The 144,179-nt window shown below is 40.6% G+C and overlaps 1 protein-coding gene across 1 annotated transcript; it reads right to left on the reverse strand.

The window, feature by feature from the left end:
- Positions 1-920: 920 nt before the first annotated feature.
- LOC126195110 (WD40 repeat-containing protein SMU1) lies at positions 921-117,240 on the reverse strand. Its single transcript, XM_049933580.1, has 11 exons — positions 117,164-117,240; positions 117,018-117,084; positions 94,860-95,003; positions 87,257-87,371; positions 66,572-66,760; positions 58,183-58,412; positions 48,978-49,201; positions 34,837-34,938; positions 17,529-17,712; positions 14,344-14,496; positions 921-2,069 (listed from the first exon to the last, which is right to left on the reverse strand). Exons 1-11 carry the CDS (start codon positions 117,187-117,189, stop codon positions 1,971-1,973), a joined length of 1,533 nt encoding a protein of 510 aa, XP_049789537.1. The 5' UTR covers positions 117,190-117,240; the 3' UTR covers positions 921-1,970.
- Positions 117,241-144,179: the final 26,939 nt, after the last annotated feature.

The following is a 144,179-nucleotide window of genomic DNA, read 5'->3' on the forward strand; positions in this document are numbered from 1 at the left end:
AGATTGAGGCCAGGAGGGCTGCAGGGAAAGTTCACACCTGCGCAGTTCAGAAACTGGTGCTGCTGCCCGTAGTGTGGTTTCAGCTGCCTGAGACTGCAGTCGTGTGTGTGTGTGTGTGTGTGTGTGTGTGTGTGTGTGTGTGTGTATTGTCGACTAAGGCCTTAATGGCCGAAAGCTTTATTTTTGACAGTCTTTTTATTGTGTCTATCTGCGACTCAGCACCTCCGCTATATGGTAAGTAGCAACTTTACTTTTCATAATATTGTTACATTCCATCCTGGATTTTCCATTCCTAGATACTTTGAAATCGCATCTGTTAATGTACAACCAAAAAACACATCAGTCATATCATTCTCTACATTCTCAACAAAATCAATTACAGCCTCACAAATTTCCTTGAAGAAACTGAGTGCCTCAAAAACAACAACACAGATGTTCTCAAGCAAAATGAATCACAAAGATCATTGAATCCCTCTTATGTTAACACAAAAAGTTTCTAAAACCTTCACCTTCATTTGGAGAAAAAAGAGAGAAGAAAATTACCACAATTAAATAATGAATGCCACATTAAATCAAACTCTTTCAAAATAATTAGAGCAATTTGGCACCAAACGGATTACATAGTCCTGAAATGTGCACTACTTAAGTCATTTCTAAAAAAACAGATACGACACCACAGCTGCTATAATCATTCTGTGAATAAACATATTCTGAAAATAGGCATCAGATAGCAGTGTACAAGTGAAGTGTAATCTCTAGCCGTTTCTTATACAGATAATGAAACATTTGAAGTGTTAAACAATGTCTCTATATGAAAAACTATCTAAGCAATTATATAGTTCAACTACACGGGAACTTAAATTTTGTTTTCAAATTAAGATAAAAAATTTGAAGTGAATATAAAAGTAATTTACACCAAATATCTTAAAACTTTTTTATTATATACATATCACACATCATCTTTAAATTACTGGCATGTTCTTAAAAACACTCACATCGACAAATGATAATGTTTGTTTTTACTCCACCACTGGTAACCATCGTCAAAATACAAAACGTCAAACAAAGAATCCAGTAACTGTAGCAGATCTCCAGAAACAATCATATCTGGCAATTATGTAAGCCAACAGTACATCAATCTGATGTTCAGATAGACACTGGTGTCACAATCATAATCACAAACACATTCACAAGATGCACTCCTTGTATTGTTCATCATAAAAACATAAATCTACAGGAAAACAGAATGTAAGTGTGGAATTTATTGTTGCTAAACATCATTTCAAATTTTCTAAACAAAGATGCCTCATGTTCCACAGTAACCTCTTGTGATTACGAAAAATAAAGAACATCTTTTCAAGGAGCCAAAAATGTTACAAAACTGAGGCAATTGCAATGCAAACTGCAGAAAACTTTTGTGTATCAATAATTTTTATGGATAATTACTACTAAGCAATTTGAGAAGAAAGGAAAACCACGTGTACAAAAATCCTGATACATACACAATTTGCCCACATATCGAATAAATCATAGAAACAAAAGATTAATATCTATTGACATAGACAACCACTTCAGGATTGATGAGTGTCTCACCAACACCAGTTTGTTTCAAACAAACACAAATTCATATCCATTAATAAAATATTTCTGGAATATTTAAATTATAACTTGAAACATTTGGCAATTTTGAAAACCTTCAAGGAAATCACATTATGTATGATAACTGAGTCTTAGTTGCTGTAATCAGGCACTGCTGGAATGATCCGAAGAAGCAAACTTTCCTCAACAGAAATGTAGAAAAAAAAGTTATTAAGACACCAAAACACCTCGTTTTAGATGCCACAAACAATGTGCTGTATAACTAACTTCTCACTTTTATCAAAGTGTCCACGGCACTTCCAGGTCTATTTATTACACTGCATGCTTCCGTATCATTTTTAGAGGCACCTTCTAAACTGATACAGGAGGCTTTAAGGCTTCCACAGCCTCAGAAGTCCATCTTCACTGTATGTGCACAGTAGGTTTTGATGGGGATGATGGGCAATTCCAATGACATCCTTCTCATGTACCTGGAAAAAATAATTACAGAAAAATTATTTTCATTTCTCCAACAAAATATGACAGAAAAACAGCATGAACACTTAGTACAATAAAATACATGGCTGCAGTTGAAATACCAAGATGTAATTTCACAGACAAACTACAAATGTATTTACCAGAAAATCCACAGCAAAAATCTTTTTTGAACCAATAAGAGAGCATGTATATATCTAACTAGAAAGTCAGAGGTTTCTTGTATGACTTACGGGTTCCTCCTATTCATCACATTAATAAACACACACAAGTGTTGTGCTGCCAGAGAAGGTCTGATAAGGCAGCAGGAACATTAAGGAAATTCTATTTACTTATCAATTCCTATACCTCACATTTATTCCAGTGAATACACAAAGGCAGGATCGTTAATTCACATACTCTTTGAGTATAATTTTGTGGAATTTTTTTATCTTTGGCTCCAGCTTTACTACCTAGGTCAGTTGGTCCCAATATTTATGAGTCAACTAAGACCATGCACACATCTATCTGTGTCATATTAAAAGTTTGAAACCAATATCTGAGTCATGTGACAGAAGGTAAAAAGTTGAGTTTCCATCATTACACATTATGCAAAGTGGAGCCAATATTTACAGTTTTTTCTCATTTATTGCTGAAATCAAGCACTGATTTTAACAACTGATCAACTTCTTGTATTAGTGTTACATATTTAGTGGAACACTTAATCTACTTCAATTAATTTTTAATTTAATTTTTTTGAAATTCTCGATCTTAATGCACTGGTTATAATTTCTTTATTTTGCTGGGTGAAAGGGTAACAAACAGTATGAAGCATTGTATTGACCCTCTCTCCCTCCCTCCCTCCCTCTCTCTCTCTCTCATATTTTTACAGTCCCCCCATCCATGAACCATGGACCTCGCCGTTGGTGGGGAGGCTTGCGTGCCTCAACGATACAGATAGCCGTACCGTAGGTGCAACCACAACGGAGATGTATCTGTTGAGAGGCCAGACAAACGTGTGGTTCCTGAAGAGGGAGGAGGAGGAGATTAGTGTTTTTAACGTCCCGTTGACAACGAGGTCATTAGAGACGGAGCGCAAGCTCGGGTGAGGGAAGGATGGGGAAGGAAATCGGCCGTGCCCTTTCAAAGGAACCATCCCGGCATTTGCCTGAAGCGATTTAGGGAAATCACGGAAAACCTAAATCAGGATGGCCGGAGACGGGATTGAACCGTCGTCCTCCCGAATGCGAGTCCAGTGTGCTAACCACTGCGCCACCTCGCTCGATCCCTGAAGAGGGGCGGCAGTCTTTTCAGTAGTTGCAGGGGCAACAGTCTGGATGATTGACTGATCTGGCCCTGTAACACTAACCAAAACGGCCTTGCTGTTGTGGTACTGCGAACGGCTGAAAGCAAGGGGAAACTACAGCCGTAATTTTTCCCGAGGGCATGCAGCTTTACTGTATGATTAAATGATGATGGCGTCCTCTTGGGTAAAATATTCCAGAGGTAAAATAGTCCCCCATTCGGATCTCCGGGCAGGGACTACTCAAGAGGACGTTGTTATCAGGAGAAAGAAAACTGGCGTTCTACGGATCGGAGAGTGGAATGTCAGATCCCTTAATCGGGCAGGTAGGTTAGAAAATCTGAACAGGGAAATGGATAGGTTAAAGTTAGATATAGTGGGAATTAGTGAAGTTCGGTGGCAGGAGGAACAAGACTTTTGGTCAGGTGAATACAGGGTTATAAATACAAAATCAAACAGGGATAATGCAGGAGTAGGTTTAATAATGAATACGAAAATAGGAGTGCGGGTAAGCTACTACAAACAGCATAGTGAACGCATTATTGTGGCCAAGATAGACACGAAGCCCATGCCTACTACAGTAGTACAAATTTATATGCCAACTAGCTCTGCAGATGATGAAGAAATTGATGAAATGTATGATGAGATAAAAGAAATTATTCAGGTAGTGAAGGGAGACGAAAATTTAATAGTCATAGGTGACTGGAATTCGACAGTAGGAAAAGGAAGAGAAGGAAATGTAGTAGGTGAATATGGATTGGGGCTACGAAATGAAAGAGGAAGCCGCCTGGTAGAATTTTGCACAGAACACAACTTAATCATAGCTAACACTTGGTTCAAGAATCATGAAAGAAGCTTGTATAAATGGAAAAAGCCTGGAGATATTGGAAGGTTTCAGACAGATTATATAATGGTAAGACAGAGATTTAGGAACCAGTTTTTAAATTGTAAAACATTTGCAGGGGCAGATGTGGACTCTGACCACAATCTATTGGTTATGAACTGTAGATTAAAACTGAAGAAACTGGAAAAAGGTGGGAATTTAAGAGAATGGGACCTGGATAAACTGAAAGAACCAGAGATTGTACAGAGTTTCAGGGAGAGCATAAGGGAACAATTGACAGGAATGGGGGGGAAAATACAGTAGAAGAAGAATGGGTAGCTTTGAGAAATGAAATAGTGAAGGCTGCAGAGGATCAAGTAGGTAAAAAGACGAGGGCTAGTAGAAATCCTTGGGTAACAGAAGAGATATTGAATGTAATTGATGAAAGGAGAAAATACAAAAATGCTGTAAGTGAAGCAGGCAAAAAGGAATACAAGACGTCTCAAAAATGAGATCGACAGGAAGTGCAAAATGGCTAAGCAGGGATGGCTGGAGGACAAATGTAAGGATGTAGAGGCTTATCTCATGAGGGGTAAGATAGATACTGCCTACAGGAAAATTAGAGAGACCTTTGGAGAGAAGAGAACCACTTGTATAAATATCAAGAGCTCAGATGGAAACCCAGTTCTAACCAAAGAAGGGAAAGCAGAAAGGTGGAAGGAGTATATAGTGGATCTACACAGGGGCGATGTTCTTGAGGACAATATTATTGAAATGGAAGAGGATGTAGGTGAAGATGAAATGGGAGATATGATACTGCGTGAAGAGTTTGACAGAGCACTGGAAGACCTAAGTCGAAACAAGGCCCCGGGAGTAGACAACATTCCATTAGAACTGCTGACAGCCTTGGGAGAGCCAGTCCTGACAAAACTCTACCATCTGGTGAGCAAGACGTATGAGACAGGTGAAATACCCACAGACTTCAAGAAGAATATAATAATTCCAATCCCAAAGAAAGCAGGTGTTGACAGATGTGAAAATTACCGAACTATCAGTTTAATAAGTCACAGCTGCAAATACTAACACGAATTCTTTACAGACGAATGGAAAAACTGGTAGACGCCGACCTCGGGGATGATCAGTTTGGATTCCATAGAAATGTTGGAACACGTGAGGCAATACTGACCCTACGACTTATCTTAGAAGAAAGATTAAGGAAAGGCAAACCTACGTTTCTAGCATTTGTAGACTTAGAGAAAGCTTTTGACAATGCTGACTGGAATACTCTCTTTCAAATTCTGAAGGTGGCAGGGGTAAAATATAGGGAGCGAAAGGTTATTTACAATTTGTACAGAAAGCAGATGGCAGTTATATGAGTCGAGGGACATAAAAGAGAAGCAGTGGTTGGGAAGGGAGTGAGACAGGGTTGTAGCCTCTCCCCAATGCTATTCAATCTGTATATTGAACAAGCAGTAAAGGAAACAAAAGAAAAGTTCAGATTAGGTATTAAAATTCATGGAGAAGAAATAAAAACTTTGAGGTTCGCCGATGACATTGTAATTCTGTCAGATACAGCAAAGGACTTCGAAGAGTTGAACGGAATGGACAGTGTCTTGAAAGGAGAGTATAAGATGAACATCAACAAAAGCAAAACGAGGATAATGGAATGTAGTTGAATTAAGTCAGGTGATGCTGAGGGAATTAGATTAGGAAATGAGACACTTAAAGTAGTAAAGGAGATTTGCTATTTGGGGAGCAAAATAACTGATGATGGTCGAAGTAGAGAGGATATAAAATGTAGACTGGCAACGGCAAGGAAAGTGTTTCTGAAGAAGAAAAATTTGTTAACATCGAGTATAGATTTAAGTGTCAGGAAGTCGTTTTTGAAAGTACTTGTATGGAGTGTACCATATACGGAAGTGAAACGTGGACGATAAATAGCTTAGACAAGAAGAGAATAGAAGCTTTTAAAATGTGGTGCTACAGAAGAATGCTGAAGATTAGATGGGTAGATCACATAACTAATGAGGAGGTATTGAACAGAATTGGGGAGAAGAGGAGCTTGTGGCACAACTTGACTAGAAGAATGGATCGGTTGGTAGGACATGTTCTGAAACATCAAGGGATCACCAATTTAGTATTGGAGGGCAGTGTGGAGAGTAAAAATCATAGAGGGAGACCAAGAGATGAATATACTGAGCAGATTCAGAAGGATGTAGGCTGTAGTAGGTACTGGGAGGTGAAGAAGCTTGCACAGGATAGAGTAGCATGGAGAGCAGCATCAAACCAGTCTCACGATTGAAGACCACAACAACAACAGGAATTGTGTTACCTTACGCAATCAGATGCAATTTTAGGTGGCCAAGAAGATAATCAGTTGTGCGTAATCAGAAATTTTTATGTTATGCTCTTTTTCAATGGGCAGCTCACCCAAGCCAAAACTGTAAGATTTATATTGCTACAGAACTTTAGTCCTCAGGGATGAGACGCTGGGAAAGTTATTAGTTAAATAAGAGAACTGTGACGTTGTCACATGCAGTCTGCATCAGCTTCCAATTACATCAAGAGGTTTAAAATACACAAGCTTTTGACCTAGTACCCCTTGGTCATTGTCAAGTGGGGACTGACCTTCAGTTGCTGCTGCCATCCTTGTAAACTAGTGCTATCACCTGTGACGTCACTGATACCCATTCCAGGACCAAATAAGGTAACATTTTAGTCGTGCGCATCAACCTTCCAATGGCCAAGTCTCATCTTGTGCTTAACTGCAGCCTGCTGTCTTTATTACGGGTGGTTTCAGAAATTTTTATCTTGCTCGCTTCTTTTATGACACTATCCCAGAAACCATCTGGCTTTTTAATAACAAATGTTACATCAAGTGCAATTTGACGTCTGTTTTTGGTGTCCTTTTCCACACCAAGTTGTGCTCCTGCTCGTTTCTTAGGATATCACAACACAGGCACAAACATCTCTCATGCTGTATATGGTGCTGTTCAATAATGCACATAGTCTGCCCAACATACAAATGTCCACAACCACATGGTATTCTGTATATTCCACGCATTCTGAGTCCTACATCATCTTTCAAAGATCTAAAGAGTTGTCGAATTCATCTGGAGGCATGAAGACTGAATCAATTCTGTGCCTCTTCAGGACCCGGCTAATCATTCCTGTTACTGAGTCACAGAATGCCAAAAACATAAGCACATTCGTGTCATCCTGAGAAGGTTTCTGATTTTTTTTTTTAAGTTCTGCATGTTTCTTGATTCTTTCGGTAGGTTTTCAGCATCTCAAACGCCTTCTCCTCAATGTACCAAATGTACCAAAGCTCTCAGAATAAGTAAATCTCAGGTATTTGGAAGCATTTTATAATACCTAGAAACAGTAAGTCAATTAGATTGGTGGTACTGCTCTTTTCTAATATGCCCCCCCTCCCTCTCTCTCTCTCTCTCTATCTATCTATCTATCTATCTATCTACTTATCCGCCTATCTTTGTTCAACGTACATTGTAAGTAATGCTTTAAGTTCATTTCATGTCTCATTTTTGTTTTCATGACTACTACATTCTACAGTCCAATTTAACCTCTGCTTCATGCTTTTTCTCATAATAATGGATGCTCACCATCAACCTGTCACTAAAACGTTACTGTTTCTGTGCTATAAAAGGCTATTTTCAGTGTGTTGTCCTCACAGGACATAAGGAATCTTGCTTTGTATCTGATTTCACTTTCTGAAAATATTCATTCACTCATTTATTCATAGACAGTGGGCCTAGTATACATGCATTTATTCTAGAGTTTCCAAATCAGGAAAACAGATGCTAATACAAAGCAGTACAAATGACAAGTACAGACTACTAGGACTGGATGCACAGCAAATGAAATAAATGTACGAGTAAACCTGGTGATGTGTGGTTCTGGCATACTACATAAAAAAAGATTCCATTTTGTCTGAAACAGTAAATATATAAACAGTATGCATTACCAGTTCTGAATTATTTTAGTGGGACTTTGACTATTAATGTGAAAACCATTCAAATTCTGAGGGTTGTGCAGCAAGCATTTGAGAGGTATAAGTTGGCAGGGGGGAAAAAAAAAGATTGAGTGAAAGATGTAATTATGAGCAATGAAAATGAAGTGCCAGTATGTGGTACGCGTGAGAATGGATGGCAGATGAATGAAATAAGTTCTTTGCTGAATTGCAGAAAGATATGAAAAGACAGAGAATTACCTTATCTGTGGCAAAGGGGCCGACAGATAACAGAAATATATGTAGAAGTAGCTAGGCCATGTATAGATTAAGACTGCAGCCTATGGAAAGGTGTGGTGGAAGCCTTTACCCAGCAGTGGATGGCCAATGAGCTAATAAATATTAGAGCTGTATGAATTACTTTTAAGGAAGAAGCAACTGAAATCACTTAATAAAAGCAAATCTTCCAGTCTAGATTACACAACAGTCAGGTTCCTTGCAGAGTATACATTTTTAGCAATCATAAACAACTGCTTGCTTGAAAAAAGATCCATACCTAAAGACTGCAAAATTACACAGCTGTCACCAGCACACAATAATGTAATCTGTTGACTTGTAAATGTATATCACTGACATCCATCTGCCGTAGGATTTTGTAACAATACATTTTTGTAACATAGACTGTAATCGAACACTGTGAAATAATTTGGAGCAAATGATCTACTGACAGAGACAGCATGGTTTTAAAAAATCTCATTCTTGAAAAACATGCACGTCTCTTCATTCACACAAAGTAATGAGTTCTATTGACAGAAGATATCAATTAATTCCACGTATCTGAAGTTCCATGTTCTGGACACAGTTTTCACTTTAAAAAATGCCTATGGAGTACTACTGCAGTTGCGCAACTGGATTCAAGATTTTCTGTCAAAAAAGTCACAGATCATACCAAATGACATAAACTGAAATGTAACTGATATCTGGAATTCCCCAAGGAAGTGCTATAGGCCCTCTGCTGCTCCACAATCCAAGCAGCTCTCTCAGACTGTTTATAGATGATGCTGTTGTTTATCATTAAATAAACATATGATAAGATCAAAACAAATTGCAAAATTATCTAAATAAGACATCTATATGGTGCAAAAGTGGCAATTAAATATAAACAATAACACATGAGGTTCTCCATATGACTGCTAAAAAATTGTGTTAAATTTTGGTTGCATAATAAATAACACAAATTCAACCATTGTAAACCCAACTAAACACCTAGTAATTAAAATAACAAATTTTTAGAAGATGCAGGAAAAATCTACTGAAGTGGAAGCATATACTACACTTGTCCACCCCTTTCTGGCACATTACTGTGTGGTATGGAATTCTTACCAGAGATAGCATTGATGGAAGACTTCAAAAAAGTTCAAAAAGCAGACAGCTCACTTGTGTTATTGCAAAGTAGGGGAGAGAGTACCAAAGATATGATAAGTGAGTAGGGATAGCAGTCACTAAAGCAAAGGGGTTTTACATTGTGGTGAAATCTTTACACGAAATTTGAATCACAAACTTTCTTCTTTGAATGCCAAAATATTTTGTCAGCTCCCACCTACCTAGGAAGAAACGACCGTCATAAAAAATAAGATAAATGAGAGCTCACAAAGAAAGATTTGGGAATTCATTTTCCTCGTGTGCTATTCGAGACTGGAATGGTAGAGATATAGCCTAAAAGTGGTTCTACAAACCCTCTGCCAAACACTTAAGTGTTAATGACAGAGTAATCATGTTACGCAAATGTACAATAAATCACAATTACATCCCTTCTGTTTTTACCTCTCAGAAAATAATACCACTGCCACCTTGCCACTGTCTGCTCCTCTGGGGGGGCTTCCGCTGGAGATGAATTTTGTGAAGGTCGACCCAAATCAGATGCGCCAAGAAAACATTGATGCTATGTGCAACACAACTGAAGGGAGTCAGCATACGACTTACCATTATAGAGAGCGGCATCCTTACGCATATTAAAGACTGCAGTACATTCGTTTCTGTATCAACATTTAGCTGTGCTAAAAATGTGTTCCCGATGGATTCTGCACAATTTAACCAAAATTCAAAAACATGCTTGTGCAAAAAGATATAACAAAATGCTAAAAAAAATTAACACTGTAATAGGAAATGAAACTTTAACAGATTTGTATTATCTTGCATTACAAAACAAACCAAAACCAACACAAATGGTTCACAGGCAGAGCACTTCCAAGAGTGATCTCTCATTCCTGTGGTTACACTGGCCATGTCATAACCATTACTTTAGTGGGTCAAAAAAAAGTTAATACATATATTTGATTGCTATAGGTCATGGAGGAAATCAAGAAAAACAAACAAAAATAATAAATTAAAATTTGGTAATTTATTTTTATTCTGTCCATCTCAGTTGCATTAATATAAAATTCAGCCCAGAAATGAACAGCAGTGAGCCTACCATCCCATGGCAGCACGCCTCGAATAAGCAAATAAATTAAAAGCTCAATACTGTGTATGTTCTATAGAATCCTGTAGGACACACACACTATTGTGTTTTTCATTTATTGTTATGTTACTCTACTAAGTGGTGATGGAAGAATCAGTTAGCACAATCAAAAATGTCGCATCATTCCAGCTCTCACATGTCACATTTATGTGGCACTGCCGGCGTTAACCTGATTTACTTCCTAATGACTTCTTTTCATTCCCTTACAGGAAATTTTTTTTAAAAAAATGTAGACAGTGATTTTCACCACATCAAGAAGCTGCCAAATCTTTTCAAAAGGTTGTCTTTAAGGTACAAACATCAGACTGGAAAAAATGGTATCTGAATTGTGTAAATTTTAAAGATGAGTATTTCAAGGAACAATGAGATAATTTCTACCAAAATAAATTCTTTTTTAATTGATTCTGTAAAAATGTAAAAGGCAGCCCTTATATCTTATTTCCACCAACTTTGTTCCTACTCTGCTTACGTCTCCCTATAATTTTTTTATCACAGTCTTCTATTTTGCTCCTTCCTCAGTCAACATTCATTCAGATCTTATACTGGTATAAGATGTCCCTGAATATAAGACGATCCCACATTTTTTAAGAGGGTCCTTGAGAAAAATAGATTTTTAATGTGTTCTGACTAATCAAAACTGATTCACCGTCTTAAAGTATCTACCAAAAAGTTAACATTATGCCTATTCTAAACTATTGCCACTGTCTACATTTTGATAATACTAGGAGAAATAAAATAAACAAAAAGAAATGCTTTACATTAATCTTTGGACCATTTTCTTTTCTATCCTTCTTGCTTATTAACCCTGTAGTCGGTGGTGTCACTATTTTTAATCATAATCATCATCATCATCATCATCATCATCATCATCATCCTAACAGCACAGCTGTGAAATTTATATCTTCATCATCACGAATAATTGGCAGTTTCTTCTGAATATGTTGCTATTTCTGAGGTTGCTGCTATGGTGGGACCTGAGAACACAGCATATTTGTCTTTTTTTTTCCCTAATACATATCAGATTTCGCGTCTGTACTGACATGAGAATGTTACAACAATTCCAAACAAATCGCCGCCCACTGCTCTCTCATGCCACTGGCCCCATCTAGACTTTTACCATCTCCTACAGAAATGAATACTATTGTTGAGTATTTGTCCAATTTTTAAGTCAGTTTGATTCTGACTAAAAGTGGATTCAGGCAAACTGCAGTTTAAACATGGTCAATGTTCATAAAAAGCCAAAGTATGTAGTATGTATGCCCATGGTTGGCAACACGACGACATTTGCTGCTCGCTCACTGCTCAGCTCCCCGCAATCATGCTTGCTCTTAGCCAAGCTCATGTGTCTGTTCCACTTCCAACCCTTTCTTATTGCTGAGCCTGAACAACTGTGAAAAACAGACTGCAACTGTGAAAAACAGACTGCAATATCTTCAAGTGTGCAGGTGATATGTAACAACACCAAATAATGCATACGTAAAAGATCACAAGTATGATTCCGTCCCATTCTTGAGCTTTCCCTTGTTCCACAATCTAGTGACATTTGTTGGTACTATCTCCACAACTGGTCTAGCCACTGCAATTTATTCTTGCAAAAACAATTACAGTCAGTTTACTATGATCTACTTACTTTGTGAGACATTTCATTCTGGATTAATTTTCCTTCTTATTCGAAACTACATGTCACCATCATGTTTAATGCTGATTAAAAGCTGGTAACATTTTTACCTTGTGTTCTAATACAAGAACAGCGACTGAATTTCTCATCTGCCATCCACTTTGTAAATCATTACAGCCTCTCATAACCAAATAAAATATTGGTCTGGGTTATGAATCAACTAATGGAGAACAACATTTACTTTTTGAATGTTACCTTTACTTAAAAGCTGCATTAATGTTTGTATTCAGTATCCACACATGTACGAGAATGTTTATCGCAAACTTGTTCAAATACAAAAAAAGTTTGCAAGATGATAGAATTTAATGCTATTTCCTCCTGTGTTTCACAAAATTGTCAAATTTTAACCACTGCTATAAGACTGTTGTAGTGGTTAGTTCAATGTGAGTATCATTTGCCAAGCCCTTCCCTTCCGAATTCTTCACAATACATCTGCATGATCTCAATAGCCAAAGCTTCATCTCTAAATGTAAGATGACCCCTATAAATGTAAGACTACTACATTACTAAACAATGTAAAAATGTTGACATCAGTAGCATTAGTTTAATCCGCGTAAGACAATCCTAGATTTATCAAATTACGACTTTGGAAAAAACCTTGTCTTATAATCGGTACTTTCACCCATCTGATTTTGATTCCCATTTCATTTTTCCTTCTTTGATCTCCGTGTCCCCAATAACTTTCTCTTCCAAAATCCTCTGTCGGATGATCCTGGTTTTTGTTTGTAATTTTTGGGGCACTCTATTTAGCAGTGTTGTTCTTACTGCAGGATCCTACCCAAGTATCCACCTGGCCTTAAAACATTTGTCACACACGCCCTTCCCTTCATCACATTTAAAGACCAAGAGAGCTCATATAAATGTTCTAGAGTTGTTCTTGATTTACATATCACGACTAGATCTTAATTCAGTTTAAGATATAAAACTGCTAATATTTTTGATAATTTTTTTGCTGTCCAATTAATATAAAAAAATCTAAATGTCTGCTACATTTATGCTACAGTTTCCCAGTTGTGAATATTTCTCATTTTCCATGTTATTTTATTGTATGCCTTTTTTCTATTTTTTTTTTATTTGTTTCTTATCGTAAAGTTGGTTGTGTTTGAGGTCACAATTCATTTCTACTGCCTTTCTAAACACCAAGTTTTCATGCAGTAAGTGCAGATCTTTATCATCACTATCTAATCAAAGTTTAAATCAAACATAGGAAACTCCAGGTTGGAATACCAACGACATTAGGAAATGGATAGATTTCTACTCACCGTGAAGATGACGTATTGAGCTGCAGACAGGTGCAACAAAACACAGTTACATATTTAACTTTCAGTCAAAGCCTCCATCAGAAAAGAAAACACACACACATCCACACAAGCAAGTAAATCACACACATGACCACTGTCTCCAGCAGCTCTGACCGGAATGCAACTGTCATGTTGAATGAGGCAAGCAATCTGGAGAGGGGCTGAGAAGAGTAGCAGTATCTTCCCCGTCCCACTCCAAATTGCTGCTTTCATTCACCATGACAGTTGCACTTCGATCTGAGCTGCCAGAGATGGCGATCATGTGTGTGTAAGGTGTGATTGTTTGTGTTAGAGAGAGAGAGAGAGAGAGAGAGAGAGAGAGAGAGAGAAAGCCTTTGTCGAAAACTAAATGTGTAACAGTGTTTTCATTTTGCCTGTCTGTAACTCAACGAGTGACAATCTATCCTTTTCCAAATACTGTTAATCAAAATTTAATTCATGTGTGTCGCATTTCAGTGGATAAAATAAGGACAAGGTAACAACTCAACTATAGCAAAATATGGGTGTGGACCATAGAAAGACATAACGGAAAATATTATTCACACTAGCTTTCAAGTCTCTGCTCTTTTTTTCTGGTAAATGTACACACATTCACATATGCAACCACACCGAAATCACATTTCAGTGCATAGTTTAAGACAGAACACCATATTATTAAACAAATAAGTGATCCAAACAGGAGACGTAACACTCACATTTAGAGTTCTTTCCAGTTTACCAGAGGCTGTTGAGAAACAATAAAGCACAAGATCTTCACCAACACAATATATCCATTCACCACGTGGTGAGAGAGTAGCACAGACAAAATCACCACCTTCACGCTTACCGCTGGAGAATGAACGTACAATCTGAAATAAAATTAACAACATGAACAGAGTATACACATTAGGAAGGCTATACATACAAAGTGACCAATAAGAATCACTTAATACAGGGTAAGAAAAAATAAAAAGAAGTAAAATACGCATTGAAATCACAATACCGCAACTGCATGCATGGGTAAGGTGAGTAGATCTCAGCCTGGTAGTGAAAAACTGATTAAAATGATTCGTTCTTTTGCACAATTATATGAAATTTCAAATGGAATCTGGTTTCTGCCATCATCCACGGTCTTCAGCTCATTTAACTGACGGTCTAGTTTTTGGAAAGTCCTTGTGAATGAGCTCCTACTTCCTCTTATGATCTGAAGACGGTGAGAAATTGTCAAACTGGTAATTTCCATGTGGAATTTTGTACCTAACAAACTATTTTACAAAGAATTTTATCAAACACAGCTGTCTACAACATGACTGAAACGTGATTTTTTTTTCCCACAAACACAAAGACTGAGTCATTTAGGTAACAAAAGCATCTATTTTTTTATGTTGTCACCTGTTAGGTCAATCCACTTTTGAGCAGATTCCATTCTGAGTGTAAGTCAGGAAGTTCTGCAACATATGCACTTCCAGCTATCATAACCCATCATTGGACTCAAAAATATGTGTAAACCACAAATTCTTTTGGCACATTTAGGGAGTAAAGGTAACAACTCATCGAATAGTTGAGGTGTTGAGTCATCAATACTACATCATGCCAGCAGTGCACTTTACTGGTGAGAGGGGTTGTGTCACTCCACTTCTCATTACCAAATTTCTTTGGTTGTGAGAGGTGGAAGTCACTGTGTGCATTTTCCCAACAGCTCATACTTCAAATTTCTTAGTTTTGTTATAATTCTATCTTTCTACACAATAAGACAGATCCCTTTTGCATGTCAGAAAAAATTGGCTACAATCTTTACAGCACTTAAAACACATTCCATTTTAGTGTACGACCATCAGCTTCCAATCCACATGTTTGTTGTTTTGTTTCTGGCATGAAGCAACAGAAACACGTCATTCACAATGACAAATCAATGCATCACACCATTTAATACTTTTTAGTGGTCCAAACATTGCTTATAAATTGTTTTCACATTTGTTTTTGTTCAGCACTAAATAAATATGGCATTCTTATTTCACCTCTCTTTCTGATTGGTAATCATTCAATTTAAAATATACTGTGCTTTTCTTCTGACGTGTCTCTGATGTCAGCTATTCCATACACTTTAATAGCCAATTTTCCAGTGGCATATTATGGACTTCCTTTTTTTTCATTTTTTTGCCTGTTGTTGCAATTTTGGGATATCATTCATACAGATAACCTTCAAAAGAATTACCACATTTATGTTTAAAAACAACTACCCATGTTCTAAGTGTTAAAAATCAATGTGAAGAACATTTACAATATTCTTTAGCTGTGGACAATTTTCCACTATACTAAATAAGAAAATTTATGAATGCACAGTACTGCAGTATATTTACACAAAACATAAAAAACTAATTTTATCAAGCACATAAAAACTATATATTTGGAGATCAAGTTGAAACTTCACTTAAATTATTTTGCAACATTTACCAACAAAAATACTATGAATTTTCATTGATATCAATGCCATCTCTGTACCACGTCAAGTACCTTACACCTCACCCTTTTATTCATAGCTCCTCATAATCTTAAATGTATTTGTTCTACATATTTTTCTTTCGCCTGCTTTCTTCAGTTTTAACGGGTGAGGTAACAATGACAATTTACAACATGATTTAATGGCCTTCTCAATTTGTTCTGGAAATGGTCCCCATAAGTACATGACTTATGTCAACAACATACAAGGAGCTGTGGGTCCAAGACCTACATGTAATATATTAATCCGGTCAATTTAAAGATGGAAGGGAACTAAAGGTTCAATGTCACACTGATGACAGCCATTACAGACAGTATGTGCTGAACTGAGAAAGGAAATTGGCCACATCCTTTTCAAACATACATTCTTGAGATTCTACTAAAGAGATTTAGGGAAACCGCATACAATCTAATCTCCACAGCTGAACAAGGATTTGAACCATTATGTTAGGTAATGGTGAGAGTGGAATAAATACTGAACAGTGGAGTACTGAGCCACTCTATATGTTGATCTTTCAGAAAGAAAAACAACCGTTCACATGCCACAGTTACACCAAAAATTATTTATTATCTTGAAACTGGTTCTTTATCACAAAATGAAGAGAAGCACATACACTTTTTCCTACTGCACTAAGCCTAACAATCCTCATTTCAGCTTCTGACAACAATAGCATTTGGTATGACCATTAGTCATGACAATAATGTGCCAACTACATGTACTCCACACCTCAAAAAACCGAAGAGCACTTAAGGCACAGATACCTTACATGTGAGGGTCCAGCATTTTGTCAGCATAACACACTACTAAAATGTCACTGATAATTATGTTAAAGGAGCTAAGATATACTGAAAACAAGTTGGTTATTCACCATAAAGTTCTGCACATTTAATGAATCTTAAAACATAACATTTGATACATTTACATAAAGTAAAGAAGTCATAATAATTTATGTAGAAATGAAAAGTTATGGGCTCACTGGCTACCTTTTCAAAGAAATAGCACCTTCAAGACATTACAATAACTGTAAAAAGAGCTTATGTTTGCCTTAAAACATAGCAATCATAACACATACATCCTTAAAAGTGGTTGTTCACCAGTGAACTGCCTAGACTTCACAAAAATCAGTCCCTATTTAAAATATATACATTCTGAATAGTTAGCAACAATGAAGTGTCATGCCTTTTCATAAACAGACCATCAGGTGGGAATAAAAAGATTATAAGCTATTATGTCTAATCAATCTGGGTAAGTGTTTCAACAGCAATTTGTACATTCATCTGCAGTAGCCTAGGTCATTATATCAATGCAGTCATTTCTGTGATTGTTACTATTAAGAGTCAGACTGTAGTTTCAGGAAAAAAAAGAGCAACCTATGATAGAGGAAATCTGATAACTTCATACCTGTCCTTGCATGTTCATGATGACAACAGTATTTGATCGATTGCATACAACAAAATGTTCAGGGTTTTTGGGTAAGAGGTGTATGCTGTTAACTGTTATGTCAGCTGCTCCCAGTGATTTAAAGGTTGCTGTGCACTCAGTTGATTTTGTACTCCACACCTTCACTGTACCATCAGATGATGCACTACAATATATAAACAAAACAACTGTTTAAGAAACACTACAGCATTTTTTCTAATTTAAAGTCTGGAACAAACAATCCATATTAATGCAGAGATATACACTTCATGAGTAATTCATACATTGTGAAAACAACACTGAGAATAATACACAGAATTTTCTCTAAAACTGCTAATTATTTTTCTGCAAAAGCAATATCACTTAATATAGAGAAAATGAGTAACTAAAACACTATGTGATACAGGACATAACATTAAAGAATGGTTACGGTGAATCAGTTAGTTCAAATTCTCTATTATATATGCTAACAGCAGCTAGAAACATTTTAGATTGCTTTCAATTCTCAATTTCAAAAACTCTTGCTCTGCACATTATTGAAAATGAAACTGCCTGAAAACTTACTCAGTGTATTTCCATTCATCAGTATCATAGAAGATAAAATTTTGTGGAAGTTCTTCACTTACACACTAAGTAACTGGAAACAAATGTTCTACAATAATGTTCAACTCAACAGCAACATGCATAAATATACAGTCAGACAAATCAAAATGAAAATCAAGTGCCAATAACAGGCCACATTCTACCAGGGGAGCAAGCTGATCATTGACATCACTAAAGGAATGACAATGGTGTAGGCTACTTGACCCACATGTGTACGAAGGGACCTACTTCCCAAAACAGGGAGAAAAGCTACTACAGTGGGACAAAGAAACCATAAGAGTAGATAAATATATTAAAAATAACATTACAGAAGTTTAAAAGTTGTAAAACACAGTTAGTAACATATTAAGCCAAATTTTACACAAATAACCCAGTCCATTTTCTGTGTCTAAGTAATTGGCAATGAAGTACAAATTAAATAAAATTTGCATGCATAGGGGGTCACACACAAGAGAAAAACAAAGATTACATTCACAGCGAAAGGTGTAATCAAGAATTCTGAATATAACAAATTGCAATTTATAACTGATGAAGGCGTTCCACAGAGCGACAATCAGAATAGGACAACTACAAGTCATATACATAACAGTATGGATGAACAAAGCAATACTAACATGAGCAACAATAACTGGATGATGAACAGCCTCTATTGCCAGTGAAGAAAATGTTTCAGCACATAATCTCATCCATGTCTTAATACACATACAGCTGATGACATACCTCAGAACTCCAATATAAGTCACGGATCAGTATATATGTTACAATCCTCAACCAGTTGCAGTACTGTAAAGTGCGGAAAGTCCGAGACAAAATACTTCAAACAAGAGCAGAAATAGAGATTCTGTTCATATTGCAAATATTTTCTTATATAGTAGAATGTCAATGGGTGAAACGTGATACAAGCCCTATGAACAATATGATCAAAAAACGGAAAATCCAGAATGAAATAACTGTATGAATATTAAATTAATAGAGGGAAACATTCCATGTGGGAAAAATATATCTAAAAACAAAGATGATGTGACTTACCAAACGAAAGCGCTGGCACGTCGATAGACACACAAACAAACACAAACATACACACAAAATTCAAGCTTTCGCAACAAACTGTTGCCTCATCAGGAAAGAGTGAAGGAGAGGGAAAGACGAAAGGATGTGGGTTTTAAGGGAGAGGGTAAGGAGTCATTCCAATCCCGGGAGCGGAAAGACTTACCTTAGGGGGAAAAAAGGACGGGTATACACTCGCGCACACACACACACATATCCATCCACACATATACAGATACAAGCAGACATATTTAAAGACCAAATGTCTGCTTGTGTCTGTATATGTGTGGATGGATATGTGTGTGTGTGTGCGAGTGTATACCCGTCCTTTTTTCCCCCTAAGGTAAATCTTTCCGCTCCCGGGATTGGAATGACTCCTTACCCTCTCCCTTAAAACCCACATCCTTTCGTCTTTCCCTCTCCTTCCCTCTTTCCTGATGAGGCAACAGTTTGTTGCGAAAGCTTGAATTTTGTGTGTATGTTTGTGTTTGTTTGTGTGTCTACTGACGTGCCAGCGCTTTCATTTGGTAAGTCACATCATCTTTGTTTTTAGATATGTATGAATATTAAGATAGACTACTACTATTAAACATGCCTTTCTGCTATCCAATGCCTCCTCTAATGGTGACTAACAATCTATCCTAGTTTCATACAGAACCATATAATCAGTAAAAAAAATGTATTACTTTTATAAACTAAATGATATATTCCACATTATTGCAATATATTGTGAACATGATCTATAGAACACCCTAAAAACAGTTACTCAAGTCACAGCAGACTTCTTGTTATGTCTCAAACACAATGGTCTTCATTCATTCCCCCTGAGTCATCAATGTCATAATTCAGTGCAGTCATAGCAAAATACCTATCACTTCTTGTTATACAAGGCCATACTAAAAAGATGCACTTAGCAAAACAATGCTACACTTATTGATGTAGCATCTAACATCTGAAAATAAACTTCAGTATTATATACAGACAAGAAAACAAAATTTATGACAGCCAACAGTATACCTACATTTGTTTACATCCTATACTAGAAATCGGGTATGGGATGTATAGCAAATACAAACCGTAGATGTTCACAGACAAGCAACGAAACAAGATCAAAAAGAAACAAGATGGGAAAATCCAATTTATTAAAAAAGTAAATGACATATGATTGCAAGGTGGTGGTGGTGGGTGGTGGTGGTGGTGGTGGTGGTGGGAGGGGGGAGCAGGCAATGCTTGCCACATCTGTGGCTAACCACATGTGCCACTTTGGTCATGTCAAATATCAAGCTCCACAGAAATCTCAGTCTCCACTGCCCGAGTACAGATTTGGCGATTCTATGTTTTCCAATCTGGGGCTGTTGAGTACTGCCAATACTCTGTAACTGCAGGTAATGTGCAAGCTTCAGCAATTATAGTGTGGCATGGTAGTGGAATGTTGTGTGTCATACTGCCTGAGTACCATGAAGGTACAAACTTCTGTTAGACTAAACACTACACATCACGGTATGCAATGTGGTGATGGGGTGGCTGGCTGCTGAGACAGAATGGAAGTTAGCAGGCAACCTCTGGAGAACCTGCCCCATGCCATTTGTATAATGCTTACCCAGCCAATGAAGGCTCTGTCTGGGTGGACACTGGAGGCTCTGTCTGGATGTATTCCTTGTTCTCATACCTGCTCACGGGATGTTCATGGATCCCATTACACACAATAAAAACACTTCCTGCAGTTTGAGTGGACCGTTAGGTACTTCTTAATACCCAATTCATTAAGAGAAGTCACGAGTTTAGCCCACCTGAAAACACATTGTGTAAGATGTAAGAAGATGATAATGGGACAACTCAACTGCCACGATGTGTTTTGCTAATTATAAAGTGAAGAAGGTACATTGGAAAGCTTGTCATCTTTCTATGTTTAGAAGCCTTTATATTCTTTATCAGGAAACCTCAAGGAAGTGAAATGCCTCTAAAGTGGAATACTGATAGTAGAGACTACTACTAAACATCAAGCAACACTGCTGCAAACTGCAAAACAACATGATGAGTACCAAGTCACGAAGGGGCTAAGTAACACCTTACCTTTTAGCACAGATTCCCTGACTTGTAGCAGTATTATAGACTTAATTAAAAGAAAAATGGGAGATCGAGGCAGTATAATAAACTTAATTAAAAGAAAAATGGGAGATCGAGGCAGTGAAATGTGTACATGTCATCATGGGGAAAAAATCAACAATGGAACTGCAGAGAACAGCTAAATTTGTTATTTTGACTTTAAATATGTCTTTTCTTTTTGAATGGTTTATCTGCTTCAGAGTCCAGCCCTAGACAGTAAACACATTAAGAAGTTAAAAAGACATTTTGAAGTTTTCCTCCTAAGCTGTTGTTGACAGGTATTCACTTTATTACACCTTGCACGACTGGCTAATTCTGGCCTTACAGGTCATTACCAAGAGCAGTGGATGTCAATGTATTGTTCAATTACCTGTTATTGTTCAACATATTGAAATTTACTGCACTTGAAAATGCATTTTAAGGCTAAATTTGGCCAATCATGTAAACTGTAATAAAGTAAACACTTGTCAACAACAGCCTATGAGGAAAATTTCAAAATCTTCTAACAAAGATACGGCTGTGGTACACCCCATGAGGAAATGATCATTTCAGGTGTTCAGTATACCAACACTTTGGATTCACTACGCCATTATGTAAAGATCGGGCAACTTGCAAAACATGGACCAAAGCTGCCCATGACCTTGGCATCACATGCACATCTCTGCTGTCATGTGTTATAATTTTGGCGGAAGCCTTGCTCTTTGAAGGTGAGATTGTCCCATTTACTTTGGAAAGAAATCTCAGCAAATCAATGTAAACAAACTAATGATGTACAGCAAAGTAAAAAAGATGTTTAAGGCAACAGCCACCTATTTTTAATTCCCAGTACATAAATTTAATGTGTTTGTCTGACTATGGCATTGTAGCTCCCAAATGAAAGGTCCAATTGTAATCAAGTTTTTTTTATTTTTTATTTTTATTTTTTTTTTTAAAGTGGTTCAATCAGGATGGTTCTTAGCTATATTCCATGGAAGTTTGTTCAGTCAATCAAACTTCATAAGCTGAATTGAGTACAAATGTTTTATATGCTACGTAACACATAAGAGCAACATCATCAAGTTATGTAGTACCAGACTGTAGAGCTCAGAAAGATCTAAAGAAAAGTCCATGGGGACATATGTTCATCTTCATGATTGACCATCAATGATGATTTTTGCCTTTTGAAATTGCCCACTTCAGCAGCAACAAAGCAGAAAATGGGAGGTTGTGACTCAAAATAAAATATAAACATATGCTCTTGCAGATGTTTCTGTAATTCTTTTTAAGGTCTACAATTCAGTACTATATCAAATGATTTTGCCCTAATAGTTAAGGCAGCCTATTGCACGAGATCGCATGGCAGCTGACTTTCTTCCAACTTGATTTAGAATAATCACCATTGCTTATTGCTTATGTTATTTAAATTACCTAAATATATACTAAATTAATATCTGTGTGAATTAATAAAACAAACATCACACAAGTTTCAATGGTAAAACACAATTATAATGTTTAATGTGTTTTGATTATTAATAGTAGCTGCAAGTGAGAATTGCAAAAGTATTCTAAATATAAAAATATTTTTAAATAATGAAGTATGACACTCAATACAAAATTAGAGTACTGAAGAACTGTTTCTCAGTCTTTGCAATTCTGCTAAAACCAATCTGTCAGATGGATTATTAAACAGTTTCCTTTGATTGAATTTACAAATAGCAACACCCTACAAGCTTTGTAAGCAACTTAAGGTCACATAATTTTGCACTTCGACAAAAGTACTTTTGCCTAAATAAATGACAGCTTTTTCCACAGTGGTCCCTTGCAACTTAAGGACAGTAACAGACCCAACTTACAATTATCAGAAACATTATTTGTTTTATGTTGCCATACTCTTTAAGACCTTGAAATGTCAAGACTTTGGGGCCTTTCTGGAATCTATCCATTTTTGTCTTTAAAGCTCCCCCCAATCAATTTGTCATTGAATTCCACAAATATCTTTTTCACAAATTCCTCTTCTTCTAATTGATCTCTGTGAAGTCCATTCCAATCCAGTTAAATAAAAAGTTCAAAAAGCATGAAATAAAACTTAAATTAAAAATTTAAAAAAGGACAAAAAACCCTAGAATTAAAAAATAATATGTGTTGCAACTATATGTTTAATGTAAGTAGTAATATTTTGATCCAGGTGGGACCACTTTAGTAGACTGATAAGTAAATAAAATAATAACAGAATACATCTAAAAATAATAAAATATGAAATTTAAATACCAGTAAGCTACTTAGACAACACAGGTAAATATCAAAACAACATCAAAATGTTACTCTGAGAAATTTGCAATATAGACACAATCATTAACAAAGCCTGCGCTCATAAGACAGCCCATTTGGGTCACTGCACATGGTCACACCCCAGGTGCCACACACCACGCACTACAAAACTTGTGCTCGCGATTTAATTAAGTGTGATTTATACACAATCATCAAACCACTAAAAGGCATAGGCCTCATAAGCTAGATTAATGCATGAAACTAATCTCACTTGTGTAACTAGGTAAAAATATGGTATAAAATAAACAGGTTACTCTATTCTTTAACAATGTTAGGCTACTAAAAGATGGATTGGTTTTAATATTTTATATAATAAGTAATTATAACTTCACTCCTTATTTTGAGGTGTGGATGTGTGACATAGGACTAGTAGAGATGACGTCAAACAGAAGAGGCTTATACCAAGCAATAATGAAAGAATGCGTTCTAGAAAGGATAGCTGTTGTTAACTTCTTTTTTACTTACTTACTTATCGCGAATGGACCCAGAAGGATCACGCAAAGCTTTCTGACGTCGTTTCTTCCATACTTCTTTCATTCGTTCTCCATGTTTTCTTTTTCTTTCTTCTGTCCATTTTGTTCCTGGTCTCTTTAGTGCTTCCTTCTCCGACAATACATTCCACTTTTCCACCTTATTTCTAAAAGTTTCTCTATCTTTGACATCTTTAAGTTCAATATTTGCTTTTTGTAAATCTAATTTTACTTGGCTAATCCATGGTGTTGTTGATTTGACTTTTTCTATGTAAGTGAGAATTCTGTTGGTGAGTCGTGTGGGGGGAAGTCTAGTGACATGTCCATAAAATTTTAATCTTTGCCTTCTTATGTCTGCTGCCAGGTTTGATATAGTTTCTGTGGTTCTTCTTGATTGTATCCGGTATCCTTCTTCTGTTAATTTTGGACCTAAAATCTTTCTCATAATTTTTCGTTCTTCTTTTAGTATTTTTTCTAAATCACATTTTGTGTGGAGTGTGAGCGTTTCACTAGCATATAGTGCTGCTGGCTTAATTACTGCGCAGTAGTGTCTGATTTTTGTGTTCGAGGAGATGCATTTTTTATTGTATATTTCATGTGTCATACCATATGCTCTCTTCATTTTCTGTTGTCTGATCTTCTGTGCAACTTTCTCTCCTCCGGTTGGCTCCAAAATTTCACCTAGGTATTTAAAATGTTTTACTCTATTTATTTTTCCATATTTTGTGTTCAAACTGTGTATATGGAATTTTGTACAGAAAAATTCTGTCTTTTGAAACGAAATTTGTAAACCTACTTTATCCGCGCATTCCTTAAGGATCTCTATTTGTTTGGTCGCGATTTCTTCATCATCTGCAAGTATGGCCAAGTCGTCCGCGAATGCTGAACAAGATATCTCCACGTTGTCTTTGGTTCTACCAAGATGGATTGGTTTCCAGTAGGATTGATTTTTTAATTCTTTTTCCCATTCGTTAATGACTTTATCCAGGACTATATTAAACAAAAGTGGAGATAGCCCGTCACCTTGACGTACTCCAGTTTTTATGAGAAAAGGTTCAGAGATTTCTCCCCTGAATTTAACTTTAGATACAGTGTCTGTCAGTGATTCTTTGATAAGCCTTAATGTTTTGGAGTCAAGTCCAAGTTCCTCTAAAATGTTAAACAAAGATTGCCGGTCAATTGAGTCATAGGCTTTCTTAAAATCTACAAATGTACAAATTATGGGGGCATTTCTAATTGCTTTGTGTTTTAATATTGTCTTTAAATTAAATATTTGTTCTATGCATGAGCGACCGGGGCGGAAGCCTGCTTGATAATCACCAATTTGGCATTCCAGCTGCTCTTGTGTTCTTTTCAGCAGGCATGTTGAGAGAATTTTGTAGGTGACTTGTAAAAGTGAGATTCCCCTGTAGTTATTGACATTTGTTCTGTCTCCTTTTTTATGTAACGGGTGAATAAGGGCACATTTCCACTCCTCTGGTAATTTTTCTGTTTCCCATATTTTTGTTATTATTTTTGTGAGCTCTTGCAACGTCTTTGGTCCTAGGTTTTTTAATAGCTCTGCAACAATGCCATCTTCGCCAGATGTTCTATTATTTTTTAAGTTTTTAATGTGACATTTGATTTCTTCCTGTGTTGGTGGTAATGAATCCAGTTGAGCGTTGGCACAGATTTCTTTGGGAAACCTTAAACTAGGTTCTGGGCAATTTAGTAGGTTAGAAAAATATTGAGCCAATACTTGACAGTTTTCCTGGTTTGTTAGGGCTAATTTACCATCTGGTTTTCTGAAACATAAATTTTGAGGGATATATCCTCGTATTTTATCTGCGAAAGTTCTGTAGAAGTCTCTTGTATTATAGTTTTGGAAATTTTCTTCTATGGCATCCAGTTGTGCCTTTGTGTACTTCCTTTTTGCTTGCCTAATAGATTTTGAAACCTGTTTTCTAACCTCGTTAAATAAATGTAGACTTTCTTGTGATTTTTTACTGTTATATTCTTGAAATGCCTTTTTTCTCCTTTCCAATGCATTTTCACAGTCCGAATCCCACCAAGGGTGTTTGAATATCTTTTTCAAGGGAATAGTTTCCTTAGCTATTCGCGTGATTTTAGAATGAAATTCTTCCCATGTGTTTGCCTTTTCCTTCTCCCATTCTTCTTTTACTTTAGATTCTTTAATCTTCTTGGTGTCATATTTCTGTATTTCTGTTTTCTTCTGATGACTTCTTCGTGCTGTAAACTTGATTTTAATTCTAGTTAGGTAATGGTCTGAATCAATGTTTGCTCCTCTGCGTACTTGGACGTCGTAAATTTCTTTTTGTACTGGGTATGAAATCGCCACATGATCTATTTGAAACTCGCCAATTTGTTGTATAGGAGATCTCCATGTCTTTTGTTTTCTTGGACATTTTCTTAGAGATGTTGACATTATCTTCAGGTTATTCTGCTTACATAGTTCGACGAGCCTTGTACCATTTTTATTGGTAAATTTATGTGCAGCATATTTGCCTACGGTTTTTTGGTGGATTTTCTCTCTACCCATTTGGGCATTAAAATCGCCGAGTAGAACTTTTGTATCATCTTTTGGAATCCTGGCCATTATATTCTCCAAATTTTCCCAGAACTTTTCTGTTTCTATGGGGTTTTTCTTGTTGTCTCCGTTTGTGGGAGCATGAACATTAACCATTGTGTATGTTTTGTTGGCACATTGTAAGCGCATCGTCATTATCCTATTATTTACGGGAGTAACTTCCTTGATGGAGCTGAGCACGCTCTTGTGTATGATAAACGCCATCCCGAGATGGGGGGCTCCTCTTCCGATTCGTTTATCCATCTTGCTCTTAAAGATGCGATAGTTGCCATAATCTGATGTTTCTTCATCTGTAAAACGTGTCTCCTGTAAGGCTAGTATTACTATCTTTTGCTTTTCAAGTTCTGTTGTAAGGTTTAGAAGTTTTCCTGGTTGGATTAATGTATTTATGTTAAAGGTTCCAATGTATGTAGGTGTTTTAAGTGGAAGTTTGCCAGAGAGCTCCGACTTTCTCTGATGTAATCATGTAAGTCCAGGTTCCCCAGAATCCGAATTCCTGGTTGCCATCTGTTGATGGGTGGATTGGTTACCACCTGGGGTAATGTTGTTATTACTTGCACGAGTCATACTTGCTTGTAATCAAGTTGGTCCAGTGTTTCCACTGGGTGTTTAGAACCAGGGATTGTTAGTTCCTGGAGCATTATGACCAGCCGCACATTGTGTGAACAGACGCTGACCAGGATGCCGATGGTTCCCACTTCAGACGCGTCCTGGATTTGGGTGTTGACGGTGCTTATTGTAATGGCGGCACTTACTCGCCATGACACAGCAACGTCTTCGGGTTCTGTGGTTTTTGAATGAGTGTGACCCTTGCCAAAAGTCACACTCCCACACCCTCGTGATGCTGCCGCCTCGGTCCGGGACTGCTTATTTGGGTTTCCCCTTATTCGCAGCTGTCCACCATATCTGATGGATCGTTCGCTATCCGCCACCTGCGACCCGCCCTGTACCTGTGTTTTTGTGTTTTTTTTTTTTTTTTTCAACATTATCATTTGTATCTGCTGCAAAAAAGCTGATGCCAAATTACAGATATCAGTGATGAGAAAGAAAACATGGGCCTGCCAACACATTTGCAGTGGCACAATAGCTACAAAGCAGCCTAACTCCTCTAAGCGGCTAAAAAAAGACCACAGCAACAAAATAACACACAGCAAACCACAACAACCTGACCACCCTGTTGCTGAGCATGCCACCCATCATGACATTTCCCATTTCAACGACTGCTTCAAAGCCTGTGCCATCTGGATCCTCCACCAACACCAGCTTTTCCAAATTGCACAGGTGGGAACTCTCCCTGCAATGTATCCTACGTACCCATAACCCTCCTGGCCTCAACCTACGTTAGTCATTGTCCTTACCCACCTAGTCCCTTTCCTGTTCCCATTCCAGCACAACACAGCCGTCTATTCCACCAACGCACCCAGTCTTTTTACTTCTCTCCTTTTCCGCTACCCCTCCTCCTCTCTTCCATCTAACCTCCTGACCAGCTAGCTGCCCTAATCTCCACCTCATCCCTGCATGCTCCCAGCAGCACTTTACTGTCCCCCACCCCTAACCTGCTATCACTATATCACTATCCTTCCCCCTCCTTGCCCCAGCCTCCTCCTTACCCCCACCCGGTTACCTCTCCCATAATGCGCTGCTGCTCACAGTCTAGCTCCAGCTGTCAGGGACTGTGGTCGTGTGTGTGTGTGTGTGTGTGTGTGTGTGTGTGTGTGTGTGTGTGTGGGCGCGAGCGCGCGCGCGCGCGCGCGCAAGCGCGTGCTCGTGGTGTCAATTTTTGACAAAGGCCCTGTTGGCTGAAAGCTAACTTTCCAACAGTCTTTTTTGTGTCTTTCTGCGACTCAGCATCTCTGCTATATGGTGAGTAGCAACTATCCTTTTCATAATATTGTTACATTCCATCCTGGATTTTCCTTTGTTTGTAACTGTCAATGACTTACACACTATGTTGTGCGAGGGACAATTGCAGCCATAAGTAGACATCTTGAATAATAACTGCTTGGCTGCTCTTGTAAATAATTCTGTTAACAACCAGTTTTGTAACCTAAAAGCCACATCATCAGGTTCGATCTGTTAAATTAGAAAAAGTGTTACCTACAATTGTTGTGGAATTATAGTTACAGTCAATAGTGAGAAACAGGGCAAGTTATTAACAAGTTGAATCTTAACACAAAAGTTGCAATATGGATGTTCTAGCCCATTATTAGTCTTTTTTCACATTAGAATGGGAGGTGATTTCTTGACGGTTCTGTGGTTCTGATAGCAAAAAAAGGAGAGAGAGAGAGAGAGAGAGAGAGAGAGAGAGAGAGAGAAAGCCACATTTCAGGAACTGTGGATCTATACTTTCTGCTTACACGATGACCCACTAACTGCATTATTTATTCATAGACAAGGAAAGTTCAGTCCTGTCCATGTTGCAACTTTAATGTCATGATTCACCATGTAAGTAGTTTTCTCTATTCCTCACTATTGATTGTAGGTATAATTTGACCACAATTGTAGTGAACACTCTTTGTATTTAGCATACCGTATTTACTCGAATCTAAGCCGCACTCGAATTTAAGCTGCGCCTCAAAAATGAGACTCGAAATCAAGGAAAAAAATTTTTCCCAAATCTAAGCCGCACCTGAAATCTGAGACTCGAAATTCAAGGGGAGAGAAAAGTTTTAGGCCGCACCTCCAAATCGAAACAAAGTTGGTCCACTGTAATATGAGACACAATTTAGGTCAAATGAATGACGATACAGCTACAGTAGTTTGGTTCGAGTCGTAAGGTTAGCAGTTAAGCTTTACCAGGTAGCCATTGGTATGCGTCAGGCGCTCCATCCGTATTTATAAGGGTACCCTTCCTTTTTCACATGCTTCGTCTGGTTTGAATTGATTGCTTATTTTTCTTTGATCTGATAAGTGCCATTCTCTTTGTTATAGGTGTTTCCGTCACTCTAAGCTGAAAATGCATTATTTTAATGTGTCATGCATTGTTTGTCACATTATGATAATGAGTGTTTATGGCCTGTCGCCGCTCGCAGCATGGCTTGCTTTTGTGTGCACTACCGCCGCTTGCAAAAAAAAAGATAAGAGGAATCATCTCATTAGCGAAACAATGGCAAGAGACTGCTATTTGTTGTTACTTGCACTGCTGCTTTCTTTGATAATGAACCAAATAATAGATTGCATATGATAGAAGATGTTCTGAACGGGAGTTTAGCGAAAATTTTTCTCCATCTGAAAATCTTTGCAGACATTACATTCTGCACAGAAATTAGAGTCATCTTAGTTTCTGACTGTCTCACTATTAGGCATAAGAATAATACGTATATAAACATGACATGATATGTACATTCTTCTGCGTTTGCTGTTGTCTCACTCTAGTTTCGTAGTTTATTAGGCAGACAGGATTTAAATGAGATAGCAGCAAACACGAAAGAATACATGGCAAAATGTTTATATTCGTATTATTCTTATGGTGAAGAGAATAGGCCTACTGCATGTCATTCACAATTCATAAAAGTTCCTATTAGCAACCATCTCTTCTAACAGGTAGGAAAAAAATTCAGAATGTAGAGTTGGCCATATTGACAAACATCCCAAACAGTCTTGCCAGTCGGATTTTCATAGTACATTGAAATGCTGCTACATTTGAAGATGAACAATACGGAATTTGTACTTACTTCGTTGGATAATGTATGAAAATGCAGTGGTCGAAACTCGGGGCGTAGAAAAAAGCTCGTTTTCCACCTTTTTTTTTAAATTTATTTACTAACGCAGAGGTTTTGGCAGCAGTATTTATCTTTGTGCCCGCAAAGCAAGCCTGTGTAGCGCTACAAATATTCGACAGCAGAAGTTAGTTGTGGTGACACCTACCAACATTTTTCAGAACTTCGGCTTACTTTGCAATCGATTCTAAGCCGCAGGCAGTTTTTTGGATTACAAAAACCGGAAAAAAGTGCGGCTTAGATTTGAGTAAATACGGTATCTAACCTTATGATGTGCCTTTTACACTACAAAGCTGGCCATTAACTAAATTATTTACAAGAGCAGCCAAGCCGTTTTATTCCACATGTGTATGAATTCTTGTATACCATTCATCAAATACTATAAAAACATTCAACTCTCACCTAGGAAGAATTATGGCTGTTATCAGATATGTTTATCATTACACCACCTATTAATACAAATCGTTTTAACATAGTAATGTAGTGAAAACAAACAGTTATCCTTTTGACAAGTTAACAATTATGAAAGCGCCAAATTTACGTCAAATATTAAATTTTGCAGTAAGAGATTTAGAGTTTAAGTTTCTTAGCCAAATCTGAAATTTCAACATCTAAAACTCCAGCTTCTTACTTTGCCTTTTCTTTAATCATTCTTTTTTTATCTTGGAGCTCTTATTTCTTGGACTGTTCTCCCTTTAAGACTGGTCATGTCGTTTTCATTTGCACCTATTTCTTCTTTTTTAAGGCTTGTATTCTTTTTGATGAAGTGTTCTTCACAGCTAGTATCAATGATTTTGTAATGTCCACATTCAGCTGTTTCTCATTATTAAATAAACTGATTAATTGCAAACATTTCTTGTAATGTCCACTTTCAGCTGTTCCTCATTATTAAATAAACTGCTTAATTGCAAACGTTTCTTTCTGCAACAATTGTACTTCTTCTCTGATTTCAGCAACATGTATTTGTTAACAGAAAAGCCATTTTCAACTGCAGCATTTCCATGAAACATGCATAACACCATCTGTACAAACCTGATGTCATGGTTTGCACTTTGCAGTAAATTCACCAGACAGTGATTGAGTTCGCCCTTCTTAGGACTGTACTGTTTCATTTGTATTTCAGAGTATTCAAAAAATTTAAAATATTTGCTCTTCACTACCTCTGTTTCTTGACACGCATTCTTCCAATGCAATTGTCACTTGAAAATTTCTCAAAATGAAAATCCTCATAACTTCAGGAATAAACACGAGCCACCTTTGACAAACTTTAGATTTCAAAGGACTCTCCTCAGCAATTTTTAGATACACACTTTGCAAAACTCCTGTGCAGTCATTTCCGAAAATTTTTGATGTAGCTCTTGCTAGCAGTAATAGCACCAAATCCAATACCTACATTATGACTTGTTTTATGATTATGTGCTTTGGTAAAATCAACAAGTAACACGCTAGAACTTGTTGTCATTTCCTTAACAGTTTTCTTTATGAACTGAGAGGCAACACTTTACATTAGCTGAACAAATCTTTGTACAAAAAGGGGCAGAGAGAGAGAGAGAGAGAGAGAGAGAGAGAGAGAGAGAGAGAGAGAGTCATTTCACTGACACTTAGTTACAAACTCCTCTAGTTTAACTGATAATGATATAAGAAACTCAAGTTTTGGACAAAGGACTGTCTTCTAAATGACATTACAATACTTTTATATGAGTTGTTAAAAACCTTTATCGAAAAGCCTTTCCAACAAAGATGCAAATTAAAGAAATGTAAGTAGAAGAGGAAGCAAACAGACCTAAAGAAACGGCTCCATGAACTGATACGCCTCCAGCAACAGAGCAAAGCTACAGTTTACACATCATTTCACTAGTTGTATATACCTCATATACTCATAGGTATGTGTTAACAATGCTAGACCTCCAAATTTCTCCTCTGCACCTTAAGGTTCGAAACTCCTGGAGGCAGAGGTAATGTTAACATGGCTTACAAAGATGGACAGACATATGAGGTCCCTACAGATAGCAAAGACTTTATAAGAGTTCTGACAAATCTTTATAAACTATATACTATTGTATATTAAATGGGCTGCTGGATACAACATTTTTGGTGGTAGTGCTACTTTGCTATTCCCTAGGAACTGCACCTCAATGACACACAAAACAAATTTCATGATCGCTCATTCAATTTCATTACTTTCAAACTCATGTTATCATTTTCATTACTTTTTCACAATGTTGACAACCAGTAAAAACCCTGACCCCAGATTCCTCTGACCACCTTAGGAAGCAGTCAGCACATTAGTAGAGTGACAAGTGCCACTCAGCAGACAAGGTCAGGCATGTAGCTCTACAACCGTTTATATACCACTCAACGACAGAAACTTCACAGCCTTTCGAGAAGTTAGGACTAAAGCTTGACAAATAATATAAGAGAGCAAAGAAAAGATTCAGGGCCAATGTTCCCTTGATTTCCATCAAATGCAGCCAGCCGTTTATAGCAGTGATGCTGAGGCAGGAGTGTCTCCAAACAATGGCACAATCCTGCAACTATGGAGAGGGGTGGAAGACTATCCCTTCTCCTCATGGGTGCTGGAACTAACACTGCCTGAGGCTCATGATACTGCACCCAGTCACAACCAAATCCAATACAGTATACCGCAACACTTGCAAAAGGTGTTGCAAAAGCAATCGATGGAAATCCTGCTTCAAACTATGAATGGACCAAATGTGTCCCAGTTGTTACAGACACATCACCTTAATGAGCTGTGTAGGAAAGATCCTGAAGCAACTGTCATTTGGTTTGAACATAAAACAACAGGCAACTTCTTAGCCAGTCTCAGTGCATATTCAGAAAGTGTCGAAGTTGTCAACCTGATACAGATGGCTGCAACTATACAGCAGGTTTTTTTATGTAAACATCATTGTACAGCAAAATTTTTTGGCATAAATAAGGCATAAGACACTACTTGGAGACAGAAAGTTTTAGGATAATTTCACCAACAGGGCTTTTGTGGCCATCTGCGCATATTCACATAGTGCTTCCAATCACAATGCTTTTTTACATACTGAGTTGTCAAAGCACTGGCCAACAGTTTTGAACAAAAGAATGGTGCCCCTTAAGGGGAGAAACAGGAAACATCTGCTTTTGTGAGGCATCAACTAGATTATGGGACTTAAGATCACTGACACTATACACCATGACGTAATTAGGCTGGCCACAGGTGGTTACAGCGACATACCCATACCCAGTCTTTGTGCTGATGCTGCAGATCTGCCACTTACCATATGGTGGCAACTGTTGCTCATCCTTTTACAGAACAAATTTCCTCATTCTGGCTGTGAGCTATGACAGTGTGTAGTGTGAACTCAAAGTGTGGGGAAACTATCAACTCAAACACAGAGCTGGAAGACAGTGCCGTCCTTGTTACTGAAGAGGGCAAGAGCAAGTGAGGTACAGGAGAAACTGCTCTTCTGCCTATGTTTATAATCCAATGTTCTATTAAATTTTTAATTCACAGCTGGGTCTACGCAGTTCGCTTAACTGCTTTGTGGTTTGCACTGATTATGATGCAGAAAACTCGATGCCTTTGGAAGAGAGGATGGGTGTTTGGAGTGCAAAATTCGTCATCTACTCAGTCTCCCTGCATATCCTTCACTCTATAAATTCTTTTACTTGGCAGATCAGAATACCCTTCTCTGCCTACAAAGCCTAGGAAAGGACATGTCGTTCCACTGGGTACCAGGCTATATGGGAGTTCAGAGAAATGTATTAACAGATGTAGCAACCAATGAGGCATACAGTCCTAATCAGATAGTTCAGTGTACCATTCCCCTGGATACTACCATCTCACTGTTGAGGTATGGAGTCATGGTATGAAAAACAGCTGGAAATGACTATAAGCCATAGCTAGTAAAAGCAACAATGCAGCCAAGACTAGGTCCTCCTCACTACTCTACACAGAGGACACAGTGCCCTGCCCCCCCCCCCCCCCCCCACACACACACACAGCATATGGGTTCATACACACAGCACACTATAAAGATCTATTTGGCAGGTTTCGTGCTGTAATGATCTATTTAGCTGTATCAACATTTCAAGTGCAAAATTTCTTTCCCTTGTTTATATTAGGCAACCTACAAGAAAACACTACCATAATTTTCTCATCAACATAGATTAATACTAATGTAGGGAAATTTACTGGAGTAACAGTGTGAACTGTCATAGATAAAAAATTTGTCAAATTCTAAAAAGCTCTAATTCTATTATGAAGGATTAATATCTCCATGAAATAAATAGCATTATTTCAATTTAAAGAGTTTAGTTGAATAAATCATTAAAGGTCAAAATGCAGCAAGAATCATTTAAACAAACACTATGACTACAGCTCTTAAACAAGCAAATATTTTTAAGGCCTATCTGCAGATAAAAATGCTGTGGCATTAAGAATCAAAAGGAAAACAAACCTCAAAACATTATGCCCATCTAGTGAAAAGGCTACTTCATTCACAAAGGAGCTGTGGCCCCGGAATTCCTTGAGTGTCTTACCAGATTTCAAACCGTGAATCCTGAAACACAGGAAGTTAACATCACAACAATATCCAAATATCACAAACGTGCAGTGACGATTACAACCTTAACAATACAAAGGCTAATTTACAGAAAAAATATTTAAAATGTATTTACATGAGCTAAAAATATTTTTGAATACAAATTTCGGATAAACTGACAGGTAATGAGAACTTCAAACTGTTTTCAGATCATACTATTTCCAAATGAGACTTTCAAAGTTTTTTACATCCATCAAACCCAATGCCATAAACTTTATCACTCCCTGTGATTAACATGTCATCACATTATTATGCATTTAATATAATAACTCACTCCACAATGCCTACAAGTAAAACACAAACTGCAATCTCTTGTGTGTGTGTGTGTGTGTGTGTGTGTGTGAGAGAGAGAGAGAGAGAGAGAGAGAGAGAGAGAGAGAGAGAGAGTGAGAGAGAGAGAGACCTTTTTTTTCTGTCTACCTTCTTTACCAAGCTCCTGAAGGTGGATTATGTAATAGCTTTCATAGAGGCCACACATTTTCCACTGCAGTTAACTAACCAGATCGCCTAATCTGCATCTGGAACTATCTATGTCATTTGCAAATCTGTTTATTTTAGAAGGTAATGAAATTAAGATAAAATTCATTGAAGATAATCATGATGATAAATAAAACAGACCAACCTCAAGACTAAACTGCAGACTGACTTCATGGTATTGAGGTCCTATCATGGCACAGGTGGGAAATGAAGGAGAGATATTATTTGATGACAGTAAAAGAAAGGCTATGAAACTGTGAAAAAGACAGCAAAATAAGAATTTTTTACCACACCTTGAGCTTCATAACTTGTAGCCATAAATGTCACAGGAGGATTACTTTCTAACTGTAACTGTAACTAGTAATGGTGAAACTGTCAGTATTTGATACAGATAAACATCTAATTTGTAAATGTAGGAACAAGAACAGTTCATGCAAGGATTCTGAATAAAAGAAAAAGCATACACTGCCTCTTTAATAATACAATGTTTCAAACAGTTCCTTCTTTAGAAGAAAGGGAAATACATAAAACACAGTGCAAAAAGAAATGGTAGGATACAGGATAGACTCAAGTTACAAGAAAAACAATGTTTACTTTCAACAGATAATAGCTTATATAAATTACAATGTAACAGTAACAAGCACCCACTCATCCACAAAAATATAAGTTCTTCACTCAAAAACAAATTACCATGTACAAATGGATATGACACTTCCAAATGGGCATGAGAAGGAAAAGAATGGGACCAAGTGAAGAAAATGTATTAACAAGAAAATGTAATTGAAAGGAAACAGATATTAATATACTTAGAGAACATAGAATGTACACTGAATAGAATACAAAGGATGTGAAGTGAATGAAGAAGAGGAAAGAAAGAATGAATTTGTAGAAATAACATTAAACTGTTGGTGAGAGCCAAGGTTATCCATTCATCAAGGTTCTCTATAGCCCATCAAGAGTTTATCTTCCAGTGTCAGTTCGCACCTCCTTCATTTGGCACGCTGGTGTAAATTATCCTAACCGTGAAACCAGAACACAGCTTTCTGCTGCTGCTGATGCTGTTGTCGTCGTCATATTATCAGTCCAGACACTGGTTTGATGCAGCCCTCCACACTCCCCTATCCTGTGCAAGGCTCTTCATCTTTGTCCAACTACTGCAAATAATATACATTTGAAAATACTGCATTCATCCCATGGTCTCCCTCTACAATTTTTATCAGTTACCAAACTGATGATGCTTTGCTGCCTCAGAATATCCTACCCACAAATCCCTCTTTCAGCCAAGTTTTGCCATAAGTACCTTTCCCCCCATACACAATTCAGTACGTCTTCATTTGTTATATTGTATACCCATCTAAATTTCAGTATTCTTCTGCAGCACTACATTTCAGAACTTTCTATTCTCTGCTTATCTGAACTGTTTATTGCCCACATTTCACTTTCATACAAAGCTGCATGCAAGACTAATACCTTCAGAACAGTCTTCCTAATACTTAAATTTATATTCAGTGTTAATAAATTCCTCTTTTTTGGAAAACACTTTTCTTGTGATAGCCAGTTTGCATTTTATATCTTCTCTACTTTAGCCATAATCAGTTTTTTGCTGTCCAAATAGGAAATCTCATCTACTACTTTTAAGTGTCTCATTTTCTAACGTAATTCCTTCCTCATCACCTGATTTAATTCGAGCGCGTACCATTATTCATTTTACTTTTGTTTATTCTCATCTTATAGTCTCTTTTCAAGACACTATCCATTCCATTCAACTGTTCATCCAAATCATTTGTCACCTTTGGAAGAATTACAGTGTCACTTGCAAATTTTTAAGTTGTTCAAGAACTGCATTATGCAATACACTCCTGTGTCAATATATTTTATCAGAGACAATTGATTTCAGTCTAGGATCAGACCATGATAAGGTCCAAAAACCATCTCAGCTGTGCACCTGTGTAACTGGAATGACAGTAATCAGATGTAGATTGTTCCACCACTAATAGAGCTGTATGTATAAATGTAACATATATGTCCATTTAACCTCAGACTTTTTTGACACAAACATCTACGAGGTTAAATGAAAACACTCAATCTCAGACAAAATAATTTAACTGGATAAATAAAAAATCTACTCACCAAGCAGTAGCAGAACACACACATAAAAGAAGGTTATAATCAGGCAAGCTCTCAGAGTCAGTGGCTCTTTCTTCAGGCAGAATGTTTGAAAGGGAGGAAAGAGGGGTGAAGGAAAAGGACTGGAGAGGTCTAGGAAAAGAGGTAGATTTTGGGAAAGTCACCCAGAACTGCGGGTCAGGGGAGAATTACTGGACAGGATGAGAAGGAAAGACTGATTGATGGGGATTGCATCGTATGAGATTTGAAAATCTGAGAGCTTAAAGGTGGAAGACAGGTTAATATGGAAGACAGAGATTACTGCTTAAACATCATGCATGAGTTAATAAGAGTGAAAAGTAAAGTGCACTGCACATAACAGAGGTGGGAGGCGGGGAGGAGGTGAAAGATAAACGGGTAGGACAATGAAAGATGCCAAAAATAGTGAAGAAAAGAGTAGTTACTGTGAAGAAATGCTGAGACAGAAGAAATTAACGTAAATTACGGCCAGGTGGTTGGCAAGAACCAAGGACATGTTGTAGTGCTAGTTCCCACCTGCTGAGTTCTGAGAAACGTGTCTGGGGGAAGAATCCAAATGGTGTGTGTGGTGAAACAACCACTGAGGTCACGACTGTCATTCTGTAGAACACGTTCTGCAGGAGGATATTGCATGTTCCAGTATACACCCTCTGCTTATGCCCATTCCTCCTAACTGATAATTTGCAGTAGTCATGCCGATGTAAAAGGAAAAACACTGTTTACATAACATGCGTCCTTGCGCAGGTGGCTCTCCCTTTCATAGTATATGTTCTGCCACTTACAGAGCTGGTATAGATGGTGATTGAAGGGTTCATAGGGCAAGTCTTACAGTGGGAATGGTCACAGGGGTAGGAGCCATAGGGTACTGAGATGAGTGCAGAAGGAGCATAGGGTCCGACAAGAAATTGTGGAGGTTGGGAAGGTGACAAAAAGCTATTCTAGCTGTGGTGGGCAAGATCTCAGACAGAATGGATCTCATTTCAGAGCATGATTTTAGGAAGTCATGGACTTGTAAAAGTAGCTGATTAATAAATTCCAGACCAGGATAATACTGAGTGACTTTTTTTTTTTTTTTTTTTTTTTTTTAATTTTGGTTTTAGGGCGCAAAACTGCTAAGGTCATTAGCGCCCGGTCCGTGACTGAGGAAAGAATAAAAACTGAAAATTGAAAACAGCAAAAATGGGAACGAAACTCAAAAAATTGGACACTAAAAGCAGAAACAAGGCTTAAAATTCCACTACAGAGAGGGGTTGATGGTCCCCGATAAAACTTCAAATGACTGGCGTCATTTCACTGTCACTAATAAACTGGAGAACGCGGTCGGCTGAGCGCGTGTCATCTGCTAAAATCGACGATAGATCAGGCGATAGCTGTAGACGGGAGCGTAACAGATTAAAATAGGGGCATTCAATTAAAAGGTGTCGTACCGTCCACAGCTGAGAGCAGTGGGGACAGAGTGGGGGAGGATCGCCGCTTAAAAGATGTCGATGGCTAAAAAGACAGTGCCCTATCCGGAGTCTAGCTAAAATTACCTCCTCCCGACGACGCGTTCGGGAGGAAGAGGTCCAAGCGCAAGGAAGGGCTTTCACTTCCCGCAATTTATTGCGGGGAAGTGTTGACCAATGCGCATGCCATAAATGAGCAACTTTGCGACATAAACCGCTCCGTAGATCGGTGAAGGGAAGCGACTGAATAGCTGGCCGAGGAAGAGAAACTGCAGCCTTGGCTGCTATATCAGCCGCCTCATTCCCACAGATACCAGCGTGTCCCGGGAGCCAGAGGAACGCCACCGAGACGCCCCTCAGGTGGAGCAAGCGCAGACAGTCCTGAATCCGGTGGACCAGAGGGTGCACAGGGTAAAGAGCTTGGAGACTGAGGAGAGAGCTGAGAGAATCTGAGCAGATTACGTACTGTATCCGCTGATGGCGGCGGATGTAGTGGACAGCCTGGAGAACAGCGAAAAGCTCCGCAGTATAAACCGAACACTGGTCGGGAAGCCGAAAGTGATTTGGGGCGTCGCCAACAATATAGGCACTCCCTACACCCAACGATGTTTTCGAGCCGTCGGTGTAAATAAATGTGGCGTCCGTCATTTGTGCACATAGAGCAGCAAATGCCCGACGATAAACAAGTGAAGGTGTACCGTCCTTGGGAAATTGACAAAGATCACGGAGCAGACAGATCCGGGGACGCAGCCAAGGCGGTGCTGTACCCCAAGTTGTCAAGAAGGTTTTAGGAAAGCGGAAGGAAAGAGAATGGAGCAGTTGACGGAAGCGGACTCCCGGGGGTAGTAGGGAGGAGGAGCGGCCTGCATACCCTACATCAAAGGAGGCGTCGAAAAAAGGGTCATGGGCTGGATTAGCAGGCATGGAAGACAGATGGCTAGCATAACGGCTCAGAAGGACCGCTCGCCGATTGGACAGCGGAGGTTCAGCAGTCTCGGCATAAAGGCTTTCCACAGGGCTAGTGTAAAAAGCTCCAGACGCTAAATGCAATCCACGGTGGTGGATAGAGTCGAGACGCCGAAGAATAGACGGCCGAGCAGAGGAGTAGACTATGCTTCCATAGTCCAATTTCGAGCGCACTAAGGCGCGATAGAGGCGGAGAAGGACCACTCGGTCCGCTCCCCAGGAGGTACCATTCAGGACACGGAGGGTGTTGAGCGTTCGCAGACAGCGAGCCGAAAGATAGGAAACGTGGGAGGACCAGCACAGTTTTCTGTCAAACATAAGACCCAAGAATTTAGTGACGTCTGAAAACGGAAGGTTGACAGGACCTAGATGTAAGGAGGGCGGAAGAAACTCCTTACGTCGCCAAAAATTAATACAAACGGTCTTACTGGGAGAAAAACGGAAGCCGGTTTCGAGGCTCCAAGAGTGGAGGCGATCGAGACATCCTTGAAGACGTCGTTCAACAAGGCTGGTCCGTTGAGAGCTGTAGTAGATCGCAAAATCGTCCACAAAGAGGGAGCCCGAGACGTCAGGAAGGAGACAATCCATAATTGGATTTATAGCGATGGCAAACAGTACAACACTCAGCACGGAGCCCTGGGGTACCCCGTTTTCTTGAGAGAAAGTACGGGAGAGAGTAGTGTTCACCCGCACCCGAAATGTTCGCTCTGCCATAAATTCGCGAAGAAAAAGGGGCAGCCGGCCTCGAAAGCCCCAAGAGAACAGTGTGCGGAGGATGCCTGTCCTCCAACAGGTATCGTATGCTCTCTCCAGATCAAAAAATATTGCTACCGTTTGGCGTTTCCGGAGAAAATTGTTCATGATATAAGTGGAGAGAGCAACAAGATGGTCAACTGCAGAGCGATGCTTTCGGAATCCGCATTGGGCAGGTGTTAAAAGACTGCGTGATTCCAGCCACCAAGCTAAACGGTAATTCACCATACGCTCCAAAATCTTACAGACACTACTCGTGAGAGAAATGGGGCGATAGCTAGAGGGGAGATGTTTGTCCTTTCCAGGTTTCGGAATGGGAACGACGATAGCTTCCCGCCATCGTCTGGGAAAGGTACTGTCGGTCCAAATTCGATTATAAAGGCGAAGGAGGTAACGCAGACTATGGGTTGATAAATGCAGCAACATTTGGACATGGATACCATCCGATCCAGGGGCGGAGGAGCGAGAAGAAGAGAGGGCATGTTGGAGTTCCCGCATGGAGAAAACAGTATTGTAGCTTTCGCGATTTTGAGAGGAGAAAGCAAGAGGTCGCATTTCCGCTGCACGTTTCTTCGGGAGAAACGCTGGCGGGTAATTTGAAGAGCTCGAAATCTCAGCAAAGTGCTGACCCAATGAGTTAGAAATTGCGACAGGGTCCACTAAGGTATCATGCGCGACAGTGAGCCCAGAGACCGGGGAGAAACTAGGCGCGCCTGAGAACCGTCGAAGCCGACTCCAAACTTCCGAGGAGGGAGTGAAGGTGTTAAATGAGCTAATAAAGAATTGCCAGCTTGCCTTCTTGCTATCGCGGATGACGCGACGGCATCGCGCACGGAGTTGCTTATAGCGGATACAGTTTGCCAAAGTAGGATGGTGACGGAAAATGCGAAGAGCACGTCGCCGCTCACGGATTGCGTCACGGCATGCCTCGTTCCACCAAGGAACTGGGGGGCGCCGGGGCAATTCGGAGGTGCGTGGTATTGAACGTTCCGCAGCGGTAAGAATAACGTCGGTAATATGTGTGACCTCATCGTCGACGCTGGGAAAGCGACGGTCATCGAATGTCGCTAGAGACGAAAAAAGTGTCCAATCGGCTTGGGCAAACTTCCAGCGTCGCGGGCGCATATATGGCAGATGAGGCTGCAGCCTAAGGACACATGGAAAGTGGTCACTCGAGTGTGTATCATCAAGGGCGAACCATTCGAAGCGCCGAGCTAGCGGAACAGTACCGATCGCAAGGTCCAAATGAGAGAAATTTGTCGTGGAGGCAGACAAAAACGTGGGGACCCCAGTGTTGAGGCAAACTAGATCCGCTTGGTGGAAGACGTCTAGCAATAGGGAGCCACGTGGACAAGGATGTGGAGATCCCCAAAGCGGGTGGTGGGCATTGAAGTCCCCAACCAGCAAATAGGGGGGTGGAAGCTGACCAAGAAGATGAAGGAGATCAGCTCGTGCCATTGGTGTGGACGATGGAATGTATACAGTACAAAGAGAGAACGTGTATCCAGAAAGGGAAAGACGGACGGCGACAGCTTGGAAGGAACTGTCTAAGGGGATTGGATGATAATGGAGAGTATCATGGAGAAGAATCATGAGTCCTCCATGTGCTGGAGTGCCTTCCACAGAGGGGAGGTCATATCGGACGGACTGAAAATGAGGGAGAACAAAGCGGTCATTAGGACGCAGCTTTGTTTCCTGAAGACAGAAGATGACCGGCGAGTAGGATCGTAAGAGGATCGACAATTCATCCCGATTGGCTCGAATGCCGCGGATATTCCAGTGGATAATGGACATAGGGTGAACAGAAAATGGAGGAATGTGACCAAGGGTGCTGTCAACTCAACGACTGCTCAGAGCTTGCGACCGACAGCATGGAATGGCATTCAGCCGAAGGCAGAAGATCCTGATCCATAGGCTGGTCAGGAGCAGCTCCTGCCACCAGCAATCGGCCGGTTGACCGGCCACCAGCAGTGCGCCTCGGCGACACAGAAGACGGCCGAGGGCGATTTCCGCCAGGTGGCGCTGTGGATGGGACACGCCTTGGCGGAGAAGGAGAGGAACTGGGTTTCTTTGTAGCCTTCTTGGAAGTATGAGGTTTAGAGGAAGGAGGAACCGATGGTGGTGAAGTTGCCGTACGTAAAAACTCTTCACGAGTATGCTCTTTCTTCGAAGACTTGGTGTCGGACTTTTGGGCTCGAGATTTAGTAGAACCCGACGAAGAGTGAGCCATAGAGTGGGCAGGCGAAAGTGGTGAAGTTGAACGGGCGATCTTTGCGCTGGCCGATCTGACGACCGTGGCACTAAAGGTGAGGTCGCAAGTTTGCGTGGCCGCCTCCTTTGTTGGCCGAGGAGTAGCAAGGACAGTGCTGTATTTGCCTGTCTGAGGCACGGTGGGCTGTCGACTGGCGAATAATTTTCGAGCAGCAAAGGTCGACACCTTTTCCTTCACTCTTATTTCCTGGATGAGCTTTTCGTCCTTAAAAACTGGGCAATCTCTAGAGGAAGCAGCGTGGTCACCCATACAGTTGATGCAGCGAGGGGATGGAGGTGGACAAGCACCCTCATGGGCATCCCTGCCACACGTAACACATTTGGCCGGATTAGAACAGGACTGGCTGGTGTGATTGAAGCGCTGGCACCGATAGCAACGCGTAGGGTTTGGGACGTAAGGACGAACGGAAATTATCTCATAGCCGGCTTTGATTTTCGATGGGAGTTGCACTTTGTCAAATGTCAAAAACACAGTGCGGGTTGGAATGATGTTCGTGTCAACCCTTTTCATAACCCTATGAACAGCCGTTACGCCCTGGTCTGACAGGTAGTGCTGAATTTCTTCGTCAGACAGTCCATCGAGGGAGCGTGTATAAACGACTCCACGCGAGGAATTTAAGGTACGGTGCGGTTCCACCCGGACAGGGAAAGTGTGTAGTAGTGAGGTACGCAGCAATTTTTGTGCCTGGAGGGCACTGTGTGTTTCTAGCAACAGGGTGCCATTCCGTAATCTGGAACAAGACTTTACAGGACCTGCAATTGCGTCGACACCTTTCTGAATAATGAAAGGGTTGACCGTGGAGAAGTCGTGACCTTCATCAGACCGAGAAACAACAAGGAACTGTGGCAACGATGGAAGAACTGACTGTGGTTGAGACTCAGTGAACTTACGTTTGTGAGCAGACATAGTGGAAGGTGAGGAAACCATTGCGGAAGAATCCCCCATGATTACCGGCGTCTCCGATGGCGCGCTCCTCCCTTGTGGGGGCCCTCTCTGAGGGCACTCCCGCCTTAGGTGATTGTTCACACCTCAGGTCACACCTCCCGACAAACGGACGGAGGGACCAATCGGCACTTTCGGAAGGTATCAGCTCGGGTAATCACCCCTCCCTGGGCCTGGCCGTTACCAGGGGGTACGTACGTGTCCTACCTGTCTACCCGGGGCGGGGAATTACGCGTTACCCCGTCACCGGCTACGCATGGAAGTGCGTGGGTCGGCCTTCAGACACGCACAGGGAGGAAGAAAGAGAAAGGGAAAGGAAAGAAGAGGTCTCAAACGCCGCAGCGGAGAAAAGGGTAGAGAGAAGAGGTAAGGAAAAGAGAAGGACAAAGGAAGGATGAAGACTTACAAGTAAGGAAGGCGAAGAATGTGGTACATTTACAAGCGTCCGTCTCCGGACGTAGGCACAAACCATTCCCCCAGAGGGGGAGAAAAGGAAGGAAAGAGCCAGAGGTGAGGGGGGGGGGGGGGCGAAGATGGGGGATGGGGAAGGATGCGGAAAGGGAAGGTATGCAGCCCGGAAAGGAAGGAGGGCCACATTAGCTCGGGGTCCCGTGCTCGCTACGCACGTGTCCACAAAAGAGTTGTGGACCCCCTGGGGGGACTGAGTGACTGGCGGTGTGCTCTTAAGATGCCTTTTGGAGGGATCAGCAGTATCAGGATTGAATGTGATGGCCCAGGAAATCTGTTTTGAACTAGGCTGGTGGGGTAATTACGTCCAGTGAAGGCTGAGGTGAGAATGGTGGTGTATTGCTATAAAGAGTCTGCAGTTGAACAAATATGCTTGCCTTGAATGCCAAGGCCGTGTGGGAGGGAACATTTGACATGGAATGGATAGCAACTGTCAAAATGTAAGTACTGTTGTTGGTTAGTAGGTTTAATGTGGACAGACTGAATGTGTGTATCTGACCTTCGGTGAGGATGAGATCAGCATGGGATTCAGAATAGGATCATGTGAAATTTAATTGAGAGAAGGTATTCAGAGATTCCAGGAATTTTAACAGGTCAGCCTCACTATGACTCCATATGACAAAGATAACATCTATGTATCTAAACCAAACCAGAGGCTAAAGACTTCTGGATCCCAGGAAAGCCCCCTCCAAGTGGCCCATGAAAATGTTGCCATAGGAAGGAGTCATCCTGGTTCCCATGGCCCTACCCCTGAATTGTTTGTACGTCTGCCACTCAAAGGTGAAGTAGTTGCTGGTAGGCATAAAGTTGATTAAGGTGAGCTAAAAGGATGTCATGGGTTTGGAATCAGGTAGGCACTGACTGAGGAAATGTTCAGCAGCACAGACCATGTAGGTGGGGGATGTTTGTATAGAGGGAGGTGGCATCAATGATGACATGCAAATTGTGTGGTGGAAGTGGGATGGGCACAGGTTTCATACAATCTAGGAAATGGTTGGTATCTTTGATGTAGGAGGGATGTCCTTGTACTATTGGTTGCAGGTGCTGATCAATTGAGGCAGATTTACATTTGGTGGGTGCTTTGAAGCCAGCAACTATAGGACGTCAGGATGATTTGGTTTGTGGATCTTTGGAAGGAGGTAAAAGGTGGAGGTGCATGGTTTGGGAGAGGTGAGATTTTCTATGGATTGAGGTGTTAGCCCTCACGAGGTACCTGTGGTTTTAAGGAGGGACTACTGGTCAGTTTAAATCACAGGGATGGGATCTAGATGGCAGATACTGTATGTAAAGGTACAGTGCACTTAGCTTTTCACTTTTATTAACTCATGCACAATGTTTAAGCAGTAATCTATGTCTTGCATATTACCCTGTCTTCCATCTTTAATCTTTCAGATTTTAAAACCTCGTCCAATTCAGTCCCCAACTATCAGTCCTTCCTTCACATCCCATCCGGTAAGCCTCCGCTGACCCATGACTCTGGGTGAGTTTCCAAACATCTACCCCTTTTCGTAGACTTCTCCACTCCTTTTCCTTCATCCCCTTCCTTCCCCTTCAACGCTTCTGCCTGAAGGAGCCACTGGCTCCAACAGCCTGCCTAATTACAACCTTCTTTTATGTATGTGTTCTACTGCCACTTCGTAAGTAGATATTTTTATCTATTCAATTATATTATTTTGTCAAAAATTGTTTGTTTTTGTTGTTATATTAGCCCATGTGGCCACCATTCCTTCTTATGTAACGCTCTTCTCAGTCTTCTTTGTCATCCATCTGATTCAAACTGTTTCTGTTTTCTACCTTATGTGCTAATCTGTTCGTTTATTTATCTGTATCACCAAGATTAATCAACACTTTGCACCTACATCTCTTCTAGTACTGATTTCTGTGCACGTAGATGGGTACATTTTTATTTGCATATAACAATTATATTGTTATTAAATTAAATTATGAGGTTAAATGGACATGTATGTTACATATATACAGCTATTATTAGCAATGGAACAATGTACATCTGATAACTGTTATTCCAATTATGCAAATGTATAGCTAAGATAGTTTTTGGACCCAGGGGTGGTCCGATTCTAGATTACAACTGGTCATCTCTAATAAAATATACTGACATGGCAGTGTATTGCATAATGCATTTCTTAAAATTCGTTAAAGCTGTGCAGTACCAGCTCCATAAAATATTTCTTAAAGTTTTTATCTTCTTTCAATGAACTTTAAGACTGTTTCCAAATTTCTTGTTATTTCCTTTACTGCTTACTCAGTGTACAGATTGAATAACACCGGGGACAGGCTACAAGACTGTCTCACTCTCTTCTCAACCAACTCTACTCTTTCATTCCTTCGACTTATAACTGCAGCCTGGTTTCTGTACAAGTTGTAAATAACCTTTCACTTCTGTATTTAATCCCAGCTACCTTCAGAATTTCAAAGAGTGTCCATTCAACAATATCAAAGAATTTCTCTATATCTACAAATGTTATAAACGTAAGCTTGCCTTTCTTCAGTCTACCTACTGAGATAAGTCACAGGGTTGACTGAGATTCCAATGTTACATTTTAACTAACTCCTTACATTATCTTAGATAATGAAATCAATGGCATGACCAGTGACACAGTAAAATTAGAAATCCTCTGTTGTGGTGAGATTCTCATATTGAAATGTTAACATCTACCACTAACACCACAAATTTGTTTAATGTTATTACAAATTTGTTTAATGTTATTAAAGTGTGTGAGTTATTTCATCCGTCACGGAAGTATATTTGATACCTTATGCGCCTCAATGCCAGACATGCAATAGCAATCACTGTACCCCAGGAACACAAAAAGTTTCTCTTGTTAATTTACAAATACACAAATTGAAATAACTTAGATCTACAAGTCAACAAATACTGAAAATCCTGGCCCACCATGTTTTTTATATAAAGGCGTGTTGGTGGTACAGATACACTATCAGACTGTAGTTCGCAAGTTTAATAATTACAATATCATTCTTACAATATTATGAAAAGAAAAGTTGCTACTGACCATATAGTGGAGATGCTGATTCACAGATAGGCACAACGAAAAGACTGTCACAAATAAAGCTTTCGTGTGTGAGTTGCGTTTGCGTGAGTGTGTGGTGTGTGTGTCTGTCATCTAGTTTTGAAGAAGTCCTTACTGGTTGAAAGCTTTATTTGTACAGTCTTTTTGTTGTGTCTATCTGCGACTCAGAATCTCCAATATAAGTTGAGTAGCAACTTTCCTTTTCATAATATTGTTACATTCTATCCTGGATTTTCCATTGTTTAATATCAGTCTTAATAATTTAACCAGTATCTTTCTTGGCACTTCACATTGTTGAGTTTTGTAAGTGGAAACTGTGTACAAATTCAGGTTACTATTTCTTACACCTTTAAATTCTGTATGGATATCACCTGAATTATCATCTAGCTATGCCGTGCCGTTCTCTTGATGGATGACTACTTCTCTCCCACTACATCTGTGCTGAAAATCTGAAAGTGCTTTTGTAATTTTTGACGCGCTACTAAATTAACGGAAATCGCTCCTTCTCATATGTGATTATACTGAACCATCAATTACAGTACTTAAACACCTCACATAGTGTTCATATACATTATGTGCTATGATATTAGATGTGCTCAGTACACCTTCAATGACAGTTATCTTTAGAGCAACAGCCTCGCCTTGCAGAAGCAATGTCTCCAACTGCACCAGAAATCATACACAAACGAGATACAACTCCCAAGCAGTATACCAGTGTAAATCACTATTTGAAGTAAAAACTGTTTTCGTGGTGGTGACCATCATTCATTGGTAATTTACCAAAGTGATATCTTACACCATAACATCTATTGAAATATTAGTGGGTTGTGAGCTGTAGTCCACTTTATGATCTCTCTCAATGAGAACATAATGTCTCACTCAATGAGAATGCATCACGCAAGTTCTAATATCCAGAAATTGATAATGAAATGGCAAATAATATAACAATGATCAGAACTTCAAGTTTTAAGCTCAGGCTGCTTTGATTGTACATATCACACGCATCAATGGAAAAATTCAACTGAGAAAACTGTTTAAATTACAAAGTGACAGAATAATGTGCCAATATTTACCTTCAAGAGGCAAAATGTACTTTGAATATATATATTAACAGCACAAAATACTAATCCCATCTTTCAGAACTTGCACATTCTTTCTTCTCTCTGATTGGTTGTGAAGGGTGGAAAAAGAAAAATTGGGAGGGGGGGGGGGGGCCACTGGAAGGGAGATTGCTCAGAGCCTAGATGAGTGTGCCCCCCCCCCCCCCCCTCTTTCCAACCTTACCAACCTTTCCTCTCTCATGAGAGAACATGCAAGTTTTGAAAGTTGGGATTAATATTTTCTATTGTATGCACTTACATTAGCAGTCCTAGGAATTATCCATCCTGAAGGCAAATACTGACAAGTCATTCCATCTTCCTGTAAACATAAGACATGCAATGAAGAAGAAAATCACAATAAATTTGAATATTTCCCCACCTGATAGTTGTATCAAAAGATGCACTCAGGACTTGACTGTTATCTCTGGAAAATTGGAGACATGTAACCCCCTTTGAATGAGCTTTCTCGAACCGCCGAAGACATTGCCCAGTCTGGACACGCCATACCTTGATTTTGCCCTGTTGGGATCCTGATACTAACATTTCTGAATCACGGCTGAATGACATACACAGAACTGCTTCTTCCATCATCATGAAATTATCCTGCAATTTAAAAAATTATGAATGTTTTATTCTCTCCTTTTCAATGACAAGTGACTTATTATAAAATCAGAAACAAAATACACAACAATTACTTAAATTTAAAAATACAGTACATCTTGCCCCTGCTCTCGACACACGCGCGCACGCACACGCGCGCGCACACACACACACACAGTGACATTTGCCTGCTTTATTTCTTCATTGACAGTCCTCGGTGTCAATGTACTGCTTTGTTATACTGGCTGAAAAATAAGGGGTGGAAGATCAACACTGACTACTAAAAATAATGTAGTCGACAGATGCACAGTTGTGTTTCATAGTTCTTTACTTTCACTGCTCACAACTCCCCCCCCCCCCCCCCCAATAAAATATACACAATTAGTATGGCCAGTGCACTATTGGTTAACTTTTGATAAGCCTTATTAATAGTTTGCAGGCATACATCAGCATTCCGCTACAATAGTTTACTGTTGAACATCTAAGAGCAGTAAAAACCTAACCACACAGTTCACAGTTCTTGCAGAATAACATGGTACATACTGAACAGATACTGTCATTGTTTTAACACATGGACCAATTGTGTTACACTTATTTCATGGATGCATTGTTGTTGATCTAACCAATATGGGTTTCTCGTTGAAAACAGGCCGTGGACTGACTGTCTCAGGACCAAAAATCAGGCCCTTATACATCCTCACAATAATAGCCACTGAAACTATACATTGTTTGATATGTAATTTACAGAAATTAAAATTGAAACTCATTCAATTAACTGCATATATCGAAAAATTGGTTCTTTTTAACAGTTTCCTCTCGCACAAGAGTTAGGCTGAATTATTTGTTTAAATAATGAAATTAACAGATATAGTTATGCAAACAACACTTTGGACAAAACTGGTAATTACTTTGGAATTAATTAAGAGCTGGCTTTGCTAACGTGTTTTCGAATAGAGCCAAATAAATACTTTAAGGATGCTATCAGTTGGTCCTCCAAATGTTTATAATTAGTACAGAATTTATATTTGTCAACAATGGAATTTAAGTTACGAAACAATTACTGATTTCACCCTATAATAAAAGACATTAACTAGTAATAGTCAAAATAAATTAAAAATCAATTACATACATAAAACCAAGCACAAAAGTAGAGCTGGTGTTATATTCTTTAACACTGAGGGCCAACCTTTCTCTTTTATGAAAATGCAGATTATACTCACATATGTTAATGTTAATCAGTCAGACATGGAAAAATGAATTTTAAGGAGGCAGATGGCAAAACAAGAGGGGAAGTAAAAGTATCCCAGCTTGCTTTGTCACAACACACAATACTGCACTGTAATCTAATTAATCACCTTATAATGAAAATGGTGAAGTTGTCGTAAATTGGGCAGAAGGCAATAACTTATGATGCAAAGGATGAATGAACATTTAACTGTCTACATCCAGAGCACCACAGGATAAAACAAAAATGGTTCAAATGGCTCTAAGCACTATGGGACTTAACATCTAAGGTCATCAGTCCCCTAGAACTTAGAATTACTTAAACCTAACTAACCTAAGAACATCACACACATCCATGCCTGAGGCAGGATTCGATCCTGCGACTGTAGCAGTCGCATGGTTCTGGACTGAAGTGCCTAGAACCACTCGACCACCGTGGCCGGCACAGGATAAAATTCATACAAGATACATCAGGTGCCAACATATACCACTCAATAAGAACACTAACAAACAACCTGAGTTCTCAAGAACTTTCTCTGTATCTGAAATTTGTGCTGCTCTTAAAACTCAAAAACACAGAAAAGCAATGGGAAGTGATACAATCCATCCTGAATTTCTTTTGCATCATTGGAACTATGCAAAAAGATTCCTGGTAGGTTTCTTCTCTGACATTATATCTGGTCCAACCTCACAAAAAATAAAGCAATAAAAAAATCACAGCAATATTCACACCTGGCAAGCCACCAGTCCAGTCAATGAACTATCACCCAATCACACTATTTATAAGTTCCTTGAAAGAATTCTACAAAACTGGAGTAGTACAGTGATCTTTCAGAAACTTCCTGTTGAAGCCTGTTTTATCATTAAAACATTTACTGAAACAGGATACCAAATGAAACAGAAACCACGACCAGCTTTCATTGATCTAAGTGGAACATATGACACAGTTTGGAGGCATGGCCTGTTTTATAAATTATTACAGTTTATTCCAAGCAGATGGACAACAAAAGTAACTGACAACATGTTAGCTGGAAGGACAATTACTGTAACTACAGGAAAAGACAGTAACTGTGCAAAAGTACTGAATAAGGGCTCACCATAGGGATCCATCCTCATTCCTCACCTGTTTAATTTATATGTAGCTGGTATTCTTCCAACTCAGTCCGGGAAGTTCAGCTGTATGGACGAATGGACAACAGCTATCCAACACAAAATATTCGAAACAACTGAAGATATCCTAACTTCTGATCAAAATACCTTAAGCCGTAACTGGATGTTACAACCAAACTCATATAAAACAAAGTTGCACATTTTCATCTGTCCAACAGACGGACCCTTGTCTATTTTGAAGGAGACAAACTTTATCATAATACACATCCAAGCCACAAGACACCTGAGGACTAGCAAGGGGATAGCGACTGAGATGATAAAGTGAGGAGATGACATACTATTAGTCAGCAAAACAAAGTTTATTAACAAGATCTGCAGGACAAAAAAACTACCCAAATGATGCAAGAATGTAGTGACTCTGGCAATAAAAAATTGGACAAGTGCAAGTAGGACTTGTGCACTGACGGTTCTGTACAACCTTAATTTTGTATACAGATAGTTCACCCATATCTGGAACTGAGAATCTCTCAATGATTTTTGCCTGTTATTGATATCAATACTGGCGAGATATCAGTCTCAGATATTTCAAGAACATATCAAAAGCTCTACAGTAGTTCCTCAAACTAGATCAGACACACAAAAAGAAGTGAGCCAGGGACTTCAGTTCATACATGCAGAGAGGGATGAATTCATGCAGGACAAACAAGAAATTTGGGCTGGATACAATGTGTTACATATTCCAAGAAATATCCTTATAATGTTATTATTTATTTAGTGCTATTATTTATTAATGGAAAAATCATTGTAACTGTATTACAAATTTTTGACACGTCTCCTGTACGCAAACTAAATGGATTGCAAATGCACGTCATGAGATGAATAAAACACAATTCACAATTCACTTAAGGGGAGTCACAACGGAATTTTTTTTTAACATTTTTGGATTTTTATCTCACTATAAAATTTGCAATTTTCCAAAGAAAATGATTATATATATATATATATATCACTTATAAACTCGCAAGAGAAGTATTATATCTTATTTTTTTAAATATAATGTACTCCGCTTGAAAATGTTACAATTTTTTCTTGTATTACTTCAAGATCTAATAAAATCGGTAATTTTTTATATAGAAGGCTGTAGATTGTTGTGTTATAAAGGTTAAATACAGGGTGTTTCAAAAATGACCGGTATATTTGAAACGGCAATAAAAACTAAACGAGCAGCGATAGAAATACACCGTTTGTTGCAATATGCTTGGGACAACAGTACATTTTCAGGCAGACAAACTTTCGAAATTACAGTAGTTACAATTTTCAACAACAGATGGCGCTGCGGTCTGGGAAACTCTATAGTACGATATTTTCCACATATCCACCATGCGTAGCAATAATATGGCGTAGTCTCTGAATGAAATTACCCGAAACCTTTGACAACGTGTCTGGCGGAATGGCTTCACATGCAGATGAGATGTACTGCTTCAGCTGTTCAATTGTTTCTGGATTCTGGCGGTACACCTGGTCTTTCAAGTGTCCCCACAGAAAGAAGTCACAGGGGTTCATGTCTGGCGAATAGGGAGGCCAATCCACGCCGCCTCCTGTATGTTTCGGATAGCCCAAAGCAATCACACGATCATCGAAATATTCATTCAGGAAATTAAAGACGTCGGCCGTGCGATGTGGCCGGGCACCATCTTGCATAAACCACGAGGTGTTCGCAGTGTCATCTAAGGCAGTTTGTACTGCCACAAATTCACGAAGAATGTCCAGATAGCGTGATGCAGTAATCGTTTCGGATCTGAAAAATGGGCCAATGATTCCTTTGGAAGAAATGGCGGCCCAGACCAGTACTTTTTGAGGATGCAGGGACGATGGGACTGCAACATGGGGCTTTTCGGTTCCCCATATGCGCCAGTTCTGTTTATTGACGAAGCCGTCCAGGTAAAAATAAGCTTCGTCAGTAAACCAAATGCTGCCCACATGCATATCGCCGTCATCAATCCTGTGCACTATATCGTTAGCGAATGTCTCTCGTGCAGCAATGGTAGCGGCGCTGAGGGGTTGCCGCGTTTGAATTTTGTATGGATAGAGGTGTAAACTCTGGCGCATGAGACGATACGTGGACGTTGGCGTCATGTGGACCGCAGCTGCAACACGGCGAACGGAAACTCGAGGCCGCTGTTGGATCACCTGCTGCACTAGCTGCGCGTTGCCTTCTGTGGTTGCCGTACGCGGTCGCCCTACCTTTCCAGCACGTTCATCCGTCACGTTCCCAGTCCGTTGAAATTTTTCAAACAGATCCTTTATTGTATCGCTTTTCGGTCCTTTGGTTACATTAAACCTCCGTTGAAAACTTCGTCTTGTTGCAACAACACTGTGTTCTAGGCGGTGGAATTCCAACACCAGAAAAATCCTCTGTTCTAAGGAATAAACCATGTTGTCTACAGCACACTTGCACGTTGTGAACAGCACACGCCTACAGCAGAAAGACGACGTACAGAATGGCGCACCCACAGACTGCGTTGTCTTCTATATCTTTCACATCACTTGCAGCGCCATCTGTTGTTGAAAATTGTAACTACTGTAATTTTGAAAGTTTGTCTGCCTGAAAATGTACTGTTGTCCCAAGCATATTGCAACAAACGGTGTATTTCTATCGCTGCTCGTTTAGTTTTTATTGCCGTTTCAAATATACCGGTCATTTTTGAAACACCCTGTATGTGTTTGTATTGGTAGCACTGTCAAAAACAGTATCGTATCGTTTCATAGTACAAACACGCGTCGTATGTCAAATTGTTAACACTTTTCTGAGGAAAAGAACCGGAAGTTACAGACAATGAAATACAGGCAAACTTGTCAGTATCTAGAGAAACACCCATTAGTGCTTCAAAGATTAAAATGAAATGTTGTGATACACAGTTTTCTCCAAACGAAAGTGATGTAAATGGTAGGTTAGGTTATATTCTGATAGATTTACACATCCTAATAAGGGTGTTACGTGAATGTATGTGTTCTAAAATATGTCAATTAGTCTACATGAAGACAGTGAGGTATCAAATGGACTAGCCAGAAAACTTATCATTAATTGTGCCAGTTGTAAATATACTCATTCATTTTGGAATTCTGATAAGTGTAAAGATAATTATTTTGAAGTAAATGTTAGGTGGTTTTATGGATTGAGAGCTATTGGCAAAGGACTCACTGCAGCAGAAACAATGTGTACCGTGATGAATATGCCATGTCCACCTTGTACAATCGACAAGTATGCAGGATTTATTGGAGCTGCTGCAGAATCTGTTGCATGTGAGTCAATGAAGGGTGCTGCAAACAAAGCTGTTGAAATAAATGATGGTATGACTGACATACCAGTAGCTTCTGATGGCACTTGGCAGAACTGTGGCTACAGCTCTAAGAATTCTGTTGCTATGGTCACCAGTGTGAGTACTGGAAAGGTAATAGATTTCCAGATTTTAACCAAACATTGATAAGTGTAAACCAGGGAATGAAGAAGGGCATATCTGTGACAGAAACAGGTCTATGAAAGCCGTTGTGAGGCCTTGTTACCCAGGATCCCATTCCCTCCCCGTCCAGACTGAGCTGCAGAAAATCCTAAAAATCCAAGGTCCCTCACAAGGCGTCACAACGGCTTCCATAGACCTACTCACTCCACCTGAGCCACGTACCCCTACCTTCTACCTATTACCCAAAATCCACAAAGAGAACCATCCTGGCCATCCCATTGTAGCAGGCTTCAAAGCCCGAACAGAATGTATCTCAGCTCTGGTAGACCAACACCTCCAACCTATCACCCCAACCAACATCAAAGACACAAACCACTTCCTAGAACGCCTCAAATCCATTCCCACTCCCCTCCCACCTGCAACCTTTCTTGTCACCATAGATGCTACATCTCTTTACACAAAAATCCCACATACCCATGGTCTGTCTGCCCTTGAACACTACCTCTCCCAACGACCACCCGAAGATCTTCCAAAAACCTCGTTCCTTATCACACTTACCAACTTCATCCTCACCCATAATTACTTCACTTTTGAAGGCCATACCTACAAACAAATCAGGGGAACGGCCATGGGAAACAGGATGGCTCCATCCTATGCCAATCTCTTCATGGGCCGCATGGAGGAGGCTTTCCTGAAGACCCAACAGCTGCTTCCCCTGGCTTGGTATAGGTTTATAGATGACATCTTTGTGGTCTGGACTCATGGTGGAGAAACACTCCTTAATTTCCTCAATAACCTCAACTCCTTTTCGAATCTGAATTTCACCTGGTCCTTCTCCAAAACCCAAGCCACCATCCTGGATGTTGACCTTCATCTTGTTGAAGCTCACATCCACACCTCTGTCCACATCAAACCCACCAACAAACAACAGTACATTCAATTTGACAGCTGCCATCCATTCCACATCAAACGCTCCCTTCCCTACAGCCTAGGTATTCGTGGCAAACGTATCTGCTCCAGTGATGAATTCCTCAACAATTACACAAATAACCTGACCAGTGCTTTCCTCTCCCGCAACTATCCTGCAGACCTTGTCCACAAACAGATCACCCGAGCAATACATTCCTCCCCATTCGACAACAATGTTCCTACACCCAGATCACACAGAAGCATCCCCCTTGTCACCCAATATTATCCTGGCCTCGAAAACATCAACAAATTACTCCGCCAGGGATATGACTTTCTCAAGTCAAGCCCTGAAATGAGATCATCCCTTGACAATATTCTCCTCACACCACCCAGAGTTGCCTTTCGTCGCCCACCTAACCTCCGTAACATCCTTGTCAATCCCTACAATTTTCCCAGACCACCTTCTCTACCCAGCGGCTCCTACCCCTGTAACCGACCCCGCTGCAAAACCTGCCCCATGCATCCCCCCACAACCACCTACTCCAGCCCCACTACTGATAAAACATACACAATTCAAGGCAGGGCCACATGTGAAACAACACATGTCATTTATCAGCTGACATGCCTGCACTGCACAGCCTTTTACATCGGTATGATGACAACTAAACTGGCTGAGTGCATGAATGGGCACAGATGAACTGTTCGCCTAGGAGATGTCCAATACCCAGTAGCAGAGCATGCCCTCCAGCATAGTTCTAGGGACCTAGGAATCTGCTACACTGTACGTGTCATTTGGCTTCTCCCACCCAACACCAATCCCTCGGCACTGTGGAGATGGGAACTTGCACTCCAACACATCCTTTCATTCCACCATCCCCCTGGACTGAACCTACGTTAACCAACCTCACTCCCATTTACTCTTCTGTCTTCTCCTTTTTCCCTCTCCTCTTTAGCCATTCACGCATCTTTTCTTCCTACATAGTTGTGTTTATCTTTATACTATATACCTCTTTACTTCTGTATGCATCCTCTTTCGTTTGAAGCTGGCACAGTACTTACAGTAGAATATCTTTGGCTTCCCTCTGACGACCATGCCTCCATCCTTACTACCTTCCCTGTTTACCTTTCCCCGTTGCTTCATAACCTGAGTTGTGAATAACTGAATCCATTTTCCCTTCTTCTCTTTTTTCCCCTCTCTCCTCCCTCATGAAGGAACAATGTTCCGAAAGCTAGGAATGTAAATTTTCTGTTCTGTTTTGTGTATCTATCGGCTGTACTGAGCTGAGGTAAGTACTGGCCAGCCCCTCTATCTCTTCATTAGTATTTGTTTCACATCTTTATATGAGATTTTCCATTAATCATTTGTATCACTGGTTTCTTTGATATTCATTTAAATGTGGGATTGACAGCGTGTGCTTTAGGTCCTTATGGGTCTCAGTGCCTTATTTGTATTTTAGTCAAGTGACCATGTTGGTAAACATTAATATTTGAATTTAATCTTTTACACAAGTAGCACTTTTCTTTTGGATTTGGAGTTTAAGTCTCAGTCCAGCACACAGCTTTAATCTGCCAGGAAGTTGCATATCAGCGCACACTCTGCTGGGAAAAGAAAAGTAAATTACCAGGAAAAGTTAGCTGCAAAGGAACTAGGGCCTCTGAGAACAGATCCTTTGATTGAGAGAGTGACGAAATCAAATAAGGTTGTCTACCAACAAACATTTAACAAGGAAGAGTACAGTCAGCACAAGATTTTGGGTGGGTGCAGTGTAAGAATATCTGATTTTTCAGGCTGGAAGTAAATTCGTGAACTAATAATCTCTTAGGAATCTTGTACATTAGTCTGAAAAAATGGGAAAGTGTGAAAACTCCCACTTACACAAAAATGCGAAATGGAGAGTTGTGAAAGCTTACATATTATTTCAGTATTGCCCTAAACTGTACTTAATTATGTACAAATAACAAAATTCCACAAAAACAATTCTTTCATTTGTCAGTTAAGTTACACATCTTATTATTATTAATGTTTTTATTATTATTGACAGTGGCTGTAGTTGTACAAATTTGTTGATAAACATAACTGTTACACAGCAGATGCTGTTAATTTCACACACTCAAATTTTTCTGAATCTAAAAATTTGTGAACACCCAGAATGTATACTCGTGAGCCACCACTGGGTGGATGACACTGCAAATCCAAAAAACCATTCTGAGGAACTGTAATTAAAGTGGATTAAGCACATGAAAAAAAAGAAATAAAACTTCATGAAATGTTTTACTAACCTGTGCTTGGTATTTAAGATCTTTTCTTATTTTTCCAGTGGTGAAATTCCAGACCTCAATGAAACCATCCACAGATCCTGTTACAAGGTACTGACCATCAGGTGAAAATCGAGCACACTCTACGTGTGACTTTTGTCCAAATTTTATCTGCTTTGATAGTTGTGTAGGATATTTCTCTTCTTCCTGGTCACGTATAGCGGCCTTACCACGGAACAGATCAATTGTTGTTCCTGGAAAAAAAAAAAGCATACATTTTATATACTACAATTAAATGAAGCACTTATAAACAAAAACAACTACAAATCAACATATTTTTCCCACAACAATCAGCCTAGGAGATGTATTACATGAACTGCTATATGGAGAAGAAAAAAGGGCTGATGGGTTATGGATAGAAACTGCACCCTCAAAACTTTATAATTTGAATTTATTATCTGATGATGCTGAATGTTAACAGTTAATCACCTTGTTTTACACTTTTCACTTTCAAAATATTGATAAAAGAAGGAGAATTAGACTGCTAACAGGTGCAGTGTCGGGAGGCCATGGGGCAAGGAGGTGGGGAGAGGAGAGGGGATGGAGAGGGGGGGGGGGAGATGGTGCAAAAAAGGAGAGGAGCGGGTGGTGGCGGTGGTTAGTGTTTAACGTCCCGTCGACAACGAGGTCATTAGAGACGGAGCGCAAGCTTGGGTTAGGGAAGGATTGGGAAGGAAATCGGCCGTGCCCTTTCAAAGGAACCATCCCGGTATTTGCCTGAAACGATTTAGGGAAATCACGGAAAACCTAAATCAGGATGGCTGGAGATGGGATTGAACCGTCGTCCTCCCGAATGCGAGTCCAGTGTGCTAACCACTGCACCACCTCGCTCGAGAGAGGAGCGGGGAAAGATGGGCAGGTGCATTGGCACACAAACAGGGTGGAAAACAAGAATAGAGAAGAGGTGATAGGACAGAGGGGGTGGAAACTTTTGAGTGGAGGGTTGAAGGCCCTGGTGGGACCCTCAGCATATTGTGATACTGGGCAGGGATTTCTTGCCACTGTAGATATGCCATCCCTGGGAGGCCACACTGTACGGCAAGGAATTTTTTTATGTGGAAGGGATGGCAAAGTCAAAATGCAGGTACTGTTGGTGGTTGGTGGGTTTATTGTGGGCAGAAGTGTGGGTGGGGCCATCAGAGAGGAGGAGGGCAATGTCCAGGAACGTGGCATACTGGGTTGAGGAGGACTAGTTGATGCAGATGGGAGAGAAGAGGTTATGAAAGAATGATGATAAGGTTTCTTGGCCATGAGTCCAGATCATGACGATATCATCAATGATATCTGAGCCAGACTAGGGGTTTGGCATTTTGGAAGGCTAGGGAAGTCTCCTCTACACGGCCCATAAACAGGTTGGCTTGGAAGGGTGTCATGTGGGTGCCCATGGCTGTGCCATGGATTTGTTCATATGCCTTCCCTTCAAAGCAGTTGTGAGTTGGGATAGAGTTAGTAAGGTGTATGAGGGATGAGGCAGTGGGTTAGGAGTCTGAAGAACATTGGGAAAGTTAGTGTTCAGTAGCAGTAAGACCATGGGAATGAGGGATGTTGGTGTATAGAGAGGTGGAATCAACAGCAATGAGTAGGGATCCAGGATTTTAAGGGGTAGAGATGATGGAGTCAGTGAAGGAAGTGGCTGGTGTATGTGACATGTGAGGCTAGATTACGGACAATTGGTTGGTGGTGTTGATCAATGAAGGCCAATCTCCTTTCAGTGGGGACACAATAATCAGCACAATGGACCACCCAGGATTGTTGGGTTTGTGGACTTTGGGGAGCATGTAGAAGATAGGTGTGCAAGGTGTCATAGAGGTGAGGAGGGAAATGGATTCAGGGGAGAGGTTCTGGGAAGGGCCTAAGGTTTTAAGCAGGGATTGGAGTTTATGCTGGACTTCTGGAATGGGGTCACGCTGGCAGAGTTTATAGGTGGTGGAATCAGATAATTGCCAGAGGCTTTGTGCCAGTAGTCACTGTGATTCATAAAAACAGTGCTGCAACCTTTGTCTGCAAGTAGGATAATTATGTCAGGATTTGTTTTGAGGTTGTATATGGCTGTCCTTTCTCCTGCTGAAAGGTTGTTGTTCTGAGAAAGGAATCTGGGCAATGATGGTTAGGCCAAGCTGGAGGTAAGAAATTCCCAGAAGGTAACCAGTGGGTGGTTAGGTGGGAGTGAATCATGCTTGGATGATGGTATGAACTGGGAGAGGCAGGGTTCAATGTTGGGATCATTGGGATCAGGTTGGCTTTTGTTGGATGGGGGGGGGGGGGGGGGGGCTGTAGTGCTAAAGGTGAGGGCTTTGTATAAGGATGAAACTTCTGTGGGGCTGATGGTTTTTGTGGACAGGTTAACAACAGTGTGATGGGAATGTTTTGGCTCTGTATCTGGTGGAGCAATGGTAGGGAGTTTTGGGGGACGAAGCAAGTTGAAAATGTCAGCTAGGCTGTGTTTGGGAGCAATGAAGTGTTAATGAGGAGAAACATTGTGGGTAGGATAGGGGTTGGATAGTGGTCCCTGGATTGGTAGCAGGATGTCAGCAGGTTGGATAGCTTACGGAACTGGTGTTGGAATGCTCCTCCAGGTGCTGCAGAGCTTTGTGTTTTGATTACCTGTCATCATGCCCTAGCATAAGGGACATCCAACCCAAGATTCTTCTCACTCCTCTTAAAGCAGTGCTCCGTCGCCCATCAAATCTCCACAACATCCTAGCCCACCCCTATCCCAAACCCAACCCCTTTGCACCAGTCTTTAAAAAGGGAGATAAGCATCTGCCCCAAAACTATCGACCAGTTTCTATTGTCCCAATTTTCTCTAAAGTTTTTGAATATGTAATGTACAGTCAACTAAATAACTATTTTGATAAGCATGATCTCCTCTCCAACAGACAGTTTGCATATCAGCATGGTAAAAACACCACTACTGCTGTCACTGAAGTTGTTAACCAGGTGTTAACTGCATTCGAAAATAAGGATCTAGTATCAGTCGTACTGTGCGATCTTAGCAAAGCCTTCGACTGCATACCATCTAACACCCTACTTGCAAAACTGGAATTTTATGGCATACACAAACCATCTTTGGATGTAATCGAATCATACTTAAGTAACAGGAGACAATATGTATCAATTAAAAATAGATGCTCCTCACTGAAGGAAGTTCGGACTGGAGTGCCTCAGGGCTCGGTCCTAGGTCCTTTTCTATTTATCATTGCAATTAACGACTTACCTTACCACGTAGGAGCAAATTCAGTTGTGTGTTATGCTGATGATACAACGTTGCTCAATACACACCATGACACAACAGAACTGCATCAGGCAACACAGGAAAAACTAGAACTAGTAATGGATTGGTTTTCTTCTAATGAACTCCTGTGTAATCCTGATAAAACACAAGAACTAATTCTGGGTTTAACTACAGCTGTTGAAAGCAAATCAATAAAATTGTTGGGATTCCACATTGACTCAAAATTAAACTGGGAGGAACACATTAGCCATATCTGCAAGAGAATAGCAAGAGTGTGTTATCTCATCTGGAGACTGACAGATGTAGTCACTAATGAGTATCTAAAGGTGGTATATTTTGGCCTCTTTCAGTCACACATTTCCTACGGCATATTGTTATGGGGACATTCTTGCTTTGTCAGTGAAATACTGAAAATTCAAAAAAAAGTAATCAGAATAATAAGCAAAGCTAAGCCCAAGGAACACTGCCGTCCCCTCTGTATCAAGCACATGATATTAACTGTGGTGAATCTATACATCTACACAGCACTGCTTTATGTCAAAAGCAACTTAAATGAGTTCGAGACCAGAGAGAACATACATCCCCACAACACCAGAGGCAAACTGGACTTTGACATACCAAGACACAGACTCACAAAGACTGCAAACTCACACAAAATAATGAGTTTAAAACTCTTCAATAAACTTCCAGCATCTGCTCGGTCACTGACCAATAATATTTTCAAACGTAAGGTTTATGACTGGCTTCTCAAACACCCATTTTATAAGATAACAGAATATTTTGAAATAAGCATTGACATTAGTATATAAGAATATTCCTAAAAGAAAAAGAATTAAATTGTAAAAACTTTACTGTAAAGTTATTGTTAATTGTATATTTAATGTTCAGACCTATTCCGCTGTAAGTGGTCAATGGTGAATAAACTGAATACTGAATACTGAATACACAAGGATCGTATCTCCGTGGAAGACCCAGGTGCTATGTCTGCCCAATCCGGCCACCACGAACTTCCTATTCCAGCCCTGTCACAGGTGTACTTATGCCACAGAGGCTGAGCCACCTGTTGAAGTAGTAATGTCTTATACCAGCTCTGATTGTCGCACAGCTGACAAATGGTAGATATCGAAATAGACAACAGAGGGATACAGAAACAATTAAAATTGCTCAAAAGAGAAAAGGCCGCTGGACCTGATGGGATACCAGTTCGATTTTACACAGAGTACGCGAAGGAACGTGCCCCCCTTCTTGCAGCGGTTTACTGTAGGTCTCTTGAAGAGCGTAGCGTTCCAAAGGACAGGAAAAGGGCACAGGTCATCCCCATTTTCAAGAAGGGACGTCGAACCAATTTGTGCAGAACTATAGACCTACATCTCTAACGTTGATCAGTTGTACAATTTTGGAGCACGTATTATGTTCGAATATAATGACTTTTCTGGAGACTATAAATCTACTTTGTAGGAATCAGCATGGGTTTTGAAAAAGACGATCATGTGAAACCCAGCTTGCACTATTCGTCCACGAGACTCAGAGGGCCACAGACACGGGTTCCCAGGTAGATGCCGTGTTTCTTGACTTCAGCAAAGCGTTCGATACAGCTTCCCACAGTCTTTTAATGAACAAAGTAAGAGCATATGGACTATCAGACCAATTGTGTGATTGGATTGAAGAGTTCCTAGATAACAGAACGCAGCATGTCATTCTCAATGGAGAGAAGTCTTCCGAAGTAAGAGTGATTTCAGGTGTGCCGCAGGGGAGTGTCGTAGGACTGTTGACATTCACAATATACGTAAATGACCTTGTGGAATACATCGGAAGTTCACTGAGGCTTTTTGCGGACGATGCTGTGGTATATCGAGAGGTTGTAACAATGGAAAATTGTATTGAAATGCAGGAGGATCTGCAACAAATTGGCGCATGGTGCAGGGAATGGCAATTGAGTCTCAATGTAGTCAAGTGTAATGTTCTGTGAATACATAGAAAGAAAGATCCTTTATCATTTAGCTACAATATAGCAGGTCAGCAACTGGAAACAGTTAATTCCATAAATTATCGATCGTTGGTAAAGCAGATGCCAGACTGAGTTTCATTGGAAGAATCCTAAGGAAATGCAATCCGAAAACAAAGGAAGTAGCTTACAGTACACTTGTTGGCCCATTGCTTGAATATTGCTCACCAGTGTGGGATCCGTACCAGATAGGGTTGATAGAAGAGATAAAGAAGATCCAACGGAGAGCAGTGCGCTTCGTTACAGGATCATTTAGTAATCGCGAAAGTGTTACGGAGATGATAGATAAACTCCAGTGGAAGACTCTGCAGGAGAGACGCTCAGTAGCTCGGTACGGGCTTTTGGTGAAGTTTCGAGAACATACCTTCACCGAGAAGCCTAGCAGTATATTGCTCCCTCCTACGTATATCTCGCGAAGAGACCATGAGGCAAAATCAGAGAGATTAGAGCCCACACAGAGGCAGACTGACAATCTTTCTTTTCACAAACAATATGAGACTGGAATAGAAGGGAGAACCGATAGAGGTACTCAAAGTATCCCCCGCCACACACCATCAGGTGGCTTGCGGAGTATGGATGTAGATGTAGATGCTGCAATCATTTTACACCTTTTTATATTGGTATAACTACCAACCAGCTATCTACCAGGAAATAGCCACTACCAAACTGTAGCCATGAGCAAAATAGGCCATCCTGTGGCACAACATGCAGCAGAACATAACATGCTTGATTTCAATGGCTGCTTCACTACTCCTGCCATCTGGATGCTCCCTCCCACCACCAGCTTTTCTGAACTGTGCAGATGGGAATTATTCTTACAACACATTCCCCACTCCCAAAATTATTCCAGCATCATCTTACACTTACATACTGTCCCCAAACCCTCCACCCAACAGTTTGTATCCCCTCTGTCCTGTTAACTCCTCCTGATTCTTATCTTCCTCCTTCTTTGCGTGCCGTCCTCTGCCAGTGCAACTGCCCATCTTCCCCACTCCTCCCCTTTTTCACTCTATCTCCCCCCTCTTCCTCTCCCCATCTCCTTGCCCCAACAGCTCCCGACACTGCATCTGTTGGCAGTCTAGACCCTGCATGCTCTACCAGACATCGGTGCTGTTCTCTCCCACCACTTGTTTCCTCCCACCACCCATATATGGCTATCAATTTCCCTTCCCCGACCCCTCAAGACTTCTGCTTCCATTCCATGTGATAGGTGCATTCTAGTCCGAGCTGAAAGAGATGGCAGTCATGTGTGCGTGGGGCATGCTTCATTGAACAAATAAGTGTGTGTGTGTGTGTTTTTCTCTTTCTTTTTCTGACAAAGGCAGTGGCCAAAAGATTGCGTGTAAGTGTCTTTTAATTGCACCTCTCTGCAACTCCAATGTCATCTTTACATTATGTAGCAACCTACCTTTTCCCTACATTGCTGAAATATTATATAAAACATTTACTAAAACTAATACACTGCAATACAGTAAAGCAGTTCTATGGATAATGGAGTTAAGAAATCTCTGAATAAACATAAACACATTTTAATTAACAATTTTTTCAACTGGCCCTTAAAAAGACATCTACAGAATTGCTTATATTATTTGGTAACCTATTATAGAAGCAAGCAAAATGTGATATGTAACTCTTTCATTGCTGGGAATATTGTGATAATTCTGGTTCATGTATTGTAATTGTGAATGTCACTTTTCATTATGCTTATTTCATCATTCTCTTTTACAAACTGAATTACCTTGGGGACGTACAAAGAATAAAAAGTTAGTTAGTTTGTTAGTTAGTAAATTATATTTGATGAAGTAATCCCTGTAGGACTGGTGTCTGTTTATAGTAGCAGTTTCCTAACTGGTCTCTTCTGAAGCCTGAATATCCCACCCATGTAGACTGTGGGTGCTCCCACTCCAAATTTCAATCCCATATTGGAAATGCAAGTGAATTAGTCCACAGAATATTAATACAATGGAAATTTAACTTTTATTTACTTGATAACTAGTTTCGGGCTGGGGCCCATTTTCAAATAATCCAGATAGTCGAAATGGTATTTTCCAAAATATAAGAACCATGTCAAGATTGTATGCTCCGAAACTGTTCATTTGAAGTAAATAAAAGAGAAATTTGCAAATTTGGTAATTTTTCCATTGTATTTATTAACACAAGTCGGTGTCCTGTAGTTATTCCAGCAAGCTGGAAGTTTGCACAGAATATTAGTTTAAGGGCAAGAGAGCTTACTATATTAAAGTGAGAGTTTTAGTAAGTAAATATCACAGCTAATCTTTTTACAGATGTAGCTGATATGCTCTTTCCATGTTAAGATGTTCATCAAACAAAACACCAAAAGACTTATATTTATCAGATGTTTCAGGTGTAGACAGTGATTCAATATTTATGTCCACTTGAGACTGGTTACAAACTAACAAGAATTTCATCACAAATTGTCCTCATTCAGTGTAAGTTTATTCACGAATAAATACCCTGTGATCAGTTCAAAGTTCTCTTTGTTGTTTTGGAATACTAACTACTCTGGATGGCCCCAGACAATAAATGGTGAATCATCAGCATAGTTCACTACCTCAGCACTCAAATAACTTCAGCACAAAATGTGAAAGTACGGACTTACTTGACAATATGTATAATTTCTGTCACACCCAATTACCTGCCACCCACCATCTCTCCCTCCAACGTTACACACATACACATAATTAATCTTTTCACAACTCAGTAATTATGCATAAGCTGCAGCTTGGATGTAGCAAGCAGAAAGGATTCAAAAGTCATGAATCGTTATCTGAAAATGAGCATTCCTGACTAAAAAAAAATGGCACTAAAATTAAAAACAAACCAGATGGCCTCAAGTGTGAGCTCACCATCTCCCATATCCATAGGAAATGTACAGTTAAAATTAATAAAACCACGAACTATGAACATCATGACTACACATTTCCTCTTTTCCCTTCTTTTTTTAAACTTTTATATTTTTTAATACACCAGTAATTAAGACTCAACATATTTACATCATCTTTGTGAACAAAATAATTAAAACTACAGCACATTTTTTTAAATATATTTGTAATCACAGCTGTATGAAATATAACAGAATTCACTCAACCCACCTGGCGGCAATAAGCCTTGATGCTGCTGCCATTTCAGTGACTGACCAAGCAAAGCGAGCAGACGTGACGACGGCACGACAGACACCTCGCCTGACAGGGCTTGTGCTATTGCCGCACGACGCTTCTCTTTGCTGCTGCCATCAGGATACGCCTCCCTGGGATCAAAATATGACCTTGCTAACAAATTTTCTGAAAATAATGGAAACATATATAAATTACATATTCAGGCAGCTTAGGAACAAGAAAAACAATGAACAGGTTAAATTCAATGTATTTCATTAAAATATTTGAAAAAAAAAATAACAACTGAATAGTACAATGAAGTCAAAACATTTGGCAAAAAGTACTAAATGGGATAAATTTTATCAATTGTTTGACGTAATTAATGAATAGGTACAAAGACTAACAGACATATTTTCAGACCACAGATGATGATGATGATGATGATGATGATGTCCCATACTCCGAGGAGAGTAGGGAACAATGTGGGAGACCACAGAAAGACACTGTTAATAAAGGTAAGAGAGTAAAGGGAAACTTTGTTCACATGGATATGGTATAATTTATACACAATGAAGCAAAGGAAATAAATTTTGACTAGAATTCAATGGCAATCGAGATCTTGAGTGTAGAAGTTAGGAAGTTGAATGTAAAAGTTAGGAATGAAACGAGTATATGTTTTATGGAATGATGTTTCCAGTCCTTGATTTGGGATGTGATAGAACTGCAAGATGGTATTTCAACAGCTAGTTTTAAGTATCTAGTGAGAGAACAAGAGGATGGTACATTTTCTAGCAATTTTTTTGCCCTAACTACTCATGATCTAAACATCTTGTTTGGGCACTGGTCAACAGCATGTGAGAATTTTACAAAATGCATTACACTGTGCTGTCTGTGATAATGATATTTATTCTGCTAGCAGTTTCAGTCTTAAAACATCTTCAATTGCAGAAAACTTAATGCATGCTATGCATGTTATCCTTTTGTGAGTGAGCCTTCATATTATATTCTTGCTACGATTTTCCATTTATATTGGCAATCATCATTTTCAGAATTAACACATGCCAAACCATTTGTGACATGTGAAATCTGTGATAAGTTTTCTGCTGTTGAAGATGATTTAAGAATGAAACCGAGAGCAGAATAAATATCATTATCACAGACTGCACAGTGTAATGCATTTTGTGAAACACTCACTATCTACACTAGCAATAATAAAATGGGTATCAACAATGTATAGCAATACAGCAATTTAAGCCAAATTTCATGTCTCTTCCTAACCACAATGTTTACCATATAGAGGAGGTGCTTAAAACTAGCTGCTGAACTACCGCCTTGCAGTTCTGTCATACCCCAAATTAAGGGCTGGCAACATCATTCCATAGAACATATAGCCGTTTCCTTCCTAACTTTTACATTCAACATCTCAATTTCATAATATTTTTGCATTCCGCCTTGGATTTTCCATTGTTTGATTTAACCACAATAAGTACCTGCACAGTCAAACACATTTGAATAACTAGTGGTTAGCGTATTGTGTAGTTACTATATAACTGTTCCTAGTTTTTCTCACACCGATTAAATGAAAGCTGCACTGCCCAACCATGAGCAGTATAGGGAAAGCAACCTAAACTGGAATGATTTTATGTTTCATTTTACACACAGAAATTTCTAGTCTGAATGTTCGAGGTAGATGTGTCACAGAGAGAACATTGATGGCCAACACTTGGGTATTTCTGATGCTTTCCTGTTCTTGGTTTGCAGTAATAAGTTTCGGCCACATGTAGTAAGCGTTGCTTCACGCAGTGGAGAATGGCAAAACAGAGGCAGCCGGCGATCGTGGCATTGCGAAGTAGGCGCGGCACAAATAGCCTTGCTGACAGTTGCAGTCTACCAACCGGCTGACGCAAGGGCGCACGCAGACCGAGCGCCGAGCAAAGCCTGGAGAGTGCTGAGTAAGGGAAGTGAGGCCAGTACGCTAAGTTACGCTGCAATATACTGCAGGAGTAATAACAAGAAGCTGCCACCGAGGGTAAAAAAACGTCCTCCTGCTGGATATAAATAGTGGAGCGCAGGCAACAATGGACAGAAGCCATTAGGAAGCAGTTCAGATCTGAGGACGGACGTGGTCCGTGTCCGAATGTTCAATCTTCGTCGATGACAATTCCGGAAGTCTGTTCCAGCTCACAGGAGTCATCCATTCGCCACCAGATGTCTACTTCAGCTCTAGGGGTCGGCCTGAGTCCGGTCGGCACCATGGCTGAGAAACTAGAGTGAGAACTTCCAACAGGACCAGCCGCAGCACGGTCTTGGGCACAGGCGCCGCCGGGGACTGACGCCTGGACTCCACGGCGACCCGGCCCCATGGCGTGTGGTCCGTCCATGATGGGAGCTCGCGGACATCGCAACTGACGGCTTCCCAGACACCGGTGCAGCAGGCGGCAGTAGCAGACCTCGCAGCGACACGGCTCCATGGGGGTGCCATACTGGGCTGCCGAGCGGCAATGAGTTCATCTCAACCACAGGGCCTCCTGACGTCAGCGGAGCACTGGTGGCGCACGTTGTCGGAGAATCTACACAGCAGCAGCCAGGCGGAAGGATCTGCAGGGCTGGGCAGCAGCGACGAGGGAGAAATTGTAAAGAAAGCTCAATAAATAATTGTAAAACTCCACGCCGTCTCAGTCTTTGGCGCAGTCAATGTGTCTGCTGCTAACAAGTACTGCAGAAGTCTTAACATGCAGCAAACGGCCATAACAAGTACTGCAGATGGCCATCTGACATAACAAGTGGTGTCAGGCACACCCACGCCACAACTTTGACTAGCATCGTGTGGAGCAACCGAGAAACACTGAATAGGGTGAGTCCAGCAACTGCCTTCTCTCTATGTTTTCTGTGTAGCTAGACATGTCGAGGGTAACCTTAAGGGATGTGAGAGTGTCATTTGAAAGGCCTAGCAGCCCTGTAGACTTATCGCAGTTTCGTGGGAATGATAGTCACGTTAACTTAGTACCATTTAAATGGGTAGTGTGTGGATTAACAGGTCACGTCGCTCCTTGCAATAAATTTGTACCAAGCACTTGTGATGTGTGTGTGGCTTCTATGGTCATGTAACGGGGCAATGTGGTAAGTCTAGATGGCTTGCCATTAGACATGCTAGGAATTAACTTGCTTCTGGGCAATACAATTTTATTTTTGTGAGGTGAGGTATACCACACGGAAAATGTCAGAGACACGTGCAACAGGGACAAGTGACGCCGTAGTCGCATTGACAAAGCAAGTTAAGAAACTGATTGAAGAAAATAAGTTGCAAAAACAGCACATGCAGGGGTTGGAGCAACAATTGTTGTAAAATACTCAATCAGGCTCGGGAAGCGATAGTGTAGAATGTAAGAGTACTGTCTTTTCCAATGTGGCAGATTGTTCAGCGGCTAATTTGATACCTTCCTTCTCTGGTAAAACATCAGAGGATGTGAATGTTTTCATTGGTGATGTATGTAGTACGGCTAGACTGTGTGGCTGGTGAGATGAAATGTGTTTGCAAATGGCGAGGTTACGGTTAGTAGGTGACGCAAAGACTTATGTGGCATACCAAGAAGGGTTAAAGGATGCTACTACATTCACAGAGTTGGCTGAGGGATCATTACAAAGGTTTAGGAAACAAAACAGTGCCAGATTTTTTAGAGAAAAATTGGGGAGGATGCAAAAAATGGGTGAAACGGTAGAAGAATTTTCAGACAGAATTAGGAGAACAAGTGCACACACGTGTGAGTTAACGCAAGATGCGAGTGCAAATGAAGTTCTATTGAAGGAAGCAGATAATTGAGCTTTAGATGCATTTTTGCGAGGGGTCTCACACCGGATTCTTCATGCCGGATACGGATGGAAAAGCCAAGTGATTTAGCAGCAGCATTGCGCATAGCTACACATTTGCAGGAAGTGGATAGCACCACTAGAAGTCCCAATGACAAAAAAAATTTTTCGTCTTCCGAAGAGTGTTACTGTTGTGGGAAGCAAGGTCATTTTAAGGGACAATGTCGGGAACCGCAGTGTTTCAATTGTCAGAAAATAGGGCATAAGGCACGGCAGTGTAAAGCCAAGAAACAGGTTAATGATACAGCAGGTAAAAAACTGTTAAACGAAAAAGGGAGTGTTCCTGCCGTAGGGAGGCATCCCCAGTAAAAAGAGGTACTCAGAGAGTGCACGAAGAGGCGGATTGTAGTTTGATGGTATGGATAAAAGATAAGTGGCAAAGAGTTTTAGAGGATACTGGAGCGCATGTATCAGTTGTCAGTGTGGACTTCGTGGGCAAGAAAGGATTGGAAGCTCCGGGATACAGATTGCGTGCAGTAGGTGACAAAAAATTAAATGCACTAGGGACAGCACAGCTCAAGTTTAAGATAGGGAACGTGTGGTTCCGGGAGCAAATGGAGGTGTTGTCAACTGTGGGACAGGGATTTTCAGCAATACTTGGGTTGGACTTTCTGATTAAACATCACGCCAAAATTGACCTTTTGTAACATACGCTGGAACTCGATGGGAACTTGTTCTCAATGGGTACAGCTGTCGCAAATGTTTCAGAGTCGCAAGGTGCACAGATAGCTAAGGTGATACCAACTAAACTGTGTACAAGTGCATTAAAGGTGATTTCGTGTGACAAAGTACGAACATGTACAGGGAAATTGATCTGTGTACATAAATGGGCAGTTTATGGTTCCGGTGAGTTTAGATAACTTCGGGCGGGATGATGTCGATCTGCCGAAGGGATTAGTAATGGCCACAGTAGAGTTAATGGATGAAGAGTACATCGATAGTTCGAGGCTAGACTATGATGTAAAGCAAACCGTCAGCACGTCTGCACTTCATGACAAGGTAAATCATTTGAGAGGAAATCATCGTTCGGGTATAGAAGCATTATTACTAAAGTATAAAGCATGTTTGAAGCACAGGGTACGTTAACTGCTACACCAATAACACAGCATCATATTCTGACAGGGAATCACGCTCCAGTGTATCATAAGCCATACAGACTACCGAAACAATTACAATCAGTTTTCTTCACTTAAAACTTCCGGGCTGATAGGCCGTGGTCGAAGTATAAAACTGTCTCCTAACGTTTCGTCTCCGACTGCGGGAGACATCATCGGAGGTAAAGCGGCGAACTGCGAAGAGGACTCGAGGAGGCGTTGATTATATAGGCAGTACAGAGGGCGCCACTGTCGATCACGTGGCGTCGGCTATGAGATTGTCTCTGGTAATGCCAACATTCACGATTGAAAGTAATCGATCGTCACGCTTGCGGTGCAACGCTGACATCCAAATTTTATCCAGTTTAACACCTTCGTCTTTCCTGTTAAAATTATTACGATGTTTATCAATCTCGATAGCCTCTCTATACAAGCGTGCATAATAATGCGAGGTTTTTGATATGACGCTCGTCTCGCTGAATTTTATTTCATGATCACCTTCCTGGTAAACATGTTCCGCTACGGCCGATTTATCCGTGTGACCTAGGCGGCAATTCCTCTTATGTTCGACAAGACGGGTGTTCACACTTCTCTTTGTGGTACCGATGTAAACTTGTCCACAACTACAAGGAATTTTATATACCCCCGGTGTAGCCAAAGGGTGCCGTGCATCTTTTGCCGACCTTAAGAATTCTTTTATTTTCCTAGTAGGTCTGAAAATAGTTTCCACCCCATACTTGCCTAAAACTTTCCCAATGCGATCTGTGACCTTGCTAATGAACGGAAGAAATACTTTGCCCCTGGATGACTGTTGTTCGTCGTTACTCCTGATTCTCTGCCTAGAGCGAAGTGCTCGATCTATATCCTTGCTAGAAAAGCCATTCTTCACGAAAGCTGACCGTAGATGTTCAATCTCACCTTTTAAATAAACAGGTTCACAAAGTTCGCCGCTTTACCTCCGATGATGTCTCCCGCAGTCGGAGACGAAACGTTAGGAGACAGTTTTATACTTCGACCACGGCCTATCAGCCCGGAAGTTTTAAGTGAAGTCAATACCGGCCGTGAAAGTTTACATTGTATGAATTACAATCAGTAGTAGAGCAATTAATAGAGCAACAACTGGGAGATGGGATAATCCAGCACAGTAATAGTCTTTGATCTAGTAGTGTGGTCCTAGTTCCAAAGAAGACCCCGGACGGGTCGAAAAAATTTCGCTTTTGTTGCGATTACAGACATTTGAATGAACGGACAGTGACGGACGTATATCCGATTCCGAATATCACATAAACATTAGACAACCTAGGGCAGTGTAAATTTTTCTCCACTATGGATTTGCGAAGCGGTTATCACTGGATTGAAGTATGTCCAAAGGACAGGCCAAAAACAGCATTTACGAGGCATTGTGGTCACTTCGAGTATAAAAGAATGCCGTTTGGACTAAAAAACGCTCCAGCAACATTTCAGAGGTTGTTGGATGGAGTCCTTCGTGGGTTGAAACTGAAAAAATGCATGGTGTATTTGGATGACATTATAGTTTTTTCAAGAGATATAGAGCAGCATGTGGAACAGTTAGAGGAGGTGTTTAAAAGATTAGAGGCAGCATGGCTAACATTAAATTTGGACAAATGCCATTTTGCACAAGCACAAGTAAATTCTCTCGGGCATGTTATCAGTCAGGACGGGGTATCGAAAATTCGTACAGAGGTTCGCAGAAATAGCGAGGCCACTTACTAAGTTGCTAAGAAAAGGTGTTACCTTCCAGTGGATGTCAGAGTGTGAGAAAGCATTTCAAGAGTTGAAACGGATACTGACATCAGATCCAGTTTTGAAGTTTCCAGATTTTTCGAAGGAGTTTATACTACAATGTGATGCGCATAATCACACTCTTGGGATTGTACTTGGGCAAGAAATTGATGGCAAAGAACATCCGATTGCGTTCGCGTCTCATCAACTTAACAAGGCGGAACAAAATTACTCCACGACGGAGAAGGAATTGTTAGCGGAGATATACGGGATTTCGTACTTTCGATGTTATCTGTATGGTAGAAGGTTTAAGGTTGTGATGGATCATTCAGCTCTGAAATGGTTATTAGGTCTGAAAGACCCAGGGAGTAGGCTAGTGAGATGGGTGCTGAAAATCAGTGAGTTCGATTATGAGGTAATACACAAGCCAGGTGTGAAACATGCCAATGCTGACGCATTGAGCAGGAAAGTGACAGTATTACAAGTAACAGGGGTGACTGAAGATGAGTGGAAAAGGGCACAAGCCGTGGATAGTGATTGCCAATTGTTCAGAAAGCAACCGCAGTTCCTAGTACAGGAAGGGTTACTTTGCAGGTCGACGAAATGCGGCCCGTGCGTCATCGTACCAGCAGCGTTAAGATCTGAAGTTTTACAACAGGCGCATGACCATTTTCTTTCAGGACATGGCAGGAGAAGAGCTACGGATAGGCAGATAGCGGAGAAGTTTTGGTGGCGGATACGATGTCACGACGTGGACGAGTACGTCAGGAATTGTATGCCATGCGCACAGTGTGTGGACTTGAGCCATCAAAAGATTCAGCTTCAAAGATTACCAGAGGCAGACATACCTTTCCAACAAATCGGAATTAATGTATTAGGTCCATTAAATAGGAGTGCAGCAGGGAATAAGTATGTGTTAACAGTGATTGACCACTTTTCTAGGTATTTAGTCATGGTCGCATTACCAGATCAGAAGGCAAGTACGGTGGTACAAGCTTTAGTTAATAATTGGTTACTCAGGTATGGGATACCTCAGTCCTTAATCTCGGATCAAGGTACTAATTTCACGTCTGATCTGATGAAGCAACTGTGTAAGTTTCTGAAGGTAAAGAAATTACGGACTAGTCCATTCCATCAGCAAGCAAACGGACGAACGGAGAGTGTGCATCGCACGATCACTAAGACTCAATATGTCACTATGTAAATAGTCAACACACCGACTGGGATGTGTACTTGCAATTTGCAACCAGTGCATATAATAGAAAGGTACATACGTCGACACGATTGTCGCCGTATGAAGTGGCGTATGGGTGGAAGATGCCATCACCTTTTGACATGCTTCGTCCAAGACTGGGAGCGGAGGGCGAGCAGGTAAGGCAATTTGCGAAAACCATTAAGGAAGTATGGCAGAGAGTTAGATGAGCTAACACGAAAGCGTTGGAACGACAAGAACAGATGGGAGGTACAACGAGGAAGTTGCCACAGTACAGAGTAGGCCAATGGGTGCTACTAGCTAATCCGTATGTTCCAAAAGGGAGAACCAAGAAGTTCACAAACAAGTTCCAGGGACCGTACCAGGCAGTGGAAATGACATCACCTGTCAATGTAAAATTACAATTGCCTACCAAGACAATGGTGGTTCACGTTAGTAGAGTTAAGCCGTTCCAGGGGGTAGTAGATCCTTGTATATGTACTTCTCCTTCTGGCAGAAAGCAAAAAGAAGCGCCAGAAGCAGACAGTAAACCGGGTATTAAGTATAAGTTGCATTCGAGGCATGTGTAGCTAGCAGTAATTATCATGTGTGTACTATTTTTGTGTACGGGCTAGGGTTACTTTATTGGTATCAAGGAGTAGTCATGGGAGTTTTTTCCTTCCCTCTCCATTCTGTAGGTGAAGCAGGATGGGGTACAAGTGGATAGTATGGGGCGTAGTCCTCTGGCAGCTGACACAAGCTGGCCAGGTAGAGGATATGCCGTTGCGAAGTGGGGTGTTGTTCGAGAAACAACCGGATGTGGTCCTCACGAGTCACGAGTGGACGCTTCAGCTGATACTCAACATCCTGCAGGTCAGGAATGAGATGCGGCATCTACAGGAGGTGGTATCGGGTGTGGAAACGGTTGCATCTAAGAACGGAATATTACGAGACATGCAAGAAGAGTACAAGGCTTTGGATAGGTCATGTAAGGAAATAAGGGAACAACTGCGCCAAGTCGTGAGCATGATTCCAAGGAGGAGAAAGATACTAAAGAGGGGTTGGTTGAATGCAGGTGGGAAGTTGATGAAAACAATTTTTGGAACAGCGGATAGAGACGATATTGAGGGTTTGAACAATTCTTTAACAGTTATTCGCGACAGGGAGGAAAGCATAGGGAAGTTAGTGGATATACACACAACAGAGATACGGGGATTAGGTACAGAGTTGTTGAATGTGACACGCGTGGTGCGTGGGATGGCTACAGGATTACGAGCATATATAGAACAAACACGGAAATTATTGAATACGGATCTGGAACAGGTACAAACGTGATTGGATATAGTGGAAAGGAAGCTGGAAATGGCTAAATTGCTGCGGGAACTGTTTAACAGCATTGGTGATGCACGAGTGAGGATCGATGGATTGCAAGAGTCAGTACATCACGCATTGCACGGGCAGGTGAGTGTGACGTTGATGTCACCTGAAAAATCCAGACGGAGTCTGAAGCAGGCCGAGGGAGAGTTTCCAGAGGGGGTAGAGCACGTAGTGTCAATAATTGAAGCGAGTATGTCACTTTTTTATCATATGTCTAGGATTAAGGTAACAATGGATCTAGTTAAGATGTATATAGAGATTAGATTTCCAGTAACTAGTGTGGGGAGACAGTATCACTGTTACACAGTGCATCCTTATCCAGTCAGATGGGAGCACATGGGAAAGGGCGTACAGTTCAGGACACAGGAGGTTTTACTAATTTCTAACGAGGGGGTACTCATGCTACTATGTCGAGTTTAGAGTTGAGTAGATGTCTAACGAAGTCAGTTTCCATTTGTCCATCACGGATTGTTTTCACAGGCAAGGGGTCGTTTGAGATCCAGTTATTCAGGGCAGAAGCAGAAGCTTCGGTGTGTCGGAGAATAATAGTGAAGCCTACGCCACATTTTCAGCAAGTTGGGAGGCATTGGTTGTATTCTGTATTCGCTACGGATAGGATATCAGCCAAGTGTTATGACAATGGGAATTGGACAGCAACCACGCAGATGGAGTTAGGGGACAGTGGTTTGCTAATCAATGGGACAAATTGTGAAATAATAGGGGATCGTTTCAGCTTACCAGCGACAGTCACGGGAGTCACCAAGGTTACAGATACTCATCTGACATTGTACTGGCCAGATGAGTCATTTAGCATCGCTCCAGGAGAAAATTTGACGTATATGAACAACACCTTAGATGCTACACTATTGCAAACGATAGATAAACTAGTAGATTCGGAGAAAGGTCAAATTTCAATGCAACAATTATTAAGGCATGTGGAGGAGTACGATACCAGGCGGAAACTTAGCATAGTGACCATTGGTATTTCAACCAGTACTATTACCGTGTTGATTGTATTTATCGGTGGAGTATATGTCTTATTAAAATGGAGGATTCAGCATGTTAATGCAAGACCGCTCCATGAGATTCCTGTAGGATGGATTACCACTAGGGCATAAGTCAGGGCAACCTGGATGTATATAGGGAAGAAGTAGAATATATGATAGAACTAGAGTTAACGTATAGGGTAAATTCCGGGACGAATTTAATTTTTAGGAGGAGGCAGTGTTGCGGTCGTAAGCATTGCTTCACGCAGTGGAGAATGCCAAAACAGAGGCAGCTGGCGGTCGTGGCATTGTGAAGTAGGAGCGGCACAGATAGCCTTTCTGACAGTTGCAGTCTACCAACCGGCTGACGCAAGGACGCACGCAGACCGAGCGCCGAGCGAAGCCTGGAGAGTGCTGAGTAAGGGAAGTGAGGCCAGCACGTTAAGTTACTCTGCAATATACTGTAGGAGTAATAACAAGAAGCTGCCACCAAGGGTAAAAAACGTCATCCTGCCGGGTATAAATAGAGGAGCACAGGCAGCAACGGACAGAAGCCGTTAGGAAGCAGTTCGGATCTGAGGACGGACGTGGTCTATGTCCGAATGTTCAATCTTCGTAGGTGACAATTCCGGAAGTCTGTTCCAGCTCGCAGGAGTCATCCGTTCGCCGCCAGATGCCGGAGAATCTACACAGCAGCAGCCAGGCGGAAGGATCCGCAGGGCTGGGCAGCGACGACGAGGGAGAAATTGTAAAGAAAGCTCAATAAATAATTGTAAAACTCCACACCGTCTCAGTCTTTGGCGCAGCCACTGTGTCTGCTGCTAACAAGTACTACAGAAGTCATAACATGTTGCTAACGGCCGTAACAAGTACTGCAGAAGTCGTAACAGGTGGCCATCTGACATAATACAATTAATACAAGTAGCTTGAAAAGAAAGTGAAGAATATGTGAACAATACATATATCCCTTGCCATAAAATCCTTTACAAAAAAAAAGAAGAAAATCAGAATTTAAAAAACAAAGATATAACAACAAAACAAAGAGGCAGGTACAGACCTATGGAAATAGCACTCAATGAGTTGTATGAATAAAAAGAGAACATTCTTCGGAGAAGATTCTCAGACCAAAAGAACATTCTCTGAGGAAGTTTTCAGTTTTGTATGCATAAAATATTTGAAGCATATTCCCTGATGAGGGAGTTCTTTCTCACTACCTCCCCTCCATCTTGATAAGTGTCTCAGTGTGTGTCCTCTGCTGCATCCAGCACAGAACACACACTTAATCTTACATTTCATTCACCTCACTCAAAGAGGGAAACTATTCAATGTACAAATATGGAACTGGCATAAATGTGTTCTGAAATCACGGAAAACCTAAATCAGGATGGCCAGATGCGGGATTGAACCGTCGTCCTCCCGAATGCGAGTCCAGTGTCTACCCACTGCTCCACCTCGCTCGGTCACTAAATCGTGGTCTGAAAAGTTATGTACCTAGTCAGTGGATAAGGATGGAAAAGATCCACCAAGGTTTAATGACAAAATTCAGAAGATGCTGAGGAAGCAGAGGCTGTTGCACTCTCAGTTCAATAGAGAATGCATAAATGACAGCAAGTGAAGGTTAATACAGATTCAAACATCTGTGAAAAGATTTATGCATGAAGTATACAACTACCACCATCACATCTCAGCAAAAAATATGAAAGAGAACTCAAGAAAGTTGTGGTGCTATGTAAAATTGTGAAGCTTCCATCCTCTCCAGAGGACACCACCTCGAAGTAGCACAGTCCGTGCGGATGGAGAGGCTTGTGTGTTCGCGTGAAGCTGAGGGCTTGCCGGCTGTAGGAACCAATGGTTGGTAAGGTCTTGGCCCATGGGCCAGACTAAGCGTGTCCCACAACGACTTGTCATCCCACATCCATTCCTTGTCCTTTCCCAACTCCTTAATACCCAACCCAAAGTGGGTTGCAACCCATGCTGAGGGGTGCATGGCACATGGGAAGATGTGTTGTGAATGGAGCCTCAGGGATACCAATCGACCTTCCTGAGTAATTAGCCTTGCACCGCATGAGGTTTCCGTGTTGTGGACCGATTAGATCCACAACTCTCGTGGGACCAAAATGAACATGAAAGAAAACAGAAATACTTCTCAAAACCCGAAAGTCTTGAAAGAGGATTGGAAAGTAATCAACTGGAAGGTTGGTGCAGCCTTCAGCTTATGCTGTGATTTCTGCTGAACCATCTGTATGCTATGCAATATGTATAACATTTTCTAGCTGTGCATATAGCTGAATGTTTGCAGGAACTCAATGCAACACCTGTGAAGGTTGAGACTGACGGAAGGGAGGAGCAAGGGAGGTGGGAGAAGGGGGAGGGGGGGGGGGGAGTCGTGTCACGGGCTAAACACTGAAACACTGAGATCATCACTCCCTCATTGGGTCCATGTGGAGTTTGTGATATCAGCCAGAAATCTGAATGACTTTAGTGATGTAAGTATTTGGTGTGATGAATTGCAGCTTGCTCACAATGAGTGAAAATAAAAGATAATGACAACGAGTAGGAAAAACATTAATGTTTGATCACAGTATTGGCAGTATGCCGCTTAATCATTTGCACTCCATAATGCAGAAACAGGGTGTCTCAGTGCACTCTTATTAAAATCTTCACCACCTGGGTAGCATATGTGCCACAGAGGATTGTGCAAGTCTCTTTATGGAAATAATGAGGCCACTGACAAACAATTAAAGTATACATTAAAACAAAAAGTGTGCTTTCACTGAAATATATTTATGTAATCATTGCAATACAAAAGCATTCATTGTGTGATATTTATTGAAACCCTTAATTGTTTAAAATGAATCACTGTCATCATCAAAATCATCCTTATATTTGTCTGCACATAGATATTCCTCTAAAAGCTTAACAATCTCTTCCTCAGAAAGGACTGGGCACAAAGAACTAGCCATTTTACACCTACTAACTTGAACATAATAATTACAAACTTTCTCTCAACACAACTGTTACAGTGTGGCACTGGGTCAACACAGGCTTCCTGTGATAGTAGCACTATGCAGCACTGATGCCTAGTATAGACAGATTTGAGAATGGTGCAATGGAGAGCTATGAAAAATCGTGTTGACTGAGGTTCAACACAGGATTGAATAACATCGGGGACAGGCTACAACCCTGTCTCACTCCCTTCCCAACCGCTGCTTCCCTTTCATGCCCCTCGACTCTTATAACTGCCATCTGGTTTCTGTACAAATTGTAAATAGCCTTTCGCTCCCTGTATTTTACCCCTGCCACCTTAAGAATTTGAAAGAGAGTATTCCAGTCAACATTGTCGAGAGCTTTCTCTAAGTCCACAAATGCTAGAAATGTAGGTTTGCCTTTTCTTAATCTATTTTCTAAGATAAGTCGTAGGATCAGTATTGCCTCACGTGTTCCAACATTTCTGCGGAATCCAAACTGATCTTCCCCTAGGTCGGCTTCTACCAGCTTTTCCATTCGTCTGTACAGAATTCGCGTTAATATTTTTCAGCTGTGACTTATTAAACTGATAGTTCGGTAATTGTCACATCTGTCAACACCTGCTTTCTTTGGGATTGGAATTATTACATTCTTCTTGAAGTCTGAGGGTATTTCGCCTGTCTCATACATCTTGCTCACGAGATGGTAGAGTTTTGTCAGGACTGGCTCTCCCAAGGCCGTCAGTAGTTCCAATGGAATGTTGTCTACTCCCAGGGCCTTGTTTCGACTCGGGTCTTTCAGTGCTCTGTCAAACTCTTCACACAGTATCCTATCTCCCATCTCATCTTCATCTACATCCTCTTCCATTTCAATAATATTGTCCTCAAGTACATTGCCCTTGTATAGACCCTCTATATACTCCTTCCACCTTTCTGCTTTCCCTTCTTTGCTTAGAACTGGGTTTCCATCTTAGCTCTTGATATTCATACAAGTGGCTCTCTTTTCTCCAAATGTCTCTCTAATTTTCCTGTAGGCAGTATCTATCTTACCCCTAGTGAGATAAGCCTCTACATCCTTACATTTGTCCTCTAGCCATCCCTGCTTAGCCATTTTGCACTTCCTGTTGATCTCATTTTTGAGACGTTTGTATTCCCTTTTGCCTGCTTCATTTATTGCGTTTTTATATTTTCTCCTTTCATCAATTAAATTCAATATTTCTTCTGTTACCCAAGGATTTCTACTAGCCCTCGTCTTTTTACCAACTTGATCCTCTGCTGCCTTCACTACTTCGCCCCTCTGAGCTACCCATTCTTCTTCTACATGCTCTCCCTGAAACTCTGTACAACCTCTGGTTTAGTCAATTTATCCAGGTCCCATCTCCTTAAATTCCCACCTTTTTGCAGTTTCTTCAGTTTTAATCTACAGTTCATAACCAATAGATTGTGGTCAGAGTCCACATCTGCCCCTGGAAATGTCTTACGATTTAAAACCTGGTTCCTAAATCTCTGTCTTACCATTATACACTCCTGGAAATGAAAAAAGAACACATTGACACCGGTGTGTCAGACCCACCATACTTGCTCCGGACACTGCGAGAGGGCTGTACAAGCAATGATCACACACACGGCACAGCGGACACACCAGGAACCGCGGTGTTGGCCGTCGAATGGCGCTAGCTGCGCAGCATTTGTGCACCGCCGCCGTCAGTGTCAGCCAGTTTGCCGTGGCATACGGAGCTCCATCGCAGTCTTTAACACTGGTAGCATGCCGCGACAGCGTGGACGTGAACCGTATGTGCAGTTGACGGACTTTGAGCGAGGGCGTATAGTGGGCATGCGGGAGGCCGGGTGGACGTACCGCCGAATTGCTCAACACGTGGGGCGTGAGGTCTCCACAGTACATCGATGTTGTCGCCAGTGGTCGGCGGAAGGTGCACGTGCCCGTTGACCTGGGACCGGACCGCAGCGACGCACGGATGCACGCCAAGACCGTAGGATCCTACGCAGTGCCGTAGGGGACCGCACCGCCACTTCCCAGCAAATTAGGGACACTGTTGCTCCTGGGGTATCGGCGAGGACCATTCGCAACCGTCTCCATGAAGCTGGGCTACGGTCCCGCACACTGTTAGGCCGTCTTCCGCTCACGCCCCAACATCGTGCAGCCCGCCTCCAGTGGTGTCGCGACAGGCGTGAATGAAGGGACGAATGGAGACGTGTCGTCTTCAGCGATGAGAGTCGCTTCTGCCTTGGTGCCAATGATGGTCGTATGCGTGTTTGGCGCCGTGCAGGTGAGCGCCACAATCAGGACTGCATACGACCGAGGCACACAGGGCCAACAGCCGGCATCATGGTGTGGGGAGCGATCTCCTACACTGGCCGTACACCACTGGTGATCATCGAGGGGACACTGAATAGTGCACGGTACATCCAAACCGTCATCGAACCCATCGTTCTACCATTCCTAGACTGGCAAGGGAACTTGCTGTTCCAACAGGACAATGCACGTCCGCATGTATCCCGTGCCACCCAACGTGCTCTAGAAGGTGTAAGTCAACTACCCTGGCCAGCAAGATCTCCGGATCTGTCCCCCATTGAGCATGTTTGGGACTGGATGAAGCGTCGTCTCACGCGGTCTGCACGTCCAGCACGAATGCTGGTCCAACTGAGGCGGCAGGTGGAAATGGCATGGCAAGCCGTTCCACAGGACTACATCCAGCATCTCTACGATCGTCTCCATGGGAGAATAGCAGCCTGCATTGCTGCGAAAGGTGGATATACACTGTACTAGTGCCGACATTGTGCATGCTCTGTTGCCTGTGTCTATGTGCCTGTGGTTCTGTCAGTGTGATCATGTGATGTATCTGACCCCAGGAATGTGTCAATAAAGTTTCCCCTTCCTGGGACAATGAATTCACGGTGTTCTTATTTCAATTTCCAGGAGTGTATAATCTATCTGAAACCTTCCAATATCTCCAGGGTTCTTCCATGTATACAACCTTCTTTCACGATTCTTGAACCAAGTGTTAGCTATGATTAAGTTATGCTCTGTGCAAAATTCTACCAGACGGCTTCCTCTTTCATTTCTCTCCCCCAATCCATATTCACCCACTATGTTTCTTTCTCTCGCTTTTCCTACTCTCGAATTCCGGTCACCCATGACTATTAAATTTTCGTCTCCCTTCACTACCTGAATAATTTCTTTTATCTCATCATACATTTCATCAATTTCTTCATCAACTGCAGAACTAGTTGGCATATAAACTTGTACTACTGTAGTAGGCATGGGCTTCGTGTCCATCTTGGCCACAATAATGCGTTCACTATGTTGTTGGTAGTAGCTTACCCGCACTCCTGTTTTTTTATTCATTATTAAACCTACTCCTGCATTACCCATATACCAGTACAGAATTCACTGTCTTTCCATCTGGAAATACCCAACTTGCTTTACAACAATATTCTGAAAAGGAAAGTTGCTACTCACCATATAGCGGAGATGCTGAGTTGCAGACAGACACAAGAAAAAGATTTTCACAGTTAAAGCTTTTGGCCTATGGCCTTTGTCAACAATAGACACACATATGTATGCGCACACACACACACACACACACACACACACACACACACACACACACACGACTGCAGTCTTAGGCAACTGAAACCACACTGCAAGCAGCAGCACCAGAGCGTGATGGGAGTAGCGACTGGGTGGGGGAAAGGGGGAGGCTGGGGTGGGGGAGGGATAGTATGGTGGGGATTTGTGGGCAGTGAAGTGCTGCAGGTTGGGCAACGGGCAGGGGAGAGGTGAGGGGGAGGAGGGGGAGGGAGAGTAGCAGAAAAGGAGAGAAATAGAGAGAAACAAATAAACAAATAAAATAAAATACAATAAATAAAAGACTGGGTGTGGTGGTGGAATGACGGCTGTCTAGTGCTAGAATGGGAGCATGGAAGGGGCTGAATGGGTGAGGACAGCGACTAATGAAGGTTGAGGCCAGGAGGGTTACGGGAACGAAGGATGTATTGCAGGAAAAGTTCCCACCTGCGAAATTCAGAATGGTGTTGGTGGGAATGATCCATATGGTACAGGCAGTGACGCAGTCATTGAAATGAAGGGTATCATGTTTGGCAGTGTGCTCAGCAACAGGGTGATCGACTTGTTTTTTGGCCACAGTTTTTCAGTGGCCATTCAGGCAGGCAGACAGCTTGGTGGTTGTCATGCCTACATAGAATGCAGCACAGTGGTTGCAGCTTAGCATGCAGACCACATGACTGGTTTCACAGGTAGTCCTGCCTTTGATGGGATAGGTGATGTTAGTGACCGGACTGGAGTAGGTGGTGGTGGGAGGTTGTATGGGACATACAACATGAATATAACATAGATATAAGCAAAATTCTTTAAAACTGGAACCATGACCCACTTAATTAAATCTGATTACCAGTTCTCAATGGACCAATGAACAAGGATTATTCCCTTTTACGAGAGCATGTGAACTTCAGCCAATCAAAGCTTTATTTTCTATTCTGCCTAAAACCTCTTCATTAATTCACTGCATTTCTTCTTCCTTTCATCCGCCCATTTTTTCCCTGATGTTTCTTTTGTTGAGATTTGTCCAGTTTTCTCATTTCTGATCTTACTTCTGAACTGTTTTCTGGCCTCAATTTCTTCTTCTGAAATTTTTCTATTGTTGGAGGTCTTCCTGTGTTCCTTTCATCCACCTGGTCTTCCATTTGCTTGCTTTAACAAAGCTAATTTTTTGTCAGTGTGTCTGTTTTCATCCATCCTACATAGATGCCCATAGAAGTGTATGCATATTTTTCCTAAATTCACATGTGATGTCTGTGTGTTCTTGGAGTTGCTTTGTAGGTTGTCTGACACAAATGCCATCTCCGAGAACAGTGCTATAGATTTTTCTGAAAATTTTTCATTCTTGATTCCTATGTGATAAATTTTTGTCGCCCCTCTAATTACAGTTGTTTCTCCTGCATGCAAGGCTTTTGGTACAACAACCATATTGTAGTGAAGTAGTCTTGCATTATGAGTTGTCTTTTGTTGTTGTGACTCCATGTCAGTTTGGTTTTTGCAATTTGAATATTCTTTCTGTGTTGGAGACTATGTTCAGTCCTTTGGGTTGGATGGATTCTCCTCTGATTTGGTGTCCTTATACTGAATTTTTTCATAGGAAATTTGGAGTCCAGTTTTGCAGAAGATTTGATATAGTTTATCAAGTGCTAGTTTCACTTCATCTTTGTTGTTTGTTGATATAGCCAGGTCATCTGCAAGGGCCAAGCACTTCCTCTCTTTTTTTTTCCAATTTGGATACCTTTGATGTGCTTCTCCCATTCCTGATTATTTTTCCAAAACAATGTTGAACAAGATTGGCAATAAGCCATCACCTCGCTGGACTCCTGTGTGAACTTCAAATGAGTTTGAGATTTCTCCCACAAATTTCATTTTTAAAGAGTTTCCTGATAAGATTATGTAGATGATGGCCCTGGTCTGTTTATCAACTCTTGATGCTTCTGGGCTATTAAACAACTTTTGTTTGTCAAGCTTTTTGAAATCCACAAATGTGACTGTAGTGTTCTGGCACCGTCTGGTGTGCAGTATGGCTTAGAGTTGCCAGATCTGTTCAATACAGGATCTCCCTTTCCTGAATCTTGCCTGATGCTCACCAGTCTGTGGCTCTGGTTATGGATCAAGTTGGTTCAGCAAGGATTTAGAGATAATGTTATATGTTACTGGGAGAAATTTATATATGCAATCCTATATACCAGATTTATCAGATAGTTGCGAAAAGGTGGTCCTTAAGCTAAATTTGTCCAAAACAAATAACATGCACAAGAAATACGTAACTGCAAGACAAATTATGTTGAATGACACTGGTGAAAAAAATTTTAACAAATATGTTTATATGAGACAGTTAATTAGTATCCAAGGAAACTTAAAATTTGAAATTTTTCACCGAAACAATCTATGTTGGAGGGTTCATGAAAGAAACACAAATCTAATATGCTAACAAATCAAAAACGGTTGTTTTCAAAAAGTGTATTCATCCTGTACTAATGTATGGTTGTCAGGCTTAGATTTTAAACAAGTTTTTCAAAAGAAAACTCAGCTCAGAGATCTATGGGAAGGTTACTGCTATGTCTCACTGAGAAGGATGGGAGGAAGGAAGGAAGGAAGGAAGGAAAATCAGTGTTTAACATCCTGTCGACATCAAGGTCATTAGAGACGAGAGTACATGCTCTGAATGTTTCAAGGATGGGGAAGGAAATCGGCTGTGCCTTTTCAAAGGAATCATCCCATCATTTGTCTAGAGTGATTAAGGGAAATTATGTCTCATAAAAAAGATCAAAAAAGAAGTGATGGCATAAGAACACCAGCAGTAATTCAGGATGCTGTGGAGAGGGAAGGGCTCTAAAATGGAAATGGGCAGGACATATTGCATGAAGAAGTGATAAACAACACATATAGGCAGTACTAAACTGGAGGCCCACTGAAAGATCACGAGGTGGACCACCTGACCATTGAGATAAAAAAATAAATAAATAAATAAAAATAAAAAAAACTGAAGAACTGACAGAGAATATCAGGAGATAAAGAGGCATGGAAACAGTGATTGAAATTGCGTTTGTTAGTTTAAAAGTCTATTAAAGGTGTGCTGTTATAGCTCCACTTTCACTGTCAGGTCATCAGATGCATAATGTACCTCCACTGGATGCAAACCAAATTAGGTGACACACTAAACCAAACTAAATTAAACTCTGCCTGAACAGGCCATGAAGGCCCAATGGTACCGACTGGCTGCCGTGTCATCCTCAGCCCATAGGCATCACTGGATGCAGATATGGAGGCACATGTGGTCAGCACATTGCTCTCCCGGCCGTATGTCAGTTTATGACACCTGAGCCACTACTTTTCAATCAAGTAGCTCTTCCGTTTGCCTCACTAGGGTTGAGTGCACCCCACTTGCCAACAGCACTCAGCAGACCGGAAGGTCATCCATCGAAGTGTTAGCCCAGCCAGACAGCGCTTAACTTCGATGATCTGACGGGAACCAGTGTTACCACAGTGGCAAGGTCAATGGCGAAGCAACACTCTATCCTTCATAAATCCATCAATGTGTGCATAGATTTGACATTTACTTCAACACAAGCATACTATGCCATTTTCCAAGTCAATGTCGAGCTGACACGTAATGTTGATTAAATATAATGTACACTCAAAACTTCAGTTATAGCAATCCCTGTCACCATTTCAGCCAACATGTGAGGAAGGGTTAATTTGCAGTCTGCTAGTCTCCAGTTATAGAAGTTCTTATAAACCACAATACTCATGAACAAAATGACACATCCACAAAGAACAACAACTCAAAATTATTAATTATTTCACACATAAAGTTAATGTCTGCAAGCAAAGGCATTTTCAAAGTAAAAATACATCATTTCATGTAACCAACCTAGATGAATATATCTCTCCGGTTCCTGCTGCTTCATCATAATCATTGGATCTGTCTGTCTAAGAAGTGATCGAGCTGCTCCCAGTTCACGTAGTTCAATCAGTTCTAACACAACCTGAAAAAAAAAAAGAACAAACATTACACATTGCCAATACCTGGTCACTTTTCCTAAAAAGGGCAATGAACAGGGCAAGAAAAATACAATGACCGTGATAGGATAACAACAAAGATACATCATTAGGCTGACTTGACACTTAAGAGTTCTCTACAGTCTGATTTAAACTAGTGGTCAATTTACAGTTCGCAACCTGCACGGCTCCTGCCACAAACAAACCAATAGGGCCTGTCAACATCAGCTCCCAAAGCATTGCCACTTCCATTGCACTGCCCTGCCTAAGGCTTTATGCCAGAAAGTCCTCACGAAGCTGTTGTAGTGAGAGGTTTGGGTGACATTTATCTTCATGTGCCTTACAATGTGTGATGAAAGCAGTTGAAAGATGGGCAGACTAAGGCTGTACACACCAAGGAAACTTTCAAAAAATGTCAGACATGGCGTGATTATATGCAGTCAGTTGGTTGAATTCAAGTGTTCTTTGAGGGAGTATTTTGAGAGAGATGGGGATTCAGGAGTGCCTCTAGTTCCTTTGGATAAAGAGGTGGAGCAAACTGCAGCAGCTCTAGAGATCAGCGAATGATAAGTGATAAGAATCTGCAAGGAGAAATTTGTGAAAGAAAAATCAGGTGAGTCGTCTGACCTGGAGACACCTGGGAAGAAGAGTGTTGTGACTCGTTGATCTTTCAAAGTGCTGCCGCGCAGTTACGCGCGTCCTCTACAATGCGGCGCTGTCTTCCAGCCATGCAGCAGCAGTACCACCTAAGCGGCCAGCCAGCCAGCCAGCGGCCGCTAGACTCAGACTCAGTTATGATTTGACTGTTAAAGCGTACACACGTCTTACTCTGTTTACTCGATCTGTGACTTTCATGTATTGCGTCTTCCTTGAAATATATTTGTTCAACTTGAAGTTATAACAATTGGCAACGAGGTAGTGATTTTTCTTTTCCATCGTTGACCCACATGTTTCCATGGCTACTTTAGAGCAACTATTGCAAGGTCTCATAGAACAGCAAACGCTTCTCACAAATGCAATTCGTGATTTCGTCGCGGCATAAAATGCACGGCGTCTCTCGTCGTCATCTCTACCTCCTTTTCCTCCTTACGACGAGACGGTGGAAGACTGGTCTGATTACGAAAAACGTCTTCGACAACACTTCTTGCAATTTCATGTCGCGGACGAACAAACATGTAAGTCTCTGTTCCTTTCATGGATTTCACCTCAAATGTATTGGTTGTTGTCGCAATTGGCTCCTTTGAAAGATCCTGCATCTTTGTCCTTTGCTAAATGTGCTCACTTCTGTCCATCTATTTTCAAAAGCAACATATGTGGTAGCCTCTCATGTTGCCTTTTATCGTTGCCAAAAACAACTGAATCAATCCTATCGCACTTGGGCTGCTGAACTTCACGGCCTCAGTAGAAAGTGTCAATTTGTTACCGAAGTTCACAAAGAATCCTACGCCGATTCCATGGTACGGGATGCTATTATCCGATCGGCGCCCGACAAAGCAGTTAGGCAACGTGCCCTTCAGTTGGCAAATCCAACTCTAGATGAAGTCCTAGCCATTGCTCAGGCTTTTGAAATTTCTCGCGCCACTAGAGTGCAAATAGAGGCATAGGGCGAAATACAACCTCTATGCGATGTTGACGAAGCGTGTGGCGTGCCCCTGCTGGCCGACGTGGCCGCAGTACGCTCCCTAGCACAGCCCCAGCCTAACCGCAAACAAACCTCTAAGAAACTGCAGCAAAACCCATGGCAACTTCCTTCATATCCGCGGTGTTTTATGAAACATGCACGAGAAGATTGTCCACAACGTTGGGCCATGTGTCACAAATGCAAGAAAAAAAAGGGTCATGTGTCATCCGTTTGCAAATTCGACCGCATACATGATGTTCATGAACATGACGCTGCTTCTGATTCTGTGTTGTCTGTCAATTGTAATTCTTCCCTTTCTGGGAAGTTATTCCTCACTGTCCAAATACTTGGTCGAGATGTTCGCATGCAGGTGGATACTGGTTCTGCTGCCACTATCATCAAATCTCAGATGTATCTTCAGTTGGATTCTCCAATCCTGTCACCTGTCACTAGGCAATTATGGACTTACAATAAACAGAAGACTTCTCTCTTGGGACAATTTGATGCTGAGGTATCTTACAAATCTGTCGTTCGCACTGTTCCCATATTTGTGGTCGGCCACAGTAACACAGAGAATCTTTTTGGTTTTGATGCCTTTCACGTTTTTGCGTTCTCCATAGATGACTCTGTCAATATCGTCTCCGATGCTATTCCTTATGCTCACTTGGATTCCTTGTCGATGACATTTTCGTCCCTTTTTTCTCCTGGGTTAGGCCGTGCAAACGACTTTGAAGCTCATATCACTCTCAAACCCACTGCTCAGCCTAAGTTTTTTTGGGCTCGGCCCATTCCTGTGGCCCTTCATGATCAGGTCAAACGGGAGCTGGATTGTCTCACTGCTTCAGGGGTCTTGCTTCCTGTCGCTTCCAGTGAGTGGTCCTCTCCTGTCGTCGTTGCTAAGCCAAATGGTGATATTCATCTCTGTGGTGATTTCAAAGCCACTGTAAATGCTCAATGCCTTATGGACACTTAGCCTACGCCTTGACCTGAAAAATTGTTCACTAAACTTGCTGGAGGCCAGTATTTTTCTAAACTGTCAGAAGCTTATCATCAACTTCCTCTCAACACTGCTTCCCGGCAGTTTCTGGTCCTTAACACGCCTTTCGGCCTCTATCAATACCAACGATTGCCATTCGGGGTTGCCAGCGCCCCTGCTCTCTTTCAGCGATTCTTGGAACAATTATTGCTCACTGTCCCTGAGTGTATAAATTACCAGGACGACATTATTGTCACTGGCTCCAACACTGACGAACATTTTCAAAATCTCCACACACTTTTTCATGTCTTACATACTGCCGGTCTTAATTTTTTCGGGCATCTATCACGTACTTGGGGTTTCAACTCTCTCGGGATGGTATTCGTCCGCTTCAGCACACTGTCACTGCGATCGATGCCCTTCCTCGCCCTACATCTGTTAAGGAACTGCAGGCCTTCTTGGGGAAAATAGCATACTATCACAAGTTTTTACTGTATGCTGCTTCGGTGGCTCAGCCGTTGCATCACCTGTTGCATAAAAACGTGCCTTTTCACTGGTCTGCGTCATGCGATGCGGCTTTCCAGAAATTGAAGACTATGCTGAAACAGGCCCCGTGCCTGGCTACTTATCAACCTGGCCAACATCTTGTTCTTGCCACGGACGCCTCTCAATACAGGGTCGGTGCAGTCCTTGCGCACCGGTTTTCTGATGGTTCTGAACAACCCTCCAAAACGCTCATGGATGCCCAACAAAAGTATTCTCAAATTGAAAAAGAAGCTTTGGCCATTATTTATGCTCTTCATAAGTTTGGTGTTTTTCTCTATGGATCCAAATTTCATCTTGTTACGGATCACAAGCCACATGTTTCCTTGTTTCATCCATCAATGTCACTTCCCGACAAGGCTGCACACCGCCTCCAGCATTGGGCTCTTTACTTGTCTCGTTTCAATTATGAGACTCATTTCCGGCTGACGGCTCAACATGCGAATGCTGATGCACTGTCTCATCTTCCCATGGGTCCTGATCTGGCATTCGACAGGGACGAACTTTTGTGTTTCTACCTGGATGTTGCCGAGCAGTGGGTTGTGGACGGGTTCCCCATCACCGGGGACCGGCTGGCGGCTGCTACGGATTCTTACCCTACCCTCTCCTGGGTTTTACGCTGTATTCAGAAGGGTTGGCCAGATCGTCCGTCCGCTAAGACTTCTGATCCGTTGCGGAACTACTACGCTTTGCGTTATCGCCTCACGGCTTGGGGTAGTGTTATCCTCCTTTCCACCAAAAATGCTTCGCCGTGTGTTGTGGTACCTGCATCTTTGCGTACTTCAGTCTTGCGCCTCCTTCATCAAGGGCACTGGGGTGTCTCTCGCACAAAATCTCTGGCACGCCGTCATGTGTATTGGCCCGGCATCGACTCTGAAATCACACACATGGTCGCTGCCTGTGGCCCTTGTGCATCACAGGCCACCGCCCCGAAGTCATCTTTGTCACCGTGGCCTTCGCCTGAGAAGCCCTGGGAGTGTATTCATATTGACTTCGCAAGACCTTTTTTAGGTACTTATTGGCTTCTCGTTACTGATGCCTACTCTAACTTTCCTTTGATTGTCCGTTGCACGTCACCTACCACCGCGGTAACCACCAGTGCTCTAGCTCGCATTTTCACTTTGGAAGTCCATCCCTCTACTCTTGTTACTGATAATGGTCCGCAATTTGCCTCTTCCGATTTTGCGGATTTTTGTGCCCGTCATGGCATCATGCATGTCATGGCCCCTCCATTCCATCCACAGTCAAACGGTGAGGCTGAACGACTGGTCCGCACATTTAAGGCTCAGATGAGGAAACTCCTGACTTCTTCTGCGGCTGATGATGCGCTTCTCCTATTTCTGGCTTCTTACCGTTTCACCTCCATGGGTGACCACAGCCCGGCTGAGCTCTTACATGGCCGACAGCCCCACACGCTACTTCATCTTCTGCGGCCTTCTACCTCACGGCCGCGGGTGCCTTCGCTTGGCTGGTTCACCGATGACAACCTTGTATGGGTACGGGGATACGGCAGGCGGCCAAAATGGAGTCCTGGCCACATCTTACGACACTGTGGCCAACGCCTGTATGAAATCCAGACGGACACGGGTATTGCAGTGCGTCATTCGGACCAGCTTCGGCCTCGAGTGCCAGCAACGCCTGTTCTGGATGCCGCTACACCACCTTCGGCTCTACCTGATGCTCGGGATACTGGAATCTCTCATTACTCACAACGCAGTCCTCTCACCATCATATCGATGCCAGCACAAGAACTGACGCCACCAGGAGACGTGCCCATGCAGGAACCAGATGACCATCATCTGTCGGAGCAACTCTACTCGCCTCCTTCTCCTACGGACACGGACACATCGCCCATGTCTCCTGTTATAACAACCGGACTTGCCGCAACAGGCAGATTGGTGCACGGGGCCCCAGCAGATTCGACCCCCACGTCTCCTGTCATCTCGACCCATTATCATTGGGGACACATCCATCCATACGGGAAGCCTCCTCCTCGAGACTTTACGGCCAGTCAAACAACACCTATGGACATTATCAATCTACAGGCCACCTCCATCAAGACCTGTGCAAAAACTTCAAAGGGTGGAAAAGTGTTGTGACTCGCCGATCTTTCAAAGTTCCGCTGCCCAGTTACACGCGTCCTCTACATGCGGCACTGTCTGCCAGCCATGCTGCAGCAGCGCCACCTAAGCGGCCAACCAGCCAGCAGCCACTAGACTCAGACTCAGTTATGATTTGACTGTTAAAGCGTACATACGTCTTACTCTGTTTACTTGATCTGTTACTTTCATGTATTGCGTCTTCCTTGAAATATACTTGTTCAACTTGAAGTTATAAGAAAGAGGTACCTCGAGAAGAGGGTCACAAATCTGAACTGTTTTCAGGAAGATGCAATTCACTGTCAGATATATGTATATTATTTAAAGAAGGAGTATCCAACACAAAAAGTGACATGCTATCCATGTAGCAATGGTCCTATCTCAGGGCAGTAAATCATCCTTGTTATGAGTTGTGAAAAAGTTACAATTCCGCTATAAATCCATTTCTGGCCACAAGTTATTGTAACGCCAAGAAATTGCAGCCTGGTGATGCCACTTTCTTAAAGAATACATAGGGACAAATTTTTACTATATCATTTGGCTTGATGAAACATGGGTGGCTGCAAGACACAGTTTGAAAAATGGCTGGATAGACAACACTGTCAGCAACAGTATGGCAGCTCCGATAGGCAGAGGAAAAGGAATAATTGTAGCAAGTGCTGCAAATTCGAAGCTTTCATTGTCTGCTGTTATTCAGTTCAAACAATACTTCAGAGTACCATGAGGAGATGAATCACAATACCTTTATGCATGGTCATAATGTAATGAAAAACTCTGTAATTATTATGGATAACACTACATATCATTTCATTCAACAAGATAAAATTCCCACAAAAGTTAAGAAGAAAAATGACATCGTTTGCTGGCTAGACAGGTATAGTATGGGCTGGCAGTAATTTGACAACAAGGGCACAATTATTAGAACTTTTGTCACACCACAAGCCAGAGAATCCAGTTTACATTGTGGATGAAATAGCAAAAAAATACAGGCATTAAGTGCTCAGACTGCCTCCCTACTACTGCCATTTCCAAGCAATAGAGCTGATTAGGGGCACACATTAAATGTCATATTGCTGCAGAAAACAAAAAAAAATTACATTGACCGAAGTGGAATGCCTTTTGGAGGAGGCAGTTGAAAACGCAACACCAGAAGACTTCCTTAGCCAGCCAGTATGTTTTACCCAACAGATAAGCTTGCAAAATGGTTGGTACAAATTTTTGTCAGTCACAATCTTCCAGCAGCCAAGGTTGTCTTTGTAGATTCACATACAAACCACAAGCAGGCGAATTCCTCAGGAAAATACCCCATTCCTTATTCATTCAGTGCCACAATGTTTAGAGGTACTGACTCTAGTGGCTTCACACCATGCTTAATACTCCATGTGGAATCATATACATATATCCAACTGCTGTGTATTTAACTTATGGGAAAGTTAATTTCATTCACACATATCATTCCTGCAGTTTTATTTTAACAACATTCTTCACAATTTTACACACTGCACAATATTCCCTCTATAATTTGACACAGCATGCAATTTCAAGGAATGCACATCTGAAAAGTTTAAACTAGTGTATCCTCAGCTATTTCTGGCAAACTATAAGTGATACATGTAACATTGTTTTATCCTTTTACAGCTTAAGATCTTAGCGAACTGCCCTTGCTATATGTTTGAAGACAACAGTCTTGTTAACCCTGCCCACAAGAGGTGGCAGAGTTCATGCATGTAAACTGATAAGATCACATAATTACAAAGTTATTTTTAAAATTATTTAATCAGGTAGATAAAAAATCTACTTACCAAGCAGCCGCAGAAACCACACATAAAATACTGTTGTAATTGGCAAGCTTTTGGAGTGGCTCCTCCTTCAAGCAGAAGGGTTGAAGGGGAAGGAAGAAGGATGAAGGAAAAGGAATGGAGTGATCTTGGAAAGGCGATAGATTTTGGGAAGGTCACTCAGAACCGTGGGTCACGGGAGACTTAACATACGGGATGAGAAGGAAAGACTCAATATTGATTTTAAATTCTTTCAAACCATACAGACGATCTTACACGCAAAATTTAATGGAAACCTTTGAACCAAAGTTACTCACACACTGAATGAATCACTACCGTAATTCACGGAAAGCAGATTAAAAAAATTATGAAACAAGGGATTTGTATAAAATACAATAATAACTGACAATGCAGTAAAAGACTCTAAACTACAGTGATGAGCTGCTGTAGAAGTTCACCTGCTCATAGAGATCAATAAGCTTCTTGTCTGGAAGTTTAAGTGACTGAATTGCTTTAAGCACTGTATCCCAATGGCCATTATTGATGTCAGCCACAAAACCTTCAACACTGTCCACAGTGTTAAGGGAAACACCAGTCTCATCCTAGAACATAAACAACAAAACCTTTAGCACTGCACACTATATGATCTATAAATACACATTTTACCTCAAAACAGTGAGTAGTAACCTATAGAAAATACAACACAGGGTTATCATTTGCTGTCAAAATCATTAGGTTAATATGAATATAAATCTACAGAACAAAAAAACTATCATTCAAATTCTTACAGATCTCACATTTATGTGTACAGTACACAATAAATGGTTTCAGGAAGGAAATAGGAAAGATTACAATTCAACAGCCCATCTACAACAAAATCTCAGAGGTGGGGCACAAGCTCAGATTGTTTTAAGGATGGAAGAAGGAAATCGGCTATGCCCTTTCAAAAGAACCATGTCGGCATTTGCCTGGAGCGATTTAGGGAAATCGAGGGAATCTAAACCAGAATGGTCAGACACAGATTTCAATTGTCATCCCCCCAAATGCAAGTTTGGTGTGCTAACTACTGAGCCACATTGCTCGATTTGGCATCAGGGTTTACTAACTTTATGCAACATTATCACAAACTTGTGTCTCCCCGCTGTGTCAGCAGATCGTATTTTTTTTATTTTTATTTATTTATTTATTTATTTTTTTAATGTAATATGCACTACAAAAATTTTCCTTCCTGCAATTTCATAGTTGTCATAAGCAAAATCTTCAAGTATCAATACTCTCTAACAACTTCACTGAACAGTAAGCATGCTTTTATGGTAATGGTGTCACAAAGTTACTCAAAAAATGCGTACTGTATCAGACAATTCAAAGTGAGGAGAAAAGCCAAAAAGCATTGGCAATTTACTAGACAAATACATTGTCCATCGGTTCAATGAAACAACATAATATTTACATTCAAATTCGGAAAGCAACCACAAAATATACGTTACAAGGTACTTTCAACGAGTATTAGTTACTTAATTCCACTACAAAATTTTGAAAGAAAATGGTTCCCTTTCTACTGAAGCCATACCATATAGACCTAAAACTTGTAGAATTAGTCTGCAATCTTGCAAAAAGTAAGACCTGTAGCTGTAATATATCAAGCATCTCACACTCGAACCTGAAAAATAACTGTTCACACTTATACTGCTAATAAATAAATGTTGTACATTACCTCACCTGGCACAAGCCTTTTGACCAACAACGCTTCAGCAACTCGTGCCTCAACTTTGATGATTTCATTTTCAAGTGGTGTTTCAGTCAGCCTCACAAGGCTCAGTGAACCTCCTTACAGATCTTTCCATCAGAGAAAAATATGAGGTGGCCAACAGGAATCAAATCTGAGACCTCAACTTTACTAACCAAAAATGCTAACCACTAGACCACATGGTCAATTTGCTTCTGCTGCTTTGACATTAGCTTTCGTTGGTGCAACATTGGAAGATTAGAAAGGCCATGTATCATTCCAAACAAGTGTATTGACTACTGGAGGGGAGATACTCTTACAGACGAAGAAGCTGAAAATCTAATAAAATCAGTTGCCATGGATCTGAATAAAGAGTTAGCATCATCATCTGCACCTGAAACAGCTGACAGTGGATCAACACAAAGTTGTGGACAACAGCAACATCATCAGGGAAGGAAACTTTCACATAATGCCAGCAAAGTGTCACGAACAGCCAAAATGAGGTATAGTGTACGTCCTATTTCTGTTCTTATTCTACATAAGCACTTCATTCAGACAAGTAGTGCTTGACAGTGCTACATTTGTAACAGTACTGGAGTGTGTGTTACTGCTACATCTCCCTCAAATTTCTTTCCACTAGTGCATCAGAAGTCAGTTTCGATTCCATGGGCAGCACTGTTGCCATACTGTTTCCAGACAGCTTTACCTTCCTTAAAGTGTGGGTGTTTACACATCCCTCTACAATTTGTTTGTTGGCTCAGCACCAAGAATTCCCATGTTCTGGACATGTTGCATACTGTTCGTTTGTTTTGTTTTAGGGCACAAAAACAAATACATCAAACACACCCATGTTAGAACTGTAGAACATGAAGATGAAAAAGGAGTTAAAAACAACTAAACGCCGAGCCCAATCGATGGAAGGAAAGACAGCTAAAAACAGGGACTTCCACTCGGAAAAAGGTCCATAAAATACACCACAAAGACAACGGAGGTCCTGGACAAAAGATTAAATGTCCTTCACCATATAAAAAGTGAAATGCGGTCGACGGCACGCCGTTCACAAAAACAGCGGATAACTCATACAGCAAACACAAATTAGAAAATAAGTGGTAAAAAAAGTGCATTTGGTCAGGAAATGGCAAAACATCAAAGTTGATGACAATGATCACCACTTAACAAATGGTAATGACTAAAACAACAGTGCCCAATAAGCAACCTAGCTAAAATGATCTCCTTGCAGCGAGCGGGCTGAGAGGAGGTCAGCCAAGCTGCTGGGAGAGGTTTAATTTCCCGGAAGTTGTTCCCATGAAGGGAAGACGAGTGGTGATGGCAAAGCGACAGCACCTGCCGACAGACAGCAACACAGAGATCATTGGAGGGAATGGAAGAACTAGTGGGCCGAGGTAGGACGACTGCAGCCTTGGCAGCAGTATGAGCAGCCTCATTTCCCATCAGAGAGACATGACCAGGGACCCACAACATCACAGTGTCTCCATCAAGAGTGTGCAAGTGAAAGCTTTCCTGGAGCAGGCTGTGTATAGCACACAGAGGCTCTGAAGTGTTCCAGAAGCCAATACCAAAACTCGTTGGTGACAATAATAAAGGCACACCTGGCACCACAGTCAATCCGAGAGCCATCAGTGTACAAAAAGGTACTATCGCGAAGTTTTTTGCGAAGGTCGAGAAACTTATGGGGATAGAGTGAGCCTGGAATAGCATCCTCAGGAGGCAAATGAAGTCCAAGGTGAACAATAGCTGTCGCTCAAAGCCAAGATGGTGCTCAGGGTTCACACCCATTGAGAAAGAGGCAGGTAGTGTGAAGTTAAGCTGCCACAGCAATAGCCAAAAGCAAACTCCAGGAGGTAACAGAGAAGAGGGATGTGCCCCATACTGGCAGCTAAAGGAGTCATCAAAGGAGGCGGCATAGGATGAGTGGTCACACATGGTACACAAACGGCATGCACATCTGCTGAGGAGAAAGTCACAGCGGTAGGACAGCGGTAGTACAGCAGCTTTTGCAAACAGACTCTCAACCAGCCTCGTGTAAAACAAGCCAGTGGCCACACGGATGCCACAATGGTGGATTGTATTGAGATGGCATAAGATGGACGGACTTGCAGATGCATAAACGAAACACCCATAGTCTAGTTTTGAATGGGCACGGGATCGGTACAAACGGAGGGACGTGGTCCGATCCATTCCCCATGAAGTACTGCTGAGGACACTTAGTACACTGAGGGACCAGGTACAGAAGGTGGCCAGGTAAGACACATGGGAGGACTAAGAATGTTTGCTATCAAGCATGATCCCCAGGAATTTCACAGTTTCAGCGAATGGAAGAGCAACAGACCCACGATGTAAGGACAGTGGAAGAAATCCACTGCACCACCAGAAATTCATACAAACAATTTTGTCAGTAGAAAAGAAAACGCCATTGTTGATGCTCCACAAGTAAAGTTGATTGAGACATCACTGGAGACACCGTTCCAGGAGATAAGAACGTGGAGAGCTGCAATAGATCGCAAAATCGATAATGAAAAGGGAGTCGAAGATGCCCAGCAGGAAACAGACCATAATAGGGTTTATGGCAACAGCAATGACGACAATTTCTCAGGACAGAACCCTGAAGTACACCGTTTTCCTGGATAAAAGTGTCCAACAAGACAGAAGCCACACGTGCCTCGAAAGCCCGGTCTTTTACAAATTCCTTAAGGAAACGGGGCAGGCGGCCTCAGAAGCCCCACGTATAGAGAATACAGAGGATAACAGTCCTCAGGGCAGGTGTCGTAAGCTTTCTCCAAATCAAAAAAACACAACCACTGTCTGGTATTTCTGCAGAAAAACATTCATCACATGGATCGACAAAGTGAGAATATGGTCAACTGCAGAACACCATGCTCAAAATCCACATTGTGCAGTGATTAATAAATTTTGAGACTCGAGCCACCGTACCAGGCGGGCATGAACCATACATTCCATCACCTTGCAAACACAGCTGCAGAGAGAATTGGCGCAGTTGGTAGAAGGAAGGTGTTAGTCATTATTGGGCTCAGGTACGAATGTGACAGTGGTTTCAGGCCAGCGACTGGGAAACGTGCCCTCTGCCCAAATGCAATTGTATGTATGAAGGAGAAAGTGCTTGCCCACAGGAGAATGCTGCTGCAGCATCCAGCTCTGGGGCAGAGGATTGGAATGAAGTGAGAGCATGATCTAACTCCCTCATAGTAAAGGCAGTATTGTAGCACTCACGATTCTGAGAAGAGAAGGCTATCGCCGGAACCTCCTCCACTCATTTCTCAAGGAGGAAAGCAGTATGATAATGGGTGGAGTTCGAAATCTCCACAAAATAGAGACTCGAGGTGTTGGAGGTAGCAACTGGGTCCACTATGACATCATCTGCCATGGTCAGGCCAGAAATTGGGGAATGGACCCTGGTCCCACAGAGCTATTGGAGGTTGGCCCACACGATGGATGAGGGAGTGGAACTCTTAAGAGAACTAGTGAAGGAAATCCAGCTAACTTTTCTGCTATCTCAAAGAACACTACGACACTGCAAATACAACTGTTTACTCAAAATGCAGTTCACCATAATAGGATGACTGTTAAAAACGCAAAATTCATTGCGGCACACCTCAGTTCCCCGAGGGACCAGGATATGGCACAGTAAAGACGAAGTGCGAGGAATGGAACAGTAAAGGATGAGCCAGGCACTAGGAGATTTTACTTTATTATATGAGCCTACAAACGGTAACTTCATTTTTCCATTGCGGCCAAGCCACGGCCGGCAGTGTTAGCTGCCTGTAAATTCTTTCGTCTAACGGTCTAGCAACAGGAAGTAAGCACCAAGGATGGGCACCTTGATCACGCGCCTCTCTCATGTGCTTATGAGGTAACGCCGCCCCAAGCGTCGCTTAGCATGCAACGCTCTGGAAAGTTCCATGCCGCCCGCACGGTTTGCTCGGTCCTGACCAATCAGGGCGGAGGAAGCCGCGTGGTGCGTCGAACGTACCCAGCCACCCGTCGCCGGGCTCGCTCTCTTGTATTCTTGCTCACCCGAGAGTCAGATGCGCGCCCTGTAGCATTGAACATCTGCCGCTTCTCCCGGTGCTGCGGCACTGTGGACTTAGTTTTGGCAGACAACAACTTTCGGTATCTTCGCGAACAATGTTCGCCAAATTGTAAGCTCTGGCTCACCCTCACCTCCCTAGGCCTATGTATCCCCTTTCAACATGCTTTAGCCAATAAATGGCCTTTCTCTAAAAATTACACTATTATTCCATAACACCCACCGCCTGCCCATACGCCCATCCTGTACAGAACTTTCCGCGGCAGTAAGGATAACGTCTGCAGGGTATTCTACCTCGTCATCACAATTGGGAAAATGTTGTTCACAAAAGGTCTTCAGCAAGGAGAAAAGCCTTCAGTCGGCCTTAGAAAGCTGCCATTTGGGTTTGCACATACAGTAGAACCCCTCTAATCCGACCTTGGATGGTCCGTCACTCCGGTTAGTCCGACTATGTTGAGGCTCGCGAGCCTGTGCCAACTTGTCACTTACTGGACGCCTGTCGGGCCATTGTTTCGGTGTCTATCGCTGTGCATATTGTTATACTGTACGTTATTGTGCAGTTTTATCCTTTGTTGGGATTAAAAAACTTCGTTGTTTGCTTTATTCCGTGTTCTCTACCGTACTTATTACTGTAGATTCACTGTGTGTACAGTTGTCTGTTTTTGAACACGTCTGGATACGAACGTAAACACGTACCTCTTTCACTAAATGAAAAATTAGCAGTGCTACAAAGACTGGACGAAGGAGATTCGCACCAAAAAATTACAAAGAAACTGAATGTAGGTGTTACGACAATTAAGGATTGGAGGCAGAATCGAAAAGACGTTGACTCCTATGCAGTGAAAACACTCTGAAGAATCGCAAAACATTAAAAAAGCCTAAACTTGAACTGCTTGATAACGCATTGTGGATATGGTTTTGTCAAGAATAAAGTAAAGGCACTCCAATATCCGGGCCAATTCTCAAAGAAAAAGTGATAGTTTTGCACAAAAAACTGGAGGCGAAAGTAAATTTGCTGCCAGTGAAGGCTGGATTGATCCTTGGAAAACTCGTCAAAAATGTATCCCGACTTTTTTTCCAAGTAATTTGTTTTCGTTTTTACTGTAAAAACAATGCATACATATAATCATTTCTTAGTTTATACATACAGTAGTTTATTTATTTGTAAAAAATTACTTTTTTATATAGTGATATTAACAATTTTTAGTTTACAGTATATATTGTTTATACGTTATTATGTACAGAACAGTACTGTAATTTGTTTGTCGTTTTTCCTTTTAAAACCAATACATATTATAGTGTGTGTAGACGTTTTTTTAGTTAATATACTGTTTAACACTGTGTAAAAAACATCTTTTTATATTACTGTAGACATCTTTTAGTTCTTAAATCATTTAATTTTTTGTACTAAATGTCTTTTTATATTTTTTGCAATAAATATTAGATTTTTCAGATAATCCGACCTTTTTCTCGTTCCGACCATAGTCCCGGTCCCGAATGTGACGGATTAGAGGGGTTCTACTGTAGTTGGGGTAGGATTCAGCAAACGGATAGCACATAGGAAATGGTTGCTTGCCTACATGTCAGAGTGAATGGACCACTTGGGATGATGAGCAAGCTGGCAGTGCAGAATGAGAGGTCCAAGGAGCGTGGGTGCTCCAGTGTTAAGACAGATGAGGTTGAGTTTACTGAGAAGGTCAGCCAAGACAGCATCTCTTGGGCAGGTTCTGGGAGCGCCCCAAAGGGAAAGGTGCACTTTAAAGTCACCGAGCAGCAAAATGGAATCATGGAGTTGTCCAGTAAACTGGAGGAAGTCTGCCCTAGTGGCACCCAAATGACAGAGGGGCATAGACGGTACAAAATGAAAAGCTAAAGCGAGGAAGGAAAATGCAGACTACAATAGCTTGTAGCCGGGTGTTGAGTGAGATGGTTTGACTGTGAATGTCACCCCAATGAGCAGCATGACTCCCCCATGAGATGGAATGCCGTCCTCAGGGTGGAAGGTTAAAGCAGGTGGAAACAAATTCAAGAGGTCAAAGTGTTCGTGAGGACGCAATTTTTTTCCTGGAGTCAGGGAACAAGTGGACGCTGCGATTCCAAGAGCAACCGTAATTCCTCCTTGTTGGGTCTAAGGCTACAAACGTCCCATTGGAGGAGAGTCGTGATGGAGAAAGGGGAAGAGGGAAAAAATGAAGGGGTGTCGACTCAGCAACTGCCGAGTGCCAGCCTTCGAAGACTCTCAGCTACAGGGTGCAGATGGAGGAGGATCCTGTTCTATGAGATCTACAGAGGTGTTGACTTTCTTCCCCAGTTAATCTGCAGATTCCAGTGCGACATGAAGGTTGGCTGGGTGAGGCTATCACGTGGTGAAACCATTGAAGAGGATCTTCAAGTCAGAGAAGAAGACCATTTGCCTTTGTTTGATTTCTCACAGCATTTGCAGTTGGAAGATTCCCAGATGAAGATTCAGATGTCTGTTGGCTGGAGGGACATAAGAATTCTTTGTGGGAGTGTTCTTTCATCCTCTCACCTGCTGGTAGTGTAGCAGGTGATTTCACTGCATGAGGCAAAAATTAGGTGGCTTGTTGTACAGCTGTAGGAAAAGAAGACAGGGATGCTCGGTGACACTGGGTGAATTTACAACCACAGTGCTGAATTTGAGGTCGCAAGTCTGTGTGGTCATGTCCTCCTTGGAGCGAGATGTAGCAAGAAGGTACTGTAAGTGCCGTATGGTAAAATGCAGGGCCTCCAACAACTTGCTAGTGACAAGGTAAGGCACTTTCCTTCACCCAGATCTCCTGGATAGTACACTAATCGAGATACACGGGACATCCTCAGGAGGAGGCTGCATGGCCGCCATTGCAATTGATACAGTGGGGCAAAGGGGCGGGCAATTGCAGTCGTGAGCATACCAACCACTTGTAACACATTTGACCAGGTGTCAACAAGACATTCAAGTGTGGTTGTAACGATGACACTGGTAGCAGCGCATCAGGTTCAAAATGTATGGTCGGACTGTGATGACTTCATAGCTTGCTTTGATCTTTGATGGAAGCACTACTCTATCAAAGTGAGAAAAAGAGTGAGTGTGGTGAGTGTGGACACTAAAGATGTATCTACCTTTTCCATCATCCAGTGGACTGCAGTGATGCATATATGACCACTGTCTCTGGCTGCCTCGGCAACCAGAGACAGTGGTTTTTGTGTGTGTGTGTGTGTGTGTGTGTGTGTGTTTTGTCTAATTCTGATGAAGGTGTATTTGTTTGACAGTCTTTTTGTTGTACCTATCTGCGACTCAGCATCTCCGAGGGAGTAGCAACGAATCCTTTTCAGAATATTGTCATTATTCCGTCCTGGATTTCCCAAGATTATTTATAGGTAAAAGACACTGGGAATCACTTCAAATGAATCACACGCACGCACACACACACACACACACACACACACACACACACACACACACACACACACACACACAAAATTGTTTCACTTGCTGAATGGTATCCTTCCACAACCAAACTGACAACTCCATGAAGCCGCAGAGTATGTTCTATCAACCAATACCTTGTTTTACTCAAGTTGTGCCAGAAATTTCTTTTCTGCCCAATTCAACTTGTGACATTCACCTACTTTATTTCTTCGTTGATAGTCCTCGGTGTTGATGTACTGCATTGTTATACTCGCTTAAAAATGGGGGGTTGGAAGTTCAACACTGATTACTGTAAATGATGTGGCTGACAGTTGCGTTTCACAACTCTTTTCTTTCACTGCTCACAACCTTAAATCACACAGTTATATGACCAGTTCACTACTGATAAGCCTCATTAATAGTTGTAGGTAAACATCAGCATACTGCTACAGTAGTTTGCTGTTGAACATCTATGAGCAGTAAAAACCCAATCACACAGTTCAAGCATAATAATACAGTAAGTGTGACACTATTTCTCAAACAAATTGAACAGACACTGTCATTATTTTAACACATGGCCTACTTGTGTTACACTAATTCCACTGTTAAGTTACTGCATTATTGTTGCTCTAACTGATACAGACTTCCCATCTGAAAATTGGCCGTGGACTGACTGTCTTGGGAACAAAAATCAGGTCTTTATACATCCTCACAATAATAAGTACTGAAACTGTACATTGTTCGATGTTTTATTTACAGAATTTTGGAATTAAATAAGGGCTGGCTTTTCTAACATGTTTTTGAATAGCGCCAAATAAATACTTAAAGAATCCTAGTAGTTCTTCTTCCAAATGTTTATAATTATTACAGAATTTATATTTGCTTGTAAGTCAACAATAGAATCTAAATCATGAAACAATTACTAATTTCACCCTATAACAAAAGATATTAACTAGGAATAATCAAAATAAATCATGAAATTAATTACATACACAAAACTAAGCATAAAATTAGTTCTGGTGCCATATTTGTTAAGACTGAGGGCCAACCTTTCTCTTATATAGCAGATTATACTCATGTATGTTAATGGTAACTAGTCAAAAATGAAAAAAATGAATTTAAGGAGGCAGATGGCAAAACAAGAGAGGAAGCAAAGAGAACCCAAACTGCTTCTTCATTAATTCACTACCTCCTTATTAGCTATTCGATCTTCCCTTCCTATCTTCAACATTTTTGTGTAGCACCACATATCAAAAGCTTCTATTCTCTTCTTCTCTGAACTGCTTATCACTCAAGTATCTGTACAAGGATACACTCCAGCAAATACCTCCAGAAAACACTTCCTATCATTTACATTTTTGTATTTGATCTAATTAAATTTTTCTTTTTCGGAAATGCTTTTCTTGCTACTGTTAGTCTATATTTTATATCCTAGAACTTCAGCCACCACCAGTTATTTTTGTGCCCAGATAACAAAACTCATCTACTACCTATAGTGTCATTCCATCTAAAGTGGTCTAGAGGTTCCCACACGGCCATCACGGATTTTGATGAAATTTTCTATGAACATTTGCATATATCCCCAATAAACATTGGTAAAGTTTTATAATAACTAATCCAATATTCTGGGGATATAATCATTTGTCTGATCCCACAGCACAGCTGTCAACAGGGCATCCATGAGTTTTTGGCAAGTTTGAGACACAAAATCTCTGGCCATATCTTGAAAGAAACAAAACTAGGCCACCTTGTACAACTTTTTTTGCACTCTCTCAAATGAAATAATAAGAAAAGAGTTTCTGAACAATTTTCTTACAGTGCTGCTTTGGGTGTTTCTACATTTCCCTCAAACCCAAACTGCTTCCTCTAGTTTAGTTTCTACCAGTTGTTTCATTCTTCTGTAAATAACTCGTGTTACTACTTTGCAAAGATAACTTATTAAAGTGATGGTTTAAATAGTTTACATATTTAAAGAATTGGATAAACGAAAAGTGGTTTACCCAGTCATTCATCAGAAATTAGCCTAAAATCATTCTCTGAAAGCAGTCGCTGAACTATCCAAAACACAAATACATAAGCAAGTTTTTCCATTCTTCCACAACTACTACATGGTAGTACTTTATGATCATGACTTATTAAACTGATAGTCCACTTTTATTTACACCCATCAGCAATGGTCTTATTTGAAACTGTAATTATTATAATGAATACAGATCTATTAAAGTAATATCATAAATTGTGTGAAGAACACACAGGAAGCAAACAGGTATCACATCCCAGGATAAACAAAAAGTGGTTTATTCAGCAGCTCATCAGAAATGAGCCTAAAATCTTTCTCCGGAAGCAAGCACTGAACCACTCAAATGACAAATAAATTTATCAGTCTGTATAACGAGAAATTTGGCCTGATCAGAACCTCACCACGTGAGAGTTGTCACAACAAAGCAAGGATCAGTTAAGCATACCAGAACAGCCACCATTCATCACTGAATACCTGAAACACTTTCAAGGATTGCTGGAATTTGGATCTTCTGAGAAATAAAAACAGGTCTAATATTCTGGATGCATGATGAAGGGTTGAAGGGAATACACAGTCTTGCACAAGAAGAATAATGTTGCAGACAACTTCGTGTCTTCGCACCACATGATGGGTTACTTCCTTGTGCCAGCAACCATCTTGCTGTTCGGTCATGTGCTCGAGCCTGTGCTAAGGGCTGCCCAGCTACACCATCGCTGTTCACCGGTCCTTTTGGGCACTCACTGTTGCCAATCAAAGCACAGTGCAGGCATATGCCTTCAACTTTGGACATCCTGGGTTCTACGGCTTAACACCGTCTGTTTCTGTGTGTTGTCCCTGCAGCCAGGGCCTTCCCTCACAAACACAATGGTGCTTGGTCCCCATGGCAGCATAGTCATCAGCAGTGACAACTACTGCGTATGTTGCCTGCCAGGCCAGTGAAGTGCTGAAGCTGGCATGCTGCAGCGTCCTATGTCACCGACAACAATAACCTAACATCCAGATGACTCCATCCTTGTAATTGAAATGAACAAAGCATTATGATAACCAGGAGTGTTTTACTGAACATTTGTCGTACAAATATAGTCACCACCACACAGCAGCCCACGTACAGGTAGGAAGATGTCGTGCTTTCCGGGTTGCCATCAGCCATTTCACTTGTTGCTGTAGTAGCCACATCCTGCCTCAACATTCCGGCATCAAAAGTGTTCGCTGCTATGTTGACATCCGCTATCAATCGAGAGCACACTCCAGCTGCCACATCACCACCATTCCAGTTTACAGCTTCGACAGTATGAGTGTGGTGATTGAGCTTGTGCCCTATGTACAAACATAGACATCTGCAGGTGTGGTTTGTGAAAGCACAAGGACCTGCATATATTTCTCAGTTTAAAGGTAAAATTAAGGAATACTATTCACAGCGAGTAAGATGTAAGCAGAATAATTTGCAGGGCCACAAGCAGCCTGTCACATGCAGAACGCGCTGACGCTGTGGGCAAGGCGCACATCAGTGTTCAGAGTTGAGACAGCTCACAATTCATTGCAGAAATTGAGATAATTTCCTGATCTTATGTATTAGTGCTTGTAGTAGCTACCTTTGTTTCCTTAAATTTTTGTATACTTTACATGTATTGTATGCAGAATGAGGAAAGTAAACTGGAGATACTGTTTAGAGAATATGTGACAGTTTGTGCCATTTGGAACAGGCAATGTGTTCTGTGCTGAGGAAAGCTATGGCTTATTCTTTTTAAGTATGTATAGTTTTAGTCATGGTCAGCCATTCAGGAAGAAATAGTACGCTACAATAAGAAGTTTATCTTAATTTAAGCATTCCCATCAACATTCTGTTTTCTTCTCTTGTTTTCTTTGTGTAATCACTGCAGGGTAAGCTGCACTGTCTTTGATACTGCCGGGAGCCACCCTGGATGAAACAGTGCCAGTTTTAGCAGTCCAAGTAGCACACTTGTGAGCAAACAGTGCAGACATGTCTAAGCCAAATAAAGACTGTGGGATGAGGTCAGGTAGTTATAGCTGAGAAAATGAAGGTTGTGAGAGAAAATGTAGCATTCCACTATAGAATTACTTCAGAGGTAGTGGAGAAAATGCAGCAAATTGGTGGGTTAGAAATAGGCAGCTGTGTGGTCATCTGCCAATAATTCATGATATGTTTGTGCAAAGTATTACGAGATTAAAATAGAAAACTGTTCATGCAGGAGCAGAAAGGAAGGAGAAAGAAGTCATAAGTCTAAGTTTAAGTGATGTGTAAAGTACTAATATTGCAGAAGTTAAGGAGAGTAAGATAGAATTATCAGCTCCAATACGTTGTGATAATGCGGTGTCTGAATCATCTGTAGTACCAGACAAAGTGAATGTATGCTGTACTGAAGTAACTGAGTGTGTGAGCAGCAAGATGGTTGATATTGATTTAGGTGCAGTAATGTCTACCGTTTTGGGTGCTATGTAGAGAACACTGATACTGGGCTGTACAAACAGGCAATTACATGTGTCAATGATTTTTGTGTCATGCAAAGTGGAACTGCAGGTGATAACTTTGTTGTAGACACTGGATGCACAGGAAGCTATTGGTGATGTTGGCTGTGCTGCAACTGTAGTGGATGAGGAAGTATTTCCGAAGGATGTAGGCCTAGTTAGGTTGCCACCTGTGGTGTCGCCGTCTCCTCAGAGGAGTGAAGAAGGAACAAAACGAAGAGGGGACATGCTTGTATAGCTGATGATTGTGCCAACAAAACAGAATCCCTTCAGGAATGGGCACATACAGGAGGTTTGTAAAGTTGATGGTATTTGCAATGTTATGTGTACTGCGGGTAATAAAAAAAATACTGTGTAATCATTCTTTGGCAGCAATGCACCGCCAAACTCATGGAGACATTGTTTCAGCAGGAGCAGACAGTTGCAAATAATATACTGTCCCATGGTTGTATCGACATGAGGAGAGCATCAGCTAAACAACGCACAAAATCATTAAGATTCATGTGATAAAAGCGCTGCAGTACACAGGGAAGTTGTTTTGGATGAGCAAAGGTATGTGGATGAGTGACAGTCAATCTTTAATTAGCTTTAAAGTAATGGAAATAGGTGGAACTACTAGACAGTATATTGTATATGTGGTTATTGTGTGAACATAGTTTTAAGAATGTGTTTGCTGTGAAAATTTAAGGGGAACTTCAGTTGCATAGAAGGCAAAGTTCCAGATGATTTGTCAAAACAGTGAATTAAGAGATCTAATGCCAAATATGAGAAATTAATTGCATGGAACCATTTGCTATTAAACGACTGCTAAGAAATCCATTAAGAAGAACACTCTCTCATAATTTTATTTTGGTAGTTTGTTGCGTGATAATTCAAAATAGCATTCAGATTAATATAGAGCAAATGAGTCATGTGGTTTATACTAAATCTCTAATCACAATAAGGAGAAATGGAGGCTGTTTATTTGTTTTTATTATGCCAACCTGTGAAATGTGTTAAGATTATTTTGTCTGATAATGTACACAGATCACAATCCAGAGACAGGATTCTTCAAAAGAGGGTGGAATGTTGCACCGTGGTTTCGCAGAGGGGAATGTACTGTTCCGGTGACACTCAGTGGAAGTAGTCGTCGGCCTGAAGCCCACATACTGTTTATTGAGAGAGAGAGAGAGAGAGAGAGAGAGAGAGAGAGAGAAGAGATAGATATATATATATATATATAGAGAGAGAGAGAGAGAGAGAATGCACATACAGGACACTGGCAATGTAGGAAGTGTCTAGCAGCACCTCTGAAAGGTAAAGTGGATGACAAATCTTGGAAGACTCTGGGGGACCTGACAAAACAAGAAAACCTGAGTGAATCAAATCATTGCCAACCAAAGGCAACGCCCTTTTGCCTGGAGATCTGGGGTAGAAGTGCAAGCATTGGAGAGAAACTTATTAACTGGTTCATGTATACATACCCCCCCCCCCCACCAAATCAGACACTCACTCACTTATGCAGTATCCACATGTGAATTTGATGATGAACAATACAGTCTCACCAACCACTAACTTCAAGAGCAAGAAGCTGCAGTGCCAAATGAAGCAGCAGCCACATTCCACAGACTTCTGACTCCAGCACCTGCCGGAGCTAGAGTTTGTACGCAGAAAACTTGTCATCTTCACATTGCTCAATGACTCTCTCCTCCTGGTGACCACACCTCCAAAGTGTATTGGGTGTTTGAGCGTGGACTAGGGTCTGCCCGGATATGCTGTTGCTATCCATCAGTCCTTGACAGCCATTAAGTTGCTGATCACCGACTGGTACAGACATAGGCCTTCAACTATGGACATGCTTGAAGATACGGTTCAACACAATCTATTCCAGTGTGTTTCCACTGTGGTTGTGGCCTCCCCTCAATGCTGGCACATCACTCACATGAGGGCTCCAAGACGGCTCTTATATCAGCAATCGCAGCTTCTGCATGTGTTTCCTATCTGGCAGGTGAAATACTGATGTCAATATGAAGTGCGCTCACAGTGTCCTACATCACCAAGGCAAATAATCCACCCTAGAAACTTGCAATAAGCATGTATAAAGTTAATCAAGGCTGTTTTACTGGGAGATCACTTTATGAGTACAATCATCATCGCTTCTGTAGTCCACATCCAAACCTTCCTGGCTATCCATCAGCTGCTTATGCAGTGGTCACATACTGACCCCCACAATACAGAGCTACAGTACATACACTAAAACACATGAATGTCACTCAGTGCTCATTTAGATGTGCATCAGTGTGTTATGAATTGTAAATCTGTAGTGAACTAAAGTGACAGTGAAAATGACGAATATTCATATACTGGAGACAAACATGCATTTAAGAATGAAATAATTAAGACTGGAAAAGAATTTGTATCTGCCAAAGATAAGCATAGTACCATGAATATTTAAGTACAGTCGTTGTACAGTGGTCCAAAGCAGCTGCAGATCCCTCTCCCCCGCCCCCTATTTAACCTTGAATTGTCGTAGGATCCGTCACAATAAACCATCACATAAAATTAATAATGTTCTGAAGTAGACAAATGAAATGTCAGTAGCAACAAAATGGAGACTGATAGAACCCATTAATAAACATTTAGGATCAACTGAATCTACAAATTCTGTATGTTAACTTCCCCTCAAGACGTAAAGGTGTTGTGACATCATACATGCACAAACTGGAAGTGAAAATAACATGAATTTGGAATGCAGGTGTGGCAGTAAGACTGCTCCATAGCACACCCCAAAATATAGGCTACAATGAAACATGACAATCTGAAAGAGTTGATGAAGCCAATGAATGTGAATACAAAATCTTAACTGTGGTGGCATACTGATTACTGGTAAAGGATACATATTGGACTTCCTTACATTTTTCAATATAACATGGATGTAAACATCAGTCTTAGGTACAAGTCAATTTGTTACCACAACCAGATTTTCTGCTTTCACATTCATTGGCATCGCCAACACTCAACTAAATTGTCACCTTCTAACCTAACCTAGACCTCACGCTGTGTTACAGATCAGTCTGTCATCACTTCAAAGATTTCAGGAACAGTTCAATACATAACTTCAGCTCTGATTTGTAGTGCAGCCAAAGATCTGGTTTAGGATGAAGATGACGAAGTTGGCGAAGTGGTACCAAGGCTTTCAGTTAAACCAACAGTTACAAAGTGTACAGTAAAGTAGATGGGACGAAGGCATATTAAGATTGTAACACACTGTCAACAACAATGTCATCAGAAACAGAGTACAAACTTCAATTACTATAGGATGGATTTGAAAATAAAACGTGCCCTTTCAAAGTATTCCCTTCATTTGCCTTGGATATTGAAGTTATGGCGGCAAGTAGTATGGTTACAAGTGAGTTAGCTCCCAAGAAAAGTAGAATTTTGATGAGTATAAAGTGCATAAAATGTAGTAAAGTTGTGAAAAACGGAATTCTGTGTGATGAGTGCGACGGTTGGTTACATTTTCGATGTGCAAAGTTAGAAGAAGACAATCTTCCAGACGAAAACAGCAAATGGCGATGCAATGTCTGTCTGAAGAGTAAGGACAATATGGCGCTGATGGAGGAAGATAAACATGAGGTAAACACTGACTATAATACTTTACAAGCTATCTTATCAGTGGTAATTGAAGAGAACCTAGCTCTGGCCAAAGAAAACGAACAAGTGAAGAAGGAATACGCAGCAATTAATCAGGAACTCATTAAACAAATTTCCCAAGAAGAGGTTAGTGTCGTGTACACAGAACAAAGCAATCAATGTAGGCCATTAGATCGCCTACAAAGACAATGGCAGGCTGTTCCTGTCACAAAACGCGGTAGAGTCTGTGTAAACTTTCCACCCTTGGAAAACAGATTTAGTGTTCTTGCTACAGAAAAAAAACATTAAAGTAGACTCACAAGTCAATGTTCTTAACACAAGTAAGGTGAATGAAAGTGAAGTGAGTAACAGGTGTAGCAACAATATTACATCAACTGTCAATAGAAGTGAAGTGAATAATGGGCGCAGTAAAAATATTACGTCAACTGTCAGCAGAAGTAATGAAACTGAAAACCACAAGAAAGCAAGCTGCAATTGCAGACCTAGGCCTGTGAAAATACATTTATATGCAGACAATCAAGGAAGGAAATTAAGGGATATAGTTGAGAACAATTCAAGCCACCATATCTCAGGCACAATAAAACCTAGTGCAAAATTTAAAGATGTAGCAGGTTCTTCACCAGCAGAAGCCATGGAACTGGCAGTTTTTCTGGCTGGATCAAATGACGTAGTGAGAAATGAAGGAAAAGACTTCTTGTTCTCATTAAAGAAGAAACTGCAGGAACTACAAAATACAAAAATCCTCATCTTTTCAATACCATTTCGGCATGATCTTCCATCCTGGTCGTGTGTGAATGTTGAAGTGACAAAGAGTAAATGAAGAAAATTTGTAAATACTTTAAAAATGTCTGTTCTGTAAACATAACTAACTTAGGTACAAGATTTCACACTGTTCATGGTCTCCATCTGAATCAACTCGGAAAGAAGTATGTGAGTAATGAAATCATAAAACTAGCCAATGAGTTAGGCATAACAAAAACCGAGAGCTCTAAGTCAATACCACTTAGATTTAAGGAAAACTCTTTTTTAGAGGTAGCAAAGAAGGGCTGAGACTAACAGCTTTGCCCAGATTCACACTGGATGACCAGATTAAAGATAAGAATAATATAATAAATGTCAGTAACACTAGAGAGAAATATAGCAGTAATGACGAATGCCCCATTAACAAAACCCACTCACCAACTTTGTCTTTCAAGATAGGTTATCTCAATATTGAAAGTAAAAGTGGAAAACATAATTTTAAACGAATTTGCAAATGAGAACTTATTTGATGCATTATGCTTAAGTGAGCACTGGTGTAAAGGAAATGAAATATCTTTTCATGTACTAGATGATTTCCACTTAGCAAACAGTTTTAGCAGAGAGCAACATATTCATGGGGGTAAATCAATTTACATTAAGAAGGGATTAATAAATTGTAGTAATGAACTAGATCTAGGATTTTTGTGCAGTGAGATACATTTTGAAGCCACAGGCGTATAACTGCATCATTTAAAAATTGCTATTGTATCTCTTTATAGATCACCAGATGGAAGTCCATTAATATTTTTAGAAAAACTTGAGACTTTCCTAAATTTCTTTCTTAGTCCTCAGTGGAAGAAATATAGTATTGTGACTGGTGGTGACATCAATGCCGCATTTGATGTAAACAAAGATGTGCATGCTGTAAATGAATTTAAAAACCTGTTACGATAATTCAACTTCATTTTTACGAACTGCAAACCCACAAGACAGTCCACTTGTCTCGACAACATACTTACAAATGTCAATAGAGAGTTACTGTCTTCAGATGTAGCTGTCTTCGATTTCTCGGACCATGACTCAGTTTGGGTAAAAATAGGTACAGATAGGCCTAACATGGAGTATAAGGAGTTTAAAGAGCCTAAAATAGTCATCACAAGACCAATAACACAAGAAAAATTGTCTAATTTCATGGTCTCACTCAGTAATTATGACTGGTCACATCCGTTTAACAATAATGCTCAGGGCTCTTCCAATACATTGTTTGATAGATTTTTTCATTACTTCTTAAATATATTCGAGACCAACTGCCCTCAATACAAATGTAAAGTTAACCCTAAAAGTAACAGTAATAGACATAGGGATAAGAATCCATGGTATACCGCTCAACTAGCCAATATGAAAAGAAGGTTGTTGTATAGATATTCTTACAGACTTCAGAAAACTGATATGGCTAAACAAAGGTACTCAAGAGCACAAAAGGAATATAAGTATGCTTTAAATGAGGCCAAAAAACAACATAACCTAGTCAGCATTGAGTCATCAAAAAATAAATGCAGAAAAGCATTGACTATAATAAATTCAGTGGCCAAAAGCAAGCAGAAAGTTGAGGTAGTAATTTCAGCAGATGAATTTAATAACTACTGTATAAAATCTGTTAACCAAATTAGGGAAAGCATTGTGAGACCACAAGAGACTCTTGCTGATCTCATTAAATACCATAATGTAGACTACACCCTGAACGATAAATTCCTTTTAACAGAGGTCACACCAGATGTTGATTTAACTCTTGTAAATAACTTTAGACCCTCTGATAGTGAAGATATATATGGTATTTCTTGTAATATGTTAAAAAAGATAATTGGCTACATAGTATATCCTCTTACTAAATGTATAAATAGATGTCTAATTGAAGGAGTATTCCCAGAAGTATTAAAATTATCTAGGGTAGTGCCCATTTACAAGAAAGGAGACAAAAATTGCCCATCTAGCTATCGCCCAATATCCCTGACACCTATTTTATCCAAAGTTTTGGAATCCATCATCAACTCCCAGTTGTGTGATTATCTGACATGTAATAACATTATTACTGCGGTACAATTTGGCTTTAGGAAGGGCAAATACACAGTCCATACCATTGACTCCCTGATTAAAAAAGTGCTTAATGCTTATGAAGGAAAAAATTTTGCTCAGGCTACCTTTTGTGATCTTAGCAAAGCCTTCGATTCTGTGGAGCATATTTCACTCCTCAACAAACTAGTTTATTACAGAATCACAAACAGTGAAGTTGACATTTTTGAATCTTTCCTCAGCAACCGTAGACAAATTGTTTGTATTGGTAAACAGAGATCACAGCTAGCTGAAGTTAAGTGCGGTGTGCCACAAGGCTCAGTATTAGGACCTCTGCTATTTACCCTAATGACAAACGATCTACCATCCTACATAAATACTCACTCCATTCTCTATGCAGATGATACCACTTTTTTCAATATCAGCTCAGACATTGATATGCTCCAAACTGTGGCAAACGACACAATATCAAAGGCATCAGTCTGGTTCTGAGCTAATGGGTTCCTGCTTAATGAGAGTAAAACTCAAAAGATTGTATTTAGTTTGAGAGATCCGCCAGTAGAAGACTTCAAGAATAATGTTAAGTTCTTAGGTATTGTTATAGATAGTAAATTGACTTGGCAGCTACATATTAAATACATTAGTGCAAGGCTGTCTAGAGTGGTGTATTTGTTAAAGAATTTAATAAACCATGTACCTGCGGCCTATGTAAGATCAACCTACTTTGCTTTTAATATGGGGTAATAGCTCACACCTTCAGGACATTTTGGTACTTCAGAAGAAAGTAATTCGAATTATCACAAACAGTGATAAACTGGCCCACTGCAAACCACTGTTTATCAACTTAAAAATATTAACTGTTATAAACATGTATATTTACACTGCCCTACTGCATATAAAGAGCAACTTATCAGAATACCAGCGTAGAAGAGATGTACACTCTCATGGAACCAGAAATAGTAACAATCTTGACATACCTTACTACAGATTATCCAAGTCATTGAACAGCTACGAAGTGGTGGGTATGAAGATGTTTAATAATTTGCCACTAGAATGGGTAGAAGCTCCATTTGATTTATTTAAAGACAAATTGTTCAGTTGGTTAGCTGCAAATCCATACTACTCACTTCAGGAATTTTACGACTGTAAAATATCATAGTGGTACCGATTTGGAGAGTGCAGCATAATTTCTTTAACTGAATCAGTTATGATGCAATGTTTTCATATTATTTCATTTTTAATATTGTATTTTATGTAAAACCTATGTCACATATTGATCTTTAACCCATGTATATATGCTGTATATCTTGTATATATGTAACTTGACTTTGTCAATTGCTGTAATGGCTAAATGACAATAAAATTTCATTCATTCATTCATTCATTCATTTAGCAATTTAGGGAAGTCATGGAAAACATACATCTGGATGGCTGGAGATGGATTTTGAACCGTAGTCCTTCTGAATGCAAGTCCAGCTCTTTAGAAACAAAACTGATTGTTACACTTAGTCTGACACACTGAATGCTATGTTTTTTGTCATCTGTAGCAACTTCTGTGAACAGAAGTCATACTGTGTCAAAAGTTTCATGAGTTGCAAATATGTTCGCAACGACAAAGAACCTGTAATTCGACAGGCACAACCATGAATATCAAAATTACTTTTTGTAGTTATTAAATTACTTTCGCTCCATGTTATCACAATAATCCAGCTGCCCGAACACTACTTATGTGTGAAATATTGACACCTGGTTAAAGCATTATTTTATCAGGAAGAATATTGTTTTTGTTTGTAATGTGAAGCTGGGCCACGTTTTGTAAACGTTATTCGTGTGTGCTGAGTGTGAAACTAAGATGATGAGGTTGAAAGTTACGTCCATTGACTGGAATAGCACTCACATAGTGCATATTGAAAAGTGTATTAAGTTTGCGTTCGAAAACATAAACGCACGAATATTTCGTCAGGCAGAACTACACAGCCCTGCAGCAAGCGAATAACATAAACAAAACTAGGTCCAACTAAGAATGCTTGTAACCTGCCATCTGAAGATGGATTTGTAATGAAAAATCCGAAACCGGTCATGGTCTGAAGATAATAAACCTTTTTAAACCATACATGTGGCTGGTAGCTGTTTTTTATATAACTTGTAAACCTTAAGTACAACAGCCACGTTTCTTAACATGTCGACTTTCGACAAAATAGCGTTACACTTAGTTTTTCCTAATTCTAAACAGGGAACACAGCATCTAAACTATTCGATGTCAATTCTAGTGAGCACTGATTAACCCAGTCAAAAGCAAAGATGAAATCTAAACAACTCCCAACACTTCGTACACTCCCTGAAGGTGAGCGCTAATAATGAGTAACGCGGGTACAGTAAAAGCCAACGTAGTGATGCCAGCAAAAAAGTCTGTCGATATAAAGTGAAGATTTTTTTTTTTCGTAATCACAAAAAATTGCTTTACCTGCAACGTCTGTAGAGTTCTCAGTAGGTTGGATTCTTTCAGGTACTGCTGAATTAGACGGACAACGCTAAAAAAGGAAAATGTGTACGATATTTCACAACAAGAAATTTATAAATGTACAGCGTTAACACGCTCCTTATACTCACTCCGCAGACTCGATTTCTATAGACATTTCCAACAATATTATTATCCACTCTCTCAGAAACAACAACAATCCAATGAATTCTATTGTCGAAGACATATACATCTTTTGATATCAAGTATTTGGAAGCACAGAACATCAAATTTCGATACAATTACTTGAATCTCGATTCTGAGTCCCTTCAATTCCATATTGAATGATAATCATCACCTGTCACATTTATCTTACTGATTCACAGGAAGATACGACCACTACAGAAAAAGTTTAAGAAATAACAAAGTATTATTTAATGATTCAAATAAAAGGAAAGCAACATGAAATACCGTAAAATCAGATAAAGGTAAAGATAAACAAATACCAAACAACCTTAGGATTAAGGACGTGATTGAGCTAACGAATGATTCACACAGTAAACTTTGTGAAGGAGAAATTAACCAGTATATTAGCAAAATTCCAAAAACCTTCATAAATGTTACCCATGAGAATCTATATCTACACTAGTGTATGGACTCTTTGCCGATGTATCTATGAACGTTTTTTAATGTTACTTACATATTTTGTGTTCTATAAGAGTAACAAAGTAATTTATGTGTTGTTTCAAATCATCATCACTTTGCAGCACAAATTAAAGTAAAACAATAGGTTATATGGGCTCAGTAAATGAGGTTTGCTGAAAATTACACTGAATTCAGCGATCTATTGGAAGCATGAAAAAGATTTTGATTTCCGGAAGAAATGCAATACCACTTTGTGAAGTAACACCCATTTGCCAAGTTGTCAGGGATTGTACTCTGCAAACATTCGAGGTGGCACAGCAGGCAGCAGGGCAGACCCAAGGTGGTGGGCAGCAGGAAGAGATCCATCGATCAGAATTCCCGGAGTAGTGATAAAGGAGTGCGGTGATTGGAGTGGCGGAAAAGACTGTGCATGTCAAAGACACTCAAAATATGCTTCTTATGAGAAGGCCATATTTATTGTTGATTGTTTATCTGCGAGATTTTCATTCCTGTAAATGGTAAACATGTTTGAACATAGTTTATTTTAAAATTATTTGTGACAAAACTATCACGTGGAGACTTGTAGATTGGGAAGGACTAGTGGAGAGAGGAGCTCTTTCAGCAAACAAATATTACCTGTAAGTTGCGCACTAGACTCTCACTAATCCGGCCTTCAGTAGTCCAGCCTCCCAGTAATCCGGCGCACATCCAAAAACATGTGCTCAATGAATTATCGTGCGCAACAATGGTTAGTTAAACAATTCTTTATACATTGTATTTGAAATTGTAGCTTTCTTTACAGTTAATAATCATGTCTTCTAAAGGCAAGCACGTTACACTAGACCTCAAGCAGAAACTCGAAATTTGAGATAAGTTAAATCGAGGTTCTTCACAGAAAGCCATTGCTGTTGAGTTCAATGTTGGACGAGCAACTATTTATGATATCAAAAAGAAAGATGATGTTCTTCAACAGTACTCAACACAAATGGAAAGTGGTTTGGGAAAACAGAAGGTTAGGAGAAAGAGTGAGAATTAAGAACTGGATGTAGCTGTATATGGATGGTTCATACAAGAACGTAGTAAAAGAATTCCATTGAGTGGCCCGATTATAAAGGAAAAAGCAGCTGCATTTAACAAATAACTTGACGGAAGCAACTTGTTTGCAGCGAGTGAAGGTTGGCTATCAAACTGGAAAAAACGACATGGCATTCGGCAGCTGACAGTCACTGGGGAAAGTTGCTCAGCTAATGATAAGGATGCTGATGAGTTTGCAATCAAGATACAGAAGATAATAGAGAAAGAAGATTTAACTGCTGATGCCTTGTATAATGCTGATGAAACAGGACTCTTTTGCAAGATGCTTCCTTCAAAAACATTAGCTGCCAACAACGAGAAGGAAGCTTGTGGTTAGCAGCAACAGATATAGTGTATAACATTAATGGCGTGTTGTAATGCAAATGGGAGTCATAAACTACTGCTTATGGTGACTGGAAAATCCCAACAGCCAAATTGTTTTCAACACACTAACATAAAGACCCTACCAGTGCAGTATTCCACTCTGAAGAAAGTGTGGATGGACAGACAAATATTCTCTTGGTGGTTCGATGAAACGTTTGTACCAGCAGTGAGGAAAGAGCTAAAGAAGAAAAAGCGTCCACTGAAAGCTATCCTTATAACTGACAATACTCCCAGTCATCCTTCAGATGTTTCTCTAAAGTCCAATGGTGTACAAGCACTCTTTCTCCCACCCGACGTGACAGCCCTAATTCAGCCCATGGTTCAGGGAATTTTGGAATCAATTAAACGCCATTATCGACATTCACTTCTCGTCTTCTTGCTGAACGAAAGTGAAAACGACTCTATCGATACTATGCTGAAGGCGTGTAAAGCAATTAACATATGTGCTGTTGTTTTCCAAGCAGCAGAATGATGGAATAAAGTGGAGAGCGCTACCATAATGAGGAGCTCTAGAAAATTGTGGCCATCCATTGATGCCGAGTTGGATCCAGTAGTGAGTGACAGCGATGAGCCAGTCAATTCGGAATTACCAATTACTTTGTACACTGGCATATTCCCCAACCTTCCAGGAGGAGAAGAAATTGATTATGAAGATGTTACTAAGTAGCTGAATGAGGAAAACTGTGATATGGACCAAACTTTAACAGATGACGTAATAATCAGAAGCTTGCAAGAAAGTAATGATGAAAGTGATGAAGAAGAGGACATAGGAGGAGACAGCACGAAGATTTCTCACACTGCTGGTGCTGAAGCTGCCAACGTCTTCCTGAAGTACATTATGCAACAACCAGATACACGCAGTACCAATGTAATGCTTGTAAGGCAGTTGCATGATAAAGCATAACATCGTCATGTATCATGATTGTCAGTTGAAAATTATAGACATGTTTCATAGTGAGTGATACTACTGTATAATTATGTACTATATATTGTACATGCAAGGACTAACGTTTCTTTGAAAATTAATGTATTTTTGGATTTAATAAAGTATATCCTCTATGTTTTAAAATTGTATCCTTCGGTTTAATAAAGTACAGTACACTATATCCCCTATGTTTTCAAAATAAATTTAAAAAATAAATGAATAAAATAAATTTCAGACACTGAATAACCTGGCACTTCCACTAATCCGGCACCCATATGTGCCAGGAATGACCAGATTACCGAGATTCTAGTGTATATATTTTGAATGGTAGTCTAAGTTGTTCATTACATGTATTTTGGTGGGATTAGGAAAGGAATAAAAAGGGGATGCTGAGGGCTGTTCTTGGCCATTCTGTTCAAAGCCATCACAAAGGTAACTTGTGTGTGAAGGACCTTTCAGATAGATTTAAGAGGATAAAAACATAGAAATTGGGGGGAAAGGGGCCACACAATACTTTAATTTTACAGGAAACTTAGTAAAATTCACTACTGAGATAAACTTACACTCTGGCAGTCAGTCGGAATTCTAACTTTTGCTAGATCTCACGATGTGCAGAAACGGACTTAGAATTAACTCTGCTGTTTTTGAGAATTACAGCAGATTAGCCTGAAAGACTGTACAAATGCTTGCAGTATTTTAGAGGCTTTTAACATACAACTGAACTCTATGTGTGGCTTTTCGAGCATTTGAGATGATTAGTTTAATTGAGGGAATATGCTACACTTGTATTTCATTTATGTAAACGTAACTGTACATATTCTGCTATTGTTATTTATTTATGCCTTAGTTGCATACTTTATGTAGGGCCACCATTGCATTTTATTATTTGCTCGATGAATAAATCATAAATTCTTTAAAATTCAAGGCCAGCCGCAGTGGCTGTGCGGTTCTAGGGGACTGATGACCTAAGATGTTAAGTCCCATAGTCCTCAGAGCCATTTTTAAAATTCAAACCTTTGATGTATCCTGCTATTATTTATCCTAAAGGATTTATAATTTATTCCAGTTATTTATAAATTATTTATTCTCATTTATTTTTAATTTGCAAAACTTCCTGATCTAAGAAAAGTTTCGACTGCAAAACCAATTTATTTCAGTGAGTTCAAATGTAGGGCTTAGTGTAATGGTGTGCAACTCAACCCTATGACATACAGCATGCTACTCTCAAAACTGGGTTGTTCATTGTCAATCGATGCACTGAGGTAAGGAATGAGGTGAGCATTATTGTACAAAGTGTTCCAGCACAAGGGAAAAGACAATTGTTTGTCTCACTGAAAATACAATTTGTGATAAAGCTAGGAACATCACCGCTTATAGAAGAAAGGACAACTGCAATCTATGGCAGTTTGACATGAAAATATGTCTTCAATATGAAAATTACAGAATGCATCTCAGGTAATATAGTGGATGAGATAGATGTGTGTGTTGGAGGACTGCAAATCAGTAGAAGAATAGGCATCCAAAATCATTGACATACTTAATTAGTCAAACACTCTAAACTTTGATATGGAAGAAGAATGGATAGGATATACCCTATTGGTAGGGCTACCTGATGAATACACACTAATGATATGGGTTTAGTGAAATGTAATGTAGTAATAGCTGCAGACGAAATTGTTGCAGGAAACAAAGTATGTAAAGTACTATCATTCTAACAATAGTTCACAGCTCATCAAGCGAATATTAAAGTGAACACAATCCCTGCTCACTATTTTTCCAAGGGACTGAGGTGCTGCAATTATAAAATGTATCGTCACATCACAAAATAAATTATCACAGCATTACCACGGAATGCAGCAACTCACTGGGAAATTATAAAATGTGATTCACAAACCCATATCAGATAAAGTAATAAGCAATGACTAGTTTAATGAACCTAGTGTATCACCAGTTTCTAAGCTTCCATGTGCAATGAATTCATGTAGACTGGTGTTAACTTCACAATTGGTAGAGGCAAATGACGAAAATTTACCCATTAAAGCAATTGATGCCACACATATTGTTACATTGGTTGGCAGAGAAAGGATGAAAATTGAATTAGCAGATACTCTTTACATTACAGATGAAAACTATTTGCAACAGCATCACCTCATAATTGCGTGCACAAACCGGAATTATTCAGGTGAAACCATTTCAATACCAGTATCAAATGGCGCGAACTTGTGGTATAGAAGAACTACTAGTAGTAGTAGTATTAATAGTTCCATTCCTCCATGGATATCTTCCACAAGGATATCTACATTCCACAGTATTACAGCTTAACAACAACAAAGTAACATAAATCATATTGAAAGGTCTCTGTTAGATTCCTTTCATGCTATTTTCCTCGATTTATTGTTGTTTACATCATACATTTGCAATTCTAAATTTACTGTGGTATTTCTAAATTTATCTGGGAGGAGACTGAGCAGATGTTATATTGATATACAAACACGAACAACTTGTTATACAACATCTTCAAACACATTTTTATATGTAATTCTTATCATACAGTTTCCTACGAAACCCACATCTGCCTCCTTTACGTAGCGTATACGATGTCTTAAGATATTGTCATCTCCTTCCCTTCTGGCGTGAAAGGATGAATGAGTGAGAGTATTTGTAGTTGCATGCTCGGTGGTAGCAGAGTTCTGTCTGCTGGAGAACAGTAAGACCAACGTCTGAGTAGGTAGATAAGATTTCTATGGCAAAGACGTTTGTCTCCTTGGTGTTGGTTCAAATGGCTCTGAGCACTATGGGACTTAACTTCTTAGGTCATCAGTCCCCTAGAACTTCTTAAACCTAACTAACCTAAGGACAACACACACATCCATGACCGAGGCAGGATTCAAACCTGCGACCGTAGCGGTCGCACGGTTCCGGACTGTAGCACCTAGAACCACTCGGCCACCCCAGCCGGCTTCTCCTTGGTGTGGTTCTGTCTGTCGTATGTCAGGTTGGTAAAGGAAGCTACCTTTCTGGTCAGTTCCTATTGTATCTGTGGGACACCCTCAGATGGGGCCCACACTAGCCAGCCTGTGGGCAGTTCCTAAAAGTGTAACATCTCCGAGTAAGCGCGTGTTTGGTGAGTCCAAAGGACAATGAAATTCTTACGTTTCCAACCTAGCTGAAGTTTTAATTACTTTTTTACAGATCTATATCGAAAAAGTTTTATATATTATTTTAAATTATTATGCAGTGCGGTTTCAGTGTTGGTTTCAGAGTGTATTGCGGTAGTTGCTTTGTTTCCAATCCAAAAAAAGGAAAGTGGAAGCACATTGTCATGAGGTGTAATTCTGATCAAAATCATCGCTCTTTAGTGTGAATGCGTGTATAAGTGTTTTCTCTTGATGAAATTCTAGAAATTAATAATTCCTCTTTGTGTTCAACCCACTTGGTGTGTGCTTTGTAGTAGCAGTAACACATGCTCATAAAACTGTTTGAGCCATCAGGTCAATGCTATGCCATTATTAATGCAGTTCGGAAGCTTCTTTTGTAACTAATGTGTTTGGATTTGATTTCATCATTAAAATCTTTTGGAATTACACATTTTCTGTAAATGTATTTGTGCACATGGAACATGTGCTGTAGTAACAACTAGCCCTCAGCTACTCTTTTGCATAATATTTTGTGTATTCAGACTTAATTAATCGCTATCGCGAACAGTTTTCCTATTTCACAATTTCTAGAAAGATTTTATAGAGCATTTTGGTAATATTGTGGATATATAGAAACACGTGATCTTTGTCTAAACTCCCAATACCAGTCTGGGGTTATCGAATGGGAACACGACTACGCCAGGAGCAGAATTTCTTTGCTTAAATAGAATGGATTGGTGATAGTTCAGATTATTTTTTTTTGTGTAACCTTGAACTACGTTTTTGTGCTTGTTTGAATGCGGTATCCCATTGTGTTTCCTATTCTTTGTTTCCTATTCTATGAAAATCACGTTTTATGCTAATTGAACCCCCCGTGAGTAACACTTTTCTTAATTAATTCGCAACAGTAAATAAGGCACCAGCTTTGAGGCAGACTTAGCATGTGTTATACGTTTTATAGAACATCGAAGAATTTTAAAATAAGTATCAAAGTTTAAACTTACTTTACTTTTCTTTAATTTAATTTTTCCCATCATCTCATTACTTGAAATAATGAAATTATAAAAAAATGAGCTGATTGTGTGGGTGACTATAACATAGATTTAAAATTCATAACAGTAGTAAAAATTTGTCAGTCACCCACTCATACTTTCCACCCTAGGTTCAGAAGGTTTTAAAAACACTAGGCTCATTATAATACATATAGGCATTGACATAATTACAGGTCTAGTCTGACAAGGATGGGATAGATAGTAGCCCATGGCCTTGTTGTAGGAGCCACCCCAGCGTTTGCATTAAGTAACTTAGGGAAACCACAGAAAACACCAATCAGGATGGTCAGATGAAGTCTGGACCCTCCGTTCCTCAGAATAGAAGACCTCGTTTAAAACAGCGGTACCACATTCTGTTTATCCCTAGTGTACTATATTACAAAGGGCGTTCAAAAGGTTTTGCACAGTCGTCTCTAATTTTATTATTTTTTGCAGGAGGAGAATGAAATTTTTTGTGAACATACTTGGAACATTTAGCTATACACTGAGCCTACTCAGTGCAGCCTCCATCAGCTGTGACACATCTGGCCCAACGTTCTTTCCATGATGTAAATGCACTTTGGTAAAATTCTGGGGATTGGCTTTTACAACATCGCTTGACACAGGAAATAAGGTCTTTCTCACCATCAAATGTTTTGCCGCATAGGTGGGCCTTCAGACGACCAAAGAGGTAAATATCAGATGGAGCCAATTCCGGACTGTAGGGAGCATGAGGAACAATTTTCCAACCCATTTTCCTGATTTTCTCCTGTGTCATAAGGGCTGTGTGGCGTTTGGCATTGTCTTGGTGTAGTCTGATGAGCTGACACTGAAGCTGTGGTCTGTGGGTCGTGATGGCACGTCGCAGCTTATCCAATGATGGTCCCAGTTAATTGTGGAGCCAGGTTCCAAAAAGCCAATGAAAATGACACCACACTGATCCCAGAAGAAGGAGGCGATCACCTTTCAGCCTGCTGTTCATGAAAGTCTTGGTTTCTTCTTTCGAGGGGAACCCGGATGACTCCACTCCATGGATTGGGTTCTGCCCTCAGGTTTGTACAAAAACAACCATGTTTCATCCTGGGTAATGACCCCGTCAAAACATTGTTTCCAGTTTTCAGCAAAGGTCTTCATGAGACCCTCGCACACATCCTTCCTTATCGTTTTCATTTCTCTTGTCAATAATCTAGGCACCCAACGTACCTGACTGACTGTACCAATGATACCACACTACCCAATGACAAATGAGTAATTTCAGCAAGCTGTCGTGTCATCACACATCTGTCATTTTGGACGATTTGATCAATGGTCTACTTATTCACATCACTCACTGCTGTCGATGGTCTACCACATCGTGGATTGTCCAGTAGAGAGAAATCACCTTCTTTAAAACTCTGCAACTACCGCTGGATACTTCTGCGATCCACTGTGTCCTTCCCATAAACAGGCAGCAACTTCCTGTGAATTGATGCAGCAGAGTCATCGCTGGACTTGAAGAGGAACTCCATCACCGACCGTTGTCGTAATCTGACATCCTCTTCAAGGTCCATTATGGCTCATCTGTTAAGAAAAGAAATACTTTTATATACTAACTTATAGCTAAATGTTCCAAGTATGTTCAGAAAAAATTTCATTCTCCCCTGCAAAGAATAAAAAAAATTAGAGATGACTGTGCCAAACTTTATGAAAGCCTGTTGTAATTTTTTAAGTAGTTATTTAACAACGTAAAAGGCTGGTGGTACACTCTTCATTAATTTATCACTACCTCTCATTGCACAAATTACACTCTGTATACACCCCAGATCATGTAAGAAACAGATTGCCCAATCGCTTGGTCTAGCAGGCAACCCTTGTCAGGGAACAGCCACCAGGTGGCAACAGCGTCACACCCTTACTTGTGGCACCAACCACTAGATGGCACTCCGTTCTGTGAAATATGTGGCAACATCGTCCGAACGCATGCAGCTTTCCACCATTTGGCGTCTGTGAAGTACAGCTGTTTCTGACATACCGGTGGTAGTGGATCGAGTCGTCATGTCGAGTGCGTGCGAGTATATCAACTGTGGAAGGAGTAAACGGACAAATCCTGAACTAAAAATGTTCAGATTTCCCATCAAAGATAAAGAAAGGTTACGGGAGTGGATTTTAAATTCAGATAAATCAATAAATTAGTTACGAGTAAGAATTAATAAAGAGTCCTAAGCATTCGACCCTATCTAAATTTTGTCGATCTTATATTCTGATATAACGTGGCAGCCCTTCCTGTACAAGAATCATAGCATACAATTTTTAAATGAAATCTTTGCTGCGATTTGGACTTTTTTAAACTGTTTATTCACTGCACTATTGTAATTTTGGCTGTAGAGGCATTTTTGTGTGTAATGTGAAAACTGAAACAGATATAAGATATGGATAACAAAATGCAAAGCATAGTGTGGTAACATTTGGTAAACAATTTAAGAAACATTACCTTACAAGACCTTGCCCTTGGTACTTGAAAATGGCTCTAGAGCTGAAATCGCAAAAGTGAAATAAATGAATAATAGCCGTCATCTAACTGCTAGGTCATCGGTCCCTCCAAATCCTAGTATATACTAGAGCGAACGAAGTGAACGAGTGTAAACCTCTTGTTTACACTGCAGCAAACGAGTATTCATAGATAATTCGCCAATTTTCACTGCCATTCGTTTATACTTGTGAACAAGCGTTTATACTGGAATGAAGGGAGGAGAATAGAAGAGAACGAGCATAACATGCAAACTATAGACGCTGCTTATTTTAATTTTTTTTATCTGTGCGCTAATAATCCTCTCACAGCTTTCACTCGAAAACAACACTACTTATAGTAACAGGTCTGCGCGAGTGCGGATATCCCCAGTAATAACTGTTTTGCAGATAAAAGCGTACCTCTGTTGCGAATATTTGCGGGTTATCTTTAAACTATACAAAGTAAATTTGTAACATAATTATGGTTTGCCGTCTGTGGCTCTTCAAAGTTGACACCGCCAAAATATGCTCGAAAAACACGCTTCCACTTGTATATTACCGCGTTTGCAGCCCCCTTTCAACAACAATCCAAAATTCATCGTTTTGTGCCACTCTTATATCATTTACGATAAGTTACATGCAAAGTAAAAGAATTTAAATTTGAAATGACTGTCACTGAAATATGTCCAGCATTAATTCGCATCATAACGGAGTGCGGATTTTGAAAACTTTCTAGTGTTAACCTGCACATGGAGATCTTTTTTACCACCATAATCCATATGAGAAGAGCTGTATAGCAAAGAGGAAATAGACAGTATGGAAGGCGAGTGTAAAACCTATGTGACTGCAATACAGTCTGCATTTAAACAGTAACTCGCGAGAAATGTTTGTGTGTTACGTTTCATTTATTTCATTTCGCATATGATTGTGAGAAATAAACTTGGTTTGTGGAATTACAGGAGCTAATCTACATTCTTAGATTGAAAACTCGGGAAAAACCACAGCCGATCATGAGCTACTACAGTCAGCAGTGTGACGAATGCATTTCGCGCGCATCGCTCTAGCCGAACGCAAATCAGCGTCATTCACGTCACAGAAGATACAGCGTTGCCAATTCCGCGACATGGACAGGTCAGTTAGGATTGTAGCGTCGCCTGCGACATCTGTTGACCGACGGGAAAACTATTTTTTCGGTTGCCTGTTCTGCCGTAAGGACGGTCAATCTGTTTCTTACGTGATCTGGGGTATACACACACACATTGATAATGTGACACTACATACTCTATCACCTGACATCAGGACAATAGTGATAATGTTTGTCTTCCATTTTATGTACCACAACTTCTCTGTTGCTAGCGTGAAAAACTGCATCAGCATCGCTCTGTAATGAGTAAGATAATGAGCTCGGAAAAAGGCTAAGATGTTAGTATTATACATTGCAGAGCTTTGAGACTAATATTTTGCACACAAGAACAAAAGAAAACGCAAAGAAAAATGAAGAAACATTGTTTCAGTGTTATGGGAAATGATAGACCTTTATTTCGCTATGGCGACCTTGGACCACATTAACACTTGTTACATTTGGTAGTGAACTATGCTTTCTTTGAAACCCAGACTTCCTTCATTCTTTGCGAGTGGGCTTGCTTACACTGCTCCATCCAAGGGTGTTGTTTTTGGCTGCTCCTCTCATTATATTCCTTTCATCATTATCTCCTTGCGAAAAAGATACTTATAACAGGTGTCTTTCGGTTCGATTTGTAGGAATTGAAGGTCTTCTTTGGTATTTTTGTACCAGAGCAGTGTGTTTCTGGGATTTGAATCAAAAACAGAAGTTCTTCTTGGTCAACCTGTTTCCTTCTATTTCTCTGAGGTGATCACAAAAATCGTGTGTCTCTAGCAGATTGTGTCCCTAATTTTCTCTATTTTGTCACATACAAGTGTTGGAACTTAAATAGTGCAACTATTTATTCACAACCGATATAAAAGAGTTACATGTTTACACCTGTTGTTGTTGTGGTCGTCAGTCCTGAGACTGGTTTGATGCAGCCGCCCATGCTACTCTATCCTGTGCATGTTTCTTCATCTCCCAGTACCTACGGCAACCTACATCCTTCTGAATCTGCTTAGTGTATTCATCTCTTGGTCTCCCTCTACGATTTTTACCCTCCATGCTGCCCTCCAATGCTAAATTTGTGATCCCCTGATGCCTCAGAACATGTCCTACCTCATTAGTTATGTGATCTACCCATCTAATCTTCAGCATTCTTCGGTAGCACCACATTTCGAAAGCGTCTGTTCTCTTCCTGTCCAAACTACTTATCGTCCATCTTTCACTTCCATACATGATTTTATATCCTCTCTGCTTCGACCATCATCAGTTATTTTGCTTCCCAAATAGCAAAACTCCTTTACTACTTTAAGTGTCTCATTTCCTAATCTAATTCCCTCAGCATCACCCGACTTAATTCGACTACATTCCATTAAGCTCGTTTTGCTTTTGTTGATGTTCATCTTATATCCTCCTTTCAAGACACTATCCATTCCGTTCAACTGCTCTTCCAAGTCCTTTGCTGTATCTGACAGAATTACAATGTCATCGGTGAACCTCAAAGTTTTTATTTCTTCTCCATGGATTTTAATTCCTAGTCTGAATTTTTCTTTTCTTTCCTTTACTGCTTGCTCAATATACAGATTGAATAACACTGGGGAGAGGCTACAACCCTGTCTCACTCCCTCCCCAACCACTGCTTCCCTTTCATGCCCCTCGACTCTTATAACTGCCATCTGGTTTCTGTACAAATTATAAATAACCTTTCGCTCCCTGTATTTTACCCTTGCCACCTTTAGAATTTGAAAGAGAGTATTGCAGTCAACATTGTAAAAAGCTTTCTCTAAGTCTACAAATGCAAGAAACGTAGGTTTGCCTTTCCTTAATCTTTCTTTTAAGATAAGTCGTAGGGTCAGTATTGCCTCACGTGTTCCAATATTTCTACGGAATCCAAACTGATCTTCCCTGAGGTCGGCTTCTACCAGTTTTTCCTTTCGTCTGTAAAGAATTCGTGTTAGTATTTTGCAGCTGTGGCTTATTAAACTGATAGTTCGGTAATTTTCACATCTGTCAACACCTGCTTTCTTTGGGATTGGAATAATTATATTCTTCTTGAAGTCTGAGGGAATTTCGCCTGTCTCATACATCTTTCTCACCAGATGGTAGAGTTTTGTCAGGACTGGCTCTCCCAAAGCTATCAGTAGTTCTAATGGAATATTGTCTACTCCCGGGGCCTTGTTTCGACTTAGGTCTTTGAGTGCTCTGTCAAACTCTTCACGCAGTATCATATCTCCCATTTCATCTTCATCTACATTCTCTTCCATTTCCATAACATTGTTCTCAAGTACATCGCCCTTGTACAGACCCTCTATATACGCCTTCCACCTTTCTGCTTTCCCTTCTTTGGTTAGAACTGGGTTTCCATCTGAGCTCTTGATATTCATACAAGTGGTTCTCTTTTCGCCAAAGGTCTCTTTAATTTTCCTGTAGGCAGTATCTATCTTACCCCTAGTGATATAAGCCTCTACATCCTTACATTTATCCTCTAGCCATCCCTGCTTAGCCATTTTGCATTTCCTGTCGATCTCATTTCTGAGACGTTTGTATTCCTTTTTGCCTGCTTCATTTACTGGTTCCTAAATCTCTGTCTTACCATTATATAATCTGTCTGATACCTTTTAGTATCTCTGGGATTCTTCCATGTATACAACCTTCTTTTATGATTCTTTTACACCTGTTACTGTCCTTCAAAGTAGTCACCAGCGTTGTGTAGAACCCATTGCCAGCGATGTGAAAGGCGTCATATACCTTTAGCAGGGCCTGTTCTGTTGATGGTGCGAATGCAGCGGTCTTCTGCCTGTCGAATCTCTGGAACAGTTCTGAAGCGAATGGCACAAAGTAGTTTCTTCATCTTCGGAATCAAATCAAGGACTTAAGTCCGGGTAGTATGATGGATGATGCAGTACTTCCCAGTCCCACCGACTGAACAGAGCAGCCACAGCTTGCACTGTATGCGCCCGCACATTGTCATGCAAAATGATGGGTGGGTTGTGCAGAAAGTGTCACCTGCTTCCTATGCAAAGCTGGTAGCAGGTGATGCTCCGAAAACGAATACTGTGCATTGACGGTATGCTGTGGAGGAATGTAATGCTTTAGATAATACCATCACAGTCGTGCATGAGAATCACCATAACTTTCACCATACTGGGGCTCTGACACACTTTCGACTTTCGCGGCGACCCATAATGATGCCATTCGTTGGACTGGAGTTTTAGTTTTGGGTCTTAAGATGTGGCCCATGTCTCATCCAATGTTACGGTACGGCGTAAGAAAGCCACTCCTTCGCGCTCATAGCGTTCCAAGTGCGTCTCGGCAGCACAATGTATGTATGGATCAACATTCATGATGACCATGTATGAGGTAATTTTCATGGTGATACAGGAACATGAGATTAAACCTCTTATATAGAGAAAAAATATGCACGAAATTTGGGAAAGATACTACTTAGAGAACACAGAAGAAGCTAAATATGGAACTTGCCACTTTACAGGTGTGTACCAGATGGCAGTTTGAGAGTGACACGCGACTCAACTGTGTTCGCATGCTTATGTATGTATGCTGTAATAAATATTGTTCTACAGTGCTTGACGACCATATAGTTATGTGCTGTAATCACACCCTGTATCCTGTGGATCTACATGCTCCAACGTCACTGAATATAAGCACACATAGCCACCAACAATATGGTGAAGAAGTTTTTGTTGTTATAATAAAGCCACCCACAGTCAGCTGGCTTGATGACATTCATATGTTTACCATTTGAGCCGCCAAACACTTGGGTAAACTTATCTTCCTTTGAGAAATGGTGGCACCCATGATTTACTCTTAAATTACCTCTTTTTTATTTTCTTATTCATTTAGAGAAGTAAGAGAGAGGCATCCTGCTCATCAGACTCTAAAACAGAACCACAACACAGCAGAATTCCAGATCAAAGTGAAACAGTGCAACGACAAAGGAGACACTGTAGTTCCAGTATCACCATGCTGTGCAGCGCTATGTGTACGCTCGGTGAGCTGCAGCGAAGGGTTTCTCGGTAGCCTAGTGTGAAGGGGTCCTGTGTCACATGTTTCAGCACAACTGCAGCATGTATTAGTAGGTTCGATGTCTGAGAATGCATTTCTAGCAATTCTTAGATCGTTTGACGACATGGAGGAGATTTAACAAGCACGAAAGGGGAAAACAGGTAAAAACATGTAACATGTAATAACAGTCATAAAGTAGTGCATGACATGGGATAAGCTATGTTCGAACACAAAATTGAGATGTTTTTTGTGACGTAGAAGGTCACACATAGACAGGGTCAACAAGACAATAAGTTGGCTTCATATCTGACAATAAACCAATGTAAGTTATTAATAATTAAAAGGAAAGCAAGACTGGATGTGGATATGGCATCTGAATGTTTGTATTATTTTGTATTAAAATAGAGGATTGAGATGTGTGGAGAAAACCACATAAATACTAATACGTTCAAGAATGGTGCTGTGATTGAAAACTGGGAATGAATTTAAGTAAACAATGAATTTAAGTAACAATAACAACTGATGTTTATTAGATGGAGGTTGGCAGTGGATGTATACGATTTCGCTGTGGTACTTGTTCTAGTGCTATATATAACAACTGGCAGTAATACTGTTCGATAATGAAAGGCCTTAAACCATGTGTAGGAATAAGGCAAAATCATTCTTTTAATTTGTTAAACATTTTTTATTGTTCCATATTGAAACCGTAATATAAAACAAATATATTCGAAATGCATTTCGTGATTAAGTTAACGTCAGCCTATCCATTGATCTGTACATGTTGTACAACAGATGAACTAGTTGATAGATCTATCGAACGGAAAGTTCTAATCCAATGTCTGATCTGTGTTTACGTGTGGGTTATATGGTTTGCATTAACGGTAAACACACAGTCTATGACAAACAGTCGCGAAATACTATAGGATGAAAAACTCCTACGTTTTGTGTCAAGTTACTACATGTCAGCCATTTGGAGCGCTGACATTAGTTCAGCTGTTAAAAATTTTAAAGATGAAGTGATACACGTGTTCCATGCAACAGGCATGTAATAGAAGAATTGAATGATATAAACAGAGAATTTGCCGTTATTTCCATATTTCACAGTCACTAAACGTGGCAATGACTTTTCTAATGTGAAAAGGAAAATTTAATTAAAAGTAATATCCTGACTCCTGTTAACGAAATCTCAGAGGAATGTAATATATACAGTTCACAGTAGTAAAATCGTAATTGTACCATCGAAAATCGTTTAAGATGGGGAATGAATTGTGGTCTGATGAGTTGAAGTTCAAAAGGAATTGATTACAAATGTATCCGAGTGTTTGGCATGCACTTTCTGAATTTCTAATGCTTTGCCTGATTGCACATCGTTTCATAAGTTTCTTTGCGGATTTCATACTCATTTTAATACATTAGACTTGGTAGGCATTTAACCCCCTCCTCACTTATCGACCTTAATGACAGTGAAAAATTAAACCGCGTGTACTTAATGGAAATTTGGGAAAAGCAATCATCGCCGAAGTTAATCTGTCAGTAAAGTGGGAGGAAAGGGTTACATCTAAATGAAAGGAAAAATGAGAATGAAACTGGTTGAAATTAATTTTGAAAAGGGGTAAAGTTAATAAAGAAAGTAAATGTGTGGCCATTACGTTAACAATTAACTAGCGGTAATTAGATATTTGAGATTTGGAGGAAATTACGGTCGCCAGTCCTATGGACAATTACTATAGTAACTGAAAAAGAAAGGTTATTACACATATAATTAGCACTAGAAGCGTGGCAACTGAAGGTTGACACGTGTAGTGTGAAAACAGAAAGTTTGTCAGAAGTAATAAATTTCGCTACATTCTGACTTAATTTAGCAAAAGAATTAATAAAACCGGAAAATTGAAAGTTAATTTAGTGACTGAAATTAATAGTGACTTTGTTTCTGAAGCACATCGAAATTCAGTAAAATATGGTTAGTCTTGGGCTACCTCAACAATCATTTCAAAAGCTACTTGAATCTACGCAATTTAGAAATAAGAGATTTAACTTTGAACTTGAATTAAATGATTCTGAACAATTAACAATAGTAAAATTTAGTACGTACCAAGCTGAGCTGCAGTCACAGGTAAGCTAAAATATGCTAACAAAACTCGCACTCTTAATTTGTGCTTGTGTAATCTAAATATTGTAGCCAGCTATGAATACCTTAACTGAACTTTGAAATTAAAGCAGTGAAATGGAATGATATTACTTTAATGCTGGTGTCTGAATTTCAACGACACTCGGGTTCATTTCGGAAAAGGAAGGGACCCTGCTTGGTAATGCAATTGGGACAATGAGCAACAAAGGTTCATGCTAAGTTGCTGTAATTTTGTGATGCAATAATTTTAAAAGCTGAGGTCTGCCATACAGTTCTAAAACTTTACGTGCTTCCAGTCTTCCTTGTTGGTTGATTGAAGGTTTGAAGCCATCGATCGAGGAGGTGGCGACAGTCACTCATAGCCGGCCGTCGCTGTTGCAGAAGCTGGATGTTGGCATGCCTCCTTCTCGACACGGTCACCAGGCGAAACGGGCTCTTGATGTGCGCCAGCTAATGCTTCCCGTCCGCGACACCGTGTCAGAAACTATCATAGCAATTCGAGCGCAATTACATGCTGCCAAACCCCGAAAGCGCGGCAACTCGCGGGAGCGTCACACAACACACCAGCTCAACTGCACTACTCCAGGCAGACTCCTCTCTGCCTGCGCTCCACGCGACAGAGTTAACACTCTCAAAGATCGTAAACACTTTGATTCTCCACACGACCTATCGATGTATTCCCTCGATAGCATAGTTTTCCCTAGGCAAGACCCAGCGTAAAAGTACAAACAGTATTTACAAAACAAACCAATTATACATCGACATAAATGCACATATATACAAATAGTAAAACAATTACAATATACAAAGACATAGAAATGTTATATCTACAGGTAACAAAATAAGGAAAAAATTTGCAGTGCAATAGATGGAATTAGGTGGATATGAATTTCCGGCGTTACACGTGCCCCACATTGTCTGAGGATGTTCGTGTAACCTAAACAGACTCAGAAAATGTCCCAAAAAGGAAAAAAACAGCGGAAATGCATATGCTCAAAACATCTACAAAATCTAGCATTCGTCTAATTAACTATAAATCAATTTTTAGACCATAATAATTGAGTGGAGACACTCCTAATCTTATTCCACTCTGTCATCTTGCACAAAATAAAACAGGTTGACAACATATTAAAATTCATAGAAAACATAGAAAATGGTTTAGCTATTCCAAAATCATTAAAATTCGTAACACGATCAAGAAATGGAATATTATTTACAATATTAATCAGAGTACATGGTCATAAAAACAGGTAGATCAAAATACGCAAATTAATTATTAATTACATAGAATACACATTTTTATGTAACCTTTTCATAATTCATATTCTCGTCATGAGAGTCCACTTAATGCTAAACAAGAAAATAATATACAGCAGATCGAAAAAAAAAACATAAATATTGGCAGCAGAATTCTTTCACATCAGCTGTCCGGGAAGAAAAACATCTCCGCCTTCCGTACCCGCAAGCACAAAGAATGCCGGTAGCAGCACAAGAGCTGATAGCGGCTCCGCCACGCCAGTATTGTTGCGCCCGCCTGTGCGGCATGCTTTATCTCTCTCTCCTGTGTAACGGCATTTCCAGAACGTCCGTTTCACTGAATTCTTTCGGAAAAACTCACTCCCGTGTAATCTCAAGGAGTCCATTAATACTATCACAGTAGATAACTCAATACTGTCCATCATCACACGCATGTACCAGCCTGAAACTTAAAACTGCGTCTAAGTACATCGGCAATGACTAGTAAAACACACATTCATGAAATCTTACAGCCAGTTACAAAATCATATTTACATTCCTTAATTTACTGTGACTCAGGTGAAAACTTAAACTAGCAGCTTGGATTTTTCAATTGATAAATAATCACTCTCTTAAATCATTTAGTAACAATTAATTATTTATTAATTACAACTTCTTTAATGTCCTCTTGGTCAGGCAAAAGCATGGCAATCTAGCAAATCGGTTAAATCTTATACTCTATATTTACATACTGTACAAATTACCCATTCTGTGGTATTAATCAATCCTAGGTTGGTACAATCTCAAGTCTACAATGTTCCGTATACCTAATAGTTTTCCAGAGCTTTGATACTCTAAGCAATAAGCATTTGTGTGAGGTATACCAATGACTTTATATGGTCCATTATAAACAAACTTAAATTTAGAGATTTCATTGTCTATCTCACTCGATTTGTCATGAGCATTTACAAGTACTAAGTCTCCGATTGCAAACTTAGAAAAACGCGCTTTAGTGTCATGACGACGTATGCGAGCATCGGCTTTTAGCTTCATTACTTCACGCAAATTATCTTTTTTCACACCAATACTAATGTCAATCCGTGGAGGGAATTTGATTATCTCTTCCACTAAACTTTTACTTCTGTCATCCAACAGGATTTCCTCTGGAGAAAATCCCATTGATTCATGTCTCAAGATGTTCATAATTCTCTCAAATACTGCTACATATTTGCCCCATGCCCTATGGTTGTGATGGCAATAGGTACAGCAAAGTCGGCCTAGCTCGCGCATATACCTCTCAGCGGGATTCCCAGGTGGACAATAAGCTGAAATATGGATCACTTTGACCCCATTACTTTCCATGCCTTCATTCCACAACTTAGAAGTAAATTGTGCCCCATTGTCTGATACAATCGCCTTGGGCTTACCAATATGAACAAAATAATCGTTCACAAGCTTGCTATAGACCGCTTTGGCTGTAGCTTTCCTAATCGGGTATAGTTTGATGAACTTGGAAAAAGCTTCTAGCACAACTAAAATGTAGGCAAAGTTTCCTGATGACTTGGGCAAAGGTCCGTACAAGTCCATGCACAGTAATTCAAAGGTGTTGTTAGGCCTTATACTTTGCATAGGACCACGACTCATACAGTTGGTAACCTTCACCTTCTGACATAAATCGCAAGTTTTCACTCTGTCAGTAACGCGTTTTAAAATGTTAAAATGCATTACTTCACTCAGCTTTTCCGTACATTTCTTTGGTCCACAGTGACCATAAGCCAAATGGTAGTAGTCTATTATTTCCGTGACGTATTTGGTGGGCCAGCATACCCGCCAAATATTACTATCTTCACACTTACGTACGTACAAGATATGATCGTATATCTTGTAATACTTCCTTAATTTCTCTCCTTCTGGACTCCTTTCGTCATATCGGGTTTTCACCATATTTAAATAACTGTCCTCATTCTGATGACGACGTAGATTCTTACAGATGTTCACTACTAATTTACGTCCCTCAACTTCTTTAAAATAGTATAATTTGACCACTCCATCTGACTCATCTTTCAATACATCTTGATTAGACGCGGGCAACCGCGACAGCGCACCCGCTACGCAATTGTTGGTCCCTTTTACGTAACAGATGTCATAGTTAAATTGCTGTAAATACAGCGACCACCTAGTCAGTCTTTCGTGAAGCAGTTTACAATTCTTCAGATAAGTGAGCGCCTTATGGTCCGTATGAATAATCACCTTACGGTCCCATAGGTAACCCTTGAACTTCTTGAAACCCCACACGATAGCGAGACACTCTTTCTCAGAAATCGTGTAGTTTCGCTCACTTTTTGATAAAGTTCGACTCGCGAACGCTATCGTCTGGTGTTCCGTATCCTCTCTTTTACCAACTTCTTGGAACAGTTCTGCCCCCATCCCGTAATTCGACGAATCCGTTCCCAGATGGAAAGGTAGCGATAAATCAGGATGAAATAGTATGTTAGATCTTAACAACTCGCCTTTTAATCTCTCGAAAGCGGCCTGACACACGTCAGTCCACACAAAGGGAACATTTTTGCGTAAGAGGTTTTTCAAATTTTCATAATTAAACACTTGTCCTTTTACAAATTTACAGTAAAATCCTGTGAGCCCTAGAAAACTTTTTAACTGTTTCCTAGACTTGGGTGGAGGACAATTCCTTATTGTCTCTAGTTTCTCTGGGTCCTTCGTAATACCAGCAGTGGTTATTACATGCCCTAAAAATTTCAGTTCCTGCTTCACAAATTCGCATTTCTTTAGCTTTAGAGTCATTCCGCCACGGCGCAATGCTCTAAAAACTTCATCTAACAGGTCACAATGGTCATGCCAAGTGGCATTGGCCAACAATAAGTCGTCAACATATACAGTTAATCTTGAACTCAAAGCCGGTCCTAGCACTTTATCTAGGGCCCTGATGAATACGGACACAGATATATTAAGTCCAAACGGCAGTACTCTATACTGATAACACCTGCCCGCAAACAAGAAGGCGGTGTATGGCCTAGATTCTTCTTCGAGTTCTATTTGCCAGTAACTAGCCGTCAGATCGAGGCTAGTCATGAACTTAACGTCATGAAAACGTTGCAAAATCTCCTCCATACTCTATGGTCTGTCTGTTTCGCGTCGAACGACCCTATTCAATGTGCGTGCGTCAATCACAATATGCACACTAGCATCCCGTTTTGCTATAATGACCAAAGCGTTATTGTATGGACTTGTACTTCTTTCAATCACACCCCATTCGATCATCTTATCTATCTCCCGTTACACTGCTTCCTTTTTGGACAGTGGTGTAGCATATGGTCTCACGAAGAATGGTTCGAACGGAATTACATGCACCTTGCATTTATATCCTTCCACAAGTCCCGGTTTGTCTGAAAACACACTCCTATTCCTCATTATCACTTCATACAGGCCTCATCTTTGTTCGTGTGTTACGTTTGTCACACCGTCTACAATACTTCCCAATTCAGTTTCTACACTATTGTCCATGCCGAGATTCCTCACATTACAGTAGTTCAAATTCATACCTACGTCAATACCATCCGGCCAGTTAACAATGTGTATAGGCTGGTATTGCATATGCACACCGTCTCCTGCCTCGTCAAAACTAACTACTATTGTTTTATCTTGTGACTTACATGTCAAAGTTCTGCTTTCGCAATTAATTACTGCACGGTACTTTAATAGCCAATCCAACCCTATAATTACTTCCATAGTTAAGTCTGGCACGACGACAAGCTCTTGTTCATATCGTGCCCCACATATCTCGAAGTTGACAAAAATCTGTTTTGTGACTGGTTTACTGGCCTTCCCAGTAGCACCGATAATTTTCACTCCTGTTACCTGTTACTGGCATAACTGCGATGCCAGGTCTGTCTTTCAGTAACTCAAATATTTTTCCAGATACAGCACTCAATTCTGCACCGGTGTCAATCAACAAGTTTAGTTGTAGGTCGTGCATATTAACAGACACTACTATCTGTCTACACTTGTCCTCGACTGTTTCTTTATATTCCCACAGTAAATCCTCGTCTATATCCAGGTCACTCCAGAAAAAACCATCCGGCTTTGATCCTAAATCTGGCTTATCTGGCGGCCTTTTCAGCCTCTGTTCACATACAGTTTTAATTTCAACACGTTTGTCTGTAGCTTCGCCTCCAATACCGAAACCTTTTCCTGTACCTCGTCAACTAGTGACTGTTGCTTCGCTATCAATTCACTAACTGTCACCTTCGTTGATTCCTCTTTGTTCAGATTGATCTCATCTGCCAATCTACCTGGAGGAATGTGCCCAGCAGTATCTGAAATTACTTCCTCTGGATCTGCGCAAGCCACACTGCTACCATCTGATCGTATAACGTCAGCTCTAACCTCATACACGCTGTAATCTACGTGCTTTTCTACCAATCGTGTCCGGCTATCACTATAATTCTCGTAATCTTTCTCCTTAATACTTTCGCAATGTTACAACTGGAGTATTGCGTCGGATGGGTCGGCCACTTCTACCACTATAACTTTCGGTAAAGTCTGCCGGTCAGGGCCAGAACTTTCCGTTACTACTACAACATCCGACTCCTGCGGGACGAAACACGACGAATCTTGCTCGTGCTCCCCATTAACATCAATTATTTCTGATAAAGTCTGCCGGTTAGGGCCACAACTTTCTATCACTTCACAAACACTACCTTCCTGCGGGACGAGACGCGGCAAATCCTGCCCGCACTCCCCATAAACACTTCTCCCGTACAGGCCCCTATAATCTCTTAGTTCGTCGTATAAGCGACCGAACTGCCGTAACCAGACCTCATCCCTCTCTGCATCCCCTCGCTCGATGACGGACATGTTATCCGACACCTGATCTTCTCTCAACAATTGCGAATCATTCTTAAACTCAGTCTCCAGTTCCGCTGTGGGTGTTACAGCTGCCACTTTATAATCGATTTCCGGAACACTGCTTAAATTGTTCTCACTGACAGTAAATGTATTTTCTACTGCCGTGTCTACAGCTGATCTACTACTTGTGGGCGCACTCCTTTCTCCTAACACTGGCACACTCTCCCACCGTTGAATATTCCATACGGAATTATCGTAACGACAACACCTGGGTTTTCTCCTGTTATTGGGCCACCAAAATTTCTCCACGCCCGGTCGGCCCCTCACCGGCGCGGCTAATGGTTTCCCTGGCTCGTACCAGCAGATACGCTCCCCGGATACTGCTGAGGCGGCTGGTCACACCCTCTGGCGTTATTACTATTCTGCGAAGCTAGTATGATACTGGTTTCCATCATTCCTGTTATTATTTGCATTGTCATTACGGCCCGAACCACTATTGTAATTGCTGCCAAGATTGAGGTATGCATTATTCCCATAGTTATCATTGTTGTGGTTGCCGTTGTACCCGTTGTTGTTACCACGGTCTCTACCACTGTCGTGATTATTGCGCCAATTGTCCTCGTCTTCAACTCTTTCCAGGAAATCATTGATGGTTCTGCAATTGCTTCCTACGTAGCGTTTTGTATCATCTGGAAGCTTCTTGTAGAGTTCCCAGACTATTTCGGATTCCGTGCGGCGATCACGCAAATATTCCAACTTGCGGCTCCAGCCCTCACAAAACTCCTTCATCGAGCCGCGCGAATTCGCATCGAAAGGCCTCGATACGACAAATTCGCGCCAGACACTTTGTTGTTTTTGCTCTGACCAGTATTCAGCCAGAAGCAAATTTTTAAACTCGTCAAAAGTCAGGTTCGTAATGTTGAGGTTTAAGCCCCAATGCTTGGCATCACCAGCCAACACGTCAATAACCGCATTAATTTTTCTCTCATTAGTCCATGATCTGGGTAAAACTCTTTCACAATTTTTAATGAAATCCGTCGCGTGTATACTGCCTTTTTTCAAAGGGTCGAACCGCTCCTCTTTCGTCAACAATTCTGAACTATGTGCACAGATTGGCACATAGCTCTGTTTTTCATCAAGTTTCTTTTCTAATTCCGACACTCTCGTAATTACTAGGCAAGTGGTGGTAGCAAGCGTTTCCACTTCCCTCTTTTTCTCTACGCAGGTATTAGCCTGCTTCCTCACTTTGGTATCTACTTCGGATACTAAAGCCTTTAAAGTTTCCACCTTCTTTTTATCCTCTTTTTTCAATAATTGAATTTGTTCCGTGACCTTATTCTCGACGATCGGAGCAACTGCTTCTCCTAAACTTTTCTCGATTCTGCTAATTTCGGAATAAAAACGAGTATTTATGCTCGCAATTTACGCCTGAACGCCTATCATTTCCTGTTTAAGATTACCGATTTCGGTATTAATCACAACAATATCTTCTCTGATTTTATCAACTTTTGTGTTAACAACTCCAACATTGTTGTTAATAACATTAATAGCTTTGTTCTGATTGTCTAGCTTCCGTTCAATTTTTTCAGACTGAGCTTCTTGCTTGGCAGCCTGAGCTTTAATTTACGCCGATTGACTCTTGATTTCGTTAATCAAAACATTCAATACATCAGTTAAATTCCCGGAAACTACTGGTTTTACTTCCGTAGCGGCTTCCTCTTTAATTGTCCCCCCGTATTCGTCATCAAGGGGTACAGATTTGATTTTCACTTCCGATTCCGAAACATTTTCTAAAGTTTGGAATTCCATTTCTGCTCTTTGTTGCGTTTCGGCGGTCGCGTCTTTCATGCTAGCCGCCTGCCCCTGAACAATGGGTACCGCGGTGCGCGTTTCCCAATGTTCGACCGATTGTTCCGCATCCAAGCCTACCAAATTTTGGTAATTGTTGCCTTCACTCATTTTAATAATTTTCAATATAAATGCCAAATCTCAAATATAATTAGGATTACTGCCACTACTTATTCTCGCTGACGTAACGGCCTGTTTGTAACCAGTACTTTGTTACGAGATTTGCACAATACAAAATCCGTGTCCAGAACAACCTCAAATCTGAAGATTGCCCTGTCACCAGGTCGCCACGTGTAACCCCCCCCCCCCCCTCACTTATCGACCTTAATGACAGTGAAAAATTAAACCATGTGTACCTAATGGAAATTTGGGAAAAGCAATCATCGCCGAAGTTAATCTGTCGGTAAAGTGGGAGGAAAGGGTTACATCTAAATGAAAGGAAAAATGCAAATGAAACTGGTGGAAATTAATTTTGAAAGAGGGGTAAAGTTAATAAAGAAAGTAAATATGCGGCCATTATGTTAACAATTAACTAGCAGTAATTAGATATTTGAGATTTGGAGGAAATTACGGTCGCCAGTCCTATGGACAATTACTATAGTAACTGAAAAAGAAAGGTTATTACACATATAATTAGCACTAGAAGCGTGGCAACTGAAGGTTGACACGTGTAGTGTGAAAACAGAAAGTTTGTCAGAAGTAATAAATTTCGCTACACTCTGACTTAATTTAGCAAAAGAATTAATAAAACCGGAAAATTGAAAGTTAATTTAGTGACTGAAATTAATAGTGACTTTGTTTCTGAAGCACATCGAAATTCAGTAAAATATGGTTAGTCTTGGGCTACCTCAACAATCATTTCAAAAGCTACTTGAATCTACGCAATTTAGAAATAAGATATTTAACTTTGAACTTGAATTAAATGATTCTGAACAATTAACAATAGTAAAATTTAGTACGTACCAAGCTGAGCTGCAGTCACAGGTAAGCTAAAATATGCTAACAAAACTCGCACTCTTAATTTGTGCTTGTGTAATCTAAATATTGTAGCCAGCTATGAATACCTTAACTGAACTTTGAAATTAAAGCAGTGAAATGGAATGATATTACTTTAATGCTGGTTTCTGAATTTCAACGACACTCGGGTTCATTTCGGAAAAGGAAGGGACCCTGCTTGGTAATGCAATTGGGACAATGAGCAACAAAGGTTCATGCTAAGTTGCTGTAATTTTGTGATGCAACAATTTTAAAAGCTGAGGTCTGCCATACAGTTCTAAAACTTTACGTGCTTCCAGTCTTCCTTGTTGGTTGATTGAAGGTTTGAAGCCATCGATTGAGGAGGTGGCGACAGTCACTCATAGCCGGCCGTCGCTGTTGCAGAAGCTGGATGTTGGCATGCCTCCTTCTCGACACGGTCACCAGGCGAAACGGGCTCTTGATGTGCGCCAGCTAATGCTTCCCGTCCGCGACACCGTGTCAGAAACTATCATAGCAATTCGAGCGCAATTACATGCTGCCAAACCCCGAAAGCGCGGCAACTCGCGGGAGCGTCACACAACACACCTGCTCAACTGCACTACTCCAGGCAGACTCCTCTCTGCCTGCGCTCCACGCGACAGAGTTAACACTCTCAAAGATCGTAAACACTTTGATTCTCCACACGACCTATCGATGTATTCCCTCGATAGCATAGTTTTCCCTAGGCAAGACCCAGCGTAAAAGTACAAACAGTATTTACAAAACAAACCAATTATACATCGACATAAATGCACATATATACAAATAGTAAAACAATTACAATATACAAAGACACAGAAATGTTATATCTTTAGGTAACAAAATAAGGAAAAAATTTATAGTACTATAGATGGAAATAGGAGGATATGCGTTTCTGGCGTTACAGGCACCTTTTTACTATATTGGAGATATTTTTATTGATGCTACAGTGTATAACGGAACAGTTAACTATGAAATACGACGTCATTCGCCTTTTTTAACATGTTTCTACACTTCGTAATCCATACAATCGTTTTGCAGCGTGTTTATACATACCAAACGCTTGGCAGCGCTGCAATAGCGATTTCAAAGAAACTGTGGGAGTTTCGTGACTGTTCGTCATAGTTACCGAGCGAGGTGGCGCAGTGGTTAGCACACTGGACTCGCATTCGGGAGGACGACGGTTCAATCCCGTCTCCGGCCATCCTGATTTAGGTTTTCCGTGATTTCCCTAAATCGCTTCAGGCAAATGCCGGGATGGTTCCTTTGAAAGGGCACGG

The sequence above is a fragment of the Schistocerca nitens genome, chromosome 7 (assembly GCF_023898315.1).
Source record: "Schistocerca nitens isolate TAMUIC-IGC-003100 chromosome 7, iqSchNite1.1, whole genome shotgun sequence".
NCBI classification, from domain to species: domain Eukaryota; kingdom Metazoa; phylum Arthropoda; class Insecta; order Orthoptera; family Acrididae; genus Schistocerca; species Schistocerca nitens.

What these genes read in the sequence shown, in the direction of transcription:
- LOC126195110 (XM_049933580.1), bottom strand. Translation starts at nt 117,189, where the DNA reads ATGTCTATAGAAATCGAGTCTGCGGA. An exon ending in TCAAGGCTTATTGCCGCCAG is followed by an intron (nt 58,413 to 66,571) that starts GTGGGTTGAGTG and finishes TTTTTTTTCCAG; the next exon opens with GAACAACAATTGATCTGTTC. An exon ending in TCATGAACATGCAAGGACAG is followed by an intron (nt 14,497 to 17,528) that starts GTATGAAGTTAT and finishes ATTTTATTTCAG; the next exon opens with ATTGTACGTTCATTCTCCAG.